Genomic DNA, 126,227 nt, shown 5'->3' on the forward strand with positions numbered 1-126,227 from the left:
AGCCCTCAGTGTAAGTCTATAAGAGCCTCGTTGTGGCCACGTTCTGCCTCTCATAGACAATGATTTGTGACCTCTAGATCTGCCAGCAATAAGGAAGGTCACAAACTTCTGGAGACTGACCGGAGTAGCACTGGTAACAGTTGAAAACAGCAGCTGGTAAGTAAGAATAGGGGCAGGGAACGTAGATTAGTAGCACCACTCCAGGACTGCACTAAAAAAGAAATGTTGGAGAGGTGCTTTAATTTTATACAATGATAGATTGGACTTTTCTGTACGCGGCATTATCGCATATGTGTATTTTTTTTTCCTTTTTTAATATCTATATTTTTAATGGGAAAATGGGGGATGATTTTAATTACTTTCATGTTTTTAAAATGTTGGTTCTTTTTTACTTTTCTCTGTATTTTTTAGCCCCTTTTAGATGACCTAAACCTGCATTTGTCTGATCGCTTGTGTTATATACTGTAATACCTCAGTACTGCTGTATAGAGCAAAAGTCTTCTTTGAAGCCCAGACACAGCTGAGTATCAACAGAGCTCTGTGATGGCAGGCATGGGGGTCTTCAACAGACTCTTGGAGCCCTGTGAGCACATCGCAGTGTGGCAGATGGGCGCACATTGTTAAAGGGGTTGTCCAGTCTTTTGTCACTGTCTGTGACTGCAGACTTCTGAATCATTTCATCACATGTTATGAGGATTCTCCGGTGTTGACCGTGCGAGTGGACGGTCATGTGACCACAAATATTTGATTTCCATACTTCCAGCCATATTTAGACTAGATGTGCATTGCCTCGCTCAATACACGCCTAGATGGAATGTGGCCGGAAGTATAGAAATCACATACTTATGGACACATGACCGTCCACTCTTGCTGTCAACGCTGGGAAATCCTCACAGCGTGATGCTTGCTGTGAGGATTCAGAAGTCTATAGTCACATAGAGTGAATGCAGACTTTTAGCATAAGGCTAGACAACATCTACAACTGGACTGAGCCTTCACTATAATGCGGGCTCAGCCTGTGAGCCTGCTCCATACACCCACTCTCGACGTGCACCGTACATGTACGATGAATGTCGGGAAGGGGTTAATGTGAACATGATGCCTGATAACGGATGTGAGTGGGGGCTGGTTTTGTGTGGGATAAATTGTTTTTTTATTGGCAACATTTTGAGGTACATAATATTTTTTGATCGCTTCCAGAATAAGGCTTGATCACAATCTTGTGTTCTACTCTGAACACTTATGTCAGGGATTCCGTGTAAATCCCACAAAAATGCGTTTCTTACAAAACCCCCAACAGAACCACCCACCATAATGAGGCAGATGGAGAGACTTTGGAGTCTGTTTGGGATCTGTTCCAGTGGTCTCCATCTTTTTAGGCATTCACAGAACTGTGGTCTACCACACTTGTGCACTAAAACGACGCTTAAATGATGGGACACCGCTGGAACACAGACCAGACGGAGTCCAAAGTGTCTCCATCTGCCTCGTAAGTGAGTGGTTCCGTTGGGGTTTTGTCTGAATCTCGGTTTTTGGGAATTACAGAGAAACCCCGACGTAAGCGCTCCGTGGAGAGCACAGGATAAATGTGAGCAAAGCCTTGTTTTGATTTTTGGGAAGCAGAATGAACAAATAGACAGCAGTACAAGAACAGTTCTTAATTTTATTATTGTGCGGTTCACCGTGCAGTACAAGTGATTTAAACGACTTTATTCTTCGGGTCAATTACGATTACAGTGATACCAGATTTATATCGTTTTGCTACTATCATACAATGAAAAAACTTTTTTTATTAAAAGTTTTTATATTTTTTTGCCATATTCTGAGAGCTGAAACTTTTTTATGTTTTTGACGAACAGAGCTGTATGAGGGCTTATTTTTCGCAAAGAGTTGAAGATTTTTTTGCCACCATTGTGCTTTTGAAAAATGTGAATAAAAAGCGATCAAAAAATGTTATGTACCACATAACATTTTTTGATCACTTTTTATCCAGATTTTTCAGACGCACAAGTAATAAAAACCAGCAATTCAATTATTTTTATCATTTTTTTATTTTGTACGGATCACCGTGCACTAAAAGTGATAAGGTGGCTTTATTCAGGAGATACTGACATGTGAAAGAGACCTTAAAACAATATTTTAGAAAAATGAATTTGTTTTTGGATCACCATATTCTGAGAGCTGTAACTTTTTTTTTTTGCTGAAAGAGGGCTTGTTTTTTGCGGGACAATTTGGTTTTCGTTTATACCATTTTTTTTTTTTTACATATGATTTTTTTGATCACTTTTTATTACATTTTTTATGTGTCAGTATGATGAAAAAGTGACATTTTTTAAGTCTTTTTCTATTAACTTTTTAGCCGAATGAAATAAATAACATGACACTTTTATAGTCCAGGTTGTTCCGGAGACGGCGATACTAATTATATGTACATGTTTTGTTTATATTTATTTTACCACAAAGGCTGCGTTTTTAGTGGTGAAACAGCTTTTGTGATTTTTGTGTGGATTTTTTTTTTTTTTTTTTTTTTTACTTTTTTTCATATTTTATTTAACTTCTTTTTACTTTTTCACTTAGCCTACGGCCCCACTATCAGTATTTGGTCAGTACTTTTTCTCAGGAGTGGGAGCCAAAACCTGGTGAGGAACAATCAGAGAAAAAGTATAATAGAAACAAGTCACCAATTCTGCATTTATCACCCACTCCTGGTTTTGGCTCCCACTCCTGAGAAAAAATGCTGACCAAATACTTATAGTGGGGCCGTAGGCTAAGTCAGGGTTCCCCAACTCCAGTCCTCAAGGCCCACCAACAGGTCATGTTTTCAGGATTTCCTTAGTATTGCACAGGTGATAATTCCATCATCAGCACAGGCAATAGTTACATCACCTGTGCAATACTAAGGAAATCCTGAAAACATGACCTGTTGGTGGGCCTTGAGGACTGGAGTTGGGGAACCCTGGGCTAAGTGACCGAATACTGACCAAATACTGATAGTGGGGATGTGGCCTTAGTCTCACTGTGGGATATGAATATTTTTTACTTTGATTGCTGGCCTCATACACTGCAGTACTTGTGTACTGCAATGCCTGAGACCTGTCCTGTCAATTTTATGCTGATTCAGCCTGTTAGAACCAACTTATAGTTGGGTCTAACAAACCACCGTATCCTGGGGTCATCAGATGACCTCGGGGTACCATGGCAACAATCAGCACCTGAGATTAAGATCGCAGGGGAACAATGGTGTTAAAGGAAGTGCTTTAACCCCCTTTTAACCACTTAGATGTTGCTGTTGCGATTGACAGCAATATTTAAGGGTTTGCCATAGGGTGTCAGCTGTCATATACAGCTGTCACCGTGGGATGTCACCCACTTGGGGGCACGTTACACTTAATCCTCAGTGCTGTGAGAAAGCAGCGCTGAGGTTTAAAGCCCCTTAATGACCGCCGTAATAAAACGTATCGGCGGTCGTTAATGACTGGTGTTTTCACGTATTAATGTGCTTCTGCCCATTACATGCTACCATAAATCCACACACACACGTATAAACACACATTCACATATAAAAACACATACACACTCATACACACACAACGATATACACTGTGACAGAGTCACTGGTATGAGATATGAGGGGAGGTATGCGTCACGCAGGTTTCTAGCCTGTGTGAACTGAAACCAATAAACTTTCTGCCAGCATGTTATATGCTGGGTGGTTAACTCTTTTAAAGGGTGTGGTTTTACGGGAATGACATAGATGGGAGGGAAGTCATTCCCCATACTTTCACCTCAGGGTGTGGCTGAGCAAAGTGTAAATGTTCAGTCCTGTTTTTTTTTCTCTGTTGTGGTTTGGAGAGGTGAGGTCTCCAGACTGGAAGAGCTTCAGCTCAGGACAGAGGTGAAGGCTTGGACTACAACCTGTGTGTGCCAGGTTTTTGAGTCTACTTCCGGAAGCGGCCGAGGGAGTCGTCTTGCCACAGTTGGTGTGAGAGTGCGTGCAAGATTCCATGAAGGAGCTCATTAAGCACCTGGTGCAGAGCCAACAACAGATGCACCAGCAGCACTTACAGAGCCAGCAGCAGCACCAGAAAACGACCAAACTGTTGCTTCAACAGATCCAGTTGCAACAAAAGGCGCAGCAGGAGCAGCAACAGCAGATACAGCTTCTGGCAGACGCCATCCAGGGCAGGGCAACCACCTCACCCCCAGGGCCGACTGATGACTCCCACATCAGTAAGGTGGTAAGACAGGCCATACAGAAGATGACCTCCGGGGATGATGTAGAAGTCTTTCTGACAGTCTTTGAGAGAGTGGCTGATCAGGAGAGACTTCCACCAGAACAGTGAGCAGAGGTTCTGGCACCATATTTGTCGGGTGAACCCCAAAAGGCATATTACAACTTGGCACTGCAGGATGCCAAGGAATACGCCAAGCTAAAGACAGAGATCTTGGCACGCCTGGGTGAGAATATGGCGGTGAGAGCCCAATGAGTCCACCACTTGGGCGTATGCCAGTGACAAACCCACTCGCTCGCAGTTGTTTGACCTACTGCATCTCGTTCAGAAGTGGTTGCAGCCAGAGTCCTCTACTCCGGCCCAGAGGGTCGAGCGGGTGGTCATTGATAGATTCATGCACTCCATTTCCAAGTCGGTATAGACCTGGGATGCCCAGAGCAGTACCAGATGGTTGAGAAATCCCTTGGGAAACCGTATATAGTCACTTCTCCGTACTGGAATACCCAAAAGGGGGCGGGTTAACCATGGAAGGGGTCTAGAGCCACCACTGAGGGGCGTCTCACTCCCACTGAAGGTGCCACAAGGACTGTTTTTAAAGATATAGTCTGTTGGCGGTGTCACAACCCTGGACACGTAGCCGCCAGGTGTCATATGTCCCCTGAGCCCATGGACTGCAGCCTAGGTCTCCTATTATGCTTATCCAGTCTGCAGTGTGGACTGTCGACCCGGGAAGGGGCTTCAGGCATGTGCCGTATCCATTAATGGAGTAAAAGTGCTTGGACTGTGAGTCTGGTGACCTTAATCAGAGCTACCCTTCCGCACCAGTTGAACCCTTCCAAAACTGTGGGCATTGGGTGCATCCACGGCGATGCCAAGGACTATCCCGTGGCCACAGTGACAGTGGGAACAGACTGTGGTGCCCAGTCCCACGAGGTTGGGGTGGTTATGGACCTGATACATCCCGTCATACTTGGCCATGATATTTCTTTATTTTGGGCCTTGTGGGGGAAGGGAACTGGACTAAGTAGCGTGGGAAACAGCCAGGTCCCTGGAGAAGAACCCCCGACGAAGTCTCAAGTGGATGAGTTCCCACTGTGCGTCCTTGCCGGCGATGAGGCCTAGACTGTGACCGAGGAGGCTGACCTCCCTGAGTTAAATATGTCCGGTGAGAACTTTGGGACTGCTCAAGTTTTGGACCTGTCCTTAAAGGGGGCGTTTGACCAGGTTACTGTATGTAATGGGGTTGCCCAAGAGTTGGGGGCCGATACCAGGTTCCCCCACTTTGCAGTTCAGGGGGAGTTGCAATATCGGGTGGCTAAACTAAGGGGCAGTGAGACAGTGGAATAGCTGTTAGTGCCGGGGCCATACAGAAGAAGGGTACTGGATATGGCCCATTCACATGTTCTGGGGGGACACCTAGGGGTCGAGAAAACTCGGGAGAGGATTTTAAGAAGATTTTATTGGCCTGTGTGTTACCGAGAAATTCTCAACTATTGTAGGTCCCTCCCCATCTGCCAAATAACCGCTCCCTCTCCCTACTTCCATAGTCCATTAGTGCCGCTGCCGGTGATAGAGATCCCCTTTGAGAGGATTGCTATGGACCTAGTAGGGCCCTTAATCATGTCAGCCCGAGGCCACCAATATATTCTGGTGATCATGGACTATTTGACCCGGTGTCCAGAAGCCGTTCCGCTAAGAAATTCATCAAGTAAATGCATAGCCAGAGAACTTGTCAACATCTTTGCCAGGACCGAAGGAAATCCTGACAGACCAAGGAACCCCATTCATGAGCAAGGTGATGAAGGAGCTGTGTAAAGTGTTTCAAATTACACAGCTGCAAACCTCTGTTTACCATCCGCAGACTGATGGCCCGGTGGAGCGCTTTAATAAGACCCTGAAAGCGATGCTCAAAAAGGTCGTCGAGAAGGATGGTCAAGACTGGGATTACCTGCTTCCGTTTCTACTTTTTTCCGTCAGGGAAGTTCCCAAAGCCTCCACTGGCTTCTCTCCGTTTGAGCCACTGTATGGACGACATCCACGAGGGCTCCTGGATATCGCTTAATAAACCTGGGAAGCCGAGATTACGCCACACCGGAGCATCGTTGAACATGTCGCCCAGATGCAGGAAAGAATAGCGAAAGTGATGCCGATCGTGAAAGCGCATCTCCTCCAGGCGCAGGAAGCCCAGGCAAGGGTCTATAACCGATCAACGAGGTTGAGGAAGTTCCAGCCCGGAGACCGTGTTTTGGTGCTAATCCCTACAGTCGAGAGAAAGTTCCTGGCCAAATGCCAAGGTCCGTACGAGGTGGTGGAGAAAGTCAGCGAGGTTAATTATAAAGTCCACCTGCCTGGTTGAAGAAAGCCGCACCAAATATACCATGTGAACTTGCTCAAGGCGTGGCGGGACTGGGAAGCGGTGGAAACTCCTTGCCTGGGAGCCGCTCCCGAAGGCAAGGTGGAAAAGGTCACTATACAGAGACTCTATCGCTGGCCCAAAAGCAACAGTGTCGAGAACTACTACAGTGAAATCAGGAGTTGTTCTCAGAGTTGCCGGGGCATACTCAGGTGGTAGAGCATGACGTGCTGACAGAGCCACATGTAAGAGTGAATCTGAAGCTGTACCAGATTCCGGAAGCCCGCCGGGAGGTGATCTCTGACGAGGTGAAGAGGATGCTAGACCTCGGGGTGATAGCAGAGTCAAAGAGTGGGTGGTCAAGCCCAATCGTCCTTGTGCCAAAACCCAACAGAGAGTGGAGGTTTTGTAATGACTATCGTCGGCTGAATGAGGTGTCCAAGTGTGACGCGTATCCGATGCCCCGCGTTGATGAACTCATCGAGAGGCTTGGACCGGCAAGGTACATCACCACTCTTGACCTGACAAATGCTACTGGCAGATCCCCATGTCCCAGATGGCCAAGGAGAAGACTGCTTTCTCGACACTTAATCGGTGCTTTCAATACACTCGGATGCCGTTCGGACTGCGGGGGGGCCCAGCCACCTTCCAGAGGGCTATGGATTGGATCCTAGCCCCACAAAAAGTATGCCGCAACCTACCTTGACGACATTGTTGGAAAAGAGGAGGCCAAGTACTTGTCGGGAGCGGCAAAATAAAACCGCAAGTCAATAAAGTGGAGGCATTCTGGACCTGGCCGCAACCATTCTCCAAGAAGCAAGTAAGAGCTTTCCTGGGAATGGTGAGATATTACCAGTGGTTTATCCCAAATTTTGCCATGATGGCCACACCACTGACGGATCTCCTAAAAGGCACCAGGTCAACTATGGTGAAGTGGACCGAGGAAACAGACCGCGTTTCAACTGTTGAAGTCAGCACTGTGTAAACAGCCGGTTCTGGTCGCACCATACATCGTGGTCCAGACAGACTCTTCAGAGATTGGTCTAGGAGCTGTACTCTCTTAAGAGATAAATGGGGAAGAACATCCCATTCTCTATCTGAGCCGGAAGCTTTCCTAGCTTCCCTCCCAGCACTTAGCTATTCACCTGTAAAGCATGCCCTGGTAACTCTGGCAATTAACCCTCTGTGCACTTAACATGCAGGAGAAACCTCCATGTTTTACATGACTGAAGCAAAAATTCTCAGAGACACGTATCTCCCCTCCAGTATTCTGCCAGTGACCTTGTCACATATCCCCCCCCCCCCCTCTGCTCAAAGCCAGGGGTTTGGGCACCTTCAGACACCAGACAGGGAATTCTAGAGAGAGCATCAGCATTCCCGTGTAATTTCCCAGGCCTATGCTCCACGTGAAATTTAAAGTCCTGGAGACCTAAAAACCATCTAGTCACCCGGGCATTCTTACCCTTCTTTTCCCTCAACCACCTCAAAGGGGCATGGTCTGACACAAACTTAAACTTCCGGCCTAATAGGTAATATCTAAGTGTATCTACGGCCCATTTTATAGCTAAACACTTTTTCCACTATCACACAGTTCTTCTTGCAGGAAGAGAGCTTCCAGCTCAGATAGATAATGGGATGTTCTTCCTCATTTATCTCTTAAGAGAGCATGGCTCCTAGGTCAACTTCTGAAGCATCTGTGTGGACCACAAACTCCTTCTCAAAGTCTGGTGCGACCAGGACTGGCTGCTTACACAGTGCTAGCTTCAACCGTTGGAACGCCGTCTCTGTTTCCTCCGTCCATTTCACCATTTTTGATCTGGTGCCTTTGAGGAGATCTGTAAGTGGCGCGGCCATCATGGCAAAATTTGGGATAAACCACCGGTAATATCCCACCATTCCCAGGAACCCTCTCACTTGATTTTTGGAGAGCGGTTGCGGCCAGTTCTGGATTGCCTCCACTTTATTGACTTGTAGCTTTATCTTGCCTCTCCCGACGACATAGGCCAAGTACTTGGCTTCTTCCTTTTCAACGGCGCATTTTTTTTTGATTTATTGTAAATCCTGCCTTCCTTAGAGCATCCAGAATCGCCTGTACCTTAGGTAGATGACTAGCCCAGTCTGGGCTAAAGATCACAATGTCGTCAAGGTAAGCTGCGGCATACTTCTTATGTGGGGATAGGATCCGATCCATAGCCCTCTGGAAGGTGGCTGGGGCCCCCTGCAGTCCGAACGGCATCCGAGTGTATTGGAAACACTCATCAGGTGTCAAGAAAGCCGTCTTCTCCTTGGCCGTCTGAGACATGGAGATCTGCCAGTAGCCCTTCGTCAGGTCTAGGGTGGTAATATACCTCGCCGGTCCAAGCCTCTCAATGAGTTCGTCGACGCGGGGCATCGGATATGCGTCACACTTGGACACCTCATTCAGCCCGCGGTAGTCATTACACAACCTCCACTCCCCGTTGGGTTTTGACACGAGGACGATAGGACGCGACCATCCACTCTTCGACTCCTGTCATCTCGAAGTCTAGCATCCTTTTCACCTCGATTGAGATCACTTCTCGGTGTGCTTCAGGAATCCTGTAGGGTTTCAGATTCACTCATATATGCGGCTCTGTTAGCACGTCATGCTCTACCACCTTCAGGGTCGGACTGGGGTGCCTAGGGCCCACCAGGAGAATTGACTCTAGGGGCCCACACTACAGCATCCATAAATGGTTGTATTACTCGTTCATTTTTCGGCCTCTCCCACTAAAACGTGTGCCTTTTAGCAAACTATACAGTGTGTAAAAGAGAACTGTATTGTGTAGTGCACTATATGAAAGTGTTTCTTGTTAACCAACTTATTTATTGTAGTTAACAGAATCTGTAATTTACAATCAGTAGCGGTTTTTCTTACACATGGCCATTCCTTGTCCTAGGTAAACCACCCAGTCCCTCAGCCAACTTAAACAATTTTCAAAATGAAGAAAAAGTCATAATCACAAAGCCTCACTGCGCATGCGCTTTAACGCGCTATGTTCCCAGCGCATGCGCAGTGAATCTGCTAATCACAGAGCCTCACTGCGCAGGCGGCCGGACATATACAAGTGCGCCTGCGTCCCACAATATCAGCACTGGCCGGGAACAGGATTCAAATACATGGGCGGCGCCAGCAGTGAGTGAATGCTGCTCCCGCCCTTGACTGAATATGACAAGCACACCCCTATGACTGAAAAGGCAGGTAGGATATAAGTATATTAAACGTTATAAATTCATTATAGCTGCACCGATTTTCATGAAAACAGCTTGTTAGTGATGCACATTGCATCACTATCAACGCTATGGGGGCAGTGTAGAGGGCAGCTAGGACGTGACAGGTTCTCTTTAAAGTGTGAATGACTTGATGCTGTCCCCGCATCATCCCTGCAGTAACAAACCTACAACTCCCAGCAGGCCCTGAAGGATTAAATCTGGCAGCGCATGCTGGGACTGGTACATATCAGAGGGTAAACCACTCAAATTATTATTATTTTACATCTTATTTTAGCAGTGCAGTGTGTATATACAGATACTGAGAATTACACCCAGTATACAGGACAGTAGAATTGGTTCTATCCAGTGTATATACTGTATATACAGAATAATACATACACAGAGAATTCCGCCCAGTATAGAGGACAGAAGTGGTACTCTGCAATATATATATATATATATATATATATATATATATATATATATATATATATATACAGACACACACATTATACAGTATACATATACACTGTGTTCAGGAGTATAGAGTGGAGCAGTGTATATAATATATAATGTATAGATATGGCAGTGAATAGAATGTGGATTCCACACCATATAGGCAGCACCATACTATCTAACCGTCTCTACACTATATACTGCATATAGTAGCATATATAGACCCTTGTAGTATCTGTGTACACCCCCTCCATGCACTTAATAGCCCTCTGTGTCTGTACTTGTACACATACTGGCTGGTGACCGGTTCATGCAGCGTTATGTGCAGACCCTATTTAGTGTATAATGATTGTATCATACAATATAAGCACATTTTATCATTTACCTTTCGTGTCTCCCTATTTCCTCATAGATTGTAGCTTGCGAGCAGCAGGGCCCTCACTCCTCTTGGTATCTGTTGAGTTATGTTTATTCTGTAATGTCTTTATTGTCTGTACAAGTCCCCTCTGTAATGTAAAGTGCTTTTTTAATAAATTTGCAAAAATTTCTACATTTCTGTTTTGTTTTTTTCAGTCAAGATGGTGTGTAGAGTGTACTTTAATGAGAAAAATAATGAACTTTTTAGAATTTACCAAATGGCTGCAATGAAATATAGGAGGCCAAATGCATTGTATACAGTGCCTACAAGTAGTATTCAACCCCCTGCAGATTTAGCTGGTTTGATAAGATGCAAATAAGTTAGAGCCTTCAAACTGCAAACGAGAGTAGGTTTTATGAACAGAAGCATAAATCTTACAAACCAAAAAGTTATGTTGCTCAGTTGAATTTTATTAAATTTTAAACATAAAAGTGTGGGTCAATTATTATACAACCCCTATGTTTAATATTTTGTGGAATAACCCTTGTTTGCAATTACAGCTAATAATCGTCTTTTATAAGACCTGATCAGGCCGGCACAGGTCTGTGGAGTTATCTTGGCCCACTCCTCCATGCAGATCTTCTCCAAGTTATCTAGGTTCTTTGGGTGTCTCATGTGGACTTTATTCTTGAGCTCCTTCCACAAGTTTTCAATTGGGTTAAGGTCAGGAGACTGACTAGGCCACTCCAACACCTTGACTTTTTCCCTCTTGAACCAGGCCTTGGTTTTCTTGGCTGTGTGCTTTGGGTCGTTGTCTTGTTGGAAGATGAATTTACAATCCATCTTAAGATCCTTGATGGAGGAGCGGAGGTTCTTGGCCAAAATCTCCAGGTAGGCCGTGCTATCCATCTTCCCATGGATGCGGACCAGATGGCCAGGCCCCTTGGCTGAGAAACAGCCCCACAGCATGATGCTGCCACCACCATGCTTGACTGTAGGGATGGTATTCTTGGGGTCGTATGCAGTGCCATCCAGTCTCCAAACGTCACGTGTGTGGTTGGCACCAAAGATCTCGATCTTGGTCTCATCAGACCATAGAACCTTGAACCAGTCTGTCTCAGAGTCCTCCAAGTGATCATGAGCAAACTGTAGACGAGCCTTGACATGACGCTTTGAAAGTAAAGGTACCATACAGGCTCGTCTGGAACGGAGACCATTGCGGTGGAGTACGTTACTTATGGTATTGACTGAAACCAATGTCCCACTGCCATGAGATCTTCCCGGAGCTCCTTCCTTGTTGTCCTTGGGTTAGCCTTGACTCTTCGGACAAGCCTGGCCTCGGCACGGGAGGACACTTTCAAAGGCTGTCCAGGCCGTGGAAGGCTAACAGTAGTTCCATAAGCCTTCCACTTATGAACTACTTCTTAATACTTTAGGGGGACCAAACAGAATTCTTGTGGTTTGAGGGGTTGAATAATAAATGACACTCTGAATTAACTTTTAACGTTTTAAAAATAAATAAATAAATAAATAAATAAATAAATATTTGCTGCAGTGCATTTCCCACTTCCAGGCTGATCTACAGTACAAATATCACAATGCCAAGTTAATTCCGCATGTGTCAACCAGCTAAATCTGCAGGGGGTTGAATACTACTTGTAGGCACTGTATGTCATATAGGAGGCAGAGAGTGCGGTCTGTTTGTCATATATGAGGTAGAAAGTGCGATCTATACATCATATAGGAGGTATGAAAAAGACAGCACTCACCAATGGATGCCAAAAAAAGATCCTTTTATTTCAGATTCAGCATACAGACGTTGCGGTTGGTTCAGGGGTGCGGGGGTGAACCATACTGGACCCTTGGCGGTGCTGTTTGTGCGCGAAACAGCCGTCGTCCTTTTTTCACCCCTGAACCAGCCGCAACGTCTCTATGCTGAATCTGAAATAAAAGGATCTTTTTTTGGCATCCATTGGTGAGTGCTGTCTTTTTCATACTTCCTTGGACATTTGATTAGCACTGCTCATTTAGACATTGCACCTCCTGATGGGGATAGCCGAGGGCTAAAAAACCCGTCATAGAGGTTTTTTGACTAAACAGGCAAAATTTGGGAACTGGTGCCGGCATACTTCACTTCTATCATCATATAGGCCCCACACATGACATATATCGCACTCTCAGCCTCCTATATGACGTACAGACCGCACTTTTGGTCTCCTATAATATATACTTTATATATCAGGCTGAGTGTGTTGTATACGTCATATAGGCCCGCACTCTCAGCCTCCTATATGACATACACTGTATATGTCATAAGAGGCCAAGAGTGTGATCTATATTTCACATAGGAGGTAGAGAGTGTGATCTATTATGTCATATAGGCCCCATATATAACGTATACCGAACTCTTGGTCTCCTATATGACATAGAGCTCTTTCACACATCCGGATATTTCCTGTACTGGAAAAAACAGTACCGGAGATATCCGTGTCTGTGTGGCATACGTGTGCTGCATCAGGATCACACATACCATACCGGCGCCTGGGAATCAGCAGTACAGTTTGTGCTGTTCCCAGGCACCGGGTGCTGAAGAATCGCTCATCAGTGTCCCCTGCCGGCGCTGCAATCAGTGTTAGCAAGGGACAATAAAGAGACAATGTTGAGAGTAGTATTCACCCTCAAATGTCTCCAAAACCTGTAAAAATAATACTAAAATAAAAAAAAACATTATACTCACCTAGCTTGAAGTGACCACACATGCTGAGGAGAGGAGGAAAATGACTTGCTGCAGCGAGCGGGCCCCCGACCTGTGCTGAGCTCAGTGAGCGATGTCCTGTCACTCAGTGAGCTCAGCGTAGGGGCCAGCTCGCTGCAGGGAGTCATTCTCCTCAGCGTGTGTGGTCGCCTCAAGCCAGGTGAGTATGTTTTTTTTATTATATTTACAGGTTTTGGCGACATCGGGAGGTGAACCTACTACTCTCAACATTGTCCCTTGCTAGCACTGATGGCAGCGCTGGCAGGGGACAATGATGAGTGATTCCTTAAGCACCTGGGAACAGCATGAACTGTACCGCTGATTCCCAGGAGCCGGTATGTGTCACACGGACGACACACGCATGTCATCTGTGTGTCATCAGTGTGCACGTGTGTGGGACGTTTTTTGGCCTGTGCAGTGTATAAAAAAACTGACATGTCAGCATGTTTTGCCCATGGACACATGGCCCATTGAAGCACTAACATGTGCACAGACCCATTCATTTGAATGTGTCTACGTGTGTATGTGTTTCCAGGTGTGGAAACTGTCACCACATGAACTAGAAACACAGATGTGTTAAAGACCCTTTATAGACTATATATGTCTTATAAGAGGCCAAGAGTGTAATCTATATTTCATATAGGAGGTAGAGAGTGCGATATATAGATCATATAGGCGGTGACTCCATAAATGACTTATATCGCACTCTCTGCCTCCTATAGTCTATACTTTACTTTATATAGGAGGCCGAGTGTGTTGTACATCATGTAGGCCCGCACTTAAGGCCTCATATAAAATGTATACCGCACTCTTGGCCTCCTATATGACATATAGACTGTATATGTCCTAAAGAGGCCAAGAGTATGATCCACATTTCATATAGGAGGCCTAGAGTGCAATGCATAATGTATAAAATAAATTATATTATTGTTGGCCAATGAATAACCATAAGAAAGAAAAATGAGCTGCACTCGCCAGTCCTTAAAAGCAGTATCTTTATTCCATGAGAATAAAATGTCCGGCAAGCAGGGAGAGCGGGGAAGAAAAGAGCAGACAACAGCTGTTTCGCGTGAAGACGCTTCTACAGGTCTGTAACACACACAGACCTGTAGAAGCGTCTTCACGCGAAACAGCTGTTGTCTGCTCTTTTCTTCCCCGCTCTCCCTGCTTGCCGGACATTTTATTCTCATGGAATAAAGATACTGCTATTTTGGACTGTTTAAACTTTTTTATGAGCTTTTGCACCTGAAATGTTACCAAGTCCTATTTAGGTGTCTGCACTGTACATGTTCAGCTTTGCACTGACTATTGCAGCTGCTTGCAGGTGGTGCAGGTTTTTCACTGTCCTCGCTGTAAGATCTTTATTGAATATCTGGCACAGCGCACTTGACTTGAAATTGAAGCAGTGAGAGCTGTAGGCGTGCAGCCTTGTTTCCAATTCCAGGCCTGGTTGGAGAGTGCTGCAGGTCACCGTCCACATATCCAGCCCCGGAGCAGGTATAAAAAAGCCGAGTCAGAGCAGGAGAGAAGAGGGCGGTGCGCCGGTGCCGCCACCCGGTCCGGAGGGGAGCCGGAGTTAATACAAGGGAGCACGCCAGGGCAGGCTAGGAGTCGGGATGGGAACGTAAAAGAAGCCTGGGAGCAGGGAGAGCAGAGCGAGACGTGGGCTTCGGTGGCGCCGGTGTATCAGAGGCCGGCCCTGGGGCAGAGAGAGAGCACTGCAGAGCGCGGCGTATCAGAGGCCAGAAGAGAGCGGCGTCAGCGTCAGTGTCACCTGACACCACACCACAGTCTGCGAGCCAGCGGGAAAGCAGAGTGCGGTGCGTGTCACCGCCCAGAAAGAACTTCCGTCCTCTCAGTGTCACGAACTCACGTGGTAAGTATGCGACATGCACGTCACTGCAAGCCCGCTGTCAGCAATGAATGTGCCGTGCGGGCGATGCTACATTTGCTTCAGCCGCACTTTTAAAGGGCCAGCACTTTTAAAGGGCCCCCGTCACCAATTTTCTCACTCTCATATCAGGGCCCACCGGGAAATTTCCCGATTTCCCGCCAGGCCAGTCCGACCCTGACCACCTTTGTACAACCCGGCAACTCTGAGAACAGGTCACAATTCCGCTGTAGCAGTTCTCGGCATTGTTGCTTCTGGGCCGGTGATAGAATCTCTGCTATCGTGACCTCTTCCACCTTGCCTTCGGGAGCGGCTCCCAGGCAAGTAGCTTCCACAGGTTCCTGGTCTCACCACGGCTTGAGCAGGTTCACATGGTACACTTGATGCGACTTTTTTCTGCCAGGTTGGTGGACTTTATAATTAACTTCGCTGATTTTCTCCACCACCTCGTACGGGCCTTGCCATTTGGCCAGGAACTTGCTCTCGATGGTAGGGATTAGGACCAAAACACGGTCCCCAGGTTGGAACTGCCTCGGACTCGCCAAACGGTTATAGAACCTTGCCTGGGCCTCCTGCGCCTTGAGGAGATGCGCCTTCACGAAAAGCATCACTTTCGCAATTCTTTCCTGCATCTGGGCGACTGTTAGAACCTTGCTCTTAGTTTTTTTTTCCTTTGCTGGTCACATGACCTTGTTGGCCTATTTAAGCCTGCTCCGCCCTTCTGGCTTTGCTGGACTTCATTGTATATCTACTTTCTAGCTAGCCTGTGCTCTGTGTCTTGCTCTGTTAGTTTGCTTGGTCTACTGACCTCTATGTTCTATATATTTTGTTTGTTCGTCTGTCTGCTACTATTTCTGTTAGGAGGTGTCCCATATTCCTCCCAGTCCTTAGTACTTGTAGGGATTCCTTCCCCACATCTATAGGTCTCCGTACAGACTAGCTTAGAACTTTAGCAGGTCTGATCGCAGGATCAGGTCCCCTGTTACATCGTAGGGATTAAGCTGAGTTCTATCGTAGGGACAGATCTCCTCTCTTTCCTTAGCTCTGGTAGCAGAACATAACAGTAAGTCCAGCCTAGGCCATTGAAGCTTTTGTGTATCTCAAGGAGAGGTTCACCTCTGCTCCCATCCTTATGCAGCCTGATGTTACTAGGCCGTTTTTGGTTGAGGTTGATGCTTCCTCTGTGGGGGTTGGCGCAGTATTGTCTCAGGATAACGGGGATGGATTACATCCCTGTGCCTTTTTTTTCAAAAAAATTTTCGGAGACTGAACTGAATTACGATATTGGTAATCGGGAATTATTGGCTATTAAACTCGCATTTGAACACTGGCGCCACTTCTTGGAAGGTGCGGAATTTCCCGTTCAGGTTCTTACGGATCATAAAAATCTGATATATCTTGATGCTGCCAAGCGCCTGAATGCCCGTCAGGCTAGGTGGGCACTGTTTTTCTCGCGGTTTAATTTCTCCGTTACTTACATCCCTGGTACTAAGAATGTTAAGGCGGATGCCTTGTCTCGCAGTTTTTCTCCCATAGTCGGTGCTGAGAAAGAGGAGAACATTTTACAAGAAGGTGTTGTGATAGCTGCTTTGGACTCCGTTTTGGAAAATGAGATTTTTAAAGCACAGGAGAATGCCCCTTCTAACACTCCTCATGGGAGGTTGTTTGTGCCTGGGACCTTTAGGAGAGATTTGTTTGTTGAGTGTCACGAATCTCGGTTGGCAGGTCATCCCGGAATCTCTGAGACCAAGAGACTGGTGGGTCGCAGTTTTTGGTGGCCTGGATGGCAGAAGGAAGTCATTAAGTGGGTGCGTCAGTGTACTATATGTGCTAGATCTAAGTCCTCACATACTCCTGCTGCGGGGTTGCTTTGTCCTTTGGAGGTTCCCAGTGCTCCTTGGACACATTTGGCTATGGACTTTATAACTGACCTTCCCCCCTCTGAGGGTTTTACTGTCATCTGGGTGGTCGTGGACCGTTTTAGCAAGATGTGTCACTTGGTTCCCTTTGTCAAACTGCCCTGCGCTAAAACTCTCGCTAAGGCCTTTGTCAAGGAAATTGTCAGACTTCATGGCGTTCCTACTGACATTGTTTCTGATAGGGGTCCTCAGTTCGTGGCTCGTTTTTGGCGTGCCTTTTGTGACAGGTTGGGAGTTCATTTATCGTTCTCGTCCGGATATCATCCTGAATCTAATGGCCAGACAGAAAGGAAAAACCAGGATGTTGAGCAGTTCTTGCGTTGTTTTGTGGCAGACAATCAAGAGGGGTGGTCTGAGTTTCTGCCACTTGCTGAATTTGCTCTGAACAATCATACATCTTCTGCTGGTTGTTCGCCTTTTTTTTGTTGTTCTGGGAGACATCCGTCGTTTGGGTCGTTCTCCAAGTTGGGATCTGCCGTGCCTGAGGAGGAGAATTTTTCCGGTGATTTGGAGAGAGTTTGGACGGATGTGCGTGGTAATCTTCAGGAGGCCAACAGAAAATCTAAGGACTACTTTGATAGGAAACGACAGGAGGTTTTGTTCGCTGTTGGTGACATGGTTTGGTTGTCCTCTAGGAATCTGCAGTTGAGGATTCCTTCTAAGAAATTGGGTCCCAAGTTTGTAGGGCCCTTTAAGGTGCTTCAGGTTGTCAACCAATCTGCTGTTAGGTTGGAGGTTTCTACCTCCTGGAGAATTAATCCGGTATTTCATGTCTCTCTGTTGAAAAAAGCTGTTGTATCGGATTCTGACGCCTCTGCCTCTGTTCCTCCGGTGGTGGAGGACGGGGAATATGAAATTTCTCGCATCCTTAACTCTAGACTGTATAGAGGTAGTTTGCAGTATCTTGTGGCCTGGAAAGGTTTCGGACCCGAGGATAACTCTTGGGTGAGGTCGGATGATGTTTCCGCGTCCAGACTTATCAGAGCGTTTCACAGGAGATTTCCTGATAAGCCTGGTCCTAGGGGATCCGGAGGATCCTCTTAGAAGGGGGGGTACTGTTAGAACCTTGCTCTTAGGTTTTTTTTCCTTTGCTGGTCACATGACCTTGTTGGCCTATTTAAGCCTGCTCCGCCCTTCTGGCTTTGCTGGACTTCATTGTATATCTACTTTCTAGCTAGCCTGTGCTCTGTGTCTTGCTCTGTTAGTTTGCTTGGTCTACTGACCTCTATGTTCTATATATTTTGTTTGTTCGTCTGTCTGCTACTATTTCTGTTAGGAGGTGTCCCATATTCCTCCCAGTCCTTAGTACTTGTAGGGATTCCTTCCCCACATCTATAGGTCTCCGTACAGACTAGCTTAGGACTTTAGCAGGTCTGATCGCAGGATCAGGTCCCCTGTTACATCGTAGGGATTAAGCTGAGTTCTATCGTAGGGACAGATCTCCTCTCTTTCCTTAGCTCTGGTAGCAGAACATAACAGCGACATGTTCAATGATGCTTCGGTGGGGCGAAAGCTCGGCTTCCCAGGTTTCCTTAGCGATATCCAGGAGCCCTCATGGATGTCGTCCATACAATAATTCAAACGGGCAAAAACCGGTGGAGGCTTGCGGAACCTCCCTTATCGAAAAGAGCAGGACCGGCAGCAGGTAGTCCCAGTCACGTCCATCCTTCTCTACGACCTTCTTGAGCATCGCTTTTAGGGTTTTATTAAAGCGCTCTACTAAGCCGTCTGTCTGTGAATGGTAAACGGAAGTTCACAGCTGGGTAATCTGGAGGACCCTACACAGCTTCTTCATTACTTTGCTCATGAACGGGGTCCCTTGATCAGTTAGTATCTCCTTCGGCAAACCGGTCCTGGCAAATATATGGACAAGTTCCCTGGCTATGCACTTACTTGATGAGTTCCTTAGTGGTACCGCTTCTGGATACTGGGTGGTAAAGACCATGACCACCAGAATGTATTGGTGGCTCCAGGCTTATTTGACTAAGGGCCCCACTAGGTCCATAGCAATTCTCTCAAAGGGGATCTCTATCACCGGTAGTGGAACTAGGGGACTACGGAAATGGGAGGTGGGCGCGGTTATCTGGCAGGTGGGGCAGGACCTACAATAGTCTAAGATTTCCTGATAACATCCTGTCCAATAGAACCTCCTCATAATTCTCTCCTGGGTTTTCTCAACCCCTAGGTGTCCCCGCAGAATATGTGAGTGGGCCATATCCAACACCCTCCGACGGTATGGCCCTGGAACCAACAGCTGTTCCATTACCTCTTCACCTTTAAGTTTAGTTACCCGGTATAATAGCTCCCCCTGAACTGCAAAGTGTGGGTACCTGGTGTCCGCCTCCAGGTCTTGAGCAACACCATTGCAAACAGTAACATTGTCCCACGCCCCTTTGTAGGTCAAGTCCTGAACTTGAACTGACCCAAAGTTCTCTGCGGGCACCTCTAATTCAGGGAGGTCGGCCACCTCGGTCACAGTCTCGTCCTCGTCGCCTGCAAGGAGACACATTGGGAACTCATCTACTTCCAATGTCAACCGGGGTATTCCTCTTGGTTTGTGGGTTTTGTCCATGTGACTCAGTCTGAATCCCTTCCGAGGTGAACCCGCCCCCTTTTGGGTAACCCAGTACCGGGAAGTGAATATACCCGGTTTTCCGAAGGATTTCTCAACGATCTGGTACCTCTCTACTAGGCCGACAAGGTCATCTGCGTTCTGGGGATCGCCTTGGGCGACCCAAGTCTGTATCGACTTAGGAAGGGAGTGTATGAACCTATCAATCACCACCCGCTCGACCACCTGGGCAGAAGTGGAAGACTCTGGCTGCAACCACTTCTGAACGAGGTGCAGCAGGTCAAACATCTGTGAACGAGGGGGTTTGTTGCCAGCATACGCCCAGTGGTGGACTCGCTGGGCTCTCATTGCCATATTCACTCCCAGGCGTGCCAAGATTTCTGTCTTTAGTTTGGCATATTCCTTGGCATCCTGCAGTGCTAAGTCATAATATGCCTTTTGGGGTTCCCTCGACAAATATGGAGCCAGAACCTCTGCCCACTGTTCTGGTGGAAGTCTCTCCCGCTCAGCCACCCTCTCAAAGACTGTCAGAAAGGCTTCTACATCAACCCTGGTGGTCATCTTCTGCATGGCCCGTCTTACCGCTTTACGGACGTACGAATCATGACCTGGATTTGGGGGAGGGGCTGATGGCCTCCCACGAACCGCCTCTGCTAGTAGCTCAATCTGCTGTTGCTGTCGGTACTGGTCTTATTGATGCTGCTGCTGTTGACGGAACTGGTCTTGTAGCTGGTGCTGCTGTTGCATCAGTAGTTTATTTGTCTCCTGCTGCTGCTCCTGTTGCTGCTGCTGTATGTTCTGCTGGCTCTGCAGGTGCTGCTGCATGCTTTGCTGGTACTGCTGCATTCTCTGCTGGTGCTGCTTTTGCTGTGCCTGCAACAAATGCTTAAGCATTTTTTCCAGGATCACTTGCTGGCTTACGGCCCCTTCACCCAGGACATGCAGCGCCTCTTATAACAGTCACACGTGTTCGCTGGGAATGCTGCCCACACTTCTAACACCAACTGTGGTTTATCAGCTCACTCCGCTTCTCATTGAGGTATAAACAGAACACTGTCTCTTTAAGTTTTCAGTTGGTTTATTGTGCAGCATAAACCAATAAAAAGTTAATGGAAAATAAACATAACCCATTCGGCCAAACGGCAAACAAAAATAGGGAAAGAGTCCAGCAAATTCCTTGCACCGGCAGGGGTCCGGCCACTCCGTGTTAGCAAAAACCACACGGTTCAGGTTCAACAGAAACAAACACACGCTCCTCTCTCTGGAGCTGGCCTCCAGATACTGACCACCTCCTGAGTCAAAAGGCTGGCTTTTTATAGCCCATAAACCACGCCCTGGAGTGGACATAGGGTGGATAGCTTCCCTCCCAGCACTTAGCTATTCATCTGTAAAGCATGCCCTCGTAATTCTGGCAATTAATCCTCTCTGCACTTAACATGCAGGAGAAACCTCCATGTTTTACATGACTGAAGCAAAAATTCTCAGAGACACGTTTCTCCCCTCCAGTATTCTGCCAGTGACCTTGTCACAACACACATACACAGGAAAACACACACTCATATACACACAATGATATACACTCATACACATTCACACATAATAATAATAATAATAATAATAATAGTTTATTTTTATAGCGCCAACATATTCCGCAGCACTTTACAAATTTTAGGGGGGACATATACAGACAATACAGAATAAGCATATCTCATATCGAAAGGAGTGAGGGCCCTGCTCGCGAGCTTACAGTCTATGAGGAAGTGGGGGAGACAAAAGGTAAAAAGTACATATATTGTATAATGCAGCCTTGATATACTGAATAGGATAAATAATAATACATGGACTGGTCGTCAGCCAGTATGTGTGCAGCCCTGACAGAGGCTTTTATGTGCATGGTTGGTTTGAACCCGAAGTTGAAGAAGATTTTAATATGGGGGAAAGCTGGGATGGACAGAGTGTGTTTAGGTGATACGCCAGTCTAAAGAAATGTGTTTTTAGGGTTCGCTTGAAACTGTGGGTATTGGGAATTAATCGAACTGTCCTGGGTAGTGCATTCCAGAGAATTGGCGCAGCACGCGAGAAATCTTGGAGACGGGAGTGGGAAGTTCGGATTATGGAGGATTTTAGTTTCAAGTCATTTGCAGAACGGAGGGCACGTGTAGGGTGGTAGACTGAGACAAGGGAGGAGATGTAGGGGGGTACTGAAGCATGGAGCGCTTTGTGGGTAAGCATGATGAGTTTAAAATGAACTCTATATTGGATGGGCAACCAATGCAATGACTGGCACAGGGAAGAGGCATCTGAGTAGCGGTTGGCGAGGAATATGATCCTGGCTGCTGCGTTCAGGACGGATTGGAGAGGGGAGAGTTTAGTAAGAGGGAGACCGATTAGTAGAGCGTTGCAATAGTCAAGACGAGAATGAATAAGAGCGACAGTAAGAGTTTTTGCCGAGTCAAAGGTGAGAAAAGTCCTGATTCTTGAGATGTTTTTGAGGTGTAGATGACATGAACGAGCGAGTGATTTTATGTGAGGAGTGAAAGAAAGATCTGAATCAAAAATGACCCCAGGACAGCGGGCTTGTAGCTGGGGAGTAATGGTTGAGCCACAAACGGAGATGGCAATATCGGGCACAGGTAGATTAATGGAGGGAGGAAAGACGAGTAGTTCAGTTTTTGACAGATTCAGTTTTAGGTAGAGGGAGGACATAATGTTAGACACAGCAGAAAGACAATCACTGGTCTTTTGTAGTAATGCCGGGGTGGTGTCCGGAGCAGAGGTGTATAATTGGGTGTCATCAGCATAGAGATGGTACTGAAAACCGAATCTACTGATTGTTTGTCCAATAGGAGCGGTGTATAAGGAGAAAAGAAGGGGGCCTAGGACTGATCCTTGAGGAACCCCGACAGTAAGAGGAAGTAGGGAGGAGGAGGAGCCGGCAAAAGATACAGAGAAGGAGCGGTCAGAGAGATAAGAGGAGAACCAGGAGAGAACCGTGTCCTTGAGGCCAATAGTGCGGAGCATAGTGAGGAGGAGCTGATGATCCGCAGTGTCGAATGCTGCAGAGAGATCCAGGAGAATCAGCAGGGAGTAGTGACCATTAGATTTAGCTGTTAGTAGATCATTAGAGACTTTAGTGAGGGCAGTTTCAGTAGAATGTAAAGAGCGGAAACCAGATTGTAAAGGGTCAAGAAGAGAATTGTCTGAGAGATAGCGGATTAGACGGGAGTGGACCAGGCGTTCCAGGAGTTTAGAGATAAAGGGAAGATTGGAAACAGGTCTGTAGTTGGCCGTGCAGTTCTGGTCGAGGGATGGTTTTTTAAGTAATGGTTGTATGCTGGCGTGTTTAAAAGAAGAGGGAAAGATACCAGATGAGAGGGAAAGGTTGAAAATTTTAGTTAGGTGAGAGGTGACAGCTGGAGCAAGGGACTGAAGGAGATGTGAGGGAATAGGGTCGCTGGTGCAGGTGGTAGGGCGAGAAGATGCAAGGAGCCTGATCACTTCATCTTCCGTGACTGGTTCGAAGTCAGAAAATGAGCAAGATACAATGTGGCGGGGGGGAGCATGCATAACATTTGGGGATTGGGAGAAAATTTCCTGTCGGATATGGTCAATTTTTTCTTTGAAATAGTTAGCCAGATCGTCAGCGCTGAGGTCGGTGGTCGGGGCCTGTGCTGTTTGATTGAGGAGAGAATGAAACGTGTCAAAGAGTCGTTTAGGATTATTGGAAAGTGAGATGATGAGGTTGTTAAAGTAGGTTTGTTTGGAGAGGTGAAGGGCAGAGTTATATGTTTTCAGCATAAATTTATAGTGGAGGAAATCTTCGGGCAGATTTGATTTTCTCCACAGCCGTTCAGCGCACCTGGAGTACCTCTGGAGAAGACGTGTTTGAGGCGTGTGCCAGGGTTGTCGCCGTCTATGCCGAATTGTTCTTTGTGTAGGAGGTGCGGCTTCATCCAGGGCGCATAGCATTATTTTGTTATAATGCTTCAATGCAGAGTCGGGACATGAGAGGGAGGAGATTGGGGCCAATGATGATTGCAACCTTTTTATAAATTTCTGGGTGTTAATGGCGCGTAAATTTCTATAAGTGTGGACGGTGGGAGTGTCTTGAGTAGAGTCACAGTTCTTGACAGAGAATGAAAGAAGATTATGGTCAGAGAGTGGAAGGGGAGAGTTAGTAAAGTCATGTACTGAGCAAAGCCGGGAGAAGATCAGGTCCAATGTGTTCCCGTCCTCATGTGTAGGAGAATTAGCAAGCTGTGAAAGGCCGAAGGAGGAGGTTAATGATAAAAGATGTGTGGCAGATGGGGAAAGAGGATCGCCAATTGGGATGTTAAAGTCTCCCATGATTATCGTGGGGATGTCGCAGGATAGAAAATTTGTAAGCCAGGCAGCAAAGTGATCCAGGAATTGACGGGGGGGACCTGGGGGGCGATAGACAACCGCCACTCGCAGGGAGAAGGGCCGGTAGAGTCTGACTGTGTGGGCCTCAAAGGACGGGAAGATAAGGGAGGGTACAGGGGGGATAACCTGAAAAGTACATTTTGTTGAAAGAAGCAGACCAACACCTCCACCTGATCTGTTGTCAGGTCGCGGGGTATGAGAGAAATGTAGGCCACCATAGGAGAGAGCTGCAGCGGCGGTGGTGTCCGACTGCTGGATCCAGGTTTCAGTGAGAGCCAGAAGGTTGAGGGAATTAGAGAGGAAAAAGTCATGGATGTAAGAGAGTTTATTACAAGCTGAGCGCGCATTCCAAAGGGCACAGCTGAATGAGACAGAAGATATGCAGGGAATATTAATGAGATTAGCAGGGTTTCTGAATGTAACAGGGAAAGAGTTAGTGTTATTATTACTGGAGGGTCCTGGGTTGGGAGAAATATCACCTGCAACTAATAGAAGGAAGATACAGAGAGTGAGCAGATGATTGAGTGATTTGTGAGAGCGTTTCCTGTGTTGTATGGTGGTAATGAATGGATCTGCGTGGTATAACATTGTGAAGAGAGCATGACAACTGTACATAGGAGAAGAGAGGAGTGAGGGATTAATATGGATGAAGTGTGCCGCATTTGTGGGAGAACGGTGAATGTGGATGATTGTAGCAACCAGAAGATAAATGGCACAGATACAAATGGTGAATACTGTTTGCCAAAAAGATGACCTGGAAGCAAGTTTGTTGGTTTGTCTTGCATGTCTTACCTGTCTCCTGCCCTGTCCAACTGCCATTTTCTAACTGCCAGGGCACTTTGCTAAATTATGGCACTTCGATAAAGTATGCATAAATGCTATATGCATAAATGCCCCCGCATAAATGCTGCCCCTTAGCAAAGTCTCAATATATAGGGACGTATCTGCTTAGATCTGCACAGATTTAACTCATTAACAATCAATCACTAGCTTAAAAGACAACAGGAGACCATAAAGTGCAGGGGAAAAAAAAAAAAAAAACAGACTAGTAAACTCAGCATGGATCATAAACTCTTAAAGTAAGTGTGATGACCTTTAAGTATCATGGAATAAAAAAGCTAGAGGATTGAAAAAATATATACCAGAAATTGATAGGCTGCAGAGCATTGCATGGAGATATAATGCAGTTTTCAGGACAGATCACACATAAAAACACACACTCATATATACACACGCACAATGATATACACTCATATATACACACACACAATGATATACACTCATATATACACACACAATGATATACACTCATATATACACACACTCATATATACACACACAGTGATATACACTCATATATACACACACTCATATATACACACACAGTGATATACACTCATATATACACACACTCATATATATACACACAGTGATATACACTCATATATACACACACTTATATATATACAGTACAGACCAAAAGTTTGGACACATCTCATTTAAAGATTTTTCTGTATTTTCATGACTATGAAAATTGTACATTCACACTGAAGGCATCAAAACTCTGAATTAACACATGTGGAATTATATCTTTGGTTCCAACCACCGTGTCTTTGTGCGACGCAGAAAAGGTGAACGGATGGACTCTACATGCCTGGTTCCCACCGTGAAGCATGGAGGAGGCGGTGTGATGGTCTGGGGGTGCTTTGCTGGTGACACTGTTGGGGATTTATTCAAAATTGAAGGCATACTGAACCAGCATGGCTACCACAGCATCTTGCAGTGGCATGCTATTCCATCCGGTTTGCTTTTAGTTGTTCCATCATTTATTTTTCAACAGGACAACAGGCTGTGTAAGGGCTATTTGACCAAGAAGGAGAGTGATGGTGTGCTATGCCAGATGACCTGGCCTCCACAGTCACCAGACCTGAACCCAATCGAGATGGTTTGGGGTGAGCTGGACCGCAGAGTGGAGGCAAAAGGGCCAACAAGTGCTAACCATCTCTGGGAACTCCTTCAAGATTGTTGGAAGACCATTTCCGGTGACTACCTCTTGAAGCTCATCAAGAGAATGCCAAGAGTGTGCAAAGCAGTCATCAAAGCAAAAGGTGGCTACTTTGAAGAACCTAGAATATAAGACATATTTTCAGTTGTTTCACACTTTTTTGTAAAGTATATAATTCCACATGTGTTAATTCATAGTTTTGATGCCTTCAGTGTGAATGTACAATTTTCAGAGTCATGAAAATACAGAAAAATCTTTAAATGAGAAGGTGTGTCCAAACATTTGGTCCGTACTGTACACAAAGTGATATACACTCATATATACACACACTCACCTCCTAACTCAGACTTGTCACACTGGGCAGATCGCAACCTCCTTTCTCATCCTCCTGAGCTCTGCTCTCGTGTGACTTGAGCCCCTTCCCCTTGAGGGTACATGCCCACGATCCGGAGTAGCAGCGGTTTGGACGCAGCTCACCTGCGCTACGTCCAAACCGCTGCGTTGTACATTAGAAGCACAGTGGATAGATTTCTAGAAATCTCATGCCCACTGTGCTTCTATTTGCCACCGCGTAAACTGACCAGTGGAGCGGCTGTATGAGACGCCGCATGTCAATTTCTGTTGCAGAGACGCTGGTCTCCACAACAGAAATTTCCCCAATAGAATGTATAGTTCGCGGTAACTCCACATATGTTCAATAAACATATGCGGATTTACCTGTGGGATCGTCCTAAGCGCTGCTAGCCTAAGCCGACACTAGAGGCTGCTCAGTCACTGAAGAAGGGAGATGTAATGTATGGCACACCTGTCCTCCTCTCTGCAGGCAGCCGGGCTCTTCTCCCCCACAGCGAGGGAAAGATAATGACAGGCAGGGATCATGGCAGTGGGACAGCAGCGGTCAGTGCACAGGGTAACTTACAACTAACTTGCTGTTGCCCCCACTGCAGTCTGGCAGAAGATCCGGGGCTCTGGGCTAAACATTCACGGCTGGGGCCCCAGATCTTTGACACTAGCGACGCCCCCGCCTATGGAGCAGTGCAGATTGGTCAGCCTGGCTGTAGACTTTTACCTGGGAGGAGCAGTTTACCCTGAATGTAAAAGTATCAAGGCTAGAAGAGAAGCAGTCTGCTAACACAAGAAAACAGGTCTCTTGGAGCATGGCAGGGGTGAAGCTGCTGCTGTCCGCTCTGCTTATAGGGCTCTGTGCCTATTACTTTTACAGAACAGAGACCATAAATCCAGGTGAGTAGGTTTATGTATTATGGCTCTAGATTTCATACACAAGTCAATTTTAGTATTCTAGTTAACATGTTGTAGAAAGTTTCTACATTCATATTGAAGCTTACTGCAGGAGAAATACCATGAATAGTATAGTGTATGGGATTGTACCCCTCAATGCATAGCTAAATGGGGATGTAAGTCTAGCTGGTCCTTCCCTCCAGTTTATACAACATTGGAATATTAACCTCTTCCCGACTTGGCAATTTTCCGTCTTTTAGCTTTTGTTTTTTTGCTTCCCTTCTAAAAGCCATAACATTTTTTTTCCATCAATGAAGCCATGTGAAGACTTGTTGTTTTGCGGAATAAGTTATATTTTTGAATGACACCATCCATTTTACCAACGGGATAAATGGGAAAAATATACAAATGCGATGAAGTAAAAGAAAATAAATTGGTTTTTGGGTTTTGTTTTTTTGGTGTTCATTATACAATAAATATAACCTAGCAAATTCTCCAGGTCAGTACACTTATTGAGATACCAAGCATGCATCTTTTTTTAAGAAAAAAAACTCTGAAGTTTGTAAAAAAAAATAAATTTGCATGTCGGCATTTTCTGAGATTCATAATGTTTTCATTTTTTTTCGGTTGACAGAGCTGTGTCGGGCTTGTTTTCTGCAAGGCAAGCTAACATTTTATTGATTTCCTTTTGGGGCAGGTACAACATTTTGATCACTTATTGCTTTTTTTGTAGTGTAGTGGTGCCGGAAAAATGCCAATTCTGCAGTTTTGAGTTTTGTTCTCTTTACGGTGTTTACCGATCGAGTTAATTAATTTTATATTTTGATAGATCTGACCTTTACGGACGTGGAGCTACCTCATACAGTAAATATAAAAAAGTGTAGACATCCTTTGTTGAAATGCTAGGTTTTTGTCATGTAAAAAAAAATCTTACCACGAAGAATCATTTCAGGACTTTTTCCACCTTCAAAAGGAATCTGTCATGACCGTGTACAGCCAACCCGGGTTCCACCCTTTACAAATACCCCTCCCATCTTCAAGCACTCACCTTTTCCCACCAAATAAAAACACTGCATCTATATTTCTTTGGATAAATTTGGCCACAGCGGCCATTTTATTAACAAACAACATTAACATTTTAACAGTGTTATAAAATAAATAAGAAGGGAGGGTTCTTGGAGTTAAAAATAGATCTGGCATAAAATAAACTAAACTCGAACCGCCATATTACCCTCAGCCGTCCATCACCAGCTCAAGGGCACCAATAGCTCCCAGGGTAAAACCCCGTCCAGAGCCCAAAACCAAATGCCAGATCACCCCACTACAATTAACAAACTGCCTGTAATTTTACCAAATTCTTTCCACCGACACTTCTGTACCAACTCCAAGAACCCCACCCCCCGCCAAACACGAACAGACCTGACAACCTCAGGCTCGTGAGTGCCCCAACACCGCCAAAGCCCTCTCAATCCCCTCCTGTATAGCCAATGCCCACAAATCAATACCAATGTCATTCAAGTGCACGCCATCCTTTAACCAAAAATTTCCAACCCCCGCCTCGAGTTCAAAGTGTCGAACGCTCACTCCCCCGTTCCTGGACACAAAACCTGATATGGCTGTATTCAACTTCACTCGCGCCCTATTAATCCCTTTCAATGATCTAGCCTCCCTCCATTTTTGCCTTGGCACAATGTCGGACCAAACCATCAACACCTCAGGAAAGGATGTCGACAACCTTAAAAAATCAAAACGAATGTCCCTAATCAATTCCCTAACCGGGCGAGCCCCCAGATCGTTCCCACCCATATGCACCACCAAAATATCCGGCATTCGGTCCAGACGGGCTGCCTTATGAAATTCAGGAAGCACTCTTCTCCATACCTTCCCTCTAAAGCCCAGCCACTGAACCACCACTTGCTCTCTGCGAAATCTCAATTGCCTACCGTCTGGCCTCACATCCGCCCGCAGTGCCCCCCAGTGGATGAAGGAGTGTCCCAGAATCCATGCTAACAACGGAACACCACCTGCAACAAACAACCACAAGGTATTCAACACTTATCAAGATAAAACGAATCCAGCCCCCCTACCTAATGCCGTACATAAGACAAATAACGATCAGAATTCCACGACCCAATGCGTTTTATCACGTCCTTGCCTAAACCAAACCATCCGCTTCTGACGCCGCATCAATTCTGAAAGAATGTGACCCGTAGACCCTAGGGGAGAGGCCCAACTCCCGAAAACCTTTTTTAAATACTGCTATAAATTGAAAACGTGACAAAAACTCCCCATTTTCATGGCACAATAAGGGACCCATTCGCCCAAGCCAAACCTGCCAGTATGCCGTTAAACATTTTCTTGGGCACATGAAAGCCCCATTTACCTCACCCAATACTACCCGCCTGCCTCTGCCCAATTGATCTGTCTTCCCACGTCTAATCCAAAATTCAATGCCCCTAGCCCAACAGCTCACGTCCTCTGCAAACAAACCCCCAACCCTATTCCTGCTCGGTGCCACCAATTCGCCTAATATCAGTGCACCAAAAATCACCAATGAAAAAGCCAACCTAAACAGTGTAGCTTCAAAAACTGAACAGCGTATCCTATCCAACACCTAAACTCAACCTATCCAAGATGCTAAAAGACACCGGTCTTCATTTATCTAAAACCTTACCTCCTCTCTTAAAGCCCCTAAGTGCTTGCTTCACTAAAAAGGACTTTGTAGCGTCTTTAACCCCTTGCAATTTAAAACCAAACACAAGTCCTGCAACGAATTTGCCAACTTTCGACACAGACCACCCAATTTCCGCTGCCCTACCGACAAGAAACAACACCGCTATCTCTCTATCGCCGTCATTCTCCACCAAGCCCCACTGCAGTATCCAACTTTGCCACACTCGCCACGATGCCTCGTATGATGACCAGGTCTGCCTTGTAATAACGCCCCTTCCAGTAGGCCCCGTAACCAGCACCTCCCGCAGCATCTGTAAAAATCTCACAATCAAAACTGCTCAAAAACTCGTGCTGAATTAACGACCTGCCGTTATAATTTTCCAAAAACTACTTTCAAACCTTCAAATCCTCCGATTGCGGAGGACCTATAAACAAAAAGTCATCCAAATAATGAATGACCGACTGAACTGATGCCAAGTCCCTCACCACCCTTTCCAAAAAGGTACTAAACGTTTCAAACAAGGAACATGAAATTGCACAACCCATTGGCAAACACCTATCCACGTAATATTTCCCTTTCCAAAAACAACCTAACAACGGGATGCTATCCGGGTGAACTGGCAGCAACCTAAAAGCCGACTCGATATCAGTCTTAGCTAGCAACGATCCTGGCCCGTATCTCCGAACCCATTGCACCGCCACATCGAATGATGTATACTCAACTGAACACAATTCTTGCACAATGCCATCATTCACAGAAAGCCCCTTTGGGTGCGACAAATGCTGAATCAAACGAAACTTATTCAGCTCTTTCTTGGGCACAACCCCCAACGGAGAAATAATCACCTCGCTACTCGGTAAATTCTGAAACGGTCCGGCCATCCTACCCAACTCAACCTCTTTTGTCAACTTCACACTAACCACTTCCGGATGAAGGGAAGCCGACATCAAATTCTTAACAGAAAAGGGGACCTCGTGACCAGGAGGAGGAATTCTAAAACCTTCCAAAAACCATCTGAAATTACCTTAGCCTTCAACTGATCCGGATATCTACTTAGAAAGGGGGCCATCTCGTGAAGCCTCACCAGAGTCACCCCCTTGACCGGTACCCACTGGCAGCTTTCCCTTACCCTTTTTAAAGCATTTAGATGCCCCGTGTGAACTTCCGTTACAATGGGAGCACACGTTTTTGAATTTGCAGGAGTTCCCGTACTTACATTGGCCATCATTAAATTGCCAGCAAGTTCCCGTTTCCTTCTTATTACTTTGTGCCCCCTGGCTACCTCCCCCGTGTCCTGCTGATTGGTTCCCACTACTGCTGCTCCCGTGAAAGGACTGCCCATACCTCACCGGAGCCATAACCTTCAGCCACAGCCCTATGTCCTTTTGATCCCATCTAATCTCCGGGCGGACTGCCTTCCTCTGCCGGAATTGCTCATCGTACCGTAACCATTTCTGGCCCTCATAAGTACGGTAAGCCTCCCCAATAGCACCTAGGTAACAAAATAAACCTGAGCAATTATCCGGAGCTTTTTCTCCAATGACGCTAGCCATTATTGCAAAAGCTTGCAACCAACTGACAAACGTCTGAGGAATCAACCTCCACCTACACTTCTCTTCCTCCTCTTTTTTACTGTCGTCCTTTTTTCCCTTGTCCAAATTAAATTTTTCCAGAGGAAGAAGGGAAAAAATTTCAACATATTCATCCCGCCAGATTTTTTTCCTTAACTTCTTTCTTCAAGTGTGCCCCCCAATGGCCCCTCAAAGCACACATATACCTCCCCTTTTGCCCTATCATCCAGTTTTACGGCATCCGCTTTATCCTTTTCTGTCTGCACGGAAACCGATACTCCCGAAGGTGCCCCCTCTACACACACCGTCGACCTTGCCTATTTACTCCCCACCTGCGGCACTACCGGTTGACTAGTTAACCAAGCCCCCACCGGAGATAACCCCGCTTCCCTGGTTTCACCATCGTCTATTCTTGCCAGAAATTGCAACATGCTCGCTAAAATATCCCTGAGCCCCACGACGTCTGACCCACGCCTCCCCCTAACATTTACCCTGCTGGGCCCTGCCAACTGCCTATCCCCTGCCCCATCCGCCAACGACCCCGCGGGCGACAAACCATACATAGATGCATACTCACCAAGCTGCGCAGGTGCTGTGTCCCCGCCAGCTGTACGTCCCGAATCCTGTTGGTTCCTTGAGTCGTCCCGATCCTCTCTGTATTCCGATCGTCCAGACTCTTGCTGCTGCTCAAGGCCCGCGCCCCTGGCCTCCTCGTCACCAGGGGGGACCTGAGCACGTGCTGATGCCTCCGCAGATCGTCCTCCACCTGTCACTGCGCAAGTCCTCCCTGCTGTCCGTGGCCCTGTACGACCTCTGGACCCGGACTCCCCAGCCTGGTCTGTGCTGCCCCGTGGATAACTGCCAAGCAACTCCATGCTGCTGCATGCCGCTCTGCTACCCTGGATTAGGTGACCTGGGCCAGGCAGCAGGTCCTCAAACCGCTGCTGCCTGCCCGTTGACGTGCTGTGCTGTCCTCCCATGCTGCTCAGTCTAACAGGCACCCCGACTGGAACATCGCCAGGTGTGCCTGCCATGCTGCTGGTCCCTCTGGCCCCCTTCTTTGAAAAACGTGCCGCCGCGAACCGCTGCCGGCTCTTATTGCAGGGGACAAAGATATCTCTGCACCGCTTCCTTCCTGTGCGGCCCTGTCGCATATCGCCGGCGCAGGCAATGACGCAGGCCGCACTTCCGGGGCGGCCCCGCCCCAAAACTGATGACTGCATTGGACATATATATACAAAAAATGTGAAAAAAACTGGCGCCAAACAAGGTGGCCGTTAAGGCAGAAAAATACAATCAATGTATATATGCATCGGGAATAAAATATTGCTAGCATGATTAAAAATTTATTAAAAACCGATATAGTTCAATGCAAAAAAAAATATAATAAATAATTTAAAAAATATATATATGTATAATCACTGAAGCGGGAATTGAACCTGTTGTATTGCGATCAACTGGATCATGGTTAGATCCTAATCATGGTACAACCCTCCAAGCCACAGGTGCTCATGTATATTGTGACTGATCTTGTTCTGATAGGAAGTAATAAATGGATATTAGAAGATATATCTAACTTATATGTACATACTAAACAAAATATATATATATATTTTTTTAATTCTTCTTATAATAGAATATGTGATCGTATCTGCAACATGAATAATTTCTTTAGGAGTGTGTCCGTATTATCGGTGTAGTACTAGAGAATAGTCGTGCGCATTAATGTCCACTAGGTGGTATGATGAGCACTGAAAGCATCCAAGGGAATGGTGCAGACTACTGGGAACAGAATGCAATGATCATAAGAAGAAAGGAAACTTAACTCAGTCAAAACCTGGATCAGGACAGTGGATCAAGAACAAGCCAAGACACATGTTCCTGACCATGTAGAGGTAAATTATATTTGTCAGTGCTTTCAAATAAAAACCTCTGATATTTCATTGAGACCCCAAGGTTTCAAAGTATTTAGTTGATATATCCAGTATATCTCTTTCCTATTGAGACCCTGAATTCTATTGGGAGTGGTGCACGGAATATGCTCTATGGGCAGGATTTTAAGACACCCAAAGTCTTTATTGTGATGGATTGCCATATGTCGTGATAAACCATGTTTTAAAAAACCTGTAGCGACATTATGCCTATGAGAATTTAGTCTTTTATGAAAGGGTTGCATAGTTCTACCGACATATTGCTTGGGACATGTGCATTCAATCACATATATGACAAAATCAGTGTCACAGGACATATTACTATTTATTTTGAACCGTTCATTGCTTGATGTGGATGCAGAAGTGTCGGCTCCATGAGTAATATTCATGCAACACATGCAGTTCTTTTTGCCACATCTGGTGATGGTTTTATTCTTATTATTGATCTTGCTACAATCTAGAGTAGAAAGGGTGTGTATCCTACTGGGGGCTAAAATGTTCCTTAGAGTGGGGGCTCTCCTATACACAATGGAGGGTTTTTCTGGGATAATCTTCTTGAGTATCGGATCATTTAACAGAATATGCCAATTCTTCTGCAGAATATCTCTAAATGATTTATGCTGAAAATTGTATGTAGTGATGAATTTTACACAGTGCTCATAGGACATTTTATCTGAATTAGATTTTAAAAGAAGTGAATTCTGGCTACAGGTATCCCTTACCCTTTCAAATGATTCGCCAACAAGATTTTTGGGATAACCCTGTTGTAGAAATTTCTGTTTCAGCATACCTGATTGCTCTGAAAAATCATTTTCAGAAGTGCAATTCCTTCTGATCCTCTGAAATTGATTAAAAGGAATATTACGTAGCCATTTCTGGTAGTGGCCACTGCTGTAGTGGATGTAACTATTCGCATCCACTTGTTTGAAATAAGTCTTGGTGCAAATCCTATTGTTCTATATAAATAAAGTCAGATCCAGAAAATGAATACTGGTGTTATTTGTATCGGAATTGAAGGAAATACCCCAGCAGTTGTGATATAGAAAACTGGCAAGGGCTGAGGGTTCTGCGATGTCCTTATTAAGAATGAAAATGAAGTCGTCAATGTATCTTTTGTAAAATATAATGCCTTCCCAAAATGGACCCCCATAGATGAACACCAGTTCAAATATGCCCATGAAAATATTAACGAACGTAGGTGCGACCTTTGACCCCATCGCGGTCCCTTTGATCTGATGGTAAGTGTGTTGGAGGAAAGTGAAATAATTGTTATTAAGGATGAAAGATAACCCGGATAGAATAAATGATTTGTGGGAGGAAGACAGGCCGGTGTCTTTGGAGATCATATGTTCAACACATAATGAACCAATTTCCCAATCAATATTGGTGTAAAGGGATGTAACATCAAGGCTTAAAAATACAAATTATTCTTCCCATTGGATGTCCTTAGTAAGGTTGATGAGGTGGCTGGAGTCACAAAGGTAACTCCTCAACCTTTTAACATGGGGCTGAAGGAGAACATCAATATACTCTGCTAGATTACTAGTGAGGGAGCCTATACCTGATATAATAGGCCTCCCGGGGGGATTGATAGGGTCTTTGTGTATTTTAGGACGATGGTAGTAAAAGGGCATGCTTGGATTCTGTATCGTGAGAAATTTTCTCTCATTCTCATTAAATAGTCCTTGCTCATTCCCCTTTTTTATCAGTTTTTTATATTCTAAGTTGGTACTTTCTAAAGCATAATGATAAATTTCTTTATAGTAATTAGTGTCATTAAGGATCCTTTTTGCCTCCTCTATATAATCACAATAATCTTCTATTACAATTCCTCCGCCTTTGTCGGCTGATCTAATAATGATGTTTTTGTTCTTTTTAAGATCCGAAAGTGCTTTTTTTTGTTTATATTTAAATTTCAATTTTTTTGAAACATGGGCGTTTCAGCCAGTTTTTTAAGTTCCTGCATAGTGACCTCGCCAAAAGTCTCTATCTGGTGGCTTCTGCTTTCTAGTGGATAGAATCTAGACTTATTTTTCAGATCGGTGTGCACCGTCTCATGAGTCACATCTGTAACTACCGTATTTTTCGGACTATAAGACGCACTTTTTTCCTCCAAAATTTTGGAGGAAAATGGGGGTGCGTCTTATAGTCCGAATGTTGGGGGGGGGTGTATATATATGTGGGGTGTGTGGGGAGTGGTATCTGTGGAGGAGCGGGGCACAGGAGGCAGCAGCAGCCCGCTGCAGCCTACACTGTCCCCGCTGCTAAAGAAAATGAATATTCATGCTCCTTAATAGCAGCACACAGCGTAGCCGCGCTGCAGCTCCTGCTGCTGCCGGAATCGCCTGTGCCCGCTGTTAAAGGGCATGAATATTCAACCTCTCTCCACGCCCATGGGCATGGGGAGGGGGTGAATATTCATGCCCTTTAATAAGCGGGCACACGCTATAGCCAGCAGGAGCCGCAGCGCGGCTACGCTGTGTGCCGGCTATGAAGGAGAGTGAAGTCACTGCTCCCCACGCACACAGTCACGGCATTGGGAGCAGTGACTTCCGGCAGCTGATCTTTCCATGTGAGCCGCGCATGGTAGTGACGTCATGCGCGGCTCACATGGAGAGATCAGTGCGGGCAGACCGGACGCAGCGCTGGAGGAGAGAAGAAAGGTGAGTAGGAGTGTTTATTTTTTTTTTATGTGCCGCATGATGGGGATTAGGGGGACCATGCATACTAGGATGAGGATGAGGGGTGCCATGCATACCAGGATAGGGATTAGGGGTGCCATGCATACCAGGATAGGGATTAGGGGTGCCATGCATACTAGGCTAGGGATTAGGGGTGCCATGCATACCAGGATGGGGATTAGGGGTGCCATGCATACCAAGATAGGGATTAGGGGTGCCATGCATACCAGGATGGGGATTAGGGGTGCCATGCATACCAGGATGGGGATTAGGGGTGCCATGCATACCAGGACAGGGATGAGGGGTGCCATGCATACCAGGACAGGGATGAGGGGTGCCATGTATACCAGGACAGGGATGAGGGGTGCCATGCATACCAGGACGGGGATGAGGGGTGCCATGCATACCAGGACGGGGATGAGGGGTGCCATGCATACCAGGACGGGGATGAGGGGTGCCATGCATACTAGGATGGGGATTGCTGTGCCATGCATACCAGGAAGGGGATTGCTGTGCCATGCATACCAGGATAGGGATTAGGGGTGCCATGCATACCAGGATAGGGATGAGGGGCCATGCATACCAGGACAGGGATGAGGGATGCCATGCATACCAGGATAGGGATGAGGGGTGCCATGTGTAACATACCTGGCGGCGTCCTTGCATGGTGGTCCATCTCCCACTGTGCAAGAGGGCGCACTTGATCTCCTGTCCAGAATGTCTCTCTGGCTTCCCTCCATGCTGTCTGTTTGTGTCTGTTTCTGCTGCTTAAGGGTGGCGCCCGATCACTTCCTGCCTTTTGTACCTGCTGTGGGTCACACCCCTTGTGCGTCCTCAGCCTATTGCTGTCTGTCACTTGGTATATAGCTCAGCAGCTCCCTTCTATCCCTGCCTGAGCATAGTGTTACCTTCAGTGTGTGCTTGCACTCTGAAGGTGCCAGGTCCCGTCTCTTGTCTCCTGCTTTTTGTATCAGTTCCCGTGTCTGAACTGAGTCCTGTATGTCTCCTGCTTTGCGGTATCAGCTCCCGTGTCTGAACTGTGTCCTGTATGTCTCCTGCTTTGCGGTATCAGCTCCCGTGTCTGAACTGAGTCCTGTATGTCTCCTGCCTTGCGGTATCAGCTCCCGTGTCTGAACTGAGTCCTTTCTGTGTTCTCTTGTCTGTCCTGTCTGAACACGCTCCTAGCCTGTTCCTCCTGCCTTCTAGGGGCCGATTACCTAGACCCGTTCCTGTATCTTGTCTGACCTGTCTGAACTCGCTCCTAGCCTGTTCCTCTCGCCTTCTAGTGGCCGATTTCCTAGACCCGCTCCTGTGTCTGGTCTGTCCTGTCTGAACACGCTCCTTGCCTGTTCGTTCCGCCTCTCTGGGGGCCGTATTCCCAGACCCGCTCCTGTATCCCTCTGCAGTGTCGGTCTCCTCCGTACACTCAGTTCCAGTCTGAACTCTCTCCTGTCCTTTACCTGTTTTGCCTCTATGTCCGTTCCCTTCCTTTTTCTGCAGAGTCTGAACTCGTACCTAACTCCTGCTTGTTGTCTCTGCAAGTACTGTGTGAGTATCTGGCTCTGTCTTTCCCTTCCTGTCTGTTCCGTGTGAACAGAGCCCTGTCCTCCCTGCTCAGCCTTGTCTGCACTATAGCTGTGCTTGCCTGTAACCCTCTGCCTGTATTGTTCCTGAGTCCCGGTGTGTACTGGGTCCTATCCCGCCTGTGTTCCTACCTGCTAGTGCCTCCCTGTCTGCACTCTAGCTGTGCTTGCCTTTACCCCCCTGCCTGCATACCCGCCTGCCTGCATACCAGTCGTGCCTGCCTATACCCACCAGTCTGTGTGCCAGCCTACCAGCCTGTTCCTGTATTCCCCTGTGTGGGTCAACAGCCGTGTCCGGGGTCTGTCCTGGAGTAGCACCTGGTCCCTCTGCTCGGTTCCTCCTTGGTGCACTGGCGTCGTATGCCGTCGTGCGACCCTGGTCGGATCGGGTGAATACTTAGTCACGCCCCTCCAGGCATTCACTCTCCGGCACGGTCCAGTGGAATCACTACAATCACACGCACACGCCGCTTAGCCCGGGCGTGTGCATAACAGCATGCTCAGGCCATGGTTCCCGTTGAGCCCCACGGCCTTCGCTCTTTGAGAAGTTTTTCCAGCGAATACATGCATTAAAATAAAATAAATAAATTTTTTTCCCCCTTTAGCTGAGTTCCAGGCGAATTACGCACCCGTCCAGATGGATCTATCAGCCCTCGTTCCTGCGGATCCGCCACGTTACTATGGGGATCCAAGACAGTGTCGTGCATTTGTGGAGCAATGCATGCTACACTTTAAGGCCTACCCTCTCTATTTTCCTTCCGATTGGGCTAAAGTGGCCTTTATGATTGACTACCTAGCGGGTGATGCCTTGAAATGGGTCACCCCCCTATGGGAAGCATGGGATCCTGTCATCCTTGACCTGCAGGCCTTCCTGGTGGCCTTTCGTATGGTCTTCGAGGACCCTAACTCTGAAGCCCCTGCTGAAGCTTCACTTCCCAATATCCCGGAGCAGCCCCGACGGGTAATGTGTGTGGGTAGCGCAATAGTCCTCCAGCCCAATGAGACTACTGCCCACCCAGAATCCTCACAGGGTGACTACGCTTTCCGGAATACTTCTCTCAACCTCAAGAGGCAGTCCAGACGTGCTAGACTTAGAGGCAAGCCGTCACGCCAGGGTCTGTCCTCCCTGAGACCTCCTGACCCCAACCTTGAAGTCCCTACTGAAGCTTCATCTCCCTGTATCCCGGAGAAACCCCAATGGGTAATGTGCGTGGGTAGTGCACCAGTTCTCCTGGCCGAAGAGACTTCTGCCCATCCAGACTCCACACAGGAGAACTTCCTGCACCCGGCATCAGATGCTTCTTTCTCTTTAACCGGTGTGCATGTCCAAGGATGCTCCAAAGCTGTGGTTACCTCAGAGTCTGTGCACCTCTACTACCTGGCGGAGGATCCCCTGTTGCCTCCTGAACCCTCCGGGATACCACTCGATGACAAATGGAGAGAGACTTCTCTACACCCGGTACTCAATACTTTGTCCGCTTCGTCCTGTGAGCCTGACAATGGGTACCCCAAAGTGGTAGTTACCTCCGAGTCTCTACACCCCTCCGACCAGGCGGAGGATCTCCAGTTGTCTCCTGAACCCTTCGGGGTGCTACCTGGTAGCGAAAGGACAGAGACTCTCCTATACTCTGTATCTGATACCTCGCTTGCTTCGTCCAGTGAGTCCGACCTAGTGTACTCTGAAGCAGAGGTTACCCGTGAGTCTCTACACCCCTCTGACCAGGCGGAGGACCGCCAGCTGTCTCCAGAACCCTTCGGGGTGCCACCTGGTGGTGAATGGACAGAGACTTTCCTATACTCGGTACCCGATACCTCGCCTGCTTCCTCCAGTGAGTCCGACCTAGTGTACTCTGAAGCAGAGGTTACCCGTGAGTCTCTACACCCCTCCGACCAGGCGGAGGATCTCCAGTTGTCTCCTGAACCCTTCGGGGTGCTACCTGGTAGCGAAAGGACAGAGACTCTCCTATACTCTGTACCTGATACCTCGCTCGCTTCGTCCAGTGAGTCCAACTTAGTGTACTCCGAAGCAGAGGTTACTCCTGAGTCTCTACACCCCTCCGACCAGGCGGAGGACCTCCAGTTGTGTTCAGAATCCTTCGGGGTGCCACCTGGTGGTGAATGGACAGAGACTTTCCTATATCCTGGATCTGATACCTCGCTTGCTTCGTCCAGTGAGTCCGACCTAGTGTACTCTGAAGCAGAGGTTACCCGTGAGTCTCTACACCCCTCTGACCAGGCGGAGGACCGCCAGCTGTCTCCAGAACCCTTCGGGGTGCCACCTGGTGGTGAATGGACAGAGACTTTCCTATACCCGGTACCCGATACCTCGCCTGCTTCCTCCAGTGAGTCCGACCTAGTGTACTCTGAAGCAGAGGTTACCCGTGAGTCTCTACACCCCTCTGACCAGGCGGAGGACCGCCAGCTGTCTCCAGAACCCGTCGGGGTGCCACCTGGTGGTGAATGGACAGAGACTTTCCTATACTCGGTACCCGATACCTCGCCTGCTTCCTCCAGTGAGTCCGACCTAGTGTACTCTGAAGCAGTTGTTTTCTCTGAGCCTCTGCACTCTTCTGACCCGGCGGAGGACCTCCAGTTGTTTCCTGAATCCTCCGGGATACCACCAGATAACAAAGAGACAGTGACTTTTCCTCATTATGTACGTGATAACCCGTCTATTTCTTCCTGTGAGCTTGACAAGATGTACCTCGAAGCAGAGATTACCCTTAAGTCTCTGTCCCCCTCCAACCCAGTGAACGACTGGCCCTCGAATTCCCTGCGGAAGATTCTGGCAGGCCTGAAGAAGAGGGGGCGTAAGGGGGGAGGTACTGTAACATACCTGGCGGCGTCCTTGCATGGTGGTCCATCTCCCACTGTGCAAGAGGGCGCACTTGATCTCCTGTCCAGAATGTCTCTCTGGCTTCCCTCCATGCTGTCTGTTTGTGTCTGTTTCTGCTGCTTAAGGGCGGCGCCCGATCACTTCCTGCCTTTTGTACCTGCTGTGGGTCACACCCCTTGTGCGTCCTCAGCCTATTGCTGTCTGTCACTTGGTATATAGCTCAGCAGCTCCCTTCTATCCCTGCCTGAGCATAGTGTTACCTTCAGTGTGTGCTTGCACTCTGAAGGTGCCAGGTCCCGTCTCTTGTCTCCTGCTTTTTGTATCAGTTCCCGTGTCTGAACTGAGTCCTGTATGTCTCCTGCTTTGCGGTATCAGCTCCCGTGTCTGAACTGTGTCCTGTATGTCTCCTGCTTTGCGGTATCAGCTCCCGTGTCTGAACTGAGTCCTGTATGTCTCCTGCCTTGCGGTATCAGCTCCCGTGTCTGAACTGAGTCCTTTCTGTGTTCTCTTGTCTGTCCTGTCTGAACACGCTCCTAGCCTGTTCCTCCTGCCTTCTAGGGGCCGATTACCTAGACCCGTTCCTGTATCTTGTCTGACCTGTCTGAACTCGCTCCTAGCCTGTTCCTCTCGCCTTCTAGTGGCCGATTTCCTAGACCCGCTCCTGTGTCTGGTCTGTCCTGTCTGAACACGCTCCTTGCCTGTTCGTTCCGCCTCTCTGGGGGCCGTATTCCCAGACCCGCTCCTGTATCCCTCTGCAGTGTCGGTCTCCTCCGTACACTCAGTTCCAGTCTGAACTCTCTCCTGTCCTTTACCTGTTTTGCCTCTATGTCCGTTCCCTTCCTTTTTCTGCAGAGTCTGAACTCGTACCTAACTCCTGCTTGTTGTCTCTGCAAGTACTGTGTGAGTATCTGGCTCTGTCTTTCCCTTCCTGTCTGTTCCGTGTGAACAGAGCCCTGTCCTCCCTGCTCAGCCTTGTCTGCACTATAGCTGTGCTTGCCTGTAACCCTCTGCCTGTATTGTTCCTGAGTCCCGGTGTGTACTGGGTCCTATCCCGCCTGTGTTCCTACCTGCTAGTGCCTCCCTGTCTGCACTCTAGCTGTGCTTGCCTTTACCCCCCTGCCTGCATACCCGCCTGCCTGCATACCAGTCGTGCCTGCCTATACCCACCAGTCTGTGTGCCAGCCTACCAGCCTGTTCCTGTATTCCCCTGTGTGGGTCAACAACCGTGTCCGGGGTCTGTCCTGGAGTAGCACCTGGTCCCTCTGCTCGGTTCCTCCTTGGTGCACTGGCGTCGTATGCCGTCGTGTGACCCTGGTCGGATCGGGTGAATACTTAGTCACGCCCCTCCAGGCATTCACTCTCCGGCACGGTCCAGTGGAATCACTACAATCACACGCACACGCCGCTTAGCCCGGGCGTGTGCATAACACCATGCATACCAGGACAGGAATGAGGGAGCCATGCATATGACGCGCCCCCTGGGCTGTTTGTGTAGGGGAATACCCGGAGCCGGGTCTCTGTGTAATGCTGTGGGTTGTAGTTTCCGTGGCGGCGACCCGGTCCCGTGGCTCAGGGTGGTCAAACCAGTGGCAGTCTATTTATGTGGTTTTTACGATTAAATGTCCGACTACGGCACCCGTGGATTGCGGTCACTGAGAACCACCGCTGCGGGGCAGACTGCTGAGGCTGATGTTGTGTGCGCAGCAGAGGGTAGTATAACTCCCCACGGGAGGAGTATAGCCTCAGGGCAGTGAGTGCAGATGATGGGGGTGATGGTGCGCGGCAGCAACAGTAATGACTCAGAGTCCCGTGATGGGGTCCTGGGTCTTTACTCACAGTTTTACACTCCAAGCCACTTCTGCAGATAATGGCTGCCCACGTGGTGCTGTGCTCACCAGGTGAGGGGCTCGGCCAACTCCCAGGTATCTTTGGAGTGCTTTTCAGGACCCCCTTCGTGTGTCCTTTCTCTGGCCTGTCGCACCCCACAATTGACCACGTTTCTGTCCAGCTGCCTCGGGCCTTGGCGGGCAAACGTATGTTCTGTTTCCCTGGGTCCTATGTGGTGCCTTCCTAACGGGTGTAGTGAGGGGCCATGCACGTACAATGCCACGGCCTCCGGTTACTAGCTGAGGGTAGTTGCTCTCCTCCACTAGATGAGGGATCCGGTTCCCTTTTCTTGGCCTGACCCCCCTACTCTGGTAGCGGCGGGCGTGCGGTGGCGGCTGGCCGGTTCGCATCCCTGGGGTCCCTTCAGTCTTCTCCTAGAGCTTCCTCCGTTCTTCTCCCTTCCTTCCTTCTCCTCCAGGCCCAGGCCTTAAGCCTTGGCCTGCCTGCGGAGCAGAGCCCATGCAGAGCCCCTGCTCCCAGCCTCCTTCTCTCTCTTCTCTCACTCACTGAACTCCCTTGATCTAAGATGGTGCCCACTTTATATATCTCTCTATACAGTGCACCCGGGATCTACTCTCCCCACCCACACACTACCGGGTTCCCCCTTCCTAGGTGTTCCCTCCCCCCACTCCAGCCAGGAACAGGGACAGTTGTGCTCACACCCGGGAGCATTGTCGCCCTGTCCCCCGGAAATGTGGTGTAGTGCATGTGGGTGTTAGGGTCCTGAGCCATACTCCATCCTTACCTGGAAGTGAGATATCACACCTCTGGGTGAGATGCAATACCTCTGTCGCGACCGAACCCTCGGGGCGCTACACATACCATGGTAAGGATGAGGGGTGCCATGCATACCAGGATAGGGATGAGGGAGCCATGCATACCAGGATGGAGGGGTTCCATGCATACCAGGATGGGGATGGGGACCACGTATAAAAGGATGGGGGGGCATATATACCAGGATGGGGGATATTGTCAGAATTGGGGGACATTACCCCTACACCAGTGTCAGCAGAAGACCCCCTCCCCCTTAAAAGTGCATCATGAACACATTTTTGGCTTAAAATTATTTTTTATTATTTTCCTCCTCTAAAACCTAGGTGCGTCTTATGGTCCGGTCCGTCTTATAGTCCGAAAAATACTGTAAGTCTGTGTTAACTTTGTCCGGTTTGATAGTAAAGTGTCTTTTTAAAGTAAGCCTTCTAATAAAGGCTTGGAGGTCCAAAAATATATCAAAATCCTTAAATTTGTAGGTGGGACAAAACGATAACCCTTTGGACAGAAGGGAAATTTCATGTTCATTTAGCGTATGCGATGATAAGTTAAATACGTTGGATTTTACTGATTTGCTCAGCTCAGCTAGTTTACTAATCTTTTTTTTGTTTTTGTGACTACAAATTTAAGGATTTTGATATATTTTTGGAACTCCAAGGCTTTATTAGAAAGCTTACTTTAAAAAGACACTTTACTATCAAACCGGATAAAGTTAACACAGACTTAGTTACAGATGTGACTCATGAGATGGTGCACACCGATCTGAAAAATAAGTCTAGAAAGCAGAAGCCACCAGATAGAGACTTTTGGCGAGGTCACTATGCAGGAACTTAAAAAACTGGCTGAAACGCCCATGTTTCAAAAAAATAGAAATTTAAATATAAACGAAAAAAAAAGCACTTTCGGATCTTAAAAAGAACAAAAACATCATTATTAGATCAGCCGACAAAGGCGGAGGAATTGTAATAGAAGATTATTGTGATTATATAGAGGAGGCAAAAAGGATCCTTAATGACACTAATTACTATAAAGAAATTTATCATTATGCTTTAGAAAGTACCAACTTAGAATATAAAAAACTGATAAAAAAGGGGAATGAGCAAGGACTATTTAATGAGAATGAGAGAAAATTTCTCACGATACAGAATCCAAGCATGCCCTTTTACTACCATCTTCCTAAAATACACAAAGACCCTATCAATCCCCCCGGGAGGCCTATTATATCAGGTATAGGCTCCCTCACTAGTAATCTAGCAGAGTATATTGATGTTCTCCTTCAGCCCCATGTTAAAAGGTTGAGGAGTTACCTTCGTGACTCCAGCCACCTCATCAACCTTACTAAGGACATCCAATGGGAAGAATCATTTGTATTTTTAAGCCTTGATGTTACATCCCTTTACACCAATATTGATTGGGAAATTGGTTTATTATATGTTGAACATATGATCTCCAAAGACACCGGCCTGTCTTCCTCCCACAAATCATTTATTCTATCCGGGTTATCTTTCATCCTTAATAACAATTATTTCACTTTCCTCCAACACACTTACCATCAGATCAAAGGGACCGCGATGGGGTCAAAGGTCGCACCTACGTTTGCTAATATTTTCATGGGCATATTTGAACTGGTGTTCATCTATGGGGGTCCATTTTGGGAAGGCATTATATTTTACAAAAGATACATTGACGACTTCATTTTCATTCTTAATAAGGACATCGCAGAACCCTCAGCCCTTGTCAGTTTTCTAAATCACAACTGCTGGGGTATTTCCTTCAATTCCGATACAAATAACACCAGTATTCATTTTCTGGATCTGACTTTATTTATAGAGAACAATAGGATTTGCACCAAGACTTATTTCAAACAAGTGGATGCGAATAGTTACATCCACTACAGCAGTGGCCACTACCAGAAATGGCTGCGTAATATTCCTTTTAGTCAATTTCAGAGGATCAGAAGGAATTGCACTTTTGAAAATGATTTTTCAGAGCAATCAGGTATGCTGAAACAGAAATTTCTACAACAGGGTTATCCCAAAAATCTTGTTGGCGAATCATTTGAAAGGGTAAGGGATACCTGTAGCCAGAATTCACTTCTTTTAAAATCTAATTCAGATAAAATGTCCTATGAGCACTGTGTAAAATTCATCACTACATACAATTTTCAGCATAAATCATTTAGAGATATTCTGCAGAAGAATTGGCATATTCTGTTAAATGATCCGATACTCAAGAAGATTATCCCAGAAAAACCCTCCATTGTGTATAGGAGAGCCCCCACTCTAAGGAACATTTTAGCCCCCAGTAGGATACACACCCTTTCTACTCTAGATTGTAGCAAGATCAATAATAAGAATAAAACCATCACCAGATGTGGCAAAAAGAACTGCATGTGTTGCATGAATATTACTCATGGAGCCGACACTTCTGCATCCACATCAAGCAATGAACGGTACAAAATAAATAGTAATATGTCCTGTGACACTGATTTTGTCATATATCTGATTGAATGCACATGTATCAAGCAATATGTCGGTAGAACTATGCAACCCTTTCATAAAAGACTAAATTCTCATAGGCATAATGTCGCTACAGGTTTTTTAAAACATGGTTTATCACGACATATGGCAATCCATCACAATAAAGACTTTGGGTGTCTTAAAATCCTGCCCATAGAGCATATTCCGTGCACCACTCCCAATAGAATTCAGGGTCTCAATAGGAAAGAGATATACTGGATATATCAACTAAATACTTTGAAACCTTGGGGTCTCAATGAAATATCAGAGGTTTTTATTTGAAAGCACTGACAAATATAATTTACCTCTACATGGTCAGGAACATGTGTCTTGGCTTGTTCTTGATCCACTGTCCCGATCCAGGTTTTGACTGAGTTAAGTTTCCTTTCTTCTTATGATCATTGCATTCTGTTCCCAGTAGTCTGCACCATTCCCTAGGACGCTTTCAGTGCTCATCATACCACCTAGTGGACATTAATGCGCACGACTATTCTCTAGTACTACACCGATAATACGAACACACTCCTAAAGAAATTATTCATGTTGCAGATACAATCACATATTCTATTATAAGAAGAATTAAAAAAATAATAATAATAATTTTTATTTTGTTTAGTATGTACATATAAATTAGATATATCTTCTAATATCCGTTTATTACTTCCTATCAGAGCAAGATCAGTTGCAATATACATGAGCACCCGTGGCTTAGAGGGTTGTACCATGATTAGGATCTAACCATGATCCAGTTGATCGCAATACAACAGGTTCAATTCCTGCTTCAGGAAATATACATATATATATATTTTTTTAAATTATTTATTATTTTTTTTGCATTGACCTATATCGGTTTTTAATTAATTTTTAATCATGCTAGCAATATTTTATTCCCGATGCATATATACATTGATGGATACTCAAATTTATGCCTTTTTATTGATTGTATTTTTCTGCCTTAACGGCCACCTTGTTTGGCGCCAGTTTTTTTTCACATTTTTTGTATATATATGTCCACTCCTTACCTTACCTGACACAAGCTATGCACTGATGAAGTGGACAGGACGTCCACGAAACGCGTCTTATTTTAGCTTCTAAATAAATGGATTCTTAACCAAGCACTGGGTATTGCATCACTTCGTTTGACCCGGAGGAGCGCAGAATCATTGGCAATTAAGGGGAAGGGGTCATAATTAAGGGTTTATAAGGGGCAGCTGGTTGGGCATTCAGTCCTTTGGAAGTGCATTGAGGTGAAGGGTGCATTGCTGGAAAAGGAAAAATTAAAAACTCTTTAAATCTCTTAGTTTGCGAGTGTGAACGAGCTGCGTGTGTCCGGAGCGTAAGTGCGAACGAAAGTAAGTGTGTGACTTGTTTTTCAGTGACTTTGGATTCAGGGAGTTTGGAAGGGAGGACTTTGGACTGAATTGCTGACTGTATTTCATTAATTTCTTTACTTTACTTTTTACTTAACATTCTGTATATTGCAATCCCCATTAGGAAATGAGCTCCATTATTGACAATGCTATCCAGTGTACATCTTGCCACATGTATGTATTCCTTGAACAGCCGGTCAAGGTTGCTTACTGCTGCGCGAGATGTGTGCACGTTGTGCGTTTGGAAGCCCAGATACTGGATCTAAATGAGCAGCTGACAATACTGAGATCCATTCACAACATGGAAAGGAGTCTGCTGCTCACTAAGCAGCAGCTCACTGGGGTAGATGTGGGAGAGGGTGGTAGTCGGGAGGTGCAGGACAGTGAGGTCGCTAGTTGGGTGACAGTTAGAAGGGGTGGTAGAGGGAAGAGTGCCAGGGAGGCTAGTCCTGATCTGGCACACCCCAATAAGTTTGCAAAGTTGGCAGATGAGGGGAGTGACGGTACAGGGGTAGCACTACTGCAGCAAGGCATGTCCCCTGAAAGCCGGAGGAGTGTCAGCTCCAGTAAAGAGGGAAATAGGAGAGTAGGGCAGGCCAGGCAGGTGCTGGTAGTGGGGGACTCAATTATTAGAGGAACAGATAGGGCAATCTGTCAAAAAGACAGGGATCGTCGAACAGTGTGCTGCCTACCTGGCGCTTGAGTCCGGCACATCGCTGATCGGGTTGACAGATTACTGGGAGGGGCTGGTGAGGTCATGGTGCACATTGGCACAAATGACAAAGTTAGAGGTAGGTGGAAGGTCCTTACAGATGATTTCAGGGAATTAGGCTGCAAGCTGAAAGCAAGGACCTCCAAGGTGGTATTCTCTGAAATACTACCGGTACCACGTGCCACGCCAGAGAGGCAACGGGAGATTAGGGAGATAAATAAGTGGCTCAAGAACTGGTATAGGAAGGAGGGATTTGGGTTCCTGGAGAACTGGGCCGACTTCTCAGTTGGCTACAGACTCTACGCTAGGGACCGGCTGCACCTTAATGGGGAGGGTGCAGCTGTGCTGGGGGAGAAAATGGCTAGAAGGTTGGAGGAGTGTTTAAACTAGGGATTGGGGGGGAGGGTATTCATTTTATAGGTGGGGAAGATAGTGCAGATAGCGACCTGGGCACAAATAAAGAAATTGTGGGTGGGGTTAGAACAGTCAATAAAGTAAGAAGGAATAGAGGTACAGAGAAATACATAAAATGCATGTACACTAATGCCAGAAGCCTCACCAACAAAATGGAGGAATTAGAATTAATTTTGTTGGAAAATAATTATGACATGGTAGGGATATCTGAGACGTGGCTGGGCGAGAGCCATGACTGGGCAGTTAATCTACAGGGCTATAGTCTGTTCAGAAATGACCGTACAAACAAGCGAGGGGGGGTGTGTGTTTATATGTAAAATCATCCTTAAAATCTGTCTTGCGGGAGGATATATGTGAATCTAATGGAAATGTAGAGTCCCTGTGGGTGGAGATAAGGGGAGGGGGAAAAAATAATAAAATACTGATAGGAGTTTGTTATAAGTCTCCAAAAATAATGGAAGTAGCGGAGAATATCCTCGTAAAGCAAATAGATGAAGCAGCGACTCAAGGAGAAGTCATTATTATGGGAGACTTCAACTACCCTGAAATACATTGGGGGACAGAAACATGTAGTTCAAGCAAAGGAAATAGGTTTTTGACTACTATGAGAGACAATTACCTTTCACAACTGGTTCAGGACCCAACAAGAAGGGGGGCACTGCTAGACCTAATATTAACCAATAGGCCAGACCGCATATCAAATATACGAGTTGGGAGTCACTTGGGTAATAGTGATCACAAAATAATACGTTTTCATGTAACCTTTAATAAGATGTGTAGTAGAGGGGTTACAAGGACACTAAACTTCAGGAAGGCAAATTTCCAACGGTTAAGAGATGATCTTAGTGCAATAAACTGGGACGATATCCTGAGACATAAAACTACACAAAGCAAATGGGAGACATTTATTAACATCCTGAATAGGACCTGTGTACAATATATACCCTATGGGAATAAACATGCTAGAAATAGGAGGAAACCACTATGGCTAAATAGAGCTGTAAGGGGCGCAATAAGTGACAAAAAGAAAGCATTTAGAGAACTAAAGCAAGTAGGTAGTGATGAGGCATTAAATAAATATAGAAAATTAAATAAATTATGTAAAAACCAAATCAAGGCAGCAAAGATTGAGGCAGAGAGAATCATTGCCAGAGAAAGTAAAAATAGCCCCAAAATATTCTTTAACTACATAAATAGTAAAAAACTAAAAAATGATAGTGTTGGCCCCCTTAAAAATAGTCTGGGTGAAATGGTGGATGAGGATGAGGAAAAAGCCAATATGCTAAATGATTTTTTTTCAACCGTATTTACACAAGAAAATCGCATGACAGAAAACATGATTAGTGATAACAAAAATTCTCCAGTAAATGTCACTTGCTTAACCCAGCAGGAAGTACGGCGGCGTCTAAAAATCACTAAAGTTGACAAATCCCCGGGCCCGGATGGGATACACCCGCGAGTACTGCAGGAATTAAGTAACGTCATAGATAGACCATTATTTTTAATCTTTAAAGATTCCATAATAACAGGGTCTGTACCACAGGACTGGCGTATAGCAAATGTGGTGCCAATATTCAAAAAGGGGACAAAAACTGAACTTGGAAATTATAGGCCGGTAAGCTTAACCTCTACTGTGGGTAAAATCCTGAAGGGTTTCCTAAGAGATGCTATACTAGAGTATCTGAAGAAGAATAACCTCATGACCCAATATCAACGTGGGTTTACGAGGGACCGTTCCTGTCAACGGGGTGGATTAAGAGTAGCAAGGGCCCCGGGCAGTTTAGAAGGCGCGGGCCCCCCCCCCCACCTGATTTATCACGTGACATGTCACATGATCCCCTGTGATAGATCATGTGATAGTTCACGGGAAATTAATTTGGCACAATATTAATTGTGCTGCCTCATCTGAGAGCAGCACAATATTGGGGCAGATACCCTGATTCCAGCGATGTGTCACTTTTTCAGCTGCTTGTTGTCATTTTGAGAAAATCACCGTTTTATCTGCTGCAGATCTAGCAGCTCTCTGAATGCTGCGCTCTGTATAGCCCCACCCACACCACTGATTGGCAGCTTTCTGCCCATGCTCAGTGTACACAGAAATCTACTGATCAGTGATGGGGGTGGGGTCCTACAGAACTTACTAGTTATCTAGTGATAATTACCTTCTGACAAATCAATGATTTTATCAAAACAACACTAAGCAGCCCAGTAAGTGACACATTACTGGAATCAGTGCCTCTAACCCTACATTATGCTGCTCTCAGATTAGGTGGCAAAAACCCGATGACAGATTCCCTTTAAAGGAGCTGTAAAGACAAAAAAGTTTGTATTAAAAAAAATACAAGCCATTTGTGAAATTAACTTTTTTTCATTGTTAATTCACATTAGACTGTATCTTCAACACTTTTGTCAGCAGGTCTTATTACAGACTCTGAATAGGGCAGCTCTCTCCCTCTCCCTCAGCAGAAAGTCACAGCATGGTTAAAAAACGGGATCTTTTATGATTTTCTCATAATAAATAAAAAAGGACATGCAAGTCCTCCAAACTATTTTCCGTTTTTCTATAGGGGAGGTCCTAAATCTTTCTTGTTCTTTAGTTGATCACATGTCAAAAAGGCAAAGCATTTACTATGAACTCGCCTAAAAAAATATACACTTCGAGAGTAATATCATCATCTGCATGTAAATATTCCTTGACTCTAAGGGCTCGCTCACACTGTCGTATAACACGGCCGAATGCTATGTGATGTTTTATCGGATAGGACTCGGCCCTATATATATAGTTATACTATGGGACAGTGCAGATCTGCTATTATTGGCATGAGAAAATAATCTCAATCGATATTCGGACCATGTGCACCCATACAAGTCTATGGGTGCACGTAAAACATTGGACTGCACTCGGATGTCGTCCAAATGCAGTCCGATGAACACTCACAGAGACTATGGAGAAGATGGAGAAATTAAGTTCTCCATCTTCTCCATATCTGTGCTGCGAGAGAATCGGATCACACTCAGTTGAAGCTCTGACAGAGTTTGAGCCGAGTGTCATTAGCATAATTGGCCCTATTCTCTTGCATGAGAGAATATATGGCTTAGTGAGTGGACCCTAAAACTGAATAGTAGTGACGGACAGGCACCTCACAAGCGGGATCCATGTAGCTCTCAGATGTCATGTAGGTAGGTCTTCATTCCATGGGGTAGGGCTTAATTTCAAGGTATATAAAAAAATAGACTTCAAATAAAAATTAAATGAACACAAAAAGCACTAATTGAATTATTTTTTTCGTATTTATGTTTGCAGCCCCTTTAAAAACCCTTTGAGGACCAAGGCACATATATGTCCCATAGTTTTAAACTGGAAAAAAATTTGATTGAATAAAATTTAAGGTCCTCTAAGGTTTAAGTAGGTCATAAATTCATATGAATACATGCTCATACAATTGCACATGCCATAAGATGAAGAAGAACAGAATCAAAAATATGACATTAAGTGGAGCACTTACAGGTATTCAAGGTGAAAGAGACCAGCAAAGGCATCGTCTCGAATGACAGTAAATGAGTTAGAATTCAGCAAGCTGAAAATGAAGACAGCAGGTTAGAAGCGAACCAGACTTTATGGTGCTCAGAATTAGTCAAGCAGAATTTATTGACTGCTCTTGCAAAGCACTGAGACTCCCGCTGTGTATTGATGGCGCCGTGCGGCCTCCCGCTGTGTATAGATGGCGCCGCGCGGCCTCCCGCTGTGTATAGATGGCACCGTATAGATGGCTATGTGCGGCCTCCTGCTGAGTACACGTGTATAGATGGCTACGTGCGGCCTCCTGCTGAGTATAGATGCCGCACGGCGCTCCCCCCAGAGACAGCAGGAGGCCGCACAGCGCCATCTATACTCAGCGGGAGGCCGCACGTAGCCATCTATACACAGCAGGAGGCCGCACGGCAACATCTATACTCAGCGGGGGGCGCACGTAGCCATCTATACACAGCGGGGGGGCGCACGTAGCCATCTATACACAGCGGGGGGCCGCACGGCACCGTCTATACACAGCGGGGGGCCGCACGTAGCCATCTATACACAGCGGGGGGCCGCGCGTAGCCATCTATACACAGCGGGGGGCCGCACGGTGCCCCCCCCAGAGACATCAGGAGGCCGCACGGCGCCAACTATACTCAGCAGGAGTCCGCATGCAGTCATGCACAAACATATACAGACACGCATAAACACATTTGAAACACAAAAATACATACAAACAGACATCACACAATGACATCTGCCCACACACAAACACACACACATACACAGACAGACATCACACACACACGCCTGCCCACACACACACACACCTGTCCACACACACATCTGTGTGTGTGTATGTATAGTGTGTGTGTGTGTGTGTGTATGTATAGTGTGTGTGTATAATTTGTGTGTGTGTATGTTTTTTTAAGTTAAAAACAAGTAAAATGCATGTGGCATCAATATCAGGACTCCAGATATAAGGGCCTATTCACACTGAATTTTGCAATGCATTCATCTCCTCTTTCCAGGCTTCTATCTAAATCCCTGAAAAATGGCATTCAGATGGGCCTTGACATAGCCATTGATTTGAACAAAGGCAAACCGAGGCTAAAGTCTGAATCTTTATGCTCCATTTGCTCTGCTTTCAGATGTCTCATTTCAGACAGCACAATCCTGAATTTCAGGGATTCAGTTGTAAGCCTTGTGTAAAGACCTGAATGCAGCGCTGAATGTAGTGTGAATAGGTCCTTACATCCTACACCACCTCAGGGGATTGTTGTTATGGAGTATTGCCCCTGGGTGGCCGCAGTTATGACCACCACCAGGGCTCGCGGTCATCCACCCTAGCTTTGGTATTCTGGGGAGCTGGTATAATGAATATCTGAGAAGAGCCCTAGAGAAGCAAGAACATTGGAGAACCAAGAGGTGGTGGCCTCAAGTCAGGTGTAGTGTTCAACAGGGCGAGACTTTCTAACCTGCCCACACACACACACACACACACACACACACACACATCTGCCCACACACACACACACATCTGCCCACACACACACACACACCAGCCCACACAGACACACACACACACATCTGCCCACACACACACACCTGCCCACACACACCTGCCGACACACCTGCCCACACACACACACACACCTGCCCACACACACACCTGCCCGCACACACACCTGCCCACACACACATCTGCCCACACACACACACACACCTGCCCACACACACCTGCCCACACACACACCTGCCCACACAGACACAGACACACACACCTGCCCACACACACACCTGCCCACACACACACACACCTGCCCACACACACACACCTGCCCACACACACACGCACACCTGCCCACACAGACACACCTGCCCACACAGACACACCTGCCCACACACACATCTGCCCACACACACACACACACCTGCCCACACAGACACACGCACACACACCTGCCCACACAGACACATCTGCCCACACAGACACATCTGCCCACACACACACCTGCCCACACACACACCTGCCCACACACACACCTGCCCACACACACACACCTGCCCACACAGACACACACACACCTCCCCACACACACACACCTGCCCACACACACACCTGCCCACACACACACACACCTGCCCACACACACACACACACCTGCCCACACAGACACACCTGCCCACACACACACACACACCTGCCCACACACACACACACCTGCCCACACAGACACACCTGCCCACACACAAAAACCTGCCCACACAGACACACACACACACACCTCCCCACACACACACACCTGCCCACACACACACACACCTGCCCACACACACACACACCTGCCCACACACACACACCTGCCCACACACACACACACACCTGCCCACACACACACACACCTGCCCACACACACACACACCTGCCCACACAGACACACCTGCCCACACACACATCTGCCCACACACACACCTGCCCACACAGACACACCTGCCCACACACACATCTGCCCACACACACATCTGCCCACACACACACACCTGCCCACACACACACCTGCCCACACACACACACCTGCCCACACAGACACATACACACACACACACCTGCCCACACAGACACACCTGCCCTCACACACATCTGCCCACACACACACACACACCTGCCCACACACACACACACACATCTGCCCACACACACACACACCTGCCCACACACACCTGCCCACACACACACCTGCCCACACAGACACACACACCTGCCCACACACACACACCTGCCCACACACACACCTGCCCACACACACACACCTGCCCACACACACACACCTGCCCACACAGACACACACACACATGCCCACACAGACACACCTGCCCACACACACACATCTGCCCACACACACATCTGCCCCCACACACACACCTGCCCACACACACATCTGCCCACAAACACACCTGCCCACACACACACACACACCTGCCCACACAGACACATACACACCTGCCCACACAGACACACACACACACACCTGCCCACACACACACACACCTGCCCACACACACACACACCTGCCCACACAGACACACCTGCCCACACACACATCTGCCCACACACACACCTGCCCACACAGACACACACACACACACCTGCCCACACACACATCTGCCCACACACACACACTCACCATCCCCCGGCTCCATTCCTCCTGCCTGCTCTCTCTCCTCTCCGGTGGTAAGTAGCAGTACAGGCCGGGCGCGCACTGCGTGACGTCACAGCTAGGAGACACGGCCGCGCACAGGGCCGTGTCTCCTAGCAGTGACGCGGCCGGGCCAGCACAGGGAAGTTAACTGCTGCAGTGCTGGCCCGGCCGATGAAGAAGTAGCGGCGGCCGCTGCTAGGGGAGCGGTCCGGCGCCTCCCCTCCCGCTACTGCTACCGGTATGTGCCGCGGCGGCCCGCACATATAATGAGGGCAATCCGGCATTAGACACCCCGTCCGGAGCCGCGGGCCCCCTGCAGGCTCGGGGCCCCGGGCGGTCGCCCGGATTGCCCTCATTATAATCCGCCTATGCCTGTCAAACTAATCTGATCAGTTTTTATGAGGAGGCAAGTTCTGGACTGGACCAAGGAAATGCAGTGGATGTTGTGTATATGGACTTTTCAAAAGCTTTTGATACAGTTCCACACAAAAGGTTGATACATAAAATGAGAACAATGGGGATAGGGGAAAATATATGTATGTGGGTTAAGAATTGGCTCAGTGATGGGAAACAAAGGGTGGTTGTTAATAATGGAAAACACTCAGACTGGGTCTCAGTTAACAATGGGGTACCACAGGGGTCAGTATTGGGCCCCCATCTTTTTAACATATTTATTAATGACCTTGTAGGGGGCATACAGAGTAATATTTCAATATTTGCAGATGACACTAAACTCTGCAGGGTAATCAATACAGAGGAGGACAATTTTATATTACAGGAGGATCTATGTAAACTAGAAGCTTGGGCTGCTAAATGGCAAATGAGCTTTAATGGGGATAAATGTAAGGTAATGCACTTGGGTAGAGGAAATAAAATGTATAATTATATGCTTAATTGTAAAACACTGGGCAAAACTGTAACTGAAAAAGACCTGGGTGTATTGGTGGACGACAAGCTCACGTTTAGTGGCCAGTGTCAGGCTGCTGCTGCAAAGGCAAATAAAATAATGGGATGCATTAGAAGAGGCATAGATGCTCATGAGGAGAACATAATTTTACCTCTATACAAGTCATTACTGCGACCACACTTAGAATACTGTGTACAGTTCTGGTCTCCGGTGTATAAGAAAGACATAGCTGAACTAGAGCGGGTGCAGAGAAGAGCGACCAAGGTTATTAGAGGACTGGGGGGTCTGCAATACCAAGACAGGTTATTACACTTGGGGTTATTTACTGTGGAAAAAAGAAGGCTTAGGGGTGATCTTATTACTATGTACAAGTATATGAGGGGACAGTACAAAGACCTTTCTACTGATCTTTTTACTCTGAGGCCTGAGACTGGGACAAGGGGGCATCTTCTACGTCTGGAGGAAAGAAGGTTTAATCATAATCACAGACGGGGATTCTTTACTGTAAGAGCAGTGAGACTATGGAACTCTCTGCCGCATGATGTTATAATGAGTGATTCACTACTGAAATTTAAGAAGGGCATGGATGCCTTTCTTGAAAAGTATAATATTACAGGTTATAAATACTAGATTCCTTGATAGGGCGTTGATCCAGGGAACTAGTCTGATTGTCGTATGGAGTCGGGAAGGAATTTTTTTCCCCAATGTGGAGCTTAGTGTTTGCCACATGGGTTTTTTTTGCCTTCCTCTGGATCAACATGTTAGGCTATGGGTTGGATTAGATGGACTTAGTCTTCCTTCAACCTTAAAAACTATGTTACTATGTTACTTTCTTGCATCCACAACTTATGGCTCCTGATCTACATGTCTCACACTGGTAACATCTCCTTTCATATAAAATAAGTTGTGGAGACAGATTCTCAGGGAGATCAGTGTCCGGCCCATAGAACTTTATAGCTCATTTACATATAAGAAAAAGGTGGATTTCTCTGGAATAAGACTTTGGATCGCAGATATCATTTTATTCATCTTCCTATGACCTGTATGCCTATGTAGGCGGCTTAGGAGCTTTTCAAAGTCGAACATACCTGGCTGAGATCATACATTCCGTTCCTGAGACATGCTGCCCGTAGATTGGGCTGCATATATTAGCTGACACTGCACTTTAAGTTTCGGCATACTAGCTGTTGCTTGTTGTTACCGCTTTTTTGCTTATCTAATAAAGCATGCGAACGGTGAAGACTAGAATACTTGAGGAGTAGTAGAAATTACATGAATAAATTCCTTCAAGCCTTCAGAGAATTGCCTTTTACACCTTGCATTTGTCATGATGTATTTTTGGTACGTAATAAGTCCCCAAAAAGGTCATAATAGTCCTTTGGGGGACATCATTTTTTTCAGTTGATGTTTCCTGCCTGCTCCTGCAAGATTGTAGAGCCATTGATGCAGAGACATCAAAAGACGTTGCTGCAGACTAGGGTCCTGCTCCGCCATTTGTCAAAAGCTGGCAGATGATCACTGCCTGGGTTCAAATCCCACCATGGACAACATCTGCAAGGAGATTGTATGTTCTCTCCGTGTTTGCGTGTCACTTTATTGCTGATTAGATCCTTACCTTTCTTTTGGAAATTCATGTTTCTCTCTTGATATCCGCTGCCTGCCTCCTGTCAGAGGCTGACAGGTCACTCTTCTTTCAGTTACTTGCTTTCCCTAGTGAGATCTCTCGCCAGTGCTGTCATTTCCTGGGGCGGTACGTACTCAGTAAGGTTCTGATGATGTTGTGAGAGCCGGACTATCAATCTGCGTTTTCGCCACCCCAGGCAATGACGCCACTGCCAAGAGATCTCACTAGGGTAAGCGGAGATTACAGAACTGTCAATCACTGACAGAGACAGGCATGGGATAGGGAGAGAGAGGGCAGGAGAGTTGCAAGTGCAGTGTCCAGCCCTGCCGCACTTGCAGCTCATTTGAATAAGATTTTAACTATGGATTTCTCTAAAACGAAAACATGAATTTCCAAACAAAAGGTAAGTATTTATTCAGCATTAAAGCAGCATTAATAATAATTTTTATTTCTATAGCTCCAAAGTATTCCGCAGCACTTTACATTTTAGAGGGGACTTGTACGGACAATAAAGACATTACAGAGTAACACATAACTCAACTGATACCAAAAGGAGTGAGTGCCCTACTCGCAAGCTTACAATCTATGAGATTACATACATGGCATTAGTTTGGGGAATAAGCGCCTGATGACAGGATCCCTTTAATGACATATTGTCACTCTAGGTATGGGGAGGACCAAGTGTACGACGATGGGAAAAGGGGGGGGAAGCCCAACAACTAGGGAAAGGGAGAGTGAAGACCCCTAGGCAGATCTTACAACAACCTGACTCCCATACTGTCCCTAAATAGGTTCCGCACCTATTGCCTAGCAGGATACCTAACAGTCCCTAGAGCTAGGCCCTAGGTAGGGAAGGGAAGGGTTGATCACTAGTCAGCCCCCACTGCAACTAAAGACAAGCAAGGAAAACAGACAAGGGGATACACTTAAAATGAGAAGACACCAGAGAAACAATAATCCACCAAGAAACTCCAAGAAGAAACTAGCCGACTGCTAGTACTTCAGGCCTGAGCAGGGGAAAATAGTTCTATCACCGGCGACTCTCTAGAGACACTAAGGGTTTTTAAATCTCAAGCAAGGGTGTGTCAATTAGCAGCAGAAGGTGGAGATTACTGCTGGGTCTTAGCGAGAGAAGGATACCACCACACTACAGAGATGAAAGAATCAAGAACGTGTCTGCAAAGCCAAGCGCAGTGACCTTCTACAGCCGGATCCAGAACGACTGTCTGTCAAACCTGATACCACCGTGACACATATTTATCCAATCATCCACACGCCATGATTGTTGATTAGTCCTATGCAATTTTGGTTCCTATTGATTAGGTGTTTAGGTTCTTGCTTGGCTTTTCTGTGTAAATCTCATTGCATTGTCCTGATTTCTTACAGATGAATACTGCTCCAGCCATTTCAGTTTCATAATTTTTTTTTGTACATGCTTTATTTTCAAGGCATATTGCTATAAGTTTTCTATCCTGATGCTTTAACACCGCCTTTGGTCTACCTATACATTTTTCTTTCATAAACTTCCCATTTTGTTTGCTAGTCTATAATTTCATACTCAGGATTGGGTGATTCCATATGTTTTTTTTCTGTACTTGACCTAGTAAAATCTATAACAGTAATTAAACTAATTTACCATACTTTCATTTCTTACATAAAGCAAAATTGTTCAGATATTGCCAAACATTTTTTTTGTCATGTCTATGATTTCTGTATTTGTAAGGCTAAGTTCACATGTCTGTATAAAAAAAAAAAAAGATTTTCATCTATAAAAAATGGACGATTTTTCATCTGTATTGTCATCCGTTTGGCATCAATTTTCATACATCAGCAGCGAATAAAATTTACAACAGTTTCCTATGTTAAGAATTGCAATGTATCCGTAAAAATCGGATGCTATACTGTTGGTCCGTATGGGATCAGATTTCTTTGCACACCCATAGACTTGAAAAGACAAGTCTTATTAAAATAAAATATGCAGTTTTTTCATGCAGATATTTGGTTTGTGCAAAAAAACAGTAATCTGAACTTTCATAGAGAAAAATTAAAATCCATAAGACCTCTCCGGAGAAGGGGACATATCAGCCTCACATTGAACATATGTGATTAATTATAGCTGGGGAGGAGCTAAAGACCCAACACTTCAATCTCCATTGACGTACTGATATCCTGCTGTGATCAGGTAATTACAGCAGAATCTGCTATGCGAGCCAGACACTAAGCCTGGGATCCATTTATGTGGAGGTGGGGAAGTACACTTTACAGGGATAGAGCTTCCTCTGTTCAAAGCATGATTCTGAGACCTTTTTGGAGCTAGTAGTCAGTGATGAATATTGGGGTTTGCATCGATCCGATATTTGTGGGAGATATACTGTATTTTCAGCGTCATAGTGAAGGAATGTACATAATGCATTCACTCACATTACCGTAAGGCTGACAGAACCCCTCCAATTTAATATTGGTCCCATATATGGTGCTATACATGTCATGTTTCATCAGTATAGACAGATAAAATCGTGATAAGAAACATGATGACAATACCCACCTGGGACCTCCAGGGGCGAAGATATCCTGAAAGTTGGGGATCTCATAAAATTGTAACAGACCTAGCACATCCCAAAACCAGCCCCCACATGAGCTCACCAAGGGGACATGGCCGTAACCTTGATCTAGTAGAAAGCAGATTTTGGATTTGGTTAGCACAACCACAAGCTCCTTTTTCTGGAGCTAGCCTCTCTAGATACACTCAACAACTAATGTCTCAGCAGGCCATCTGTTTAAACCCCAGACCACACCCTGAGGTGAAGATATGGAGAACAACCTCCCACCCACTCTATGGTTGTTCTAAAAAAAAACAGCCCTTAAAATGGCTGCTTAACTACTCTCAACACTTAGTGTGCTGGAGCAAATCTTCTGGTTTTCAAATCACTGATCACTGGACTGCATTCATACTAAAAATATGATGGTGGGAAGTATCCTCACTATGTAAATAAGCTATATAAACTTGGGATTTTATAATTTTTATCAAGTGTTGAATTATGGACACTGCTGACCAAGTTACCACCTGTGATTTGTGTAACTTTGCTTCTTGTAGAAATGGTAAAAGGGAAGAGAGTACTAGTGACTGGATCAAGTACAGGAATTGGAGAACAAATTGCATACAGATTTTCAGAAATGGGGGCTCATGTTATGCTCACTGCCAGAAGGGCTAAGCAACTACAGGAGGTATGTTTATACAGCTTCAACTTTTCATGTTTAATTACATGTAACACTACTACCATATGAGTATCGTATGCAAACCAGACCCAGCGGTGACATCCACTCAGGAATCTGGGTGGATGGCGTTATCGCTTTTCTAGCTAAACCAACCTGAAGTTATGGTGAGCAGTCACCTAAGATAGTCTGCCCAAATGAAGATATTGATGCACGTAACAGAACATTTTTGCTTTTTTTTCACTCTGTATATCCTTGAAATTTTGTTGATATTTTAGGTGGCAAAGAAGTGTTTGGAATTAGGAGCTGGATCTGCCCATTATGTGGTAGCCAATATGGGAAATTTGACTTCAGCTCAGAATGTGGCCCAAGAAGCAATTAAACAATTAGGTAAAATTGTTCTTTATTTATATGCCAACCAGGAGAATTGACTTTGTATGGTCACCAATGTAAAGACAATCTAGTATGCTTTAGTCTTAGCTTTTATTAAATCATAGATAACCCATAAAATAAAGACAATTTGTCACCACATTTGACCTATGTAAACTATTAATATGGGCATACAGGTTATAAACTGCTGAACAAAGTTCTCCCTGTATGCCTTATATCAGATGCCTTGTTGATAAATCATCTTTTATCACTTTATGTAAATGGAGAGAACACTACCTGGAAGATAACTCTGCCTCCAGAGATTATTGTACATGAAGGATGTGTTACCAGTGTGATGTGTAATGGCCGCTCTCCTGATTTCACTGCAGAGCTGTGTGTGATTATACCTGACACATCTGCAGGTGTTCTCTCAGCTTCCTTCTCACAGGCAGACAGGGCTCCAATATTGTTGCAATACAGCAGAGCTCAGAGAGCTGCAGAATATGTGTTTGCAAGACGACAAAATTAATTTCTCCTGTTCTGTGTTGGTTATCTGTCTCACTGGTAACTTCCCCTTCATGTAAAATAATCTCTGGAGGCATCTTCCAGGCAGCGTCCTCCCCATAGCCTGGAAGAGGTCATTTACATATAAGAAAAACGTGGATTTCTCTGGAATAAGACATCAGATTGCTGATATCAAGGTATCACTTTATTCAGCTTCCTATGATCTGTATGCCAATATAGGAGGGTTGATCCTACTGACAGATGCCCTTTAAGCCAACTTGTTATAATAAAGTGAATCTGTGAAGTGGATTTACCCATATAATATATTTAAAATGCTTGTTTAATCCCAGCTCTAGTCCGAGACTATACCAGGTTGTCTCAAAGTGAAAGCCGTTAAGTTATTATATTGCTTTTTATTGGCTTCATTTTACAATATATACAGTGGCTTCTGAACATAAATTCATATTATTCAAGTCAGTTTTTTTTATTATCAAGATGACAAATGCATATTGGTCTGTGGATATATTAAATGGGTTGTCCACTACTGTGGCAACCCCTACTTATATACTATATACCTCAGTGTAAAATAAAAATAACATATATTCACCTCCCACACTGGCATCATTACAGTGATGTCAGCTTTGCTTACACTTTCTTTGGACAAATCTCGGCCATCTGGGGGAGGTGTGAGCGCTGCAGAACATCAGAAGCCACTGGTTGGCTGCAGTGCTCACATGGCATAACAATATCACACGAGCCCTGGGAGAACTGGCGCTGACATCACTGTCATGGCACCAATGTGGGAGGTGAGTATACAGTGGGTACGGAAAGTATTCAGACCCCTTTAAATTTTTCACTCTTTGTTTCATTGCAGCCATTTGGTAAATTCTAAAAAGTTCTTTTTTTTTCTCATTAAAGTACACTCTGCCCCCATCTTGACTGAAAAAAAAAACAGAAATGTAGAAATTTTTGCAAATTTATTAAAAAAGAAAAACTGAAATATCACATGGTCATAAGTATTCAGACCCTTTCCTCAGTATTGAGTAGAAGCACCCTTTTGAGCTAGTACAGCCATGAGTCTTCTTGGGAATGATGCAACAAGTTTTTCACACCTGGATTTGGGGATCCTCTGCCATTCTTCCTTGCAGATCCTCTCCAGTTCCGTCAGGTTGGATGGTGAACGTTGGTGGACAGCCATTTTCAGGTCTCTCCAGAGATGCTCAATTGGGTTTAGGTCAGGGCTCTAGCTGGGCCAGTCAAGAATGGTCACAGAGTTGTTCTGAAGCTACTCCTTTGTTATTTTAGCTGTGTGCTTAGGGTCACTGTCTTTTTGGAAGGTGAACCTTCGGCCAAGTCTGAGGTCCAGAGCACTCTGGAAGAGGTTTTCATCCAGGATATCTCTGTAGTTGGCTGCATTCATGTTTCCTTCAATTGCAACCAGTCATCCTGTCCCTGCAGCTGAAAAACACCCCCATAGCATGATGCTGCTACCACCATGTTTCACTGTTGGGATTGTATTGGGCAGGTGATGAACAGTGCCTGGTTTTCTCCACACATACCGCTTAGAATTACCACCAAAAAGTTCTATCTTCGTTTCCTCAGACCAGAGAATCTTATTTCTCATAGTCTGGGAGTCCTTCATGTGTTTTTGAGCAAACTCTATGAGGGCTTTCATATGTCTTGCACTGAGCAGAGGCTTCTGTCAGGCCACTCTGCAGTAAAGGCCCGACTGATGGAGGGCTGCAGTGATAGTTGACTTTGTGGAACTTTCTCCCATCTCCCTTCTGCATCTGTGGAGCTGAGCCACAGTGATCTTGGGATTCTTCTTTACCTCGCTCACCAAGGCTCTTCTCCCATGATTGCTCAGTTTGGCTGGACGGTCAGGTCTAGGAAGACTTCTGGTGGTCCCAAACTTCTTTCATTTAAGGATTATGGAGGCCACTGTGCTCTTAGGAACCTTGAGTAATGCCGACATTCTTTTGTAACCTTGGCCAGATCTGTACCTTGCCACAATTCTGTCTCTGAGCTCCTTGGGCAGTTCCTTTGAGCTTATGATTCTCATTTGGTCTGACATGCACTGTGAGCTGTGAGGTCTTATATAGACAGGTGTGTGCCTTTCCAAATCAAGTCCTATCAGTTTAATTAAACACAGCTGGACTCCAATGAAAGAGTAGAACCATCTCAAGGAGGATCACAAGGAAATGGACAGCATGTGACTTAAATATGAGTGTCTGAGAAAAGGGTCTTAATAGTTATGACCATGTGATATTTCAGTTTTTCTTTTTTAATAAATTTGAAAAAATTTCTACATTTCTGTTTTTTTCAGTCAAGATGGGGTGCAGAGTGTACTTTAGTGAGAAAAAAAATTAACTTTTTAGAATTTACCAAATGGCTGCAATGAAACAAAGAGTGAAAAATTTAAAGGGATCTGAATACTTTCCGTACCCACTGTATGTTATTTTTATTTTACACTGGGAAATATAATATTCAAGAAGGGGTTGTCCAAGTAGTGGACAACCCTTTTAAGTGTTGTTAGAATTGCACACGTTCTTTAGTGGGTCTCATTTAACTGTGATGTAACTCAGGTACCAATCTAGGCACAGACCTAAGCACCATTTGTACAAGGATTTTCCATTACTCCTAACCTGTTCTATTCTTCCAGTTCTGTCAGCTATAGAGATGCCTTCACATGTCTGAATCCATAAAATCTGGCACATTGTGACATTGGATATGATGAAATATTCTGCAGCCACTTTGTTACAGCCATAGTGATGTTTTATAGATTGGTTCACCAAGACTTTATTTCGAAACTATTTAGGTGGACTTGATTATCTGGTGTTAAATCATGTGGGAGGAAATGGGACATTTGGATCTTTTAAAGGTGACATGGAGCCTCTGCTGAGTTCCAACAAAATAAATTTTCTCAGTTACGTCCAACTGACGTCCACAGCTCTGAAGGCGCTACTGGAATCCCAAGGGAGCATCGTTGTTATATCCTCACTGAGCGGTAATAATAATGGCTTGGTTGTATAGTACTTTTATTATGCCTTACTAGTTTGCTTTATCAGAACAGTTAATATTAGAGTAAGTGCTGATCAATGTAGAAAACTATGTTACCACATCTAAAACAAGAGGCAGAATTCAGTATGTCCACACTGCATCAAAACTTTTTACCCTCCCTCCATTTCATAACTCACTCAAGAAAAATGTGCACAGGTACAGATTTATGGGCCTCAAGATCCCTGCCTTGTTTGACCCCTAGTGGAAGTAAAGGCTTAAGAGAATGTGCACACGTTGAGTATTTGGATGCAGAAGTTGTTTATTTTTTTTAAAAAAATGGTGAAATAGGGAAAGTGTGGGGGAGTATATATTTAAATAAAGATTTTTGTATGTATTTTTTTCTTATTACTCACTGGGTTAGTAATGGGGGTGTCTGATAGACATCTCTTCAGATGGCGAAGCACTAGGACTGGAGCATCTCATCTGATGGGGTGCCTGTGGGCTGGTATTTTTAGGCTGGGAAGGGCCTAATAACCATGGACCTTCCCAGCCTGATAATATCCGCTCACAGCTGTGTGCTTTACCTTTGCTGGTTACAAAAATTTGAAGGACCCCACATAATTTTTTTTATTTATTTAATCATAAAAAGCTGTCCAATAAGCTCCACAGGGTGAAATTTAATAATATGGCGGTGGGTGTGTAATTATATCTCTATATGTCTGTTGCTCTATCTATAGGTCTGTCCGTCTATATACAGTACAGACCAAAAGTTTGGACACGCCTTCACATTTAAAGATTTTTCTGTATTTTCATGACTATGAAAATTGTACATTCACACTGAAGGCATCAAAACTATGAATTAACACATGTGGAATTATATACTTAACAAAAAAGTGTGAAACAACTGAAAATATGTCTTATATTCTAGGTTCTTCAAAGTAGCCACCTTCTGCTTTGATGACTGCTTTGCACACTCTTGGCATTCTCTTGATGAGCTTCAAGAGGTAGTCACCGGAAATGGTCTTCCAACAATCTTGAAGGCGTTCCCAGAGATGCTTAGCACTTGTTGGCCCTTTGCATTCACTCTGCAGTCAAGCTCACCCCAAACCATCTCGATTGGGTTCAGGTCTGGTGACTGTGGTCAAATGGCCCTTACACAGCCTGGAGGTGTGTTTGGGGTCATTGTCCTGTTGAAAAATAAATGATGGTCCAACTAAACGCAAACCGGATGGAATAGCATGCCGCTGCAAGATGCTGTGGTAGCCATGCTAGTTCAGTATGCCTTCAATTTTGAATAAATCCCCAACAGTGTCACTAGCAAAGCACCCCCACACCATCACACCTCCTCCTCCATGCTTCACGGTGGGAACCAGGCATGTAGAGTCCATCCGTTCACCTTTTCTGCATCGCACAAAGACACGGTGGTTGGAACCAAAGATCTCAAATTTGGACTCATCAGACCAAAGCACAGATTTCCACTGGTCTGATGTCCATTCCTTGTATTCTTTAGCCCAAACAAGTCTCTTCTGCTTGTTGCATGTCCTTAGCAGTGGTTTCCTAGCAGCTATTTTACCACGAAGGCCTGCTGCACAAAGTCTCCTCTTAACAGTTGTTGAAGAGATGTGTCTGCTGCTAGAACTCTGTGTGGCACATTGACCTGGTCTCTAATCTGAGCTGCTGTTAACATGCGATTTCTGAGGCTGGTGACTTGGATAAACTTATCCTCAGAAGCAGAGGTGACTCTTGGTCTTCCTTTCCTGGGGCGGTCCTCATGTGATCCAGTTTCTTTGTAGCGCTTGATGGTTTTTGCAACTGCACTTGGGGACACTTTCAAAGTTTCCCAATTTTTCGCACTGACTAACCTTCATTTCTTAAAGTAATGATGGCCGCTCGTTTTTCTTTACTTAGCTGCTTTTTTCTTGCCATAATACAAATTCTAACAGTCTATTCAGTAGGACTATCAGCTGTGTATCCACAAGACTTCTGCACAACACAATTGATGGTCCCAACCCCATTTAATAAGGCAAGAAATCCCACTTATTAAACCTGACAGGGCATACCTGTGAAGTGAAAACCATTTCCGGTGTGCAAAGCAGTCATCAAAGCAAAAGGTGGCTACTTTGAAGAACCTAGAATATAAGACATATTTTCAGTTGTTTCACACTTTTTTGCTTAGTATATAATTCCACATGTGTTAATTCATAGTTTTGATGCCTTCAGTGTGAATGTACAATTTTCATAGTCATGAAAATATAGAAAAATCTTTAAATGAGAAGGTGTGTCCAAACTTTTGGTCTGTACTGTACATTGGCTTGCGAAAGTATTCACACATACACACCCCTTGGCATTTTGCATATTTTACTACCTCACAACCTGGAATTTCACGGTTTCTTTTTTTTGAGAGTTTCCATCACTTCATTTAAAGAGCATGCCTACAACTGTGAACATTTTTTTTATTGTGATGCAAACAACAAATAGGACAAAATAACTGAAAACTTCAGCGTGCATAACTATTCACCCCCCTAAAGTAAGTACTTTAAAAAAACTTTTTTTGCTGCAATTACAGCTGCAAGTCACTTTGGATAAGTCTCTATGAGCTTTCCACATCTTGCCACTGGGATTTTTGCCCATTCCTCAAGTCTAAACGGCTCCAGCTCCTTCAAGTTAGATGGTTTCCTCTGTAAAACAGCAATCTTCAAGTCTGACCCGATATTCTCAATTGTATTAAGGTCTAGGCTTTGACTAGTCCACTCCAAGAAATAAACACAATTCTCCTTAAACCACTCGAGTGTTGCTTTAGCAGTATGCGTTGGGTGATTTTCTTGTTGGAAGGTGAACCTCCATTCCAGTCTCAAATCACTGACAGATTGCAACAGGTTTTGCTCAAGAATATCCATGTACTTTGCACCATCCATCTTCCTCTTGACTCTTTTGACCATTTTTTCCCTGTCACGGCTGCTGAATAACATCCCCACCATGCTGCCACCCCCATGTTTCGCTGTGGGAATGGTGTTCTTGGGGTGATGAGCTGTGTTGGTTTGGTGCCAGACATAGCGTTTACCGTGGTGGCCAAAAAGTTACATTTTGGTTTCATTTGACCACAGCACCTTCCTCCTTACATTTGGGGAGACTCCCACATGTATTTTGGGAAACTCAATATGAGCCTTACAATTTTTGTGTGTAAGTAAAGGATTTTCTGCCCACGCTTCTAGGCCACCTCTATGGAGTGTACGGCTTATTATGGTCTTATGGACTGATACTCCAGTCTCTGCTTGGGAACTCTGCAGCTCCTTCAGGGCTACCTTTGGTCTCTGTGCTGCCTCTCTGATTAATGCCCTCCTTGCCCGTACTGGGAGTTTTGGTGGGCGGCCCTCTCTTGGCAGGTTTGTTTTGGTCCCATGTTCTTTCCATTTGACGATAATGGATTTGATGGTGCTCGAGGGATCATCAGAGATTGGGATATTTCTTAATAACCTAACCCTGACTTGTACTTCTCAACAACTGGTTGAATTGTTTGGCGATCTTTTTGGCCTTTATGGTGTTGTTTAGTTAGTGGTGCCTCTTGCTTAATGGTGTTGCAGCCTATGTGGCCTTTCAGAAAAGGTGTGTATATATACTGACAGACCGTGTGACACTTAGATTGCACACAGTTGGACTTTCATTAAGCATGTAACTTATGAAGGTGATTGCTTGCACCTGAAATTTTTAGGGTATTCATAGCAAAAGGGGTGAATACATATGCACATGCCAATTTTTAGTTATTTGATCTCATAAATTTAATTTATACCTATATTTTATTTCACTTCACTTCACCAACTTAGACTATTTAGTGCTGATTAGGGTTGAGCGAGTATGTTCTGTCCGAGTATGCTCGGGCCGAGCTCCGAGTATTTATAGCTGCTCGGTGATATGGTTGAATCGCTGCCGTGTGCATGATTTGCAACTGTTTGACAGCTTTATTACATGTGAGGAATGTGTAAGAAATAGACATTCCTCCCATGTAATAAAACTGTCAGTCGCAAATCATGCACAGGGAGCGATTTAACCATATCACCGAGCAGCTATAAATACTCGGAGCTCGACCCGAGCATACTCGGCGAAAGGGTTAATAGAACATACTCGCTCAACACTAGTGCTGATGCATCACACACAAATCGGATTACAAAAATATTTAAACACAGGTTGTAATGTAGCAAAATAGGTAAAAAGCCAAAAGGATGATTACATTTTCAAGCCACTGTATTGCTGTCTGTATGTCTGTTTATATGTACAGTGCGGAAAATAACTATTTGATATGCTGCCGATTTAGTAAGTTTTCCCACCGACAAAGAATGGAGAAGTTTGTAATTTTTATCGTAGGTACACTTCAACTGTGAGAGACAGAATCTTAAAAAAAATCCAGAAAATCACATTGTATAATTTTTACATAATTACTTTGCATTTTATTGCATGAAATAAGCATTTTATATAAAAGAAAAACAGAGCTTAATATTTGGTACAGAAAACTTTGTTTGCAATTACAGAGGTCAGACGTTTCCTGTAGTTCTTGACCAAGTTTGCACACACTGCAGCAGGGATTTTGGCCCACTGCTCCATACAGATCTTCTCCAGATCTTTCAGCAGGGGCGTACATAGAAGTCATGGGGCCCCATAGCAGAAGCTCTAATTGGGCCCCCCCCACAAAAAAATAAATAAATATTTGTCTGTGTCACAGAAAAGCAGATCTCATAACTTTCCAGCCTTTACATAGAAATTTTCCTCCTTCTGAAGTCGTAGATTCCTCTTTCATTGCCCCATAAAGTATGATGCCAACAAAAGTGCCCCCCCAAACAGTATGATACCCCTATGGTGCATTCCTCCACATGCACAGTATAATGACCCTATTGTACCCCACTTCAACTCCCACGGCAAAGTATGGTGACCCTAACGCAGTATAATCCCCCAACTGTGAACCCCACAGAGCCCTCCATACACTCTCATGGCCCCCACACAGCCCTCCAAACAGTATAATGGCCCCCACACAGCCCTCCAAACAGTATAATGGACCCCACACAAACCTTCACACTGTATAATTGCTTTCATACAGTATAATGGCCCCCCACATAGCCCTCAAATATTATAATGGCCCAACATAGCCTTCCATATAGTATAATACACCACCGATAATCTTCCATATAGTATAATGCGCCCCCATAATCCTCCATATAGTATAATGCTCCCCCATAATCCTCCATATAGTATAATGCGCCCCCATAATCCTCCATATAGTATAATGCGCCCCCCATAATCCTCCATATAGTATAATGAACTTCCCATGGTCCTCCATAGAATATAATGCACTCCCCATAGTCCTCCATACAGTATATTACACACCCCATAGGGTAAAATGCAGCCCCCATATAGTATAATGCACGCCACAGTCCTGCAGTATTATGGGCACAACGTACTCACTGATTTTAAAATAACGTATATTTTAAATAAACTGACCCGAATATAAGCCGAGGCCCCTAATTTTACCACATAAAAATGGGAAAACATATTGACTTGAGTATAAGCCTAGGGTGGGAAATGCAGCAGCAGCTAAATTTCCCATCCTGGTATGTGTGGCCCCCTCAATCCCACAATCCCTGGTATCTGTGGCTCCCCCAATCCCTGGTATGTGTAGCCCCCTCAATCCCACAATCCCTGGTATGTGTAGCCTCCTCAATCCCTCAATCCTGGTATGTGTGGCCTCCTCAATCCCCCAATCCTGGTATGTGTGGCCTCCTCAATCCCCCAATCCTGGTAAGTGTGGCCTCCTCAATCCCCAAATCCTGGTAAGTGTGGCCTCCTCAATCCCCAAATCCTGTTATGTGTGGCTCCCTCAATCCCACAATCCCTGGAATGTGTAGCCTCCTAAATCCCTCAATCCTGGTATGTGTGGCCTTCTCAATCCCCCAATCCTGGTATGTGTGGCCTCCTCAATCCCCCAATCCTGGTAAGTGTGGCCTCCTCAATCCCCCAATCCTGGTATGTGTGGCCTCCTCAATCCCCAAATCCTGGTATGTGTGGCCTCCTCAACCCCTCAATCCTGGTATGTGTGGCCTCCTCAACCCCGGTATGTGTGGCCTCCTCAACCCCTCAATCCTGGTATGTGTGGCCTCCTCAACCCCGGTATGTGTGGCCTCCTCAACCCCTCAATCCTGGTATGTGTGGCCTCCTCAACCCCGGTATGTGTGGCCTCCTCAACCCCTCAATCCTGGTATGTGTGGCCTCCTCAATCCCCCAATCCTGGTAAGTGTGGCCTCCTCAATCCCCCAATCCTGGTAAGTGTGGCCTCCTCAATCCCCCAAATCCTGGTATGTGTGGCCTTCTCAATCACCCAATCCTGGTATGTGTGGCCTCCTCAATCCCCCAATCCCTGGTAAGTGTGGCCTCCTCAATCGCCCAATCGCTGGTAAGTGTGACCTCCTCAATCCCCCAATCCCTGGTAAGTGTGGCCTCCTCAATCCCCCAATCCTGGTAAGTGTGGCCTCCTCAATCCCCCAATCCTGGTAAGTGTGGCCTTCTCAATCCCCCAAATCCTGGTATGTGTGGCCTCCTCAATCCCCAAATCCTGGTATGTGTGGCCTCCTCAATCCTCAAATCCTGGTATGTGTGGCCTCCTCAATCCCCCAATCCTGGTAAGTGTGGCCTCCTCAATCCCCCAATCCCTGGTAAGTGTGGCCTCCTCAATCCCCCAATCCTGGTAAGTGTGGCCTCCTCAATCCCCCAATCCCTGGTAAGTGTGACCTCCTCAATCCCCCAATCCTGGTAAGTGTGGCCTCCTCAATCCCCCAATTCTGGTAAGTGTGGCCTCCTCAATCCACCAATTCTGGTAAGTGTGGCCTCCTCAATCCCCCAATCCTGGTAAGTGTGGCCTCCTCAATCCCCCAAATCCTGGTATGTGTGGCCTTCTCAATCACCCAATCCTGGTATGTGTGGCCTCCTCAATCCCCCAATCCCTGGTAAGTGTGGCCTCCTCAATCCCCCAATCCCTGGTAAGTGTGACCTCCTCAATCCCCCAATCCCTGGTAAGTGTGGCCTCCTCAATCCCCCAATCCTGGTAAGTGTGGTCTTCTCAATCCCCCAAATCCTGGTATGTGTGGCCTTCTCAATCACCCAATCCTGGTATGTGTGGCCTCCTCAATCCCCCAATCCTGGTAACTGTGGCCTCCTCAATCCCCCAAATCCTGGTATGTGTGGCCTTCTCAATCCCCCAAATCCTGGTATGTGTGGCCTTCTCAATCCCCCAATCCTGGTATGTGTGGCCTCCTCAATCCCCCAATCCTCGTAAATGTGGCCTCCTCAATCCCCAAATCCTGGTATGTGTGGCCTCCTCAATCCCCAAATCCTGGTATGTGTGGCCTCCTCAATCTCCCATTCCCGGTATGTGTGGCCTCCTCAATCCAAGTATCCTGGTATGTGTGGCCTCCTCAATCCAAGTATTTTGGTATGTGTGGCCCCCTCATCCCCCAATCACTGCACACATAAAACAATAAACACTTATACTCACCTTCCTTCCTCACCTCTGCTCCAGCGCTGAGTCCTGTCTGCAGCAGCTCATGTCGACATCTGAGCTGCGCGCACTCTCAGAAGCCGAGGTGAGCTGCTGCTGCTGCCGGCACATTCACTCCTCTCCACGCCGAGATTATGGGCGTGAAGAAACGTGACTATGCTTTCTCTTTAGCAGCGGGCACTGACAGGAGCCGCGGCTCAGCGCTCCTCCGTGCCCACTGCTGAAGAGAATGAATATTCCCTCTTCTCCACGCCCATGGGAGTGGAGAAGAGGGAATATTCATGTCCCTTTAGCAGCGGGCACACGTAGTAGCTGCGGCAGGGGCTACTGCGTGTGCCCCGCTCCTCCACCGCCGCAACCCTGCCACCGCAACCTCCTACTCGCCTATCCTCCTCGTTCCCACGCTGCTTGGGGCCCTCCCGGCTCACGGGCCCCCTCCGGCCACGGGCCCCATAGCAGTGGCGTGGTCTGCCGCCATTGGCGGTACGCCACTGTCTCTCAGGTTTCGGGGCTGTCGCTGTGCAACATTGAAGTTTCAGCTCCCTCCAAAGATTTTCAGGGTTCAGGTTTGGAGACTGGCTAGTCCACTCCAGGACCTTGAAATGCTTCTTATGGAGCCACTCCTTAGTTGCACTGGCTGTGTGTTTTGGGTCATTGTCATGCTGAAAGACCAAGCCACGACCCATCTTCAATTGTCTTACTGAGGGAAGGAGGTTGTTGGCCAAAATCTTGCGATACCTGACCCCATCCGTCCTCCCTTCAATACGGTGTAGTGTACCCTTTGCAGAAAAGCACCTCCAAAAGTATGATGTTTCCCCCACCCTGCTTCACGGTTGCGACAGTGTTCTTGCGGTTCTGCTCATCCTTCTTCTTCTTCTAAACACGGCGAGTGGAGTTGATACCAAAAAGTTCTATTTGGTCTCATCTGACCCCATGACCTTCTCCCATGCCTCCTCTGGATCATCCAGATAGTCATTGGCGAACATCAAATGTGCCTGGACATGTGCTGGCATGAGGAGGGGGACCTTCCGTGCCTTGCAGGATTTTAATCCATGACGGCGTAGTGTATTACTAATGGTAATAATGTTTGAGACTGTGGTCCCAGCTTTATTCAGTTCATTGACCAAGTCTTTCCGTGTAGTTCTTGGTTGATTCCTGACCTTTCTCTCAATCATCCTTACCCCACGAGGGGAGATCTTGCATGGAACACCAGACCAAGGAAGATTGACAGTCATCTTGTGTTTCTTCCTTTTTCTAATAATTGTGCCAACAGTTGTTGCCTTCTCAACAAGCTGTTTACCTATTGTGCTGTACCCTATCCCAGCCTTGTGCAGGTCTACAATTTTGTCCCTGGTGTCCTTAGACAGCTCTTTGGTCTTTGCCATGGTGGACAGGTTGGAGTGTGATTGATTGAGTGTGGGGACAGGTGTCTTTTATACAGGTAACAAGTTCAAACAGGTGCCAGTGCTACAGGTAATGAGTGCAGAATAGGAGAGGTTCTTAAAGAAAAACTAACTTGTCTGTGAGAGCCAGAATTCTTGCTGGTTGGTAGGTGATGAAATACTTATTTCCTGCCATAAAATGCAATTTAATTATTTAAAAATCATACAATGTGATTTTCTGGGGTTTTTTTAGGTTTAGATTCTGTCTCTCACGGGTGAAGTGTACCTACAATAAAAATTACAGACCTCTCCATTCTTTGTAGATGGGAAAACTTGCTAAATCGGCAGTGTATCAAATACTTATTTTCCCCACTGTATATCTATCTATATCAATCTCTATAGATCTGACATAAAAAAGAGACTCTTCTCCAATAGTTAATGTAAAAATTATTGATTGGTACATCAATTCAAAGGGATATACGTATTAAAACCATTTAAAAAGAATAAATAGGTTAATGTGTAGATTGCAAAAAACAGACCCAGTGTACAATATAAAAACCTTGTTGTCAATGGTAACTAAAATTTACAACAAAATACCATCCATATATACCTGAAGACCTCTGAATCTAACCACCACATTGGTTGTAAATATAAGATGGAAAGGTATGCAAAATACAAAGTAAACAAGGTGTGTGCAAATAATGCTCCTCATTTTTGTAGCGTTTTTGACTGACTTGATTGAAATCAGTGGGTGAAAAAACGCTGCAAAAATGCTGAAAGAATTGACGTGCTACAGATCTGAACCTGCACCAAATCTGCCAGTCACAAATAAGCAACGTGTGCATGAGACTTCAGGGTTCTCATTCACTTTGCATCAGGATTGCTTTCAGGTGTTTGTGACAAAAAAATGCAGCAAAATGCAAAGTGTGCACATGGCCTAAGAGACACAATACTGTGCCACCTTGAGGCCAAGTTCACACATTCAGTATTTGGTCAGTATTTTACATCAGTATTTGTAAGCCCAAACCAGGACTGTAAAAAATGCAGATATGGTGACGTGTTTTTATTAGGCTAAGTGCCCACGTTGCGGAAATGAAGCATATTTTTCACGCTTCTCCCTGGCAGGAAAAACGCATGCGGATTTTACATGCGTTTTTCCCGCCAGGTAGAAGCGTTTGTCCAGCGTTTTTGCATGCATTTCTGCATGCGGGTTATCAAGTGCTTTTCCAAGAGATTTTAGCATCACTTGGAAAAGTGCTTGACAACTTGTTCACACTATATAAATCAATGCAACCGGCATGGATTTATAGTAGTGTGACCAAGTTAGTTAAAAAATAAGAATGGTAAAAAAAAAAAAAAGTTTATACTCTCCTTCCTATGTCTTCCTGTGTTTTATCTGCTCCGTCCGGTGTCTTGCACTGCTTGCGGTAGTGTGAAGGACCTGCGGTGACGTCATTGAGCCATGTGATGGGTCACATGACTCAGTGAAGTCATGGCAGGTCCTTCACATCAACGCGAACATTGCAAGACACCGTCCCGGAGCAGACAAAACACCGGGAAGACATCGGTAGGTGAGTATTTTAAATTCTTTTTTTACAGTTTTCTATGGTACCCAGGTCTGGATGAGAGTCTCCTCTCCTCCAGACTTGGGTACCATCCGCACATAGAAACGCATATAATCCGTGAGTACAAATGTACTGACACGGATTATATGCGTCTCAATGCAAGTCAATGGCGGCGATTACGCTGCTTGTCCGCAAAATTAATGGACATGCTGCGGATTTTTGAGCGCAGCATAAACGCTGCGGAAAAATCCACAACATGGGCATTGAAAGTGCGGCTTGTCATTGGGGACCATGGGGGGCGGATTACCAAGCGTTTCCCAAGTGTTTATGCTGCAGAAATTCCGCAGCATAAACTCTTGTAAAATGCTACGTGGGCACACAGCCTTATACTTTCCCTCTGATTGTTCCACTCCTGGTTTTGACTTACAAATACTGAGGTAAAATATTGACCAAATACTGAAAGTGTGAACGTGGCCTTATAGGAGATCGGTCAAATGACAAGCCCTAACATAACAGTTGATGCAACACAAACCAAATAAAACTACATTCATTTGTAACTAATGTAATTATATTATTAACTTGCAGAATAAAGTTAAAATGTTATTTCTACAACACAGTGAACACCACAAGATCCGAAGTTATAGCAACAATTTTTTTCTCTATTCCTCATCAAAATATTTTTTCTTCGGAGCTCGCCGAGTACTTTCGAGATGCTCGGGCGGGAGCTCGGGTCCCCGTCCTGTATGTCTGGCGCTATTTAGAGCACCAATCATGCAGGGATTGTCTGCCACTCACTGTAATGTCACAGTCTGCCACAGCCATGGTGGTTGTGGTGTGGCACCCCAGGGGTCTGGTTTCCACAGTAACAGCAATGTTATGTCTGAGAGCAGGTGGGAGGTCTCTTGGTCAGGAATCCTATGCATGCCACACCTCCTGCCCAGTCCTGGGAGGGGAAGAACTTCCCCTATATAAACCTGGGGCTGAGGCAGGGTTAGAGAGTTCAGAGGGAGAGTTCAGCCAGGAGGGCTGACAGGGAGCTGTGGCCCCGGCTGGGCCCAGCTCCTGGTCCATGCCAGAAGTAGAGACAGAGAAGAGAAGCAGCTATGGGAAGAAACAACAGGAGCTCTGTGGGAGCAGTGTTACAAGGAGTCAGGGGCTGGCAGCTGCAGAGCTCGCCCTGACTGAGAAGATTTCTTACCGGACCCGGAGTCCGAGGCTGTGGGGACTAACTCCTACCCAGCAGCAGAATCCGTCAGGCAGGGGATTTCAGGTCCTCTGGCCAAGAAACCCGAAGGCACGGTCACACGCATGGGACCAGCACCGCCGTCGTGGAGCGGAAGCTACTAGAAGGCCCCGAGTCACCGGCCATACGGGTGAGCACCACACGGTACACTCAGGGACGTGGGCTACTTATACCCGCCTCTAGCAAGGTAGCCGGAAGAGTATCGTTAGTTTGGGAGGCCTACAACTCCGCCTGGCCAGGGGAGATCCCATCTGCTCAAGGACTGACCAGGCCCCAATCGCTAGCCAGTACTCCGGGAGGGTCTATCGTTGTCACCAGTAAAGACCCTGAACTACATCGTACCGTCTCCGAGTGGTTCCTGCTACCCCCATCATCCACGTCGGCTGCCCTGAGGCCATACCCCTCCCGTTGGGGGTTATACTATCACGCTGCACAATCCTACCACCGGCCTCAGCGGTCTGCCCTGCAGCGGCAGCTCCTTAGCTGTACTCAACGGGTGGCGTAGTCGTCCAACATCTACCGCTAATACAGCGCCACTTAGTCTGACTCCCTGGGCACGGACCGGATCACCGCCACGAGACTACAACCCTCAAGAGATCCGGCTCCGGGTAAGCTCCCGCGTGCGCAACGCAGCGCGACACAGGCCCAGGGGCGCGTCAGTGGCATTACAGTGATTGCCCAAATCGATGGGAACAGTGCTCACAGTGAAACATGAAAAGCCGGCAATTCAGCAGCGGCATAGACCGGTACCCGACAATTTAGAACAGAAAGAATAGAGCATCACACATAGATTAGATAGAAACATGTCACTCACATATATAATAAGTACAGTGACAGTGTTGGTTACTGTACTTGTCATTTAGTATTAAAATAAAGGATTTATTAAAAAAAAAATTGGCGTAGGGTTCCCCCGTAATTTTAGTCTCTAGCGGAGGTTAAGCAGACGGCTGGGGCAGATGTTTGAAGCCTGGGAAGGGGGTAATACCCACGGAGCTTCCCAGGCTACTAATATCAGCCCCCAGCTGAATACTTAGGCTTTACCAGCTATTAAAATGGGGGACCCCCCAAAAAAATGACGTGGGGTCACCCCTATTTTAATAGCTAGCAAAGGCTAGGCAGACAGCTGGGGGCTGATATTAATAGCTCAGGAAGGGTGCCATGAATATTGGCCCCCTCCCAGGCTAGAAACACCAGCCGTCAGCCGCCCCAGAAATGGCGCATCCATAGGATGCGCTAATTCTGGCACATAGCCTCGCTCTTCCCACTGCCCTGTAGCGGTGGCATTGGGGTAATAGGGCTGGGGTTGATGTCAGCTTATAATGCCAGCTGACATCAAGCCCAGGTTAGTAATGGAGAGGCGTCTATAAGACACCCCCATTACTAACCCCATAGTCAAAGTTAAAAAAAAACACAAACACCCAGAATAAAGTCCTTTAATTGAAATAAACACACAATTCTTTATTGTTCTAAATTAAACCATACTTACCATCACGCCCATTCCAGCTGAAGCCAACGATCTCCTGCAATAAAAATAAAATAATAAACCAACCTCATCCTTACCTTTCTATGGTTCCCAGGAAAGCTGCCATCCAGCTTGCCATGCCGCAGACACTGAGAAGCGCAGGCATGCTTGCGCTCCTCAGTGTCTCGCTGTGAAGGCATCCAGATGAGCCGAGTTCATGTCCAATGAACTAAGCTCACCTCATGCACGTCACTGACAGCGTGGGAGAATTCTCCTGCGCTCACCGCACGCATGCCTGCGCTCTGCGCTTCTATGAACGCGCCATTTTCTGGGGTGGCTGCGGACTGCAATTTGCAGCGGGTGGGGCCCAGAAAGCTTGGGCCTCCCTGCGCTGCAGATTCCAGCCCCCAGCTGCCTAGTTGTACCTGGCTGGACACAAAAATAGGGCGAAGCCCCACGTATTTTTTGTTTAAATTATTTCATGAAATTCATGAAATAATAAAAAAAAAAAGGGCTTCCCTATATTGTTGTGTCCAACCAGGTACAAATAGGCAGCTGGTGGTTGGGGGCAGCCCTTTCCTGCCTGCTGTACCTGGCTGGACACAAAAATAGGGCGAAGCCCCATGTCAATTTTTTTTTAAATTATTTCATGATATGAAACCCCGCCCACAGCACATCAATTAGGGGGGAGCGCATCACTGAGTCACGCCTGGCTGCAGCCGCAACTTGACGTGACATCAGCGTATGTCAGTGCCGGCTGCAGCCGGGTGACATGATGCCTAGTGAGCAATCAGCGATAGCGCCGCTCACAGGTAACAATGAAAATGGAAAGTAATTACAAAAACACGTGTTTCCACTGTTTAAATCAATGGGGGCATTATGTATAGTAGAGGATAACCCCAGAATTTACGCAGTCAGATTTATGTCAAATATAGTATTTTTTTTCCTTGATAATGAAAAACTGTCTCATATAGCTTTTCTTATTCCATACAGGACGTATTGGGGCACCATTTACAGTAAATTACTGCGCTGCCAAGTTTGCACTGGAAGGTTTTTTCAGTTCTCTTCGCAGAGAATTTATTATCAACAAGAAAAATGTATCTGTGACTGTGGCCGTTCTGGGATTTATTGATACAGGTGAGGTTGAAGGCGTCTTCTCAATGGGCACTAAGATATTATTTTTATAAATTATTTGTGTATAATATCTGTTTTGACATATCCTTGAAACATAGGTTTAACAATCTAGTACCAGAGCACCTAGAAGGGAAGAAAATAGGAGTATAAGCTATACCTGTGGCCACTATAGAGTGACAACTAATTACAAAAAGTTGAATATACAATATAAGTACAACAACAATACCTACAAATATGACACATAGTCAAAAGTATATAAAATGTAACATTTGTTGATACTCTAAAATAACAGAAAAAAATATAAAATAGGAAGGAAATGCCCAAATGAAAGCCTATCTTTGAAACGCGCGTCGGATTCCCTGCTGACACTTGGAATTGGTATGTGCTCCGTTACTTTTACCCTCTAGATCTCTGCATACATGTGCTATTTTTGACATATGACATGTATAGTGGTGGCCTCACCTCTAGGAGTATATCTATTATCTTGCATTAGGTATACTTACACTTAGCACTTTAATATTACCATTTGTTCACTATAATCATGCTGGATGCATATTAATATTTTCATGTGATTGCACTATGCACTTTATTTATGATGTTTGGATACGGCATTCTATTTGATAAACATCAGTGACTCTTAATATAGTTGGTACTGTAGGTCCCTATATGTTATAGTTGATTCAGCTTGTCATTTTTTATGCAGAAACACATCTTTCTGTAATGTTACTTATTGCATTGTAATTAGATTATGTTTAGCACATACTGACACCTTACTACTCTTTTGTGTGTTGAATACAATATAAGTATATGCATATATGAACGCCGTGTAAGCACTAGGCGGTCTTCACCCTGGAGCAGATACCGCAGACCCCCCCACCTCCTCACGACAAGCAGCTTATTTTGCCAGGAAAAGTTACCAATCAGTGAAGTATGACATGGTAGCCGTTCAGATACAGTGCTGGCCAAAAGTATTGGCACCCCTGCAATTCTGTCAGATAATACTCAGTTTCTTCCTGAAAATGATTGCAATCACAAATTCTTTGGTATTATTCTCTTCATTTAATTTGTCTTCAAAGAAAAAAAACACAAAAAGAATTGTCCTAAAGCCAAATTGGATATAATTCCACACCAAACCTAAAAAAGGGGGTGGACAAAAGTATTGGCACTGTTTGAAAAATCATGTGATGCTTCTCTAATTCGTGTAAATAACAGCACCTGTAACTTACCTGTGGCACCTAACAGGTGTTGGCAATAACTAAATCACACTTGCAGCCAGTTAACATGGATTAAAGTTGACTCAACCACTGTCCTGTGTCCTTGTGTGTACCACATTGAGCATGGAGAAAAGAAAGAAGACCAAAGAACTGTCTGAGGACTTGAGAAACCAAATTGTGAGGAAGCATGAGCAATCTCAAGGCTACAAGTCCATCTCCAAAGACCTGAATGTTCCTGTGTCTTCCGTGCGCAGTGTCATCAAGAAGTTTAAAGCCCATGGCACTGTGGCTAACCTCCCTAGATGTGGACGGAAAAGAAAAATTGACGAGAGATTTCAACGCAAGATTGTGCGGATGGTGGATAAAGAACCTCGACAAACATCCAAACAAGTTCAAGCTGCCCTGCAGTCCGAGGGTACAACAGTGTCAACCCGTACTATCGATCGGCGTCTGAATGAAAAGGGACTGTATGGTAGGATACCCAGGAAGACCCCACTTCTTACCCCGAGACATAAAAAAGCCAGGCTGGAGTTTGCCAAAACTTACCTGAGAAAGCCTAAAACGTTTTGGAAGAATGTTCTCTGGTCAGATGAGACAAAAGTAGAGCTTTTTGGGAAAAAGCATCAACATAGAGTGTACAGGAAAAAAAAAGAGGTATTCAAAGAAAAGAACACGGTCCCTACAGTCAAACATGGCGGAGGTTCCCTGATGTTTTGGGGTTGCTTTGCTGCCTCTGGCACTGGACTGCTTGACCGTGTGCATGGCATTATGAAGTCTGAAGACTACCAACAAATTTTGCAGCATAATGTAGGGCCCAGTGTGAGAAAGCTGGGTCTCCCTCAGAGGTCATGGGTCTTCCAGCAGGACAATGACCCAAAACACACTTCCAAAAGCACTATAAAATAGTTTTAGAGAAAGCACTGGAGACTTCTAAGGTGGCCAGCAATGAGTCCAGACCTGAATCCCATAGAACACCTGTGGAGAGATCTCAAAATGGCAGTTTGGAGAAGGCACCCTTCAAATATCAAGGACCTGGAGCAGTTTGCCAAAGAAGAATGGTCTACAATTCCAGCAGAGCATTGTAAGAAACTCATTGATGGTTACCGGAAGCGGTTGTTCGCAGTTATTTTGGCTAAAGGTTGTGCAACCAAGTATTAGGCTGAGGGTGCCAATACTTTTGTCCGGCCCTTTTTTGGAGTTTTGTGTGAAATGATCAATGATTTGATTTTTGCTTCATTCTCTTTTGTGTTGTTTCCTTGCAAATTAAATGAAGAGAATAATACCAAAGAATTTGTGATTGCAATCATTTTCAGGAAGAAACTGAGTATTATCTGACAAAATTGCAGGGGTGCCAATACTTTTGGCCACCACTGTATAACATGTAATAAATGGAGAAGAATCTGTTGCTTGTTATTGACTCGCTTCCTCGTTTGAGGGGTTGTAAGAGGAAGAATTCCCTCTATGGAGACATACAGTATGTTGTGACTTTCTTGTTGGGACTACACCTACAATCTAAAAAATAGTGAGGGTCTAGGTGAATATTTCATGATTCCCGTTATACTGCTATCACAAGGGAAGACTGTGACATCTGTTTTGTATTTTACAGAAAATGTTGTAAAGAAAATAGGTGACAAAGTGAAGATGTCAGCATCACCCAAAGAGGAATGTGCCTTCGAGGTAGTTAAAGCAGCCATCTTACGTCAGCAAGAAGTTTTTTATCCTTTCTGGGGCATTAAACCGATTTGGTTGTTGCATAATTTAGCTCCAAATCTGATTAGAAATCTACTAGATAAAGTTTACGTGCTAGAAAATATTTCATAAACTGCAATAAAAGACTTCAATATCTCCTTATTTTGAGCCCTTTTATGTTAGGTGAGTAATGTTGGTGAGACCAGCGCACAATGACATGATCTTTGTGGTCTGTTGTGTAATACTACTGGTGATAGACATTAGTAGACTGTGGACAAAAAGTGATACATAGGATCAGCAATAATAATCAGGACATTTTCGATATGTCAGTCATGGTCCATTTTCATTAAAGTGTTTGGGGGTTTTCCCACGAACAAAGTACATTTTAATAAATAGATCTTGGAATAGTAAAAAGTTCCACAATTGGATGTGTTAAATAAAAATGTTCCTGTGCTGATATAATCTTATGAATGTGGCCCTGCTGACGCGACAATACCAATTATGTGTACTCTTATTGTTTATTTTTATTTGTAATAATAATATATATTTATGGGTACAATATATTTTGTATTGTTTTTATTATTTTGTGATTTTACTAAAAATATTTTTACAAATTTTTTCACTTTTTTTTCTTCACTTTTTTACGTAGTCCCACTGTGGGACTTTCACTTTCTGCAGTCTGATCGCTGTTATAAGGCATAGTAGTGCAGGATCACTGCTATGCTTTATAAAGTAGCTGTCAGCTCTGCAGACTCAAGATAGTTAGATCATGCACTGTGCATGAACTAACTACCTTGCTAGTGCCTGGTGATTTGGATGTCGTCATGACGACATCGGGTCACCATGGCAATGATCGGGACCCCGTGATGACGTTGAGGGGTCTCCGATCCAAGAGCAGAGGGGCTTTTGTCCCTCTGCCTGCTCGCTAAATGCTGTGATCAAGGCGATAGCAGCATTTAGGGGGTTAATGTGCCGGGAGCGGTGCAGGCACCACTCCTGGCACTGAGAGCTGGGTGTCAGCTGTCAGAATCAGCTGACACCGGGCGGTGATCGCGCGTGCACAGCCTCTGTGCGTGCAAAATTGCCTACACGTATCCATATGTCCCAGGTCAGTAAGTACCAGGCCACAGGGGTTAAAGCAGGGTTTTACAACCTTTTTTGTTCCAAGGGCCACAATCTCATATTGAACCAATCCCAAGGTCCTCAATACAAATCTAAATGGTATTACCTTCGGTGACAGTTATGGCATATTAAAAGTATCTATATACAGTACAGACCAAAAGTTTGGACACACCTCATTTAAAGATTTTATGTATGTATGTTTTATTGTCAGTCCGTAAAAGTGGCGTAATACTCTGACAACATTGTTCACAGCAGTGACCTGAGAGTTAGAGATGCTTCCAGGAGTCTTCCCCATGCCGTTCCCATATAATTTGAGCACTGTTTCCATCGATTTGGCCAATTTTTAGGCCCCGGGGTGGGCCGCCTGAAAAGTGCTTGAGTTTCCCATTGACTTACACTGGGCTCGTTACTCGGGCCGAGCATTACGATTTGCTCGAACTAAGCAACAAGCACTTGAGCATTTTAGTGCTTGCTAATCACTATCTGTAGTACATCGTTTAGTGTATGTGTAAGCTGCCAATGTTTTCGGCAGTGCATGTCCTTACCTTGAACTGCTGAGAAAGATGATCTTTTGTGCCGAACAAAAGATAATTTCACCCGATGAACGAGCATTTTAATTGTTCATACAATGATTGGCAGCCTGTTTAGAATACATGATTCTTCTGAAATTAGCTTTCCCATGATGAACGCTTGTTTGCAATAATTTCACAGTATAAATGGGAAAACGCTCAGTTGTCGGACGAAATTATCTTTTGGTTTGCACAAAAGATCATCGTTCTCGGCATCACATCATCCTGTGTAAACAGGACCTGCGATGCCGAGAACAATGGCAGCCTATTCACACTATACAAGTGCTTCTCACTAAATTAAAATATCATCAAAAAGTTCAACACTTGAAAAACACTTGCAATAGATCATTCTGTAATGACTCTATATAATATATGAGTTTCACTTTTTGTATTGAAGAACGGAAATAAATGAACTTTTTGATGATATTTTAATTTAGTGAAAATCACTTGTATAGTGTGAATAGGCTGCCATTGTTCTCGGCATCGCAGGTCCTGTTTACACAGGATGATGTGATGCCGAGAACGATGATCTTTTGTGCAAACCAAAAGATCATTTAGTCCGACAACTGAGCATTTTCCCATTTACACTGTGAAATTATTGCAAACAAGCTTTCCTGGGAAAGCTAATTTGACAAGAATCATGTATTCTAAACAGGCTGCCAATCACTGTATGAGCAATTAAAATGCTCGTTTATCGGGTAAAATTATCTTTTGTTCGGCACAAAAGATCATCTTTCTCAGCAGCTCAAGGTAAGGACCTACACTGCCGAAAACATTGGCAGCTTACACATACACTAAACGATGTACTACAGATAGTGATTAGCAAGCACTAAAATGCTCAAGTGCTTGTTGCTTAGGTTGATAAAATCGTAATGCTCGGGTGCTCGGCTCAATGGGAAACTCGAGCACTTTTCCCGCAGCCCACCCTGGATTTCTGGAGGGGGCCTAAAAATTGGCCAAATCAATGGAAACAGTGCTCAAATGATATGGGAACAGCATGGGGAAGACTCCTGGAAGCATCTCTGACTCCCAGGTCACTACTGTGAACAATGTTGTCAGAGTATTACGCCAATAAAACATACAAAAACTAAGCCAAAATGGATTTTCCTGGAAAAAATGTTAATGACTTGTATATAAGGCAAAATAAATAACCAAAAACATGCAAATTGTCTCTTCAGAGAGGAAGAGGACTAGAACTCTAGTGCCACCTACAGGAAGTTTGATTGAATATATTCCTTTATTAACACAATAAATAAGTTAGCAGACGGTGTACAGTGCCGCAGCCCAGTACACACAGAATTCTACATAATATGTACATAGCATAAGGATACGACGCACTAACTAGACACATCACACCCCTATGCTACACAAAACACGAAATCTGAAAGAAAAAGCATGTCAATCAATACAGTACAACGAACAGTGATAGGGAATGGGGAGTGGGAAAGAGGGGATAGGGAGGGGAAAATCACAGGCCCGAAGCTTTATTGAAAGACAAGACACATAAGGGGAAAGGGGGGGAGGAAAAGGGGATTAGTCCTCATCCTCGTCCTCGTCCTCCGGACCGTCCACGATGGAATAGTCTCTAAGCAGGCTGTGGATCAGCCTGCAACAGTCCTGGATGGACATCCTCTCCCTCCTCAAGATGAGCCGGTTCCTGGCGACCCAAACGGCGTCCTTGAAATAGTTCATAAGGCGCTAAGCCTCCTGGATGGCTCCGATGGTATGAACCCCAGGGAAGGGTCCGTAAAGCACAGAATGGTGCAATAGGCTCGCCCTGGGGACAGAGTTCCTCAGGTCGTCCTCAAGTGCAGTCAACAGGCGCTGTGCAAATCGGCAGTCCCAAAAAGTGTGCAAAGATGTTTCCTCCACGAAGGGGCACCTTGGGCAGTACCGGGTCTTGCACAGGTTCCAGGCATGCATGAATAACCGGACGGGCAGTCCGCCCTGAATCGCCATCCACGACAAGTCCTTGTGCCCGTTGGTCAGCCTGTCAGATGACACATTTGTCCACACAGTCTCCAGCGTGTCCTGGTGAAGTCCTGTGATGTTCTCCACATCATCCTTGGCTCTGATGAGCTTGTGGATAGTTTTGGGCTTCCACAAGTCGGGCTTGAGTCCCTCCAGTTGGTGTTCCCCCATAAATCGAACGATGTCTCCGTAGAACCATGGCGTCGTCCAGTTGTAGGGGAAGGAGCTGTCCCACTTGTCCCAGCCGAGTCGCCTCCAAAGAGGAAGCAGGAAGAAGCGAGACATGGACCTGCCCGCGGAGCCATTCTTGACTTGCAAAGTCCGGCAGACACAATCACACACAAAAGAGGACCGCAGAAGGGTGGGGATATCTGGAACGCCCTTCCCACCCCTGCGAGGCTCCTTGTACATGACAGCCCGCCTGACTCTGTCCATCTTGGATCCCCAGACAAAGTGAAACACCGTCCTGGTAATGGCCCTGCACACGGTGACATGTGGGGGCCAGGCCTGCACTGTGTACTGCCACCTACAGGAAGTAGCAATCTTAAAAGTCAATAGTGACCCTTTAACGAGTTCTGGTTTGGCTGGATGAGAGGTGTCAGACCGGTATCTAGGGCTAATATTTCTCCTTGCGGAGAGTGACGTGTTAAGCATGTCAGGTGAGGAGACTTTTAAAGCCGCAATGCTCCTCTGGGAAATATGCAAATTGTCTCTTCAGAGAGGAAGTGGACTAGAACTCTAGTGCCACCTACAGGAAGTAGCAATCCTAAAAGTCAATAGTGACCCTTTAACGAGCCTTATCACATGACTTAGGATAAAAAGCCAAGACCAGAAACTCAATTTGCAGACACTGTGTTTCGGGGTACTGCCCCTCGTCAGTGCAAAGTGTGAGTTCTGGTTTGGCAGGATGAGAGGCGTCAGACAGGTATCTAGGGGTACTATTTCTCCTTGCTGGGAGTGACGTATTAAGCACGTCAGGTGAGGAGACTTATAAAGCACCAATGCTCCTCTGGGAAATATGCAAATTGTCTCTTCAGAGAGGAAGAGTACTAGAACTCTAGTGCCACCTACAGGAAGTAGCAATCCTAAAAGTCAATAGTTGGCTGGATGAGAGGCATCAGAAAGGCAGCGGAACATAAAGTCAGCCATGTGTGCCAGACTGCCAACAGCCAAGACTTCCCTGTCCTGACCAAGAGGATGACTGTCCATGCTCTCCTCCTCCTCCTCCTGGTCCTCCTCCTCGTTCTCCCTCTCCTCAGGTCATCCACCCTGAACAAACGGTATGACTGCTGTGTGGGTAGTAGTGCAAAGGCTGCTGAAGCACGGCGAGGGCAGAGGAAGCTGGAGGTAACTTTCTGAAATGGGCACATACGCTGCATACTTTCACAAGCAGCTCAGGCAGATCCGGGTAGGTTTTGAGAAATCGCTGAACCACTAGGTTGAGCACATGGGCCAGGCATGGTACATGTGGGAGTTTGCCAAGCTTCAGAGCCACCACAAGGTCCCAGCCATTGTCACACACGACCATGCCTGGCTGTAGGTTCAGCGGTGACAGCCACAGATCTGCCTACTCTGTTACAGCTGTCAACAACTCTGCAGCGGTGTGCGGTTTGTCACCTTAGCATATTAGCTTCAGTACAGCCTGTTGCCGCTTGGCCGATGCAGTGCTGCAGTACATCCAGCTTCCGACTGATGTGGTAATTTCGGAGATGGAGGATGAAGAGGAGGAGGTGCAGGAACTGTAGAATGTGGGGGCAACCCTGATTGACCCAGGGCTCGCAATCCTCGGCGTCGGGAGGATGTGTTCCGTCCCAGAGTCTGACTGGGTTCTGGCTTCCACTATATTAACCCAGTGTGCCGTCAGTGAGATGTACCGTCCCTGGCCACAAGCACTTGTCCAAGTGTCCGTGGTTAGGTGGACCTTCCCAGTAACTGCATTGGTGAGGGCACGGCTAATGTTCTGGGACACGTGTTTGTGTAAGGCGGGGATGGCACACCTGGAGAAATAGTGGCGGCTGAGGACCGAGTACCAAGGGACGGCCGCCGCCATGAGGTTGTGGAAAGATTCCGTCTCCATGAGCCTAAAAGGTAACATTTCAAGTGAAAGCATTCAAGAAATGTGGTAGTTTAGTGCTGTGGACTGTGGGTGGTTGGCTGCGTGTTTGCGCTTGCATTCGAAGGACTGGGGTAGGGACAACTGAACGCTGCGCTGGGACAAGGACGTGGATGGTGACGGTGATGGTTGCAAGTGTTCAATGACAGGTGCAGGGTGGGAGGCATCTTCGCCTGCGCCATGGACAGGGGATTGGCGTGCATGCAAAACAGCGGAACAGGCAGTGGTGTCACCCGCAGACACCGTTTCTGGACCCTGGCGTTAGGCCCAACTAGTTGGGTGCTTTGCTGTCATGTGCCTGAGCATGCTGGTGGTGGTCAGGCTGGTAGTTTTGCTGCCCCTGCTGATGCTGACATGGCAGATGTTGCAAATGGCCTTTTTGGGGTTTACTTGAGTCTTTAAAAAAAAAGCCAGAATCGGGAAGACGTAACAGTTGGACTGGCAACTTCCCTCATGTAGGTGTTCTGGGGAATAGTTGCCTGCCTTGTGTCTGTGGCCAACCCACTGCTTGATCCTGCCTGTTGTGGTGCTACGCCTCCCTCCCTCCCCCTCTGTACTGCTGTCCTCGTTATGCATGTCACCTTGCCAGGTTGGGTCAGTGACTTCATCATCCACCACCTCTACTTCCATGTATGCACCATGGGGCTCCTCCTGACTTGCTGGTGACGCGCCCCCTGGGCCGTGGGGCACTCGGTAGCCGGGCCGGTCGGTGCTGGGGGATGTCACGGTGGCAATGACCCGGTCCGTGACCCAGGGTGGTCAATTAAAGATTAATGAAAAGGGGAATAATGTTTTTAGGATAATAATGTTCGTGACACCACCTGTGATATGCGGCTACATGGAGCCGCTGCTGTGGTGCAGATCTACTGGAGCTGATGGTGACGCAGCAGAGTTGGTTCAGCTCTCCACAGGCAGAGCTACGCTCCAGGGCAGGAAATGATAAATTGCATGAGGTAGATGTTGCTGGTGCTGTGTAGTGCAGGGCTGGTGATGGCGCAGCAATTATTCAAGGACACAGTGGGGTGCAATCTTCAGGTTTTACTCACAGTTGTTCAAGACTCCAGGTTACAGTTACCGGTGTGTAACTGCCCACGTCGTCCTATGTCCTCCGGGGTAGGGGTCCAGCAAACTCTCAGGTATCTCAGGAGCACTTAAACAGGACCTTGTTCTATGTACCTTTCCCGGTCGTCTCACTGCGCTGGCTCTCGCCCTCCCACCCTGCGCCTCACAATCAGTGTCGGGCGACGTGCAGTCCCCTGGACCCTATGCAGCCACCTTTTCAGTGATGTAATTGTGCATGTTGGCTGCAGCACCTTGAAAATTCAGCAGCCTCCGGTTGTCTAGCTGAGCCTGGTTGTTCTCCACTAGTTAGGGGCCAGTCCCCTTCTGCGTCCTGATCCCTCCACGTCAGCATGAATTCGGGCGCACGGGTGGCCTCTGCACTCGCCGTGCCCCTGGGATCCCCTCTGTTCCTCCTGGAGCCCTTCTCACTGCTCCTCTCTTCTCTCTTTCCTTCTCCTGCGCCTCTCTCACTGGGCCCTGCTCCTTTCTCCACTCCTCCTGAGCAGAGCTCCTCCTGAGCTCCTGCTCCCAGCTCTCTCTCCTCTGTACTGTCTGCTTCTAGATGGTTTCCCTTCTTCCTATACTCCTACCCTCTGTGCTCCACTGAACTTCTTCCTCCACCCACCTCCTCTACCTAGTTCCACCCTCCAGCTAGGGACCAGGGACTGTGCTCTCCCTTAGGAGCAATCTCGCCCTTCCCTACTGAAGTGGAGTGTATTGGATGTGGGTCTGTGGCTCCCAGGTAGTACTCCTTCCTTACCTGAGAGTGGGGTACCACACCTCTGGGTGAGATGCAGTACCTATGTGGCGACTGAACCCGCAGGGGCGCCACACTGGTAATTGTGTCTCATCATCATCATCCACCTCTTGCAACAGTAATTGCAATTTCCCACTGTCGCCTTCGTGTGATCGTGGCTGCTTAAATATTTGAAGATCGTTACATGTGATCTTCTCTTGCCCCGCTTGAAGCTGGCCGGGCAAGAGGCCCGAATCTATAAATGGAAAAGTGAACAGCTCTTCGGAGTGTCCAAGTGTGGGATCACTTGTCTCCGGGCACTCGGCATGGTGGGAGGAAGGAGGATCAGGGTGAGGAATATGTGGTTCAGACTCACAGCTATTGAGACTGGACTGTGTGGAAGACAGGGTAGTGGTGGTGGCAAACTGACTGGAAGCATTATCTGCTATCAAACCAACAACCTTTTCACACTGCTCTGGCTTCAATAGTGGTGTTCCATGGCACCCTACAAAGTGGGACAGGAAGGTAGGGCGACATGATGTGGGTGCTTGCTGTGCTCCGTCAGCAGGAAAAATTTCAGCTTGCCCATGGCCTTGGTCTCTGCGTGCACCATCACCATCACGTCTATACCGAGGGAAGTAGGGAAGGGATGTCAGCTCTCTCCATTGAAGATCACCAGAAGGTATGAAGCCTTGCATGGAGCCATCCTAGCCTTGGACATGAAGACAAATGCAACAAGAAAAAAATCACCATAACGTCCACTTCCCCGTCCCTTGCTACGCGCCTTGCCCATTTTAAATGGAGTATTATATTTGTCACGCTCCCCAAAATGTCAGGATTATTACGGCACTAACATCGGATCATGTCTGATGACCACGGTTTTAGGCAGTGGTCTTGTAGTATGGTATTTGTCAGCGACCAAGTGTGAATAGTTTGAACAACACACAACTGGCAGACTTCAAATGGAGTATAATATTTGGCATGCTCACAAAAATGTCAGGATTATTACCGCAGTAATATCGGATCACCAGAGATGATGGACAAGTTTCTCTGCTTCCACAATAAAGCAATGTTATTAAAAACAAACATATCTGGCTGTATGCTGCTAACAAGCAAATGGAGCAGTAAAAATGGTGTATTATATTGCTTTTCAAGCAAATAATCAGGATTAAGAGCAAAAAGAATATTAGCCCTGATATCTAGGGCTATGGATATCAGTAACAGCAGCAGACAGAATGTGCAATAGAACCTATTTTGCTCTATATACTCACCACAAACTATGCCTGCCTAACTCCTGCTATCACCAGGATTGATATGCATCTGGATTAGTCCTTAGAAGGACTGTTAGTTGAGATGTATATATATTGCTCTGAAATACTTATTAGCTAACTAAATCGCCAATTCTCTCCCTAGCTCAGAAGCACCTTTCCCTACTCTGTCTGTCTGAAGGGTAGACTGTGACGAGCATAGGGTCTATAGACCCGATGACGCTATGCGGCCTGCCAATCACTGTAATGCCACAACCAACATCGCTTTAGCATTTCAATGAGTGGCAGGCAATCCCCGCATGTTCATTCGCTGTCTAAACAGTGCCAAACATGCAGGGCGGGGACTTGCCAGGAGATCAATGTGCTGAAGCGCCGACCACGGCTAGGACGGCGCTGGTACGAAATTTAAACCAGGAGGATGATAAAGACAACATGAGTAGCGGAGGGCCCGAGGCAGAGCCGAAGACCCTACCCACAGTCCAACCCCCACAGTCCCACACCGATGCACGAAGCTATGATTATAAGTAAACTTCAAACCCTGATTGCACAAAATGGATTTCTTCACCACAGCTATCATTTTAATCAGTATTACAGCACCAATATGTCCATGTGTGTACTTTTCTTAGAAAAATCCTGCTGACAGGTTCTCTTTAAAGTAATTTACAGAGTTTCTGTCATAATAAAAACCATTTTAATCGTTTTTAGCTTCCAAATATCCCAACGTGCCCCTGCTGTTAATCTGTGGTGCAGGTTCTTGACAGAAACAGGGTCCTTCTCCCTCTGGCTGCTGACAGTATAGTTCCATTTTACTTCTTCTGCAGGGGGAATCTTCTCAGCTATACTGTAGAATGAAATGGCTATGCAGATAAATGGCTGTGGGGACAATGACTGAGCTTGGTTGTCCACCAGCACTCAGCACTGTTTATTGAACACAGGGTGGTATCATATTATTTAGAATAATCTATAATTTTCAGATCCTATAAAGTAAATTTTAGACTGATCTGCTATGGATGTTTTAACAGTGGGATATCCACTTGCTCCATATATGAGTTTGCAAATGATTATATATTATATATGCAGTGGGGGAAATAAGTATTTGATCCCTCACTGTTTTTGTAAGTTTGCCCACTGACAAAGACATGAACAGTCTATAATTTTAAGGGTATGTTAATTTTAACATTGAGAGATAGAATATCCCCCCCAAAAATAAAGAAAATCACATTGTATAAATTAGATAAAGTTGTTTGCATTTTGCAGTGAGAAATAAGTTTTTGATCCCTCTGGCAAACAACACTTAATACTTGGTGGCAAAACCCTTGTTGGCAAGCACAGCAATCAGACATTTTTTGTAGTTGATGATGAGGTTTGCACACATGTCAGGAGGAATTTTGGTCCACTCCTCTTTGCAGATCATCTCTAAATCATTAAGATTTTGAGGCTGTCACTTGGTAACTCGGAGCTTCAACTAACCCAATAAGTTTTCTACGCGATTAAGGTCTGGAGACTGGCTAGGCCACTCCATGACCTTACTGTGCTTCTTTTTGAGCCACTCCTTTGTTGCCTTGGCTGTATGTTTTGGGTCATTGTCTTACTGGAAGACCCAGTCACAATCCTTCAATGCTCTTACTGAAGGAAGGAGGTTGTTGGCCAAAATCTAGCAATACATGACCCCATCCATCTTCCCTTCAGTACGGTGCAGTCGTCATTTCCCCTTTTGCAGAAAAGCACCCCCAAAGTATAATGTTTCCCCCACCATGCTTCACGGTGGGTACGATGTTCTTAGGGTTGTACTCATCCTTTTTCTTCCTCTAAACACGGCGAGTTGAGTTAATGCCAAAGAGCTCAATTTTTGTCTCATCTGACCACAGCACCTTCTCCCAATAACCCACAGAATCATCCAGGGGTTCATTGGCAAACTTCAGATGGGCATGCACATGTGCCTTCTTGAGCGGGGGGACCTTGCGGGCACTGCAGGATTTTAAACCTTTAAGGCGTAATGTGTTACCAATGGTTTTCTTGGTAACTGTGGTCCCAGCTGCCTGGAGATCAATAACAAGTTTCCCCCATGTAGTTTTAGGCTGATCTCTCACCTTTCTCATGATCAAGGATACCCCATGAGGTGAGATTTTGCATAGTGCCCCAGATCGATGTCGATTGACAGTCATTTTGTATTTCTTCCATTTTCTTACTATTGCACCAACAGTTGTCTCCTTTTCACCCAGGGTCTTACTTATGGTTTTGTAGCCCATTCCAGCTTTGTGCAGGTCTATGATTTTGTCCCTGGCATCCTTAGAAAGCTCTTTGGTCTAGCCCATGTTGTAGAGGTTAGAGTCTGACTGATTAATTGAATCTGTGGACAGGAGTCTTTTATACAGGTGACTATGTAAGACAGCTGTCTTTAATGAAGGTAACAAGTTGATTAGGAGCGTCTAACTGGTCTATAGGAGCCAGAACTCATAATGGTTTGTTGGGGATCAAATACTTATTTCTCACTGCAAAATGCAAAAAAAATTATCGAATTTATACAATGTGATTTTCTTGATTTTTTGGGGGGATATTCTATCTCTCAATGTTAAAATTAACCTACCCTTAAAATTATAGACTGTTCATGTCTTTGTCAGTGGGCAAACTTACAAAAACAGCAAGGGATCAAATACTTATTTCCCCCACTGTATACACAATGTAATTGACAGAAGATACGAAAACAACTGACAGCACCTAATGTATCTGTATCTTCCATAGACTTACATGGAGTGGGATCTTGTAAATGTAGTTACCTATCTGATGCAAACAGTGAACATGCAAAATTAGCCTATGGAGTTATCTGAGGCCTCATAATGTGGGTGGATGACCACCATTGGACCAGGCAAACAAAAACACAGTAATTTGGTTTTATGCTTTTATTTGATTTCTCTTTCCATTATTATCATTTAGCAGTATCTGTTTTTATCCAAGTCTTTGTATGATGAGTTGTATGGAGCGCTTGCAAAACAATTGGCAGCAACTCGATCACAGTTGCAGATAAACTGAGCGCAGGCATCACTATTAGCTGTTGGGAGACACACAGAATGGCAAGAATTATTTTATGGTGTGTACAGTTACAATGCATCTCTAATGCACTACCCATGTAAGATTTCCTTAGAGTCAAAGCAGTGAATACGTTGCCCACTTAATATCCTGCCCGCTGCTTCTGCCAATCTAAATTATTTTTACACCTTTACAGAATAAAATTGTACAAAGAGAATTTATGAAGTACTGTAGCTTTCTTAACCTTGTCATAAACAGAAGGTGTGAGCCGGCTGTTGGCGAACCCTTGTTTGACAACTATGTCCTCCGACCAAAGACTCTTAGGGGACAGTGAGGGACTATTATAAGCACCAGGGGGAAAATTCATCAAAACTAACATTTTATATCATTGATATTGATCCATAGTCTGCTGAAATAAGATACACCAAATTCCTTAAGAGGTAAATGCTTCACAATGATTTTGGCACATCTTTCAGCTGCCCGTATGTCAGCAATGGAAAATGACTGGAGTACATTTCTACTATAATTTACACCACTTTTGCGGCATAACTAATACTGAATCTGTCTGGCTGTGGTCTGGCAGTCCTCCTTCAGCTAAGCCTTGCGCAGTTTTCAAAAAGTTGGCCGACCTGGCTAAAAAAACACCAAAAGTCGCAACACTTTTGTTTAACTTCTCATTGGGCAAAAATTTGCAATTATTTCACTCCTGGCGTGAAATGCCATGTATTGTCATTGGAACAGTGGAAAACTGACCAGCTGTATATCTCTTCCGGTCATCACTGCAATCCACTTACATGTACAGGTAATAGTTGTCCCCGAGCATTTATAGTCATAACTCTTGGTGTATGGATTATCTACAAGGCCACCACAACTAGGGTATGTCTTTACTTGTGAGTAGCAGTTGTCATGGACTTGGCAGCATCTGTAAAAATAATAGAGTGAATTGCTTACATTCATATTTCCACAATGTAGAATTTTTCTCATCCTAGTTGCTGCAGTTACAGGGGTTGTCCACTACTCAAATAATCCCTTCTTAAATACTATATTTCCCCTTCTAAAATAGAAAAAAACATATCCTCCTCTCCCGCAGCAGCAGCGTCGGTGCCGAGGCTTGCATAATATTGTTATGCCACGTGAGCCCTGCAGAAAATCAGTGGCCACTAACGGGCTGCGATGCTCACACCTCCCTCAGACATTCTAGGTTCATCCAATCTATTTTATGAGCCCTTGTAAATGTAAATTAGATAGATTTGGATGCCATTTCGCTTTTCCAGAGCCTTTATGCTACTAGTAAGTTAAAGCTTTTATTGTTATCCAAAATGTTATGTAAAACGTCCCATTTATCCTGTGTTCTACGCTGAGCACTGATATGGGAGCTTCCATTTAAATCGCCGAGTGACATAATTCAGATGAAACCCGCGATGGACTCATTCACTATAATGAGGCTGCAGAGTTACTCTGGACTCCATCTGGCCTCTGTTTAGCAGTGTCCTTTTTTTCAGAGGTTCTCAAAACTGTGGCTGACGGTACTTTTATGCACACCTAATAAAAAGACTGACACCGTGGGATCACAGGCCAGACAGCGTCCACGGTGCCTCCATCTGCCTCATTATAGGGAATCTTCCGCCAGGGTTCCGTCTGAATCACGTATTTCAGAGATCTACATGGAAACCCTGATGTAAGCGCTCAACACAGAGCTCAGGATAAATGTGAGTCGAGCCTTACTGCAATCTTTAGGAGGCAGAATGAACAAATCAGCAACAGGTAAAGAATTGGTTTTATTTATTCATTACGCCGTTACTCATGTGGTATAAGTGATTAGACGACTTTATTGTTTGGGTCGGTGCGATTACAGCTATACATTACAGCTATACCAGATTTATAGCGGATTTTTATGTTTGGCTGCTGTCACACACTAAAAGACGCTTTTTTGCAAAAACTAGTTTTTGCACTGCCAAATTTTGAGAGCTATAATTTTTCCATATTTCGGCCGACAATGGCATGTGATGGTTTGTTTTTTGAGGGACAAGTTGACGTTTTTATTGGTACCATGTTCGGGCACATGACATTTTTTGATTGCTTTCTATTCCGATTTTTGGGAGGCAGAATAAACAAAAAACAACAATTCAGGAATTTTTTTTTTTTTTTTTTAAATGCCATTCCGCGTATGGTAAAATTGATAAGGCAGCTTTATTCTTCGGGTCAGTACCATTGCAGTGATGCCACATTTATCTTTTTTTTATGTCTTGGCACTTTACACAATAAAAACTATTTTATAGAAAAAATAATTATTTTTGCATCACTTTATTCTGAGAGCTATAACTTTTTTATTTTTCGGCTGATGGAGCTGTATGGTGTCTTGTTTTTTGCGGGATAAGGTAACATTTTCAGCGGTACCATTTTTATTTACATTTGTCTTTTTGATCGCATTTTATTCCACTTTTTGTTGTGCGGTATGATAAAGCATCGTTTTTTGCCTCGTTTTTTATTTTTATTTTTTTTTACCGTGTTCACTAAAGGGGTTAACTAGTGGGAGAGTTTTATAGGTCGGGTCATTCTGGATGCGGCGATACCAAATATGTGTACTTTTATTGTTTTTAGTCTTTTTTTTTCATAATATTTACTTATAAGTACAATATATATATTTAATTTTTTTATTATTTTGTGATTTATTTATTTTTTTTACTTTTTTACTTTGTCCCACTATGGGACTTTCACCTTTTGCAGTCTGATCGCTGTTATAAGGCATAGCAGAGCAGGATCACTGCTATGCCTTATAGCTGTCAGCCCTGCAGACACAAGATAGTTATATCATGCACTGCGCATGATCTAACTACCTTGCTAGTGCCTAGTGACCTGTATGTCGTCATAACGACAGCGGGTCACCACGGCAATGATCGGGACCCCGTGATGACCTAGCGGTGTCTCTGATCCAAGAACATGGAGGCTTTTCTCCCTCTGCCTGCTCTTTAAATTCTGCTATCGCAGCGATCGCAGCATTTAGGGATGTTGAAAAATTAAGTAATTCTTGTGTATATCACTCAGCGCTGCTGATATCAAAGCGGGTATAATCTGGCATGAGAGGGTATGAAATTGCCTAGGCCATAATATACCTGGGGTATAATCAAGCCTAGGGCTCTTTAACCCCGGGTATAGTCTGGACTCGGGGTATACTCTGGCCTGTTACACCGGCACCAACATTGCTGGAATGGTGCTGTTATGGGTAGTGAGTATATGGTGTTTTATTTTTTTACAAGGAAAAATATAGTATTGCAGAGTGTTTTCTGAGTAGTGGACAACCCCTTTAAAGTAATAGAAAACAAATGCATATGACACTAAACTGATATTTACATAAAAAAAAGTTGTGAATCCAATTAAGAAGGGTGCCTATTTTCATCCAAAAGTGAGAAAAAGGTAGGAAATACTTTAAAGCAGTAAATAAAATACATTACTTACCTGCGGAAGCCCCTGTTAAAGCACTACGTCCCTGCTGCTCGAGTCTTTGTTTATTGGGCTGCAGTTGTGACCTCCTATCTACAACACATGACCACTGCAGCCAATCACTAGCCTCTGCAGTCTCATGCCGTTTACCTCGATCTGACTTTTACTTCCTTAATTTTATGATTGACACGACATGTTGAATATTTAAGGGAATTCTCTTGAATTCTATGGAACATTTTCCTTTCGATAAACATATATACATAAGTTAAAGTAATTTTGAAACATGTTGTTAATCTATTACTAACCAGGGCCAGATCAAGGTATGTGGTGGCCTCTATACAGTAGTTCAAACCAGTGAAAAAATATTATGGCATATGGTATACAAAGAAAAAGAACAAATTAATATGTCACAGGGCTATAAACTATAACATCATCCCATGGATCCATAATATACACTTGTTGGGTCGCTCTATTAGCTGCAGTCCCAATGTCAGCTGAATACCACCTATGTGGAAATCATGCTTACCTGTCCAGAGTATCCTTGGGAGTCCCATGTCCTCCTAGTCCACAATAACAACCATAATTATTAAATTCTTTTAGAGGTGCACTGTTAGGAATGGCGCATTTGATCAAACTGTGGAAATTCCAGAGTGCCCGATTGTAAGGAGAGGCACAGGCGCAGGATGCTGGGACAAAATCAAAGTATGTTACTCTAGTCAAAATTAAAAAGACTTCTCCATGAGATTTCAATGTTACTAATGTCGACACAACCCAACACATCCTATTTGAAAATACAAGAGCCCCACATAAATTGAAAAAAAAAATTGGGTTTTTCAGAAGCCCTATATCAGATAATAACAAATAAATCAAAAAAAGAAAAGCATATGGGTATAATAGAGACACACAGAATATACATCAAGTAATTAGAAAATTCATTACACATAGGTAAGGACAAAAGCACTTAAAATTCCAGTCCTAGAACAAAAAATTACCAAGGGAAAGATGTATGAATGGAGCCAATCACAAATGAATATGTGTGAAATGCATGCCAAACACTTAATGGGAACCCCGTCATGTCCAAAACCGCTATTTAACTGCAGATATAGGGTTAATATGCTGATAGAGTTAAAATCTTGCTCTTGCCTGATTGCCTTATTACAGCAATGGCTACAGGGAGAAAGAAAACATATCTTCCCTGTAGCCGCTCACTTCCAGTCTTCAGTGCGGTGCTGGGAGCGGTTCCAGTCACTGATCACTACACAGTGAGCGGATTGTAATCACACCCCAACACTTTGATTAACAGTCTGCTCTGCACACACGCTGCACACCCACTGTGCAGAGCAGGCTGTCAAAGTGACGGGAGTGATGACAGCACTCACAGTATGAAGAGCTGTGAATATAACCGCTCCTGCACCGACCTCGAGCAAGCGGCTACAGGAAGGATATTAATTCATTTTCTCCCTGTAGCCGCTGGTTCAGTAAGGCAGCCAGACAGGCGTAACACTACATACCTGCAGATAAACCCTATATCTGCAGGTAAATAGCATTTTCGGACATGACCGGTTCCCTCAAAATAAGTTGTCTCGTCTTATTAAATTGGTAAAAGTGCTAAGTATTTATAAAAGCAATCAGCTTTGCAATTTACCTCCTATTAAAAGTCCCCTCAAAGCTCCAGAATGAAGTGATTATTAACTCTATAGTTTACAGCTCGTTGCCAAGGTTTCCTAGGCAAGAAGCCTGTTTGCCAGCTATTTGCTCTACAGCTTACAAAGACTGGTTTAAAGATGGCCGGATTACTGGGTCTGCCTAGCTTCAGAGTTCCTCCGTTCCTCTGAAGCAGCAGAAGCAAAGCTGTCTCTGCTAGCAGTATCAGAGAGGTCACGGCTTGGGTCGGCGGGTCACACATGCCACTGGCCCAAATTGTCCATCACCTGTAATGCAATGCCCCCAGATAAGCAGCAAGCTATGAGGCTGAGGAGCAGTGCACTCCTGAAGATGGAAAATTAGACAAGCCCTTTAATATAGTCTATATAGCTATGAATAATCATGATGCTACGAACAGTCAAAAACTGGATATCATGTAACACATCATCAAAGAAGTCCCCTGAATGAATGACAATATAGCCATAGTAGTCTTTATTCCTCCTAGAATGGTGTGTCAAGGCTGCAGCTGATCAGTGGCAATGGGGAACTCATTAAGAAGTTTCCCCAGTACTGTAATTGATCATCTCTGCATATTTTAAAATAAAGACATTGTGGGGATTATCTTTTGTATAAAACATTAGGAAAAATGTGAACAAATCTCAAACATACACATATTACAATCCCACACTATTACACTATGGTCACTGTAGTTGCATGGTGGTTGATTGCCATCTATTGGCCACTGTGTTACTCTCTGGCTGGGATGTATCCTGTTAGACTGGCCAACGTCATTTCCCATTTCTCAGATAAGTGTTTTGGGAGATAAAATTACATACTTCCCATTAAGATGCGTGACCACCTTGGCAGATTGTACACAACTGTATATACCCCTAGAACAGGGATGTCAAACTCAAACACACAGGGCCAAAATGAAAAACTTGAACAAAGTTGCGGGCCAACCAGTATACAATATCATCTGCCCCACGGGCCAGAGCTTGACATATATGCCCTACAATGACAAATGTGTTTGTGTAGGAAATACAATCCATCTGACTCACTATTCAAAACCGTCCCCTTAGTAAATTTCCAAGTGGTAATGGATGTGATCACAAGGATGCTGATATGCGTGTGATCACATACAGTTTGCTCTTTTAGCAACTCATTTGGAAAAGGGGACAAGGAGAGAGAACAGAAGCACCCAAATGGCTTGTGGTTTTTTTTCTGACATCTGTTAAATATTCTAATTTAGAGAGGACCTGGTGTTATTTATTGTTTGTTGTTTTTTAATTATAAATCCACCATACACTTGCATTGATATGGACTTTACAAGGAGACGTTGCTCACATGATTCTCTGGGGGCATGTCTTTATGGCACTCTGCATTATTACACTGTGGACAGAGACCATAAAACTTAGTGCTAAATAAAAAGGTCCATATCTCTGAAGTTATATGGCGGATTTAAAAAAAAAAAAAAAAAAATCCCCATAAAATAGCATACATAGGGGAACAACAGGAATAAAATGAGAGCAAAAACTAGCCACGTTTGAGCTAGTAACAGGTCCTCTTTAAATGGATATGCCAAGGTGACCTTTAAAGATATAATGTTCTTTATGAACACTATTGCGGTGCAATAAGAACTGTAGAAAGTGACCCACTACAGACTGATAATACAATATACAGTGTGTAGGTTGTTTGTTTATGAGGCTGGTCGTCAGTGTGCAAGAAATAAGTCAGCATGAGAACAAAGAGAAGTAAGATGATGTATGATCAGTTGTGGCGTTCAAATCCTACATGCATTATATGGGAACAATGGAAACTGTATTTACACTATTCATTTTGCAGTGGCAACAAAGGGGATCTAGAGGTTGTGTATGTGTGTGTGGTCATCAGAATCCTCACCCCTTACAAACTCGCTCCTTTTTATATTTTATCACACCAAGATTGTTGAGCACTGCTCAGAATCTGGGTTTGGGGAGCACAGTCTCAGATTTTAATAACGAATAAACGCATTCCACAAAAAATTATTTTTGATGCGACACAGTTTACGCTAACTCTGCCATATCTGTGCCTGTCACTGCACTAAGTAACAGGAATGAAAACGAGATGTAGAAGAAGGGTAGTAATGGTGGCGCTATGGTGGAGAATGTTGTAAGGTGGTGTGAGGTGGATACACACACTAGAGGAGTAGGGAGCCACACCAAATTCTTGCCCGTTAGGGAGTTGGGTGGCTTGAGCTGGTAAAACGTGGTAATAGTAATGGAGAGAAATTGGTTCACTGATCAATAAGAAAAGTGGTGACACAGCAGGTGTAAGACAATACCTTTATTGAAGTCTGGAAGCACAAACCGGTTTTCGGCTCCCGGTTTGTGCTTTTGAAGACTTCAATAAAGGTATTGTCTTACACCTGCTATGTCACCACTTTTCTTGTTGGTCAGTGAACCAAGTTCTCTCCATTACTATTACCAAGGAATGAAAAAGAGACTCTCTTATGGATCCCACACTGACGGGAAGTACCCTATAACGCCAAGCAGCAATCTGAACTCAATTGAAACATTTCTCATTTAAGGATTCAGAAAGATTATCTGGTTCGTTACAACAAAAAAATTGCAAAGGTTTTTTTTTTTAACTCTGCCAATCATAAAGGGGTATTCTTTTAAAATGCAAGTATCACATATCCATTAGATATACAATAATTACAAGCTAGGTGGGGTTTCGACCATTGGGAACCCCACTGATCCTAGTAAAAGGGGTTCCTGTAGCTATCAATGGAGTGCACGCTGCTGCTCCATATTTAACCTGATTGGTTATTACACCCTTTGCATTAGTGTTGATAAGACTCCTCAAAGTGAAATTAATTGTAAAAGTTTTATAAAAGGTTGCAAAATAATACAATATCCAGTTCTCTAGACAGAGTCTCCCAAAATGTGGTAGTTGTAGCTAATAATTGGTGAAAGTGAAAAGCCTACCTGCTAGGAGAACTGCAAACAATCGGAGCATCATGGCGGTAGAGACTCACTGCAGGTTGAATGCTGAATGCGGCCCCTATATATAGTGAAACACTGACCTTCACACTTCAGGGACATCAGCTTCTGACAACAGCATGCTGCCAAGTGCACATTTTCTCACTCTAGTTGTGACAGATGTATGGCCTTCAACTTGTTTTTTTTTTTTTGCTATTACTAGAATTTCTGTTTTCTGATAGGAAAGAGAAGATAAGTTGTTTTTTTTCTTGCAGAATCGGACTGGACTCTTACTTAACACTATAGACTGTCTTTATAAAGGATATATATGAATATATATCCTACATTACAGAGCTGCCATCATTTACACAATCCAACCCAGACTCAATGTCTCCTTTGCCACATAATAAAATGTAAGAATTACAAAGGCTATATAATAAGTCGGGGACCCTGTTACAGACTTTGAATTAGGGCCCAGGAGATATAAGTTACTCAAAAGCAAAAGAAATGAATTGGAGTATAAGTTGGTATACATGCAATGTGTAGGAGCATGTTCACACTGGCCATTAAACATATACCCTGCTGTAAGTACTGTATTTTTCAGACCATAAGATGCACTTTTTTCCCCCCAAATTTGGGAGGAAAATGGGGGGGTGTCTTATGGTCTGAATGTAGCTTACCGGGGAGTTGTGGTGGTGGTGGAGCAGGATTGCAGGAAGCAGGGTCCCTCCCTCAGGAACCTGGTGGCAGCAGAAGCGGCGCGATGCTGCTGGCTCGGTGTCGGTGGTGAGGCAGAGCTTTCCAGGCGGCCATTTTCCTGAAGCCGTGGACCACATGCGCAGACTGGGATCTCGGCCCAGCCGAGATCTCAACAGCTCATGCGCCGCCTCCGGCTTGGGCTTTCCCTGTAAACCATGGCTTCAGGAAGATGGCCACTGGAAAAGCAGTGCACTCTGCTCTGCCTCACCGCCGACACCGGCACCGCAGCATTTCACCGCTTCTGCCGCCACTGGTTTCCTGAGTGAGGAACCCTGCTTCCTGCGATCCCGCTCCACCACTGCTGCAACCCCCCCAGCCTGCTGGGGCACCCCCTTCTCCCATTCAGGGCTCAGAGCATTGCTCCACTTCTGCCACCGCTGGCTTCCTGAGGGACCATGCCTCCTGTGACCCCTGTTCCACCACTGCCACCCCCAAGGAAGATACCTATTCGGACTATAGGACGGATCCCTATCTTATAAAAAATATTTTTTCCTATTTCCACCCCAAAATTTGGGGTGCGTCTAATGGTCCGGTGCGCTTTATAGTCCGAAAAATATGGTAAGTAAAAAGCAATAGTGCATGTGAACACTGTTTTTTGTAAAAAGAAAAAGTGTAAAAGCCATCCCACCAGCGCCAAGGTGTACCCAGTGGGGACGGTCCTAACCTCTAGTATTAAAACCTTACCATGTGTCAAAAATGACCTCAATATGAATAAGGGCCGAGCCATGACCGGGACCCAACTGAGGTAATTTTTGACAGTATGGTATATGTTCATTTTGTTTCTGTCTTAGGCTTCATTCACAAGTTCGTGTCTCCAGTACTTGTGGTGACAGTTTTCACATGTACCGGAGACACACACACAGACCTATTCAAATGAATGGGTCTGCGCACATGTCAGTGTGTTTCCAAGGACCGTGTGTCCGTGGGCAAAATACGCTGACATGTCCGTTTTTTGCACGCCACACGGGCCGCAAAACGTCCCACACATGTGCACACTGATGACACACGGATGAAATCTGTGTGTCATCAGTGTGACACGTACAGGCGCCTGAGAATCAGCGGTACAGTTAGCGCTGTTCCTCCGTGCCGGGTGCTGGAGGCATCTGTCATCATTGTCCCCTGCTTTCGATGCGATCAGCGAGAGCAAGGGACAATGTTGAGAGTTGTATTCAGCTCCCGCTGTCTACAACAAGTGTAAAATTAAGAATAAAATAAAAAACACATTATACTCACCTTTACACCTAATCCCCTGAAGCCATTGTCTCCTGTGGAAAAAAAACAAAAATAAAAAACAACAATATCCCTCACCTGTCCGAGTGGAAAGAATCCATAGTGTCCCACGCTGTAATCCATCTGCGCAACATTTCTTTATCACCGCTCATGGTGAAGAGCAAATGACTCGCTGCAGAGAGTGGACCCCTGAACTGTGCTGAGCTCACTGAGAACTGCGGTGTTCAGAATGGAGAACAGTAGTGCAGAGAGATTGTGGCTCCCTGCTCTACTGCACGTCTTAACTATATCGACGTGCTGCGCACGCCGATATAGTTAAGGGTAGCGTAACTTCGGATGGGCCCCTCTGGGCTTGGGGCGACCACATCTTCAACCTCCTGTTAGATAAGCTACTGGATGGTCTCCTGGCATTATAAATGCACACAGATGATGCTTGCATAGGAAGCCAGTTACACGGGTATATGTGATGCACAGTGTCTGGCTTACAGATTATTAATGACGCCTATACTACTAGATCAGGCTGGCTACCCAGCACAATATAAGTGCACCCCACAAGGACAGTGACCCCAATTTACCCAACCAACACATCCTGCATAAAAATGGAAAAATATGCAATAAAAAGATATAGTAAATACATGAGGTATTGGTCAATATTTTGTACAAAACATGCAAACTCACAATCCATGTCAAGCTGCATCCTATAAGTGCTTGGTATTGTGACCTAGTGTTGGTAAGTAAGGCTGACTTTTTTCTGTGATATTTGTTGCTAGAAGCCTGAGTCTAATTTAGACATTCACATAAAGAGGTTTTGCTACTTTATAAGACAGTCCAATGAGGTGTAGTACAGTCTGCACTGATCACCTCTCAGAAGAGCAGTAAACCTAGAAGTGAATCTTATCAGCAAACAGAAATGTCCACTGTTGGTTAAAGATTTCCACTATTTTTTTGAATTGCCCCAATGGCCCCCAATGTATTTAGCATGTGCCCATAAGTGTTGTTGTAATTACCTTTAGTTGTATGTATTGCCTGTGAGCGGCGCTATTGCTGGCCGCTCACAGGCATCACGTGACCCCCGGCTGCAGCCGGCTTTTTCTTCCGCTGATGTCACGTCAAGTGAGGTGTGACATCAGTGACGCGGTCCCCGCGGTGGATGCTGGGCTGTGGGCGGGGTTACCCCATGCGTCACATCCAGCATCCACTGTGCGCTTTCCCAATGAGTGATGAGAGGGAGATGTCGGGTTTGACGCGCGGTGTAACCCCGCCCACAGCCCATCACTCACCGTGCAACGCAGCACTGAGTCACACCCGGTTGCAGCCGGAACTTGACGTGACATCAGCGGATGTCAGAGCCGGCTGCAGCCGGGGGTCACGTGATGCCTGTGAGCGGCCAGCTTTTGTTAGAACTCTCCTGTTGGTTTTTTTCTAGTTTGCTGGTCACATGACCTTTTTTGCCTTTTTAATCCGGCTCCGCCCTCCTGGCCTTGCTGGACTTCATTGTATTACTACTCTTGGGCTAGCTTGGTGCTCTGTTGCCTTTCTCTGTTAGTTTTGCTAGGTCTTCTGACCTCTATGTTCTATGTTGTGTGTTGGTCTTTTACTGCTACAATTTCTGCTAGGAGGTGTCCAACTTTATCCCAGTCCAAAGATCTTGTAGAGATCCCTCCCTTGCATCTATAGGTCTTCGTACAGACTACCGGAGGACTTTAGCGGGTCTGATCGCAGCATCAGGTTCCCCGTTACATCGTAGGGATCCAGTTTAGTTCTATTGTAGGGACAGATCTCCTGTCTTTCCTTAGTGCTTGTAGCAGATCATAACAGCTTTAGCACCGCTCATAGGCAATACATACAACTAAAGTTAATTACAAAAACACTTATGGGCATATGCTAAATACATTGGGGCGATTCAAAAAAGTAGTGGACATCTTCTTTAAAGTCAATCTTGTAGAAAATTATATCTTCCTGTCTGGCCAATAAAGAAGTGACCAAGAGATGGATCTAACTATCTTCGGTCTACTATTACAAGCCTCCCTCCACAAAAAAAAGAATAATTAATCTTTGGGGTCATGGCTAATAGACACAGTTATAGAAGGGCATTCCTCCCAACATTTAAAGACAGGAAGAGGGACATGTACATGTACACAAAAATAGTACCCTTACTGAAGTCCCATAGTTTCTCACCCACTATGATGCCCATTTCATGGACCAAAAACAGTAGGATGCCCCCCAAAATGCCCACCCAGACACTATGAATGTCCTATGCAATTTGCCCCCACAGTACCTCTCACACGTACAGCATGATTCTCCCACAGTGCCCCAAACACAGAGTGATGCTCCCAACACAGCATGATGCTGCCATGATAGTGCCCCCTATGCAATGCCCTCAGGGCCCCCAAGTATAATGTTTTCCAACAGTGCTCCCCAATGTAATATAATGTTCATACAAACTTCTAAATACAGTATGATGCCCCTACAATGCCCCCACACACAGTATGAATTCCCTACAGTTGGGATCTCCCATACAATATAATACCCCAACAGTGCCGCCCCCACAGTATGGTTCCCCATCATTCCAACACACAGTATGAGACCTCCACAGCTCCCCACACAGTCCAAGGCCCCCACAGCCCTCATATACATTATAATGCCTCCATACACAGTATGATGACCACCGCTGCTCCACCACACAGTATGAGGGCCCCCCAACAGTTTCCTTCACATGTATTGAATGACAAAATAAATACCTGTAGACTTTAAACATGCAAGGGCAGGGTCCTCTCCCTTCTGTACTAGTCTGTCATTGTTAGTTTATTCACTGTAATCTATATTTGTAATTTGTATGTAAATTCTTTTTTACACGTACAGCACAGCACCTTGGAATCAATGGTGCGCTAAAATAAATAAATAATAATACTCACGTAGTCCAGTTCAACTGATGTGCTGCTCTGGTCTCTGCTTTGTGCAGACACACATGCTGAATGGTGGAGCAGGGAGCTGACGGCTCCCTACGTACAGGATTGTATTCATCTGTATCTATATCCTAAAGGTGTAGATACTGTTGAACTTGAGATGCAAATTGAGAGGTTGGGGGAGTCCTAACTCTGGGCCCTATATCGACCACAAGGTGTACTATTATCAGCGCTAAACCTCTGGTTACTACAGAAGTCATTTGCTTTACAGACAGATTCAGGTCTGGTCTGAGGTTTTCAAAAAGGTGGGTTGGGAGGTGAAATGTCTAATCTCCTAGAACACAATTCTTTCTCACAGTTCTCTTTGCAATATGAGACAAAATAGGATAATTGAAAGGTGGATTTAAAAGGGCAAACACTGGGATGCTTTTATGTGTCTATAAAAAACATGCAACATAAAGGCCACATTCTGTAATGTAGTAGAGGTGGGAGTGATGGTTTGCTCCCCTGACACTGGGGCTGCAGTTTGACCTGGGTAGAGTTAACTGAAATGGCAACCCATTAGAGAGAGGGGGAACTGAGTGTTAGTGTCAAGTCCAGGAAGTGAGTTCAGTCAGTGTGGTGCAGTATAGTGACAAGTAACCAGCAGCAGGCTCTGGTTACAGTCTGCTAGGGACAACGTGGGTCTAGAATCCCAAGTAGTGGGTCGCCAGAGAACTCCTCTGCACGAGTCCCCTTTGCCGGCCTGGGAACCTCGAGCTAGACATCGGGGCCTGGGGGCACATTCTTACTGCGAGGCTGGAGAAGAAGATATAGGACTCAAACTCTCAAAGGCGGAGTGAGATGGGATCCAGATATACTGTCATTGGTGAGGAAGAATCGCTAGGGCTAGAGAAGATAGCTGAAGGTATGCTTCACCTAGAATGGGAACCAGAGCTGAAGTTGTATCCAGTACCTGTGGGAAAGATGACAACCCGTTGGCCCTTATCCTTTACACCTGCCTGTTAAATAGTGTATATACTGCCAGTCACCAAGTAAAGTTCTGGTCGTTTTTATGAATCCTTTATCCTCTGAATTGATAGCAGCCCTGGTTCCAGAAGAAGCATTCTGGGAGTCAGAAGATGCTTACAGGCAGAAGTAAGTGGGGAGACACTACATACACAGCAGCGCAATATCTTGTATAATAAAGAACTTTACTTAACTGTCCATTCTCATCATAGTGAAATACGCAGTCTTGAACACAAATTTTTCCTCCTTCAAAGTCCATACTACAGCACTTTCTGATGTCTGCTGTTTGCTTGCCCTGAGCTGTCCTTGCCCCTGAGATTCTCTGTCCAGCTCTGCAGCTTCCATGAGTCCTGTCCCAACTCCCTTCTGCAATTCTCCGTTTGACTTCCTCTTCTAGGAAGATATTGAGGCACGCTTCCAATGCCTCAGATGGACCGTAGGCTCCGTACATTTCAGGAATGTCCGCTTCTGAGTATATGTCGACGTACTTCTGCTGCTAAACAGCTCGTGCTCCTAGTACTCTCAGTAGCCCAAGAACTGCTATCTCTTCATTCCCATTCTAACTCTGCCTGTAATCAGGAAGTCTCCCACTTGTTAACTATCCTACTCCTACCACACTGGAGCTGCCCCTGAACCCATTAACTGTTACTTAACCTGTCACTAACTCCTAATTCTATAGTGCCCATGACTGCACTTCCCCATTCCTTATCTATATCTAATGCTCTATCTATACCTGTCTTATCCTAAACTTTCCCTGTCCGTCATACATAGGAAACATCATATATTCTTAACATTACAATGCATTAATTTCACCCCTTAGTGTCTATAAGGTTCTATGCACAATATAAAACACTCTTTTATACACACAGGTTACAACCATTTTATACACAAGGGGGAGAGGTGTATGACCGTCCCTGTCACACCCTTACATTAGCAATATATGGGCTCTATACTTGGAGATGGATATATTTAGAACTCAGATATACCGTATGGTGTAGCCTTCAAAACCGCAGTGCAGGATGGTGCTGGTTGGCAAGCTATTGTTGACATCATAATGGAAATACCTATTTGGACCAGAACATCTGCGGTCTAGCATCATGATCCCAAGGTCATCAGATTAATAATCATGTCATTTGTATAGCTTTCAATAATCTTGTTGCTGGCTAATCCTTCTACTCAATCCAGTCCCCAAACATGATTAATTGTTAATGAGAAAGTAAAGCCAACACGTGAAATAATACTGCATTATATGGGGCCCATTATGTATGGAGCATTATATGGGGGCCATTATGTAGAGAGCATTATATGGGGCCCATTATGTAGGGAGCATTATATGGGGCCCATTATGTATGGAGCATTATATGGGGGCCATTATGTAGAGAGCATTATATGGCGCCCATTATGTAGGGAGCATTATATGGGGGGCCTATTATGTATGGAGCATTATATGGCTCCCATTATTATGTATGGAGCATTATATGGGGCCTATTATACTGTATGGAGCATTATATGGGGCCCATTATTCTGTATGGAGCATTATATGAGGTTCATTATTCTATATGGAGCATTATATGGGGTCCATTATTCTGTATGGAACATTATATGGGGTCCATTATTCTGCATGGAGCATTATATGGGGCCCATTATTCTGTATGGAGCATTACATACATATATGGAGCATTATATTGGGCCCATCATGTATGGAGCATTATATGGCGCCCATAATGTATGGAGCATTATATGGGGCCTATTATTCTGTATGGAGCATTATATGGGGCCCATTATTCTGTATGGAGCATTATATGGGGCCCATTATTCTGTATGGAGCATTACATGGGGCCCATTATTTTGTATGGAGCATTATATGGGCTCATTATTCTGTATGTAGCAATATATGGGGTCCATTGTTCTGTATGGAGCATTATATGGGGTCGATTATTCTGTATGGAACATTATATGGGCTCATTATTCTGTATGTGGCATTATATGGGCTCATTATTCTGTAAGGAGCATTATATGGGGTCCATTATTCTGTATGGAGCATTATATGGGCTCATTTTACTGTATGGAGCATTATATGGGGTCCATTATTCTGTATGGAGCATTATATGGGCTCATTATTTTGTATGGAGCATTATATGGGGTTCATTATTCTGTATGGAACATTATATGGGCTCATTATTCTGTATGGAACATTATATGGGCTCATTATTCTGTATGGAGCATAATATGGGGTCCATTATTCTGTATGGAGCAATATATGGGGCTCATTATTTTGTATGGAGCATTATATGGGGTCGATTATTCTGTATGGAGCATTATATGGGCTCATTATTCTGTATGGAGCATTATATGGGCTCATTATTCTGTATGGAACATTATATGGGTTCATTATTCTGTATGGAGCATTATATGGGGTCCATTATTCTGTATGGAGCAATATATGGGGCTCATTATACTGTATGGAGCATTATATGGGGTCGATTATTCTGTATGGAGCATTATATGGGCTCATTATTCTGTATGTGACATTATATGGGCTCATTATTCTGTATGGAGCATTATATGGGGCTCATTATTCTGTACAGAGCATTATATGGGGTCCATTATTCTGTATGGAGCAATATATGGGGTTCATTATACTGTATGGAGGACTATATCATCTTGTCTAAAATGAAAACTTTAGAATCCCCCAGGACACGTACTGTGCGCTGCGAGGATTCGCCGGTTTCTGAGCTATTGTAGAATTTACAATAGATATCACTCATGTAATGTAATAAATAAGTGAAATCTTTGGCATTGTACTGTACTATACCTATATTTCTTATCTGTGCATCATGAATTGTGGTATGTATTGAAGGGGCCCATGAAAACCTGGAGCCGGCCCTGGTAGCAGCATCATATTCTAGAAAAAGGTTGATCATATAATACGGTAGTTAACTTGGGAAATAATTGCAAAAAGATGCTCATTTACATGGCTGTGATTACATTTTAATCAAACAATACTGGACCCAAACATATGTGAAATGGCTTTTGGTGCAGCTAGTTTCCCATGTACCAATACCTCTTGTTCTGCTAATTAAAGATGTCGTCAGGTCAAAAGTAGCCAGTTTTTGCTGTTAATGTTTCCTCACTGCTCCACAAATATTATGTAATTTTTCATTTGTTTTTGGGTTTTTTTAATCGACCTTCCGATTTCAGAAAAGCTGAACCCCTTAGTGACCAGGCCAAATTTTTCAAATATGACATGTGCTACTTCATGTGGTAATGACTCCGGAATGTGTGTATATATCCCAGTGATATTGTGACACATTGTACTTTGTTAATGGTAAACTTAGGCAGATATGTTTTGCGTTTATTTATAAAAAAAAAATCTGAACTTTTACAAAAAATTAAACAATATAGCAATTTCCAAGCGTTGAATGATTATCTCTTTAAGGGCTCTTACTCATCTGCAAGAAAAGCGTCCGAGTACAATTCGATAAAAAATCGGATTGCACTCTGACTAATATCATTCTATGATGTTTTTCTCAGCTCGGATCGGACTGAGAAGAAAATCGCAGCATGCTGCGTTTGGCCACGTATATCAGACGAGGCTCGCCAATGCAAGTCAATGGGTACGAGAAAAAAATCCCATGGCACATGGACCATGCAAGTGCCATCCGATTTTTACTCACCCATCTCCTAGAAAATCCGACATTTCATCAGCCGCATACAGTAAACTCACAGCGTGAAGCAACAAAATAGAATAGATATATAGGTAGAAGAAAAAAATGGCGTGGGGTCCCCCGAATTTTTATTAACCAGCAGAGGGAAAGCTGACAGCTGGCGGCTGATGTCTATAGCCTGGGAAGGGGTAATACCCATGGAGCTTTCCAGGCTATTAATATTACCTCACAGCTATATACTTAGCCTTTACTGGTTATTAAAATGGGGGACTCCCCCAAAATAAAATTAATATGGGTTCCCCCCTATTTTAACCAGCAAAGGCTAGGCAGAAAGCTGTGGGCTGATAGTAATAGCCTAGGAAGGAGCCATGGATATTGGCCCCCTCCTAGACTAAGAACATCAGCTCTCAGCCACCCAGAAATGGCGCATTCATAAGATGAGAGGGGAAAAAGGGGGGAGGGAAATAGGTCACTCTTCCTGTGTAGCTCAAATCCTGACGAACCTTATAGGTAAGTTGAAACTGTATATTTAGATGGGATAACCAGGAGAAGATGTATATTATGGTAAGACATATGTTAATACTTATGCAGCATGAAATAAATAAAACTGAGGCTCAGTTTAACCAAGAGGCCAAATCTGAAGTTTCTTTAAACGCGATCCAAGGAGCCCATGTGTTGTGTATCCTGTCCGAGTTTCCTGTAATCTGGCCTATTAATTGTTCCAATCTAAATATGTTATTAAGCTCAGACACAAATTCAGGGCGTGATGGTGATTTTTCTTGTTTCCAGTATCTCGGAATTAAATTCCTAGTGGCTTTGAGGAAATGTCTCAACAAACCCTTTTTAAACCTTGAAATTGAGATCTTAATGATAATAATGCTAGCTCCAGAGAGGGTTGAATCCTGTAAAAGGAGAGTTTGTTAAATAGTTAAAATATTGCAAAACAGAAACTCTTGATAGGTGGACACGACCACCAAATATGAGTGTATGAGCCCTTATCCTCCAAACATCTCCAACAAGTATCTGGAGTTGTAGGGAACATAGAATGGATGATAGAAGGGCATCTATACCACCGTGTTAAGACCTTGTAACTCCTTTCCTGTGACACCGAGCAAAGCGAAGACCTGAAAGTAAATAAGAGAATTCTATCACGGTCCTCTGATGAAAGATCTACCCAAGTTGCTCTCCCACTTCGAAAAGAACAAAGGAGGGTCCTGGGAGGCCATTTGGCCTTCTTGGTATAGTTAGTATAGCAAGGAGACAGTATGGTCTGGAGGGCTCTTTGTCAGACACAGGTTTTCAAAAGGGGTAAGTGGTCTAGAAATGTCAGTTTGTTTGGATATTGTGTTGATAAAGCTTTTTAATTGTTCATAAAAAAAAACATGCGCCTGTAGGAGAGTCATTACCAGGGAAAATATCTTGTATATGTTTCACTCCTGCTTGATCTATGTAGTCATACAAGATAGGTTGTTTATCCCTATGTTTGTTCAAGAGTGTTGCGTTATTGATGCCTGCAGGAAAAGCTGGATTATTGTAAACTGGTGTTAAAGGACCAGGTGTGGATGAAATGTGAAGTGATCTATTTCCATGTTTGATGAAGCGGATAAGGTTCCTGGTTAGAAATGGGAGAGGATCGCTGCCCTCATCAGCCGCCTTTGCTAGCCATAAAGCTGCCAGTGGGTTATATTGAGAAAGAGCCGTTTCCATATTAGCCCATTTCTTATCATTTTTATGATGGAATAAGTCCCTAGCGAGGCACCATTATAAAGAGCAAAGTCCGGTAAACCTACTCCTCCTGCCTGTTAGATGTACTCAGTAAGAAGTAAGATATACGTGAATGATTATAAGACCATACAAAGCTAGTGATCGACTTCTTGAGTCTAGAAAAAAAAGAAGCAGGGAGATAAAGAGGAATTGTTTGAAAGAAATATAGGAGGCGCGGCGGAATATCCATTTTTATTGCATTGATTCTGCCAAACTATTACAATTATAACTTTTTCCAATTTTCAAGATCAAGTTCAGCTTTGCACAGGGCGTCTTTAAAGTTTGCTTCATATAATTGTGAAGTTTTGGCAGTTAACCCCTTTACCCCCGAGGGTGGTTTGCACGTTAATGACCAGGCCAATTTTTACAATTCTGACAACTGTCACTTTATGAGGTAATTACTCTGGAACGCTTCAACGGATCCCCCTGATTCTGAGATTGTTTTTTCGTGACATATTGTACTTCATGATTGTGGTAAAATTTATTCGATATCACTTGCCTTTATTTGTGAAAAAAATGGAAATTTGGTGAAAATTTTGAAAATTTTGCAATTTTCAAAATTAGAATTTTTATGCCCTTAAATCAGAGAGATATGTCACACAAAAGAGTTAATAAATAACATTTTCCACATGTCTACTTTACATCAGCACAATTTTGGAACCAAAATTTTTTTTTGTTAGGAAGCTATAAGGGTTAAAAGTTGACCAGCGATTTCTCATTTTTCCGACAAAATTTACAAAACCATTTTTTTAGGGACCACATCACATTTGAAGTCACTTTGAGAGGTCTTTATGACAGAAAATACCCAAAAGTTGCACCATTCACCCCTCAAGGTGCTCAAAACCACATTCAAGAACTTTATTAACCCTTCAGGTGCTTCACAGGAATTTTTGGAATGTGGAAGAAAAAAATGAACATTTAACTTTTTTCACAAAAATGTTACTTTAGACTCATTTTTTTTTATTTTCACAGGGATAACAAGAAAAAATGGACCCCAAAATTTGTTGTGCAATTTCCCCTGGGCACGCAGATACCCCATATGTGGGGAAAAAACACTGTTTGGGCGCACGGCAGGGCTCGGAAGGGAAGGAGCGCCATTTGACTTTTTGATTGTAAAATTTGCTTGAATAATTAGCGGACGCCATGTTGCATTTGGAGAGCCCCTGTGTGCCCAAACATTGGAGCTCCCCCACAAATGACCCCATTTTGGAAACTAGACCCCCCAAGGCACCTATCTAGATGCATAGTGAGCACTTGGAACCCCCAGGTGCTTCACAAATTGATTCGTAAAAATGAAAAAGTGTTTTGTTTTTTTTCACTTTTTCATTTTTACGAATCAATTTGTGAAGCACCTAGGGGTTCCAAGTGCTCACTATGCATCTAGATAGGTGCTTTGGGGGTCTAGTTTCCAAAATGGGGTCACTTGTGGGGGAGCTCCAATGTTTGGGCACACAGGGACTCTCCAAATGCAACATGGTATCCGCTAACAAATTGAATGGAAAATCGGCTCAAATTGTTAGAGGACATAATGTTGCGTTTGGAGAGCCCCTGTGTGCCCAAACATTGGAGCTCCCCCACAAGTGACCCCATTTTGGAAACTAGACCCCCAAAGGCACCTATCTAGATGCATAGTGAGCACTTGGAACCCCCAGGTGATTCACAAATTGATTCGTAAAAATGAAAAAGTGAAAAAAAAACACTTTTTCATTTTTATGAATCAATTTGTGAAGCACCTGGGGGTTCCAAGTGCTCACTATGCATCTAGATAGGTGCCTTGGGGGGTCTAGTTTCCAAAATGGGGTCACTTGTGGGGGAGCTCCAATGTTTAGGCACGCAGGGGCTCTCCAAACGCAACATGGCGTCCGCTAACAATTTGAGCCGATTTTCCATTCAATTTGTTAGCGGACACCATGTCGTGTTTGGAGAGCCCCTGATGTGCCTAAACAGTGGAGCTCCCCCACAAGTGACCCCATTTTGGAAACTATACCCCTCAAGGATTTTATTAAGGTGTATAGTGAACATTTTGAACCCAGAGGTACGACACAGAATTTGATAACATTAGGTCATCATATTGAATAAGTTGTCATTAGTCTTGAGCGCAAGTGCTCGCTACTTGAGTTATAATCGGGTACTCAGGTATGCACCATGTACAGCGTGTGCTCGAGTGACATGCTCGAGTCCCTGCTCCGCATGTTTCACGGTTATTAGACACCCAAAAACAAACATGCGGGGATCGCTCGTGCATGGCAGGCAATCCCCGCAAAGTTTTTTTGGCCGCGAAGCATATGGGGCGGAGACTCGAGCATGTCACTCAAATACCCACGATACTCAATGCATACCAGAGCACCCAATGCAAACTCAAGTAGCGAGCACTTGCGCTCAACACTAGTCACCATATCGTCATCTTTTTTTCTTACTTTTGAAAAAAATCCCAACCCCATCACAACCCTAACCCCAAACCCAGCCCTAACCCTAGCCCAACCCTAACCTGAGAGCTTATTTTTTACGCCGTTCCTCATGCGGTATAAGTGATTAGACGACTTTATTCTTCGGGTCGCTGTGATTACAGCAATGCCAGAATCATATGGGGTTTTTATGACTGACAGCTGTCACACACTAAAAGACGCATTTTTTGTAAAATCTAGTTTTTGCATCGCCATATTTTGAGAGCTATAATTTTTCCAGATTTTGGCCGACAGTCATGTGATGGCTTGTTTTTTGCGGGATGAGTTGACGTTGTTATTGGTGCCATTTTCAGGCACGTGACATTTTTTGATCGCTTTCTATTCCAATTTTTGGGAGGCAGAATAAACAAAAACCAACAATTCAGGAATTGTTTTTTTTTATTCTGTTCCGCGTGTGGTAAAATTGATAAGGCAGCTTTATTCTTCAGGTCAGTACGTTTACAGCGGTACCACATTTATATCGTTTTTCTATGTTTTGCACTTTTACATAATAAAAGCAATTTTATAGAAAAAATTATTTTTCAGCATAGCTTTATTCTGAGAGCTATAACTTTTTTATTTTTCGGCTGATGGAGCTGTATGGTGGCTTGTTTTTTGCGGGACGAGATGACGTTTTCAGCGGTACCATTTTATTTATATTTGTCTTTTTTATCGCGTGTTATTCCATTTTTTGTTTGGCGGTATTGTGATAAAGTATTGTTTTTTGCTTCGGTTTTTTTTTTTTTTACCGTGTTTACTGAAGGGGTTAACTAGTGGGACAGTTTTATAGGTCAGGTTGTTCTGGACGCGGCGATATCAAATATGTGTACTTTTATTGTTTTTTTTTTTATAATAATAATATTTATTGATGGGTACATTATATTTTTATATTTGGTGGATTATATATATATTTTTTTTTTTAAATATTTTTTTTTTTATTATTATTTTTTTTTCACTTTCTGAAACATCGGGTCGTCATGGCAACATCCTGGAAGCCGCGGCAGACATCGCTGGAGGCCGGAAGAGGAGGTGAGTATCGGCGATCACCTCCCCTTGCCACCGCAATGCTGCGATCGACTGCGATCGACTTCGATCGCAGCATTGCGGGAGTTAATGTGCTGGGAGTGGTGTGGGACCTCTCCCTGCACATAGCCCTGGGTGTCAGCTGTGACAATCAGCTGACACCCGGCGGCGATCGCGCCCGCACAGCCTGTGTGCGGGCGAAATCGCCAGGGCGTACTAATACGTATCAGGTCCATAAGGTCTAGGGCACAGATACGTACTAATACACCCTTGGTCGTAAAGGGGTTAATTTTATTCCTAAATAGATGAGTGAGTCTGATTGCCATTTAAAGGGGAAAGATGAACATAATTGTGCAACTAAAGATGGTTGTAGAGATACATTCATTACCTCGGTCTTATGAGAGTTTATTTTGAAGTTGCTTAAAGAGCCAAATTTATGCAATTCAGATAGAATATTTGGTAGACTGGTAATAGGGGAAGTGATGTATAGGAGGATGTCGTCTGCAAAGAGGGCTAACTTATGTTCTTCAGAGTAGAGTGTCACTCCTTTGATTGAGGGGTTATTGCGTATAAGACAGCTAAGTGCTCCATAGTTAGTACATACAGTAGAGGCGATAAGGGGCATCACTGCCTCGTACCATTCCGGATTTGAAAAGGGGACGACAGGGATCTGTTAACTTTAACTTGAGCAGTGGGAGAGGTATAAAGCGCAGCTATTCTGCATAACATATTTTCTCGCAATCCGATTCCTTTCAAGGTTTGAAACATAAATTCCCAGTGTACCTTGTCGAACGCTTTTTCGGCATCAATTGACAGAATACACATGGGACTTCCCTCTCTTTCTGCCCTATCTATTAATGATATAGTCCTTATAGTGTTGTCCCTTGCTTCGCGTCTGGGAATAAATCCCACCTGGTCTTGGTTTATCAAACTCAGAAGAAGGAAACCTAGTCTCGTCAAGATCATTTTCGCATACATTTTAATATCTATGCAATACGCTGAAAAAGAGATTGGACAGCACCTCCAAAAACATACGTTGATCTAATGCCTCTCGGCAAAAATATAGAAAAGTGAACATGAGGTGTTGGTACAGTGTGTCGGCCATTGTTGCTGTGGTTTTGAGCTTGGGTGCTGTGAGGCATCAGGCCGCCCGCTCTGCTGGTGCATTGTGGCCGGGGCGGTGGTTGGTGCACGGCGCCGATCCTTTTAGGCAGGAAATGTTAGGACCCACTGAGAGGCTTGCTGTGACGTGGCAGTGGGCTTCATACAGTCTTATTAGAATATTAAACTAAGAACCTCATGTTCAGTTTTATATACTGTATTTATGCCGAAAGGCATTAGATCAACGTATGTTTTTGGAGGTGCTGTCCATTCTTTTTTTTTCAGCGTTTTTTAATATCTATGTTTATCAGGGAAATGGGACGATAAGTGCTACATAGTGCTAAGTTCTTCCCATGTTTGGGGAGTACAGTGATGTGTGCGGTAAGGGACTGGGGAGGAAAGGCGCCTCCCGATCATAGGCGGATTATAATGAGGGCAATCCGGGCTACCGCCCGGGGCCTCGGGTCTCCAGGGGGCCCGGGGCTCCGGGGGGGCTATGACCGGATTGCCCTCATTATATGTGTGGCCGCGCGGCACATACCGGCAGACAGTGGCGGGGGGGGGGCCCCGGACCACTCCCCCAGCAGCGGTGCACGGCCGCTACTTCTTCATCGGCCGGGCCAGCACTGCAGCAGTTAACTTCCCTGTGCTGGCCCGGCCGCGTCACTGCTAGGAGACACGGCCCTGTGCGCGGCCGTGTCTCCTAGCTGTGACGTCATGCCGTGCGCGCCCGGCCTGCACTGCTACTTACCACCGGAGAGAAGCAGGAGCCAGGAGGACTGGAGCCGAGCCGGGGGATGGTGAGTGTGTGTGTGTGTGTGTGAGAGAGTGTGTGTGTGTGTGTGTGTATGTGTATGTGTGTATAGGCAGATATCATTGTGTGATGTCTGTTTATATGTATTTTTGTGTTTCAAATGTGTTTATGCGTGTATGCTGTCTCTGGAGGGGGGACCGTGCGGCCTCCTGCTGTGTATAGATGGCTCCGTGCGGCCTCCCGCTGTGTATAGATGGCTCCTTGCGGCCTCCCGCTGTGTATAGATGGCACCGTGCTGCCTCCCGCTGTGTATAGGTGGCGCCGTGCGTCCTCCCGCTGTGTATAGATGGCTCCGTGCGGCCTCCCGCTGTGTATAGATGGCTCCGTGCGGCCTCCCGCTGTGTATAGATGGCACCGTGCGGCCTCCCGCTGTGTATAGATGGCACCGTGCGGCCTCCCGCTGTGTATAGATGGCACCGTGCTGCCTCCCGCTGTGTATAGATGGCACCGTGCGGCTCCCTGCTGTGTATAGATGGCACCGTGCGGCTCCCTGCTGTGTATAGATGGCACCGTGAGGCTCCCTGCTGTGTATAGATGGCACCGTGCGGCCTCCTGTTGTGTATAGATGGCACCGTGCGGCCTCCTGTTGTGTATAGATGGCTACGTGCGGCCTCCTGCTGTGTATAGATGGCTACGTGCGGCCTCCCGCTGTGTATAGATGGCTACGTGTGGCCTCCCGCTGTGTATAGATGGCTACGTGCAGCCTCCCGCTGTGTATAGATGGCTACGTGCAGCCTCCCGCTGTGTATAGATGGCTACGTGCAGCCTCCCGCTGTGTATAGATGGCGTCGTGCGGCCTCCCGCTGTGTATAGATGGCTCCGTGCGGCCTCCCGCTGTGTATAGATGGCTCCGTGCGGCCTCCCGCTGTGTATAGATGGCTACGTGCAGCCTCCCGCTGTGTATAGATGGCTACGTGCAGCCTCCCGCTGTGTATAGATGGCTACGTGCGGCCTCCCGCTGTGTATAGATGGCTACGTGCAGCCTCCCGCTGTGTATAGATGGCTACGTGCGGCCTCCCGCTGTGTATAGATGGCTACGTGCGGCCTCTTGCTGTGTATAGATGGCTACGTGTGCTCAATATTGAGTCATACAATTAATGTAAGGCTATGTGCCCACGATGCAGAAATGCTCCGGATTTTTTTTGAGAGTTTCTGCATCTCCCTGGCAGAAAAAACGCATGCGGATTGTACATGCGGATTGTACATGCGGATTGTACATGCGTTTTTCCTGCCAGGGACATGCGGATGTGAAGCGTTCTTCACATGCATTTCCGCATGCGGGTTGACAAGCGCTTTCCAAGCGATTTTAGCATCACTTGGAAAGTGCTTGACAACTTAGTCACACTATATAAATCCATGCAACCACCTTCTGATGGCCTGCCGACGTCAGCGGTCGCGTGACCCGTCACATGACTAAATGACGTCATGGCAGGTCCTTTTCAGACCATCGCGAGCTGCCTGCAAGCCAGGACGCATCGGATAAAGACACCGGGGGCCATCAGAAGGTAAGTACAATATTTATTTTATTCTTTTTTTTTACAGGTTCTATGGTACCCGGGTCCGGAGGAGAGTCTCCTCTTCTTCAAACCCGGGTACCATCCGCACATTGAAACGCATGGATTCTGCATGTACAGATGCAGTGATGCGGATTACATGCGTTCCAATGCAAGTCAATGGCGGCGAAAGTGCCGCGCTTCCGCAAAATAATTGTTAGTGCTGTGGATTTTTCCGCAATGATAATCCGCAGCGGAAATTTCCGCAGCATGTGCACAGCACATGCGGATTATCATTGGGGAACATTGCAGACCTTCTACCAAGCGTTTTTTAAGCGTTTCTGCAGCGGAATTGCCGCTGCGGAAACGCTTAAAAACGCATAGTGGGCACACAGCCTAAAAAAAATTATTATAATTAATATTGTGCCAAATTAATTTCACGTGAACTATCACATGATTTATCACAGGGGATCATGTGACATGTCACGTGATACATCAGGTGTGTGTGTGTGTGTGTGTGTGTGTGTGTGTGTGTGTGTGTGTGGGGTGGGGGGCCCGCGCCTTCTAAACTGCCCGGGGCCCTTGCTACTCTTAATCCACCCCTGCTCCCGATGATATAAAATTGCACATTGACAGAAATATGGGGCTTAACAAATTAGTGAACTGTTTATAAAAGCCATATACCCATCAGGACCAGGACTCTTCCCTTGTTTCAGCTCCCTCACAACTGAAGTAACTTCCTCTAAGGTGAAATCTTTTTCCAGATCTAGTAATGTCTCTTCAGGAACTGTGGGTAATTTATTTAAATGTAGGTATATTTCAATTTTGTTTTGGATCTGCGATGTAGGGAGGTCTTTAAAATGGCCTGCTATAGTATATAAGGAATTCTGCATTATTTGATATAGTTTATTTAATATATATATTTATATTAAATATCCACTTAAAATATACTGAATGTGTAAGAGGGTGACCGGGACGGACATGCGCCTCTTCTCTCTTTGTGCACATATTGCTGTACTCTGTGTTTATATAGGAGTATGCATATGACCTAATGTCTGATGTGTTAGTTACAGGGACAGTATAGGTTAGGTATAGATAGAGTATTCGATTAGGAATTGCGTACAGTGCAGTGGTGGGCACAATAGCTTAGGATAGAAACAGTTAATGTGTTTAGCAATAGCTCCAGTGTAGGAGGAGCCGGGGTAGTAACGGGGAAATCTGCCCAGCAACCGAAGGAGGATTGTTGATTGGTCCAGTCAAAAGGGGGAGGAGTTTGGGCCAGGGCAGAGCAACGGTTTTCCTGTCAGTCAGTTAGTTAGAGTCTGAGGGAGAGATGTGAAGGGCAGTAGTTGGAGGTCCAGGGGGCGCAGAAGCACGGTCTGTCCAGCAGCAGAGGAACGTTAGTCAGGAACTGTAAAATAGACTTTCCCTTAACGTTCGGGGCCTACGGTCCACAGGAGCCAGCAGAGTAGCTGGTCTCAAAATCTTCCCAGAAGGGGAAGTCGGACGGGGAATAGAACAGAGGAAACAGTATGGGACTCTTAAAACTGCGAGAGTCTCAGAGGCCAAAGAGATCGACTGTGGAAGGGATAGCTCAGGACAAATGGACGGTGAATATCAAAATGTGCTGTGCAATGAACTGTGAACCTGGAAAAGGATGTACCCAATACTGCATGTTCCACCATGTTGAAGTTGGACCATTAAGTTCTTTTTTATAAAATGGAGTGAAAGTCCCTAAATGTGTGTGCAGCGGTTCCTGAAGTGGAAGAGCCGAAGACAGCAGAGATCTGCGACCAAATCGTGAGAGTTACACACCACTCGCACAGCACAGGAGAATGGGGACATTTGTCTTTGTCAGGGAGCCAGGGTGTAGGAACACAGCAGTCTCTCGCCACAACTACCACCCTGCGCCCCTCACAAATGTCATCTCCTCGTGTGGTTTGTTGCCCCCTTGTGTGTATTCATGTGTATTGTTGACCTTTAATAAAGATTATTATTTTAACTTGATCTATTTATTATCTTTGTTCTTTGTTGGTCTACTTTTTTTAGTTTTATTGGTGACATCATGTGATGTACTAGAAAGCGGGAAATAAATTCCAAGTGCAACGAAATTGCAAAAAATATGCAATTCCACAACTGTTTTTTTTTTTTTTTATTTACCATGTTCACTATACTGTAAAAAATGACCAGGCAATATGATTCTCTAGGTCAGTATGATTACGGAGATACCAAACAAGTATAGTTTTTTTTAGTTTCTGATTTTTTTTTCCACTTTAAATTATGTCAACATTTTACAAGACTTCTAACGTTTTCAATTTTTGGTTGATGGAGCTGTGTGAGGGCTTATTTTTTTGCACCCTGAGCTGATGTTTTATTGATACCATTTTAGTAGATACAATGTTTTAATCGCCTCTTATTGCATTTTTTTTGCAGTGTTGTGATGTCCGAAAAAAATGTAATTCTGGAGTTTAGATTTTTGTTCGGTTTACCAATCGGGTTAATTATATATTTTTATAGATGAGACTTTTACGTACTATTTTTGTTCATTTCTTTATTTTTAACCCTTTAGCATCAAAGCTTGTTTTCACCTTCCTGACCAGGCCAAATTTTTCAATTCTGACCAGTGTCGCTTTATGAGGAAATAACTATTCAACGATTCAACAAATCTCAGTGGCTCTGAAATTGTTTTTTTCATGACACATTGTACTTCATGCTAGTGGTAAATTTAGGTGATATGATTTTTGTTTATTTATGAAAAAGTTGGAACTTTGATAAAAATTTTGAAGAAATCGCAATTTTCGGACTCTGAATTTTTGTGCCCTGAAACCACTAAACATAATAAATAAATAACATTTGCCTTCTATATACATCAGCATCATTTTTTACACATCATTTTTTTAGAAAGGTGAAAAGTTTATAAGCAATTTGTCTAACAAAATTTACAAAACCATTTTTATAGGGACCACATCACATTTGATGTGACTTTGAGGGGGACTACGTGACAGAAAATATTCAAAAGTGATACCATTTTAAAAACTGCACCCATCAAGTTTTTCAAAACTACTTTCAAAAAGTTTATTAACCCTTTAGTTGCTTTATAGGAATTAAAGCAATCTGGAAGGAAAATTGAAATTTTTCACACAAAAATGTTGCTTTAGCCCCAAATTTTTCATTTTTACAAGGGTAACAGGAGAAAATGAAAAATTTCTCCTGAGTGTGCCAAAATCCTACATGTTATCGGAAACTACTTTTCCAGCACAGGGGAAACTCAGAAAGGAAGGAGCACCATATTGGAGTGCAGATTTTGTTATGGTTTAAGGGTGCCATGTCACATTGGCAGAGACCTTGAGGTGCCAGAACAGCAGAACACCCAATAAGTGACCCCATTTTACAAACTACACCTCTCAATAAATTAATCTAGGGGAGCAGTGATCATATTGACACCACAGAAGTTTATACCATATACGCGGTAAAGAAAAAATAAATACATTTTTACCACAAAAGTTTTTTAGCCCCAGATTTTACATTTACACAAGGGGAAATCAGTAAAAATTACACCAAAATTTGTGCACGCTTAAAAAGACTGACACCTCTGCCGAACGTGACAATACCACCAATGTTGCTGTACAGTACTGCTTAGCCACGCAGCGAGACTAGGGAGCGCTATTTGCCTCCTAGAGCGCAGATTTTTCTAGAATAGTTTGCAAACTCCATATACAGAGCCCCTAAGTGCCAGAAGATCAGAATCCCACCTCAAGTGACCCCATTTTGGAAATTACACCCCTCTGGTAATTTATCTACAGGTGTTGTGACTGTTTTGATTCCGTGGGTGTTTTCCAGAAACAAGCAGCAGTGAATGTTGCCAAGTGAAAATTGAAAATCTGCCATTGCAGTGCCCAGTACATTGCAGTGCCCAGTACATTGTAGTGTCCAGTACATTGTGCCCAGATTGTGTTTCTGGAGACACACACCCTGTAAATTAAGGGGGGTCTCATCACTACAGAAATGCCAAACAAGTGGACAGTAAAGGAGGGGGCATTTGGATCTCGGAGCATAGATTTTGCAGGGCTTATTTTCAGGGGGAGGGGGTGATGGCGCTTTCCAGAGCCTTTGTACTTCCATGAAAGTGGAAGCCCCTATATTCAGCTAACAGATGACGGACCTGAGTTGGGACTTGTTTTCATTTGTGAATAGTGTTGAATGCCATTGGTAGCATTTTGGGGTACAGAACATTTCGGATCAGTTCACATTTATCTTGCGCTCTACACTGAGCACTTTCCATCTACATCTCTGAAATACGTTATTCAGATGAAACCCCCGAGGGATCCATTCACTAATGAGGCAGCAGAGTCACTCTGCACTCCGTCTGGCCTCTGTTCAGCGGTGTCCATGTTTTCAAAGGTGCACAAAACTGTGGTTGACTTCACTTTTGTGCACGCTTAAAAAGACGGACACCACTGGATCACATGCCAGAAAGGGAGATCACAATGACTCCATCTGCCTCAATACAGTGAATTTTTAGTTGGAAATTATGTCTGAATCACGTGTTTCAGAGATTTACTCAGAAACCCCAGTGTGCTCTGTGATCTTTGGGAGGCAGAATGAACTTATGAACAACAATAGAAGAATTGGCTTTATTTATTTATTTTTTACGCCGTTTTTCGTGCGTTATAAGTGATAAGGCAGCTTTATTCTTCAGGTCACTACAATTACAGCGATATCATGTTTATATAGCTTTTTTATGTTTGGCTACTATCACACAAATGCTTTTTTACAAAATTAAGTTTTTTTGCATCGCCATTAGTGTTGAGCGAGTATGTTTTGTTAACCCTTTCGCCAAGTTTTCTCGGGCCGAGCTCCGAGTATTTACAGCTGCTCGGTGATATGTTTGAATCACTCCTATGTGCATGATTTGCAACTGTTTGACAGCTTTATTACATGTGAGGAATGTGAAAGAAATAGACATTCCTCCCATGTATCAAAGCTGTCAAAAAGCCAAAAATCATACACACAGGAGTGATTCAAACATATCACCGAGCAGCTATAAATACTCGGTGCTCGCCCGAGCATACTCGGCGAAAGGGTTAACAAAACATACTCGCTCATCACTAATCGCCATATTTTGAGAGCTACAGTTTTGTTATTTTTCATTTTTGTTATTTGAGGTGTTGTTTTTTTGCAGGATGAGTTGGAGTTTTTATTGGTACCATTTTGTGGACACATAATATTTTTTGATCGCTTTCTATTCTGTTTTCTGGGAAGCAGAATGAACAAAAACCAGCAAGGATTTTTTTTTCTTTTTACGCCGTTCATTGTGTCGTAAAAGTGATGACTGCTTTATTATTCGGGTCAGTACAATTACATCGATACCACATTCATAACATTTTTTTATGTTTTGCCGCTTTTACACAATAAAAACAATTTTATATAAAAAGAATTGTTTTTGTATGGCCTTATTCTGACAGCTATCACTTTATTTTTTCATTGACTGAGCTACCAAATATGTATACTTTTTTATTTATTTTTGTTTTTACATAAATGTGTATTTATTGCCATAATTTATTGCCATAATTTTTTTTTCAGTTTTTTTATTTTAGATTTTTTACATTTATTTTTGTTTTTTACTTTTTTTTTGGGATTTCTGGGATTTTAACTTTTATCACTCTGATCACTGGTTTAATGCATTGCAATACACATGTATTGTTATTTATCGTGGCATCTAGAGGGTTAAATATCGAGGGACAGTGCTGGATGCTTAGCGATGCCCTCACGATTGCCATGACATACCAGTATGTCCATTTGCGGGTAGTACCTGCAAGATATGACGCACCGGTACATCATATGTCGGGAATGGGCGGAAAAGGGGTGGTGATTTGAACTTTTATATTACGAACAAAAACAAACATTTTTTTTTACTGTCTGCTGTATTTGTTAGTCCCCTTAGGGGACTTGAACCTGCGATCATCCGATCGCTTGTTTTATACATAGAAATACTTCTGTACTGCTATGAATAGCAAAAATCAGTCTCCCCGGAGTGGCTTTCACAGGAGAGTCGTCATGACAGACACCGGGCAACCCCATCAGCTCCTCACGATCACATCACAGGCACACCAATTAGTGCATAGAATGACGCGCTTCCACTGTCGGCATACAGTAAATGCCTCTGGCAGAAATTGA

General features: G+C 44.9%; 2 protein-coding genes across 2 annotated transcripts; one reads left to right on the plus strand and one right to left on the minus strand.

The window, feature by feature from the left end:
- The first annotated feature begins 27,232 nt into the window (after positions 1 to 27,232).
- On the plus strand, positions 27,233 to 82,089 carry LOC141258440 (hydroxysteroid 11-beta-dehydrogenase 1-like protein A). Its single transcript, XM_073673442.1, has 6 exons — positions 27,233 to 27,418; positions 60,710 to 60,840; positions 61,107 to 61,218; positions 64,520 to 64,708; positions 78,884 to 79,027; positions 81,845 to 82,089. The coding sequence occupies exons 1-6, from the start codon at positions 27,334 to 27,336 to the stop codon at positions 82,057 to 82,059; spliced, it is 876 nt and encodes a 291-aa protein (XP_073529543.1). The 5' UTR covers positions 27,233 to 27,333; the 3' UTR covers positions 82,060 to 82,089.
- An 11,603-nt stretch (positions 82,090 to 93,692) lies between these two features.
- On the minus strand, positions 93,693 to 101,983 carry PLA2G1B (phospholipase A2 group IB). The gene is made up of 4 exons (XM_073654164.1): positions 101,847 to 101,983; positions 97,763 to 97,922; positions 94,590 to 94,717; positions 93,693 to 93,817 (listed from the first exon to the last, which is right to left on the minus strand). The coding sequence occupies exons 1-4, from the start codon at positions 101,878 to 101,880 to the stop codon at positions 93,699 to 93,701; spliced, it is 441 nt and encodes a 146-aa protein (XP_073510265.1). The 5' UTR covers positions 101,881 to 101,983; the 3' UTR covers positions 93,693 to 93,698.
- Between the last annotated feature and the right edge of the window lie 24,244 nt (positions 101,984 to 126,227).

The sequence above is a fragment of the Phyllobates terribilis genome, unplaced genomic scaffold, assembly GCF_046119375.1.
Source record: "Phyllobates terribilis strain yellow unplaced genomic scaffold, ASM4611937v1 Scaffold_1__5_contigs__length_1240528914, whole genome shotgun sequence".
Classification (NCBI taxonomy): domain Eukaryota; kingdom Metazoa; phylum Chordata; class Amphibia; order Anura; family Dendrobatidae; genus Phyllobates; species Phyllobates terribilis.

Excerpts from the sequence above, each read along its gene's own strand:
- LOC141258440 (XM_073673442.1), top strand. The coding sequence starts at position 27,334 with ATGGCAGGGGTGAAGCTGCTGCTGTCCGCTCTGCTTATAGGGCTCTGT. Across the intron at positions 61,219-64,519 it reads AGAAGCAATTAAACAATTAG|GTGGACTTGATTATCTGGTG; the intron begins GTAAAATTGTTC and ends GAAACTATTTAG. Across the intron at positions 64,709-78,883 it reads TGTTATATCCTCACTGAGCG|GACGTATTGGGGCACCATTT; the intron begins GTAATAATAATG and ends TATTCCATACAG.
- PLA2G1B (XM_073654164.1), bottom strand. The coding sequence starts at position 101,880 with ATGATGCTCCGATTGTTTGCAGTTCTCCTAGCAG. Across the intron at positions 97,923-101,846 it reads GTTTGCAGTTCTCCTAGCAG|CATCCTGCGCCTGTGCCTCT; the intron begins GTAGGCTTTTCA and ends ATTTTGTCCCAG. Across the intron at positions 94,718-97,762 it reads CCCAAGGATACTCTGGACAG|ATGCTGCCAAGTCCATGACA; the intron begins GTAAGCATGATT and ends TTATTTTTACAG.